Below are 143,367 nucleotides of genomic sequence, written 5' to 3' on the forward strand. Positions count from 1 at the left end.
AAGTGCAAGTTGTAGTTGTGGTTGTAGTGATGGTGGGAAAGCAGGTAGTTGAGCCGGTGACTGAACAGGTGACTGACTCTTGGCTGCTCTCCTCCAAGGAACAGGAACGGGTGCTGGGCCTGGCCGAACACCAGCCATCCCCACCCGAGAAACAGATATGGGTGCAGGGACGAGCTGGGCTCTGGCTGCCTTTACCCTGGGGGCCGGTGTAGGTGCAGGAGCTAGTTGGACCTCTGCTGCTCCCACCCGAGGGACTGAGACGGGTGCAGGAGTCAGCAGGGTCACAGTAGACCTCACCCAGGGAACCGGAACTGGCGCAGCCATAGGCTGGGCGTGCATCAACCCCACCCGAGGGGCAGGTACGGGTGCTGGGATGAACGGCGCCTCTGCCAGTCTGGGGACAGAAGCAGGGACCAGCTGGACCTCAGCCACCCTCTCCCGAGGAACTGATACGGGAGCAAGGGAAAACCAGGCCCGCGCTGCCCTGGTTACAGGAACTGGAGGCGGAGAGCGAAGCACAGGAACAGTAACAGTCACTGGGTGAACCAAGTTAGTGGAGCCAAACACAGTTTCAGTAAACAGAGACTTATGGTGGGCTGGTTCTAGCAACTCTGCTGTACTTAAGTTGTCCATGTCATAATTAGCAGTCTTAGAAAGAGTGAGTTTAGGAGCAGCCACAGGTACAGGAGAACTCACACAAGCAGCGTCTGGATAATCTGGATGTGAAACAACACTACACACAGTCGTACAGGATGTAGTCCGAGACGTAGTGCACACAGAGTCCATGAAACCTGGCTGAAAAGCATGGCACACAGAGTTAAACTGACATGACCGGGGAACAGAAAATTTAACCTGCGCAAACAGCTCTGCAGTGCTCAAACCAAAATCTTTTGCCAGTCTATGTATAGCAAGTGAAGCCTTGCAGCTCTTAACCTTAGCAGGCTTAGAATACATAGTTTCAGGGGGTATGTGTCTCTCAGTATGCACCGTTACATCTAGAGCTGATGATGCTAACGGTGTGTGGCTGAGCTCAGACTGGGAAACCTTAGAGTCTAAGGGCTGAGAAAAACAGTTCTGCGGGGCTACAATGCTGGTAGCAGTATGTAGATGAGTCTGGTGTGGAACAACAGTCCTAGGTTCAGCTATCTCTACAGGTGACACATTCATACCAGCTAAATCAAAGAAAATACTGTGAGCATTACAAGAATCAGAGGGCTCAAAAACACAAAGGTTACTAGCGAGAGCAACCGGTGAATGATCTGACACTGAGGTGCCTCACTGTACAGTGTCTCTGGAGTCCAAACAAAAGGTGACGGAATTAAAATGCTGGTATTAGCCTATTCGTTGTAGCAAGCTAGCCTTGTAACAGCCACTATGGTGTGGTGTCCCTTTAAGACACCCAAGTCCAACCAACTTAGACATTCACATTACTCACACTCTCATTACACATACATATAGGATCTTGGGGGTGGGCACGATACACGGAGTCCAAAGTACCATCAGGGTGTACACCCCACCCCTGGCATCGTTGCCCACCTCTCAATTTTAAATACACGTAGACATTGAGGGCTAGCAGGAGGGACCATGCGCTTACCTGCTGCTCTCTGGCAGGTAGCTCCAAGCCCTCCTGGGTTTTAAATGCACCTTAGAACACACATGCATCAACATTACAATGAGCGGGTGGAGGGAGGTTCGGAGTCTTCTCTCACCCCCGTTCTCTGCGACCTGCTGGAGCAGGGGGGCTAGGACTAGGAGGAGGAGTTGGCCGTCCGACTGCGGTCTGGAGTGTGGAGCCTTCCTGCTGCTGCGGAGTCGGGGCGGTCTGCCTCCCCCCACCGCAGGGAAAAGGGAAACACCACCTGGGTCTGGGTGCAGTTCCCCCCTCCAGGGGCGGGGGCACCTAGACCCGGTTTGTAGAGTACGCTTGGGGAGTGTGATCGTGTGTACAACGTCTCTTTATGTCTGTCTCCACGTTGGTTGAGTGTGGAGTAAGTGCATATGAGAGCATGAGGGTGGGAATGGAAGTTTGTGTAATGGATGTTTGTATCTGTGTGTGCCTGTATGTCTGTGTCTATATGTCAAGTTGGGTGTCAGGCGCCACCTCTCTGGGGACATCTCAGGCCCTCCAAGGTATGGAGGCCTATCTCCCCCTACCACCACTTCCCCTGCCAGTGGCGGACCCCCTCAGACATCGGTGCGTTGGTGGTTCTTTGTGTCCGGGGATGGGCGTCCAGGTACACACCGGCTCACTCCTTGGCGGCCACTTATCGGGGCCTGGAGCCTGGGGCTCGCTCGGGCCACTTCGGAGGTGGGGTGCCCCCGGCCTCTCGGCCTGGGGCTCGGTCACTCAGGCGCAGCTGGCTGCCGGCGGAGCTCATGGGCGCGTCACTGCAACTCCCCCTGGCTTCTGCTCCGCGGCTGCTGAGTGAGCCCTCATCTGGGACTCTCCTCAGCTCTTTCTGGGACAGTGGCGCAGCTGCCCCTCTGTTGGTCTTCCTTGGTCTCTTGTGTTCTGGGGGCCTCTGGATGTCTGGAGTTTTGATCTCCTCCACACCTGCTTCACGCCCTGGAGGACGGGGCTGTGGCCCCCCCACACCCTCTAGCAGATTATTACATGAAGGAACCTTTTAAAAAAACAAAAAACAAGCGCGTCCATGCTCACAGGTGTACACACGGGTGATCACACCCACAAACTACACCCTTTTTGGCTCCTACCTCAAAGCACACTGTGTTCTGTTGATCTTATGTGCTGCACAATAATGTTTAATATTTAGTATTTACTGTCATATTCCCATATATCATTGTGATGTTGTTTATTCTTTTACTCTTGTTCTCTTCTGCTTGCTTTCTTTTTTCTTTCTCAGCAGGTGATCCAGGTGATTGATATATGCATTTTTTTTTCTCTGCCCGTTCTGTTGGTTTTTGTCTTTTGCCCTTCTCCCCCGTCCCTCTTCTCAGCTGTTTCTCTTTCCCTCTTTCTTTCTCCCCTTCTTTCCCCCAGTCAGGTCTGTCCCGTATTCAGCAAGTGAAAATAAAATAAACAATAAAAGGTAAATCAAATGGACCATTACGGCAAGGCTGGGATGGTCGATTTGGTAAAGTAAATCCGTTGGGCATCTTTCTTCGCCTTTAGACAATAATTCTGATGGCAAAAGAGCCAAACGGGACAGGCAAAAAAAAAACAAAAAAAAAACATCTTATCCTGCTGACCATGTATGGAAGCTGGTTAAGTCTGGCCTGTACCTTTGCTGTGTTCGGCTGGGGACAGCCTTTGTTTAACCCGGGGGGAATATGTAACAGCCACTATGGTGTGGTGTCCCTTTAAGACACCCAAGTCGAGGGTTGATGGTGTCATCAGTTTGTGTTACTGCTCTCTCTCTCTCTGGGATTATGAGGACACGTGTCTGCATGCTCGTGCTTAACGAGGGACGGATTTATGTTTTCTTCTCCAGACCTTTTTTTGTTTTTGTTTGCAATGCTTGGGTTGTATGAACGCTGGGCGTTATGTTGTTGAGCCGCAGCCGTACAGCCGGGCTTTTATATGGTTGTTGAAGAAGGCGTATTAAAGAACCACCGTGGATTACCGATACCAGCGTGGGTGTGTGCTCTTCCGACTAGCCTGCTAGGTGTTTTGCCACCTCCTCTCAACCACGCAACACAACCCAATGTTACAGCCTGAAGCTAATATTTGCTAAATTTAGGGATACCGTGTCTCTTTAGGAGTTGGAGACCGGTGTTTTAGGAGCGGCACAAGATCTCATCAACAGGCAGTGTTGGTGAGTAACGTAATACATGAACCGGCGTTACGTATTTAAAATACAAAATATGACTAAATGTATCCATTACAGTTACTGTTCAATAGGTGATATTGAAAATACAGTTAGTTTGTTGAAATAAATGGATTACATGGCGGTATTTTCCTGTTTCATATGTTAGGCTATTGTCTCTCTATTTTTGGTTATTCCACGCCGGTGGAAACCCCAAAAAAAACACGCAATAAGAGGCTCTAAAAATTATTATACAAAAATGATTTAATATGAAGGCAATAGCAGAGTGTTACAGGCATCGCCCTAAACAATGTAGCCTCATGGGCAGTGTAGTCAATGCTGCAGGGAGAATGGACTGCCATAACCATTGTGTGTCTGTGAGCGAGGGTGTCAGGGTTCCTGGGTCGTTGACCCGGTGATTTCAGTTTGTTCATGTTCAGTTTAGTTCACCACATTAATGTTCTCTCTTCCTGTTTTTTCCCCGTGTCAGCTTGTCTCCCATGTCATTAGTCAGATTATGTTCAGCCCTGTACTCACCTGTTTCCAATCATTGTCATCATTCAACCTGTGTATTTAAGTTCCTCGGTTTCACCAGTTCTCTGTCGTGTCATTGATGTTCTGTTGTCGTTTCCGCCTGCGTTCAGCCAGCCAGCCATTCAGTCTTTCAGTCAGTCCTTCAGTCAGTCGTCCAGCCAGCCAGCCATTTTCTCCCTTTGTTCTGTTCATCCACTCCTCATAATAAATCTGCACCTACCTGCGAGTCCTGCATTTGGGTTCCTTCTTCCTCGCCTCCACACAACGCCTGACAGAATGACACGACCCGTGCCACGAAGACACGAGTGGAACCCAGCAGACTCGGACCTCTACGAGCGGCAGGAGGCAGCGCTTTCCCGTTGGGCAGAGGAGCTCAGGGGAAAACAGCGGCTCTTCGCGGAGAGAGAGAGCACGTCTTCGAGGGGACTCGCCTGGCTCTGGGCGGGCCTCGGAGACGCCGCGTTCCCCCACCTGCTGCCTCACCTGCACCGGAGCATTTGCCGCGGAGACTGGACGTTTCACGCCGCGCTTCGGCCGCTCCCTCTCTCGCCGCCCCACTCCTCGCTCACACATCACCTGCCTCCCACCTCGGCTCAACAGAGGCTCCCGTGCCAGAGGCTCGGACGTGCACCCCGCCCGCTTCCTCCTCCCAGGGAAAGCGGCGCACACGCCGCCATAAAATGGACTATTTCCAGCAATACCCGGTGGTGAGTTCCAGTGACTGTTTTCCACCCTCATTTGACCCTCCACTTAAACCCAATAATAAACCCATCTCTCATTCATGGGATGTTTCCCTCCTGGAGGATTCTGTGGACTGGGAAGATTTGTTCTGCTCTGCTCCCCCAAAGACTGTAAATAGTGGTGGCAGAAGGACCAGCATAATCCCTGAAAAACTTAGCAGATTCACTCACCCAGTCGTTATTTCCACTCCTATCAGTCAGCCTACACCGACTCCAGTGCCAGCTCCCAGGAGGAGGGCAGCTGCGACCCAGTCTACCTCCACACCCGCTCCTGTTTCTCGGGTGGGGGTGACTGGTGTCCAGCCACCTCCCGTGCCTGTCCCAGCGCCCAGGCTGTGGGCAGCCAGAACCCAGCCTGACCCCCCTAGAGGCGAGGCAGAGCTAACCGGTTCAGCTGCTACTTCACCACTTCATCCACCTCCTGACCCAGCCTTTCACGCCCTCGCACTATCCCTAGTTAGATTAGCTGAACTGTCCCCTGCCCAGGCACCAGCCTTACTAGCCCAAGCTGTAATTTTATCTCCGTCACTAGCTCAGTCTGTAGCTCAGCCATGAGCCACACCAACCTCGGCTCCGTCGTCAGCCTCGCCTACCTCTGTTCATCCCTTAGCATCTCCACTCCAGTCAGTTCCCTCACCTGCTGTTCAGCTTTCAATTCAGTCAGTTCCCTCATCTGCTGCTCAGCTTCCAGCCCTGTCAGTTCACTCACCTGTAGCTCAGTCCGCTCCTGTCCAGTCACCAGTAGCTCAGTCCGCTCCTGTCCAGTCACCTGTAGCTCAGTCTGCTCCTGTCCAGTCAGTCCAGTCTGCTCCTGTCCCCCAGTCGCCCGTCCTCCAGCCTGTCCAGTCTGCCGCCCAGTGCCCTGTAGTCCAGTCGCCTCCTGTTTCCCAGTCACCTGTCCACCATCCCGTTCAGTTCCCAGACCTGCAGCCACAGCACCCAGAGCCAGCTGTGAGCTCTCCTGCTCCTCAGCCAGGGGTTTCCGCACCCGCTGGCCCGGCCGCTCCTCAGCCAGGGGTTTCCGCGCCCGCTGGCCCTGCCTGTCTCCAGCCAGAGGCTTCTGCGCCTACTGGCCCTGCCTGTCTCCAGCCAGAGGTTTCCGCGCCTACTGGCCCTAACTGTCTCCAGCCAGAGGCTTCTGCGCCTATTGGCCCTGCCTGTCTCCAGCCAGAGGCTTCCGCGCCGCCTGGTCCAGCCTCCGTGTCTTTTTTTCTTTTGGCCGTCGAGTGCCGGCCTTTGAAGGGGGGGGGGGTCCTGTCAGGGTTCCTGGGTCATTGACCCAGTGATTTCAGTTTGTTCATGTTCAGTTTAGTTCACCACATTAATGTTCTCTCTTCCTGTTTTTTCCCCGTGTCAGCTTGTCTCCCATGTCATTAGTCAGATTATGTTCAGCCCTGTACTCACCTGTTTCCAATCATTGTCATCATTCAACCTGTGTATTTAAGTTCCTCGGTTTCACCAGTTCTCTGTTGTGTCATTGATGTTCTGTTGTCGTTTCCGCCTGCGTTCAGCCAGCCGGCCATTCAGTCTTTGAGTCAGTCCTTCAGTCAGTCGTCCAGCCAGCCAGCCATTTTCTCCCTTTGTTCTGTTCATCCACTCCTCATAATAAATCTTCACCTACCTGCGAGTCCTGCGTTTGGGTTCCTTCTTCCTCGCCTCCACACAACGCCTGACAGAGGGAAGGAGAAAAAGAAAATGTACGAGCTGTCACGAAGCAGAAACGGGAGCTGGAAGCATGTAAATATAATAATAACCACTGCAGCCAAAAAGAGTGCCTGACGAGCCCAGCTGTAAGTAAACTGTTAAGACTCGACTGTACGACTCAACTCCTCCCCCTTTGTGAGTGTTGACGCTTCATCTCTTTGCTCTTTAAATGCTTTGCTTCTTTTATTGATTTTTATTGATTTTTATGCTGATTTTTTCCCTTTTTTCCATATGAGCTTACCTGCGATAGTTTCTGGACACTTATAGATCATTAGGATTAAAGTGTTCTTAACAGAAACAGCAACAGTTTTATAGTTACCTTATCCTCAGCGCTCCGTGTGTCTGTGGCCTAGACACAGCTGAAGCCTGATTACAGCGTCTGGGCACCGAGCAGCCTCAATAGCCTGAAAAGGTGCTAACTGCTAGGCTAACTAGCAACAAGATGCCTTCCCTCTCCACAGATGACTACCACAGCCTCCTGCAGAAGATTGCAGTACTGGAGACAAAAATTCATCGCTTAGAAGTAAACGTAGAGGTAAATGGACTGTGTGGAAATGAAACAACTTTGCCTTTGATTCAAAACAATGGCGATGAGCAAGCTAATACACAGCTAAGGAGCACAGATAACATGACCAAGAAAGTAGACTTTGTGCACTATTATAAATCCTCAAGCGATAATCCCCCCTTGGACTGTCTTGGTGCAAAACCAAGACATATATCATGTCTTCTGGAAGGGGGAGGACGTATCACAGGCAGGGCACAGTGAGCTGAAATCTCTGAAACCAACTGGCCTTCACTTCCTACGAGACAGAGAAGCTCTTCTACCCCTGTATACGAGAGGAAACAGGACTGGACAACCGTGAATAGGAAGGTTAACAACAAACCTCCAAAACAACTGAATGTGAAACTGCAGAACAGATTTGCTCCACTATCAAAGGACCCTGGATCTATATCGGACAACCATCCATCTAAAAGCAGCGAAGTAAAGTCCGAAAATCTTTTGAAAAGTAAAAGGCCACAGGAAAAGCTAAAAGCTAGGCCTGAAACTCTGATTGTGGGTGACTCTGCCGTAAAGGATGTACAAAGGATGTGCGGTAAGAACACTAAAGTCCTCTGCTTTCCTAACGATATGGTCAACAACCTGAAGGAGAGAATTCTTCAAATTGCAGATGAACATCTAACCGTGACAAACATTGTTCTGCATACAGGGTCAAACGATGTGTCCAAACAACAGTCGGAGGTTCTGAAACGGGACTTTACTGGATTATTAAATACTGTAAACTCTCTGAATGCAGCTGTATTCATCAGTGGACCTGTACCGCCGGTCAGAGGAGGAGACGAGAGATTCAGCAGGTTGTTTACACTGAATAAATGGCTCATATCAGCATGTACTGACCACTCAGTGCATTTTATCAACAACTTTAATATTTTTTGGGAACGCAGGCATCTGTTTAAAGCAAATGGATTTAATTTTAACAAGTCAGGGGTGAAACTGTTCCCCTCCAACTTGTTTTATTCCATACGTCATCCATCTGTGCTTGGTGCCAAGGCTGAGATAAACGAGGAGTTATCTCATAAAGAGGAACAAACAGTAGTCCAAGAACAGACAAAGCCCAGCAGAAACCTTGAGGAGGAGCTCCATCTGCCCCCACCCGGGAAGAGCCTCAGAAAGGAGAGACATCTGAGGCAAGAAGAGGGGTCCCTATTTGCCTCCAACTCTCTCAACAACACCAACGACCACGATCTTCCCCAGTCCCCCAAACCCCTGACAGGCCATCACCCCCATCACCCTCCTCCCCCTCCCTTTCTCCCTCCTCCCCACACCTGAAATTTACTGAGGAGATGATGGAGCGGGTCAATGCTGGGCTCAGATCTACCCCAGATTGTCCCCCATAAACCCCCCACCAGAGCAGCCAAAGGTTCGCCATCGAGCCCCACCCTCAACAGAGCAATCGAAGTCACATTGCCCAGCCTCGCCCCCCTTAGTTCCTCCTTACCACCTTCATGCTCTGTCTCCGCAGTCTGATGTGTGATGTGTGAAGGGTCCGGGCTGCGAGGATTATGGCAGTGGTGACTTTTCCCAGGAGAAGCTGGGACCCTGTTTACTGGAAGGTTTTAAAATTTCTGTACTTTTAGGTGACAGAAGGAGACATGTGGCCTGGTCAAAACACAGAGAGCTGCACTCTAAAAGATCCTTAAACATAGTAAACATACCTTGTGTGCCACAGACTGCTCCCAAACACAAGGGGACAAGTAATGCCTCTAAAACACTTAAGTTGGCTTTATTAAATGTTAGATCTCTAGCTGGGAAAACATTTTTAATTAATGATTTAATCACTGAGCACAGCCTTGATTTTATGTTTTTAACTGAAACTTGGTTGGACCAAAGTAACAGTGGAGCTGTTCTCATCGAGACGACCCCTCCTAACTACAGTTTTATCAGTGAGGCCAGGGTGAGCAGGAGAGGAGGAGGGGTTGCTGTCTTATTTAATGAATCATTTCAATGTAAGCAGCTATCTCCTGGAAGTTTTCAGTCTTTTGAATATGTGGCTTTACAGCTGAAGGCCCCATCCAAAGTTGTGTTTCTTAATGTTTACGCCTCCCAAATACTGCACAGACTTTTTTAATGACCTCAGTGAACTGCTGTCTGTGATCTGTGTTGATTTTGACTGTGTAATTATTGTTGGGGATTTTAACATCCATGTGGACAACCCTCAGGACAAAGGGACTAAAGACCTGAGTAACACTCTGGGCAACTTTGGGCTGACTCAGCATGTAACAGAGGCCACACATAATAGAGGACACACTCTTGACCTACTGATCTCCAAGGGCCTGAGCATTTCAAAGGTTACTGTGTCTGATGTGGGCGTGTCTGATCATTACTGTGTTTTCTTTGAAAGTAAAATCTCAGCCCACACAAATATATCAACAACAGTGATCACAAAACGGTGTATAACTGAAGACAGTAGTGAGATCTTTAACCAGATCTTCCCATTAACACCTGACCTGTCCAGAGGTTCAGTCAATGAGCTCGTCAATAGCTTCAAAGCTAACATGTTAAATGTAATGGACACTATTGCTCCCATTAAGGTGAAGGTTATCTCTGGAAGGAAGAAGTCTCCATGGAGAAACTCCACACTAGTGAAAAATGAAAAAAGAGAGTGTAGAAAAGCTGAGCGCAGATGGAGAAAAACAAACCTCCAGGTTCATTATGACATTCAGAACTCTGCAGCTCGAGTCCTCACTAAGACCAAAAAAGTGGACCACATCAGTCCAGCTCTGAGGTCTTTACACTGGCTGCCTGTCCGTCAGAGGATAGACTTTAAAGTTCTGATGCTGGTCTATAAAGCTCTGAATGGTTTAGGACCAAATTACATCAGTGACCTCCTGACCCAGTATGAACCTTCCAGATCCCTCAGGTCATCTGGATCCGGTCTTTTATCAGTTCCCAGAGTCAGAACCAGACACGGAGAAGCTGCATTCAGCTTTTATGCTCCTTATATCTGGAACAAACTCCCAGAAAGCCTCAGATCAGCTGAAACACTCAGTTTATTTAAATCCAGGTTGAAGACTCACCTGTTCTCAGCTGCATTTGAATAAAGCACCAAATCCACACTTTTAAGCTTAAATTTCAAAACTTACATTTAACTACTGATTTTATCTACTGTTCTGATTTTATCTGTTTTGATTTTATATACTGTTTTGTTTGTTTGTTTGTTTGTTTGTTTGTTAATTAGTTAGTTAGTTTGTTTGCTTGTTTTAATAAATTTTAAATCATGCTTTTTATTTGTTTTTGTTTCTAATGTCTCTGTAAAGCACTTTGAATCACCTTGTTGTTGAATTGTGCTATACAAATAAACTTGCCTTGCCTTGCCTGTGTTCGTGTTTTCCTCCGAAACAATAAGTTCCGTTGGAGCAGCCTTTCAACGCCTCTCTCTGTCTCTCACTAGCAAAGTTGACCCACACAACAAAGTCTGGTGATATAGAACTAAATCCTGGACCTAATTCAAACATCAGTGATTTGGTCTGGCTACAACTAATTAGCCTAGTTAGCCTATGGGCACAGCTGTGACTGCATTGCTTTCCACCTCAACTAACTGTGCTCCAAACACCGTCCCAGTTAGTAAGGCTACATCTGCAGCTAATAGCGTTTACGCCCCTGTTGTCCGGGCCTCCACTTCTGCTGTTTGGGTTACCACTTCAGCTGCTAGGGCCTCCGCCTCAGTTGCCTGGGTTTCTGCCTCAGCTGCCTGGATTTCCACTTCAGCTGCCTGGGCCTCCACCTCAGCTGCCTGGGTTTCCACCTCAGCTGCCTGGCTTTCCACCTCAGCTGCCTGGGTTTCAATCTCGGCTGCCTGGGCCTCCACCTCAGCTGCTTAGGCCTCCACCTCAGCTGCCTGGGCCTCCACCTCAGCCGCCTGGGCCTCCACCTCATCTGCCTGGGTTTCCACCTCAGCTGCCTGGGTTTCAATCTTGGCTGCCTGGGCCTACACCTCAGCTGCTCAGGCCTCCACCTAAGCTGCCTGGGCCTCCACCTCAGCTGCCTGGGCTTCCACCTCAGCTGCCTGGGCTTCCACCTTAGCTGCTCGGGCCTCCACCTCAGCTGCCTGGGCTTCCACCTTAGCTGCTCGGGCCTCCACCTCGGCTGCCTGGGTCGCCACCTCGGCTGCCTTAGCCCCCAACGCGGCTGCCTGGGCCCCCATCTCGGCTTCCTGGGCCCCCACCTGCTGTACCCAAACTACAGTCTCCGGTAAAGGGTTTCTCATCATTAGATGCTCATAGCATTGTCAACAAAAGGACAAGAAATCCTGCCTTTGAAAGTTACAGAGGAACAAAGATCTGCAAGACATATAATCAGACTAAAGTAATCTGGGACACTAAAAATAAACCAAAGGGGCTTCTATGTGGACACATTAACATTCGCAGTATGTTACCAAAGCATGAGCAACTGGAACATATTCTAAGCAATTCCAATATTTCCATTTTGTGAATTGAATCTTGGCTCACAAGTGCTTCTCCTGAGTTTGCGGTTGTCTTTCCAGAGTACACAGTATTCAGAAGGGATAGAATTGAAACAAGAGGAGGAGGAATACTTCTGTATGTAAAAAACACCTGGATTGCTCTTTACTTATTTCACCAATAGATGTCGAAATAGAACATATTTCTGTTAAAATCACTCTTTCTCCAGAAATGTCATTTACGTTGATCTGTTTATATCGCCCTCCTTCCGCAAAGAATATTTTTTATGAGCAACTACAGATATTACTTAAATATCATACTATAAATAATAAGTCTAATGAAATAATTGTAATGGGAGATCTTAATGTCAACTGGGACTGTGAAAAGGACAGAAAAACACTCAAGGACATAATGGAGACGTTGAACTTTACTCCACACATGAACAACCCACAAGAATAATGAGACACTCTGAAACTAAAATAGATCTGGTTTTCAGTAATAAGCCCGAGCGAATTATTAAATCTTATAATTTTATCACTGGTATTTCAGACCACAATTTTATATTATTTTCTAGAAAAATTATGAAATCATGGGTTAAGAATGACTTTCATAGTTCATCTAATAAGAGATCCTTTTATGAATTTATACCAAGAAGTCAGCGACAAAATGTAGCAGAAGCATTAGCATCAGTTAACTGGGAGCCTTTATTGTGTAGTGATGATCCACAATTCTGCAGCAGTCACTTCACTGACATTGTCAAGAATGTTATATCAACATACTCCATTAGAGGTCGACAAAAAATAAAGACAACATCTAATTTACCCTGGTGAAACAAAGAGTGCAAGAATCTAATGAAAACAAGAGATCAATTACTAAAGCAGTTCCTGAAAACAGGTCTAACTCTGGATAGACAGAGATTTACTTCAATGCGGAACAAAGTAACAAGAAGTTTGAGACAGGCCAAAGCAAAATTTTTTATAAATATAATTGAAAGAGCCAAAGGTAATGGTAAAAATGTCTGGCAAAACTTAAATAAATTACTTGGCCGTCATTCAAACAAAAGTAAAATTACAATTGAACTTTATGTAAATAACTCTATTGTTAGAGAGCATCTATCTATTGCCAATAACTTAAACACTTTCTTTATCTCATCGGTTAAGGAGATCAGTCAGAGCTTTGACTCAGTCGTATGCTCTGATAATGTGAATGATGTTGGTCAAAATTTGTTCACCATCACTCATATTTCAGACACTGAAGTTGCTAAACTAATTACAGGTTTAAAACAATAAAAAGCAATAAATCCATGTAGACATTGAGGGTTCTCGGGAGGGGCCGTGCTAACACCTGCTGCTCTCTGGCAGCAGCACCATGCTCTCCCTTGTTTTAAATGCACTTTAGAACAACACGCAGCAACACTACACATGAGCGGGAGGAGGGAGGTATGGGGTCTTCACACACCCCCGTTCTCTGCTAGCCATTGGGGCGGGGGGGCTGGGAGGAGATTTTGGCTGTCCGATTGGCCTCCCTGCTGCTGCGGAGCCTGGGACGGTCTGCTTGCCTCCACCCCGGGGGGAAGGGTAACATCTCTTGGGTCTGGGTTCTGTTTCCCCTCTGGGGGCGAGGGTACCTGGACCTGTGGTATAGAGTATGTTTTTGGGAGTGTGATTGTGTGTACATATCCATTTATGTCAATCCTTACGTTGGGTGAGTGCTGAATGTTTGTATATGTGTGCATGAGGGTGGGAATGCATGTTTGTGTCTGTGTGTGCCTGTTTGTCTGTGTCTATATGTCAGGTCGGGTCTTAGACTCCACCTCTCTGGGAACTCCCAGGCCCTCCAAGGCCTATCTCCCCTCACCACACTCCCTGCCGGTGATTGATGCCCTCAGGGGTCGGTGCTTTGGTGGTTCTTGGTGTCCGGGGCTGGGCACTCAGGTATGTGGCGGGGCCTGGCGCCTGTTGCTCGGTCAGGCCTCCTCCGGGGTGCGGGGGGCCCTGAAGGTGGCACGGATGCCCCTCCGGTGGTCCTCCTTGGGCTCTCGCACTCTGGGGCCTCTGGTTGTCTGGGGCCTGGATCTCCTCCATGCCTGCTTCATGCCTGCTTCATGCATGGCCATGCTTCTTGTTGTGGTCATCTGTTGTCTTCCGGTATTTTCTCCGCAAGCGACCTTCCCTCGAGATGAGATGAGCGGTAATCTGAATTGTCATACTCGAATTGTCATAAGTGTGCTGTCAGCTCATTGGTCACAAAGCAGGAGAGGGGCTGGGAATTATGTTTTCAAACAAAGTGTTAATTCCATAAACATTTATAGACTACTTTTGATTCTCACTGTATTACGGGACAAAGTGCGTCCCTTATTAGCTCAATACGGGACGTGTGCTTTTGTTTCGAAATACGGGACGATTCCGTATTTTAAGGGACGGTTGGCAACCCTAGCTACAGGGAGTGCAGCCTGATGTGCTTCACAGAGTCGTGGCTAACTGCGCTAACTCCGGACTCACACGTAAACATGGATGGTTTTCATCTGATCCAGGCCGACAGAACAACGGAGAGTGGTAAGAAGAGAGGAGGGGGTCTGGCTGTGTTTGTGAACGATAGATAGTGTAACTCTGGGCATTTATCTATCAAAGAGACGCTATGCTGTTAGGACTTTGAGCTGCTAGCGGTTAGCATGAGACCGTACTATCTACCGCGAGAGTTTACACACATGATTATGATAGCTGTGTATGTCCCGCCCTCTGCTAGCGCTGCAGCAGCCTGTGAGGTCCTGCACACTGTAACCAGCAGACTCCAAACACAGCACCCTCAGGCCCTTTTCCTGATCTCTGGGGACTTTAATCACATCTCCCTGTCCTCCACTCTCCCCAGGTACTTGGGTTTTCACCTGAATAAATAAACTGGACTAGAGCCACAACACTGATGCTCTTTACAGGAAGGGTCAGAACAGACTCTACCTGCTGAGGTGGCTGAGGTCATTTGGAGAACAGGGAGCACTTTTAAGACCTTCTATGACTCTGTGGTGGCATCTCAGCCCATGGGATTGGCCCAAACTGAAGATCTGAACAACCCTGACGGTCCTCCTCCAGGAGGTTTAGTTTATTTGAACCTCTCACTGGGGCTACTGTCAGGATATCCGTAACTGAATCTTTGGCTTCTCTTTATTCTCTGACATAGAAGATGAAGATGGACAGATTAGAGCTTCCTACCTGTAACAAATCCATCACAGAGTCCTGTTCAAATCATGAAGTCAGAGCTCCTGCTCACCATCACTCCCCGTCACCACCACCCCCACTCACTGCAGGTTACAGTAAACTAGGGTCCAGGTGTGGATGGTTATTAGCTTCTTGACTCACCACAACATCTCTGAATATTTGTGAAAACCTACAATGATTGATATTTATGATTATCAGTTACTAAATATTTTCAAGGTTATTTTACAAATCCAGACTGAACCAGACAGAGTGACAGGAAACTCATCCAGTGTTGGGACTAACGCGTTATTAAGTAACGCGTTACAGTAACTACGTTATCATTGTGGTAACGAGCACGGTAACTAGTTATTATGCCAAAATCAGGAACGCGTTAGTCGTTACTGGGATTTAGATAGGGTCGTTACTCGTTACTTCGTGTGGTGGCTATCGCGGAGCTTCCACAGATTCAGTAACATTAGCAAGTGGTGGAGGCCAGCAGGTGGATGAGAGAAAGCAACACGTTCTCGATGAAGGAAAAGGGACGCAGAAGGAAAAGAGACCCGAGGCGGCCGCCGGTCCAAGTGTGAACTGAACTTCAGGTAAGAAGTTATGACCTGCAGTCTCTCTGGGTCAGATATGAACCAAGTTTAGGTGGAGTTTATTTTCGTTGTGCTGACTTTTTCCGTACTGCGTGCTAGCTAGCATGACGGAGTTTCTATACAGCTGGGTGGGTGCTATGAAGTTAATGATGTTGAACTTTATTTTGTTCATAAGTTATTAGAGTTGCCAACCGTCCCGTCTGGTATTCAGAGAAATATTACGCGTTTCTTATTGAGGTGAAAAGGAACAGTTTGTCCCGTAATTCAGCTACAATGAAAAAGACACAAAGCTGGAGTTATTCTGTGTCTTTGCTGCACAGCTGTCTCTTCTTCTCTCATTCTCCCCCCTCCCTCTCCCGTTTCTACTTCAATCATGAAAACTGATCAATGATCAGCTGATCGGCTCTCTTGTTTGTTTATCGCTCACTTTGCACCGAAAGAGGAAACCAGCGGATGTCGCGCTAAACAACAGCAGCACGTTTAAGCTTGATCAGCTGTTGTTAGAATTTATTTAATATTAATTTCTAGTATCAGCTGATGTTTGCTGGAGCCACAGCTGTAAAGCTGCTGGTCATGATATCGGTTTGTATATGTGGTGAGAGGGAAACATGAAGATGAAACCAGGAGATGTCCTTACTGAATCATCAGAGCTGAACAGGTGATGGAGAAACAGGTTTACCTTTTAGGTGACATGAATGAGTTGAAGGGAAGTTATGAACTGTTTCTGAGAGATAAATAACACCAGGATCCTTTTTTAGGTAGCTGACAGCTGGTAACTGTGCAGGTGCGGATCTAGCAAAGTGTTGCCAGGGGGCAGGTAGGGCATTAACAGGGAGAGGTGGGCACAAAGAAATACTTTTCTTTCTTATTCTCATTTAAAATGTCTAGCTTTTAAAAAATAATTATCTGAATATTACAACAAACGATTGATAGATTAATGCATATATACCATCAAAACAGTGTACATCACTGTCACAACAGCGTTTGTTTTCATTCAAAGGCTTTATAATTTTTCCTATAATGGTGGGCCAGTCTCTAGTCAAAATGCCCGGGCCAATTTTCTGTCGCAGTCCAGCCCTGTATGCAGCTCATCTGCAGTCTGGTGTTACCTACATCTTCCTATTCAGAAGGCAGAATTTCCGAGTTCTGAGTACAATCGAAAGCACCACGACTGCAGTTTTTGTGTTGGATGTAAAAGGCGCACATGACGCTGTGACGTAGGCTAGAATCATGGCAGCAGTCAATGACGGTCCAGGCGTGGGATTTCTCTCGTGGAAATATGCACATTATCTTTTCCTTTCTATTGGTAGGTGGCACAGTGCACTTGTGGCAAGTAAACAAGCTAGAAGACTGGCAAAGTTATGGAAGCAACACATTAACAAGAGAATTCTGAGTAAAACCAAAGTTACTTTCCCTAGTAACTAGTTACTTTGAAAGTAACGAGTAACTTGAAGTAACTGAGTTACTTTTGAGAGAAGTAACTAGTAATGTAACTAAGTTACTATTTTAAAGTAACTTACCCAACACTGAACTCATCTTTTATTTTCACGTTGATCAGAGTTACAGAAAGAAACACACAAAACAGTCCGATCCTCTGCTCTCTGACACGTTTTACTTCAACAACATGAAAGCAACCAAAATTTCCATTAATCTGTTGGTTTCTGTTGGACTTTTTCACAGAGCTCACTGTTCAGGTTTGACTCAAGACCTAATTTCTGGAGCACTTCAGTCCTGAAACCTGCTGAAACTCTGCCATGTTCTGCTGTTTGGAACATCTTTGTTTGTATAAAGCAATAAAATAAAATCGAAAATTGTCTCTGTGAAAACCTTTGATGTGAAAACGCAAAACCAAATAGATGAGCCAGCGCTCATGTTTCCACTCTGTAAGTGGATTGGACAATTGAATATTGAAAGGTGTAAGCTTCTTCTGGGTGAGTCATAATTTGCTTTCCTGTGAGTGCTGACCTGTGAGTCTGATGGAGAACATCTGGCAGTGCATCACATAAGCTGCAGCTCCTGTGAAAGATCCACCTCGCAGAGAGCGGCGATCAGAGCCTAGCCTGGGATACTTTTCTCCGCACTACGTCGATCACCCGTCGGGCGTTATTCACCCTTCCATCCGCTCCGCCTAAATCCATTTCATCATCAATGATGACGCGGCGCTCCAGGAGTTCATCCAGCAGCCTCCTCAGGACAGGTTCGGACACTATGTTGATAAACTGAGAGCGAAAGGCCATCAGCATCTCCTCTGCCGTGCAGTCAGCAGCGGGCTTTAACGGATCAGGACCCGGAAGACCTGAGAGAGAGAGGGGAGGACAGATTAATGCTGAGCTCAGATGTGAGCTCCAACCACAAGAGCCTCAGGCAGTGTGTGGATGTGTTTACTGTAAGCAGGACTGAGGTCACTCAGTCAGTAAATGTCTGTGTTATTGCATAGATACTTGTGTATTACACACAATGGAGAGATGCTAACTGTGTTTCATTGTTCTTGTGACAGTGACAATAAAGATAAAGAGATATTCTATTCTATTCTATTCCATGTCACACTGGACCTGAGTTTGAAGCTCTGTGTTTCACGTATAACAGTCATAGATCACGCATCCCCCTGAGTCTCACCTGAGTGTCTCCAGCTGAACTGCTGATTCAGCACATCCACCTGCACTCCCTTGCTCTGACAGCCCACCTCCTTCCTGTCCTCCTCAGGACTCTCCCACTGACAGCCCACCTCCTTCATCCTCTTCTCCTCCCTCCTGTGACCATTAACGATCATCTGGAAAACCTGCAGGGAGAACCACAGAGGACAAACTTAATGATCACATCATACAGGGCAGCTCACAGCTGCAAGACGACTGCACCACCCAGTGTTTGTGGGTGAAGAGTAGGGATGGGTACCGGTAAGGGCACCGGTTCTGACATAAACGGTAGTAACCAGACCGAAAAGCAGCACACTGCTTTATTTTCGGTGCTTTTTTTCCCTGTGATGTGATACACTTCAGATTCAAATGTCAGATGTTAGAAGTTTTCAGAAAACACAGCAGCCTTGGAGAGCATGCAGAGAACGCCAGCCCACATCAGCAGCAGTTCAGATATGCTCTGGTGAATGGCTTTCACCCGCCATTGCTGATTTCATTAGGAAACAAAATGTTTAGACTATTCTTTAGATTGACCTGATCAACAACAGCCTGTGCTCCAGACCATAGATTTCACTGAGGTGGATAATTGTTAAAAGTAATCTGCATTAAGTTTAGGGTTGCTCAAATTCAGTGCAATGACATATGAGATGAAGAATACAATGAAAATATTTAAAATAATGAAGTGCATAGGGGTACTTGACCTGTCATCCTATTATGAGCCATTGTTGACATATAGAGCACACCTATAAAAACAACTAATATGCTGAACCCTGTATGAAACAGTTGAAAATTACATGATGGAGAAGCTGAATTGAATATGAAAATCTTGACCATTGTGCAAGTCTTTTCCACTGTGTGCGGCAAAGCACGGAACCACTGTGTGAGGTTGCGTTGCGGTTTCTTCTGAACTGATGAGCAAGCTACACATTATCAGAGCAGGAGCTGGCTGAGAATGCATCAGAGGGAGGGAAACAGAGCTATGATAACTCGAGCATACAGCTATCTGAGAGTTCAGTTTCTTCCTCACACCTCAGATGCGCAGCAGTTTTCCTGCATCTTGACTCATGTGTGTAGAGTGTTCATAGTATCAGCATCATGTTTTTGCTTGTTTGTTGTGTTGGGTTGAAAAATAACTAAATAAACTTGTGATCATACTTATGGATCACCATGGCACATACCATTGGCGCTGTGTAAAAGTAATTGTCTCCAACTGTGAAAGCGGTGATTCTGCAGCTCACAAGCTATCGCAGTGGACAAATAAAGAAGAGAGAGAGAGAGAGACACAAAATTTAAATTGTAGATGAAAAATAATAATAAGGAAACGGTTTTGTGTTTCTCACCCAAGAACAACTACAGTCTCACTTTCTGTTTTTAAGAAAGGAGAGTTCACAAACCAGAGAGAGAGATGTGTGTTGTTTTAAGCAGTTGTGGGATTATAATATTATTTTATGCCATGTTAGACCCCTAATTAAAGATTGTGAATTATTATGTAGTTTTAGTTTGCATTATTCTCCTGAATTAGAAGAAGCTGATAACTATTGCATTTGTTAAACTGGTTTGCATTACATTAGACTGCTGATTTATGGTGAATGAATGATATTGTTTTATGATGCATTATACTGCTGAGTTATAAGAAATACTGTTCGTAGAAAGTCATCGCCTTATTTGTCTGATTAGAAGAGAACAGAATATGCTGGAGTTTTCTGCCCCATCTCAGCAGGAGCAGATAAACAGGGAGCCAAGGTCGTAGCTTAGGCGCTGTGTGAGAGAAAGCATGTGAATGTTTAGGCTTTTATGATAAGGTGGGGGCACCAGAGGCTATAAGAGTTTGATCAATGCTCCACCATTTTGAGATCTGTGTTAGGTGCCGGCTGTGTGCGGACAGGGATAGGACCCAAGATGCAGACTCCAAAGACAAACTTAAACCAAAACAGCTTTAATGCTGAACGCAAACATGACATAACTGGAAAAAACTCAAAATAAACTAACACCGGTGGATGGGCAAAACACACAGCAAAATAAACGGTAGATCGCGACACGGACACAGAGAAACACAGGGCTTAAATACACAGAGGGAGCAATCAAGGAATGAGTAACAGGAGGGAAACACAGCTGGGACAAATCAGAACTGACGAGACCAAAGAAGTGTAAACTGAACACACTGAGAAAAGACAGAGACCTTCAAAGTAAAACAGGAAACACATAACACGGACTGAACAAAGACACAGACTCACATTCAGGCACTACAAAGGGAACAGAGACGTGGGACCAGGGCAGACACAGACACTGACTGGACGTGGAAATACAGCAGACAAGGAAGACAGCAACAAAGGAACACAGACAGAAAACCAAAACACTAACACTCTAACCAAACCCCACCCAGAGGACCTTAACTAAGAAAAACCCGTAAAGCAAAGCTAGAATATAATGAAATAACAAAATCAAATAACCAAAAACACAAGACACTGGGTCACTGACCCAGGAACCCTAACAATCTGATGCCGTCTGCGTACGGTGTCCATCTCCCACGCGTGTGATCATTAAAATCATCGTTTGACTCAACCCGGCCGGACCAGTGTTGTTATTGTGGTTTTTCCTTTTGTCTCCATCCCCAATATTTGAATCCGTAACAATTGTGACAGAGGTCTCACTCTGGAGGAAACTCTCAGCACTTTCCAGCAGCTCCTCCATTATGGAGGACGTTCCCTCACTGTAACAGGTGGAGGAGAGAGGAGAGGAAGCACAGGTGGATCCTCTGAGGAAGAGGAGCGTTCCTACAAACCACGTGATCACATGAGCAGAGGGGCGTGGCCTTCAGTGGTAGTAATAAAGGAACAGTCCACATGTTCCACTTTGAAGGCTCCAACAAAGCAGACCTGTGATCACTTTGACTCAGTATGATGGATTCTTTGGATTTGTCTTTGTTTCTCTGGCTTTTCTTGTGTGTCTGTAGCTGTGTCCCAAAACGTCGGCCGCATCCTTCGGAGGACCCGGCCTTCCTAGCCTACGTGGGCCGGGTCCTGCAAAGACTGAGAAGGCCAGAAGTGTGAGGCTGTGAAATGGGACGGTCCAGCCTTCAGATCTGTGTCACCGCTGTGTGGGTGGAGTTTAATAAACTCGCCGTCTGCTCCTTGCTATCTAAAATATTACAGGACACTGGAGTAAACTCTCGACCGTCTCACACTTCTGTTTAATCAGTTTTCTGTTTGATGTTTATTCAGCTGTGTGAAAATCCCGCAGGAACCCACCGATGGATTAATAAAGTTGTATTTAATCTAATAATCTAATAACTTTGATCTCAGTGTTATGGTTCATTCGATTTAGGGAAGAGAAGAAAGCAAGCCCAGGCCGAAGTAGGTGTCAAAAAATAGTGACCTTTATTACACACTTTGCGCAGTCAGTGTGGGAAAGACAATTTGCAATCCAATCCTTCGTCAACTGGACCATCCCGTCTCCTTATATTGCCATTATGACATCACAGTTGGATCTTTACTGGAAATGATCACAAATGATAACAATTCCCCGCCTATCAAAGAGTTTTCCCTTATATAGACATCAACTGCTACTCTTAAGAGAAAAACAAGTGTGTATTACATTGTGCATTTTGTGAAAGTGTATCTATCAGAGAAACTGTCCTCAGACGACCCTCCTATTATTACTAAGTGTGTAGGTGAACGTGCGTGTGTTACATAAGTGCATGCATGTGGTTACAGGCCGGCGTACGTGCAGAACTAAACGCAGGCGGGCCTGGGCCCAACAGGACTGGTGGGTCTGAACGGTGTGACTGCACTAAAGTGCAACAACTTAAGCAGATAACAAGAATGATACAGAACCTCAATAAACAGTCAGTGTGCATTAATATTTGCTCAGAGTAACACAGATGTAATTAAAAGATTATTCTGTCCACTGATTCAACAATGGTAAATGATTAATCAATGATAACTGATTATGAGAATACAAAATAAAATATCTCCTGATCACACTCCTCCTCTTTGGCCTTTAGAAAAAAGGCCAACATTTAGAGATATTGTGTCACTCCTCCGTCCAAGTGGCTTCTCGCAACGGCATCATATGTTCCGGACCAGCTGACCCAGCTGAACCAGAAGCTATGGCCCTGCTCACCAGATTACCCAACACCTGCCTCACCAGAGGAATGAGACAACACCCGATCAGCAATAAACCTAGAAAAACTAAAAGAGAAAACATGGCAGACATAAACAATCCCTTATATTGCCCAAAAACAGATGTGAACCAGTCTCCCAGCCTCGAGTTCACGCCTGATTGCGCATGCATGGTTCTAGATAACGCTTTCAAATTCTCCAGCGCCCGCGTGACCGTTCCGTCCGGAGCTGTATTGTTGGGAATAAAGGTGCAACATAAATCCCCAAACATCGCACAGACGCCTCCCTTCTCAGCCAATAACATGTCCAGCGCCATTCGATTTTGGATTCCCATTAACGACGTCGGACCTAATTGTTCTGCAAGACCTTCCACCGCGTCCCTAGTGAATGTGAACGCTGTCGTGGATCCATTAACATACCCAAACTCGACTCCGCCACTGGCTTTGAGACACCCATCATCCCCACCTGAACCAACCGCACGCTTGACTTTTTTCGACGATTTGATCGGTTCGGGCTCTGGAGCGGATAGACCTCTGTGTCTGGGCAATTCACCTGTCTGCCAAAAAACAAAGAAACACGTTATAACACTTATTAACCCCAACACCCCCGTTATTCTCCAATTTTCCCACAATTTCATGATGACTGTTCCCAGGCTCGTATAAAGTTATGAGTATAAAAATATGCGAGTAACATACAAAACTATTACGATTCCTTTAAACTATCAAATACTTTAGACTAGAGCCCTAGCCTATTTAAGAGCCTGGAATGGATTCCTCCTTGGCGCGTGACGCTCCTCTTCTTTCTTCGCCTCACTCAGGTTAGACTACTGAGGAGGACCGTGGCACAGGGGGAGAGAGGATTATTCTGCCTCTATGTTCCCCCCTGCGTCGATGGGGTGGAGGCTAGCTCCAGCAAGCTCTCGTCCGCGACTGCACACTGAGACCAATGGAACCAGGTCTCCCCTTTCCCCTTCAGACGGACAGCACTGGTGGTTCGGGCAGTTACTTCGAAGGGTCCGGTCCACCTCGGGTCTCTCCACTTTCGCTTAATGACCTTCAGCCACACCGCCTTGGCATCGGGGATGGACCTGTCCTCCGCTTTCACCCCTTCTCCAACCTGTTGTGTGAAACTAGACACAAGAGCTTTTAATTCTTTCCAACATTCAATATGTTTTCTGTTACTTTTTACACTTTCTTCCGCCGGAACTGTTGTCCAAGGACCTGGAAACTGTCGTCCTGTCAACAGCTCATATGGTGTGAAACCTGTGGATTGATTAACACAACATCTTATTATCATCAATGCAATTGGCAGGGCCGCTACCCAATTTAGCCCCGTGTGAGCAGAAATCTTAGCAATTTTATTCTTCAGGTTTAGATTCATTCTTTCTACCTTTCCCTGCGACTGGGGGTGATATACCGTGCCAAATCTATGTTGCAACCCCAGCTTCTGTTCTACCTCTGCCAAATCTTTGTTTTTGAAATGAGTCCCATTGTCGGACCTAATCCGCTTAGGGAAACCATGCCGGGGGATGTAATGATTGATTAAACACTTAATCACACTTTTTGCATCCTCCCTCTTGGTAGGCCATGCCTCAGGCCAGCCCGTCAAACCATCTACGCTTACCAGTAGATATCGAACTCCTCCTGGGCCTGGATCAATCATGTCAGTGAAGTCAATGACAATCTCTTCACCTGGTCTTTCTGGAATGGGGAACTTACCTGCCTCTGGTTTAATCACTGGCTTCGGATTGTGCCTCCCACAGATCAGACACGTCCTAGCCTTCTCCTTGATCATATCCTTCAAAAAGGGATGCCACCAATGGCACAGATGTCTCCCCATCTGGGCGACACCTACATGTCCAAGGCCGTGCGCTTCGGCAATCTTCTGTTTTCCCAAGTTGGCTGTCAACACTGGTCGACCGTCAGGTCCTCGCCAGAGACCTCCTTCTTCCCAGGCTCCTCGACTCTTCCAGATCCCCTTCTCTTCTGGAGCGGCCTCCCCTTGGGCCTTCCTGGCTTCCTCTAGCATGTTAACTCCTAATTCTTCTTCCACCGTTATTTGTACCATCTGTCGTGATGCTTTATAACCCGCTGCCTCTTTTGCAGCTCGATCGGCTTCCTGATTTCCTCTGGCCATCAGGCCGGTCCCTGAGGAGTGGCCTTTGCATTTTATGATGCTCACCTCCTCTGGATCTCCCAAGGCCTGCTCAAGTTCCTCCATTTCCTTTTTGTGGCAGATTGGTGCGTTATCTGCTGTCCTGAATCCTGCTCTTCTCCATTGGGCCAGCTCCACATGAGCCGCTCCAAAGGCATAAGCTGAGTCCGTGTAAATGTTGACTCTTTTTCCTTTTGCAAGTCTCAAAGCTCGACTTAGAGCAATTACTTCTGCTCTTTGGGCTGACTGCTGCCCTTCAAGTCTTCCAGCCTCCTTCACTTCAAATGCAGCCCCTTTTCTGCAAACTACCGCGTAGCCTGCTTTTAATCCTTCGTCATCCCTGTAGCAGCATCCATCTGTGAACCAATCTTCAGCTCCTGTCAGAGGTTCTGCTTTCAAGTCTTCTCTTATCTTCTCGTCCACTTCAGCTCTCTTTGCGCAGTCATGAGGTTCTCCTCCTGACTCCATTACATCTGCCATGTTAATTCCTTCATGTGTGAAGGTCAAGTTAGGAGCGTCTAAAACTTTACACACTCTCTGTTGTGTAAGAGGTGTCATGGTGAAGGCTTGTGAGTTAACATATGCCACCACACTGTGGGTGGTCAGCACCTTCAACGGATGGTCCCTCACTATATGTGCTGTCTTTTGTATAATTTTTGACACCCCAATGGCATGCTGAGTGCATCTTGGGTGCCTTGTCTCTAATGGATTCAGCCTGATGCTGACGTACATAAGTACATCTCTTCCTCCCCCTTTTTTCTGAAACAACACCCCATTAGCTATCCCGTGTGTTTCAGAAACATCAAGATAGAAGGGTTGTTCATAATTAGGGATAGCAAGATCAGCCGATCTGGATAAGTCCTGTTTTAATGCAATAAACGCCGACTCAGTGGCCGATGTCCATGGCAGTTCAGCCTTAAGATTTCTGACACCTGCCGTTTTTACCAAATCCCTCAACAGGGCTGTTTTGCCTGCATAATTTGGAATGAAGTGCCGGCTGTATCCTGTTAACCCCAAGAATGAGAGCAACTCCTTAACCGTACGCGGTCTTGGATGTGTCAAAATCTGATCACGATGAGTATTTAGCAGACCCACTGATTTGTGAGCAATGACACGGCCCAGAAATGTTACTTCTGGTCGGACCAACTGCAACTTTTCTTTACTGACCTTGAAACCGCACTCAGCGAGTCTCTTCAGTATGGTAAGTGAAGCTGCCGTGCATGCCGAAGCAGACGGAGCTGCAATGAGCAAATCATCAACATATTGCACTAGTGAACACCCCTCTGGGAGATGGCATGGCGATAAAGCTTCTTTCAACACTTGGTTGAAAATGCCAGGGGAAAGTGCAAACCCTTGTGGCAACCTTGTGTATCTGTACTGTTGTCCCCCATATGTGAATGAAAAAATGTCCCTCAGAGACTCATGCAATGGGAGACAGAAAAATGCATTCGCTAGATCAATACATGTAAACCACTTCTGGTCTGGTGTTAATGCCGTCAATGCTGTGTATGGATTTGGGACTGGCACCGTGTCAGTACGTAAAATGGCATTGATGGCTCTTAAGTCATGTGCCATTCTGTACTTTCCTGTCCCATGCTTCTCTACTGGCAAAATAGGAGTATTCCAGTAGGGTTGAGAGGACTCAAGCACCCCTACTTTCAATAGCCCCTCAATGGTTTCTGCAATTCCCTCCTCAGCTTCTCTCTTTTGCCTATACTGTGGTTTCCAAATTGGAGTTTCAGACTTCAGCTGGAATAAAACGGGCGAACACGTTGCCTGGCCCACATCCGTAGGCCCTGCTGACCACAAGGTGTCAGGAAGAGTCGCAAGTGCGGCAACTGCATCCGCATGGTCTGTTCTTTCTCTCCCATGGATTCTTGAGATTTGTTCATGCTCCAACATCACTGTGTCCTCTGATTGACAAGTGATACGATAAATTTTGCATTTTGGCGAGTACCAAACGTCTGGAATCTGAGTAGCTTGCCAGCCAGGTTCCTCGAGGGCTCTCTTGACCATCGTTCCCAGCTCCTTCGCCTGATGACTCTCATGGACCGCCAATGTTATATGGGGCACTGAATCAGGTCCCATTTTGAACCAAGGCCGTTGTTCGTCGGTTAATTTTACTGCTGCCGCGACGCCCTCCGGACCGACATAGATGTTTTGAGAACACACATTCCAAGTCTGGCCTTCAAGGTCAGACTGGAACAGGTCCCTGTAAATTTCATCATCATTTCTATCATAATAGAGGGTGACATGGAACAGATCCCTGGGGAGAGAGAAGACTGCCAAGGCCATAATCCAAGGTTTCCACAACTGATATTGTCTTAGTATGCCTTCTTCCACCATACGACCCCAATAGATGTCAGCGGTCGTTTGTTCACAGTCTTTCAGCAAGTACTGGTTCTTTGAAAATGTCCCCAGGCACGGAAACTCTTTTCCTCCTGGAAGTGTAACTGTTAGTCCATCAGCTGAACACATGATGGTGGCCCCCAGTTTAATGAGCAGATCCCTGCCCATCAAGTTCACAGGCACATGGGGAGACACCACATAGCTGTGCTTCAATGTCTGTTTTCCCAGCACCGTCAGGGCTGGATTGGTTGTCGGCAGCGTCATTGGTACCCTAGAGAACCCCACAACACTGACCACATGGTTGGAAAGTGTGGCACTGTTTGGTTTTTGTTTCAGTGTTGAATAGGTAGCCCCAGTGTCCACAAGGAAGGTCATTTCATCTCCTTCCACACTCATTGACAACATAGGATCTGCCACTCCCATGTTGTCTGGTCTCTGTGGGTCCCGTCAGTACAGCTCCTCCTCTCCGCCCCAGTAGCCCAGGGGATACTGAGCCGCTGGCGCCATGCCTGGGTTCGGAGCTTGATGTCCCCTTGTCTGGCCCACTCTGCCTCGAAAAGTTCCCTGTGCCTGGGGTGATGATGGATAACCTGTTTCTGGTGGCCATGGCGTAGGACAATTACGAACCCAATGTCCTCGTCCTCCACACCTTCGGCATACATTCGGGTCCAGCATAGGTCCCCCCAGACCACGGCCCCTTGGTCCACCTCCCCTTTGGGATCCACCACGTCCCCTCAACGACCTAGTAGTCTTCCTTGCCTTGGGAATTCATTGGCGGGCCATCGGTCATCAGGGTACAGAACCGGATTCAAATCTGGCCAATCAGGCCCCGGATCGCCCCGTGGCTGCGCCACCAGCATCTTCTTAGGTCCATCTTTGTTTTCCTTTTTCTTTTCGTTTAGTTTTTCTCTCGCCTCTGCCAATTTCAATTTCACTAACTGCCCTTGCACCTCCTCCAGCTCCTGTTTCTTCTTGTTCACCTCGTCTTTCTCCAGCTCAAGTCGATGTATAATGTGCCTCTCCCATTTTGCTGAATCCGCCACCGCAAAGTCAGGATTCTTTTGTAAATCTGTTCTTACTCGTTCTGGGAGACCTGCTAACACTGCAGATCGGAACCACGCCCTTGGTTCTCCTTCCCGCCCAGGATGTTCACCAGTTTGAAGAATCCACTGTTCTTTTGCATGCTCCATAAACTCTCTAGGGGAATGTTCTGGGCTCCAAACAATCCTAGGTGTAGTACCAATGTTATGGGTCGGATACTTCTCACGCACTGCGTCAGAGAGAGCATTTCGCACCCTTGCATAGGGGACGTCGTTCGGTTGGCATACAGTTCTTGCTATCTCTTCTACATCTGCGAGGCCTCCTCCTCTGAAGGTCCTCCCACCGATAGCTCGGAAATCTCCCAGGGCCAATTCCTCTCCTTCTGTAAGACTTCCTAGTCTCCTCAACCAAGCGGCTCCTCCCTCCGTGATTGGGGGCAGCTGCTTCACCAGAGCCTCAAGATCTCTGATATTGTAGGGGTGGTAAACTGGTTCACCCCTTACACCCGTCAATAAAGGCATTGTGAGGGGTAATTCCTCCTCTGCGTCACACTGCCCTTCTCCAGTTGGCAATGCAACAGTCTTCCTCTGGTTCTTCTCAAAGATGGACGGTCTTTTATCTCTTGGTTCCTCCAGAACCCTCCCAGAGCGAAGGGTCGTCATTCCTGTGGGAGCCTGAAAATTTGGGGCAAATCCTCCCCTTTGCAGGTTTGACACTTGTCTGGATTTTCGTGTGTTGCTTTTTACTGAGGCCGCCAAGTCCTTTTCCAAGGCATAAAGTGTTTGTGCTACGCGATGTGGTGTTGCTACGCCTTCCTCCTCCAATTTTCTCAAGAGGCGTTCCAGCTGTATCACGGCCTCCCGATTGTCAGATTCTTTTCCAAAAACGTGGCCTTGCCACTGTTCTTTCTCAGAATTATCAACTGTTGACCTCTGATTGGTTTTATGGGTCGCCTTTGATGGCGCCATCTGATACTGCATTGAAGGTGAGTCTTCCTCTGAAGTCCAGACCTCCTGGGATGGATTTTCCTGGCTGGGCTGTTGCGATGTCACCTGACCGGTACTTGTAGACGCCACAGGTTGAGCTTCTTCTGTAGCTCTATCTGGGCTAAAAAGAGAGGGAGGAATCAAGATCAACCCCCGTGTAGTGATTCCTTGTGATGTCCCAGCAACTGGGTGAGGCTGACTTACCTCTGATGCAGCTGCCGCTGATTGAGGCTGCATCGCTTTCTGTGCAGGTACCCCTGATTGAGACTGCACTACTCCTGTGTCTGCCTCCACTGTGGCTGGAGCAGATGTCGATGGTGTAGGATTCTCCTGCAAATTGACAATTCCACCTGTCACGTTTCCTGTTTTTCCTTCCGGCCCCCACATAGTGCCACCCTCCAAAGTCACCACTGGACAAATATAAGGAGGGGGTGGGGCACTCAGGAAGTCCTTCAGGCTGGGATATAGCTTTCCCTCAGCCTCAGCTTCCTTTTTTAAGGCTGGCTTGATGTCGTTCACTTCCTCTTGCATCCAGTGGGAAACACCTTGGGAGATAATCATAAGCTTACAATACTTACTTTGTTTTTCCATCATAAGTTTCTTTTCAGCCTTTATTTTCCTCCCCTGAAAGCGTCCTAAGGGTTCCTCTTCAAGCTCCTTGATCCTCTTTTCACATTTCTCCCCTTCCAGTTGAAAGATGGAATGCAGAGGGATTCTGTCCTCCAATGTCTTCTGTTGATTTTCACATAATTCCTTCACTTCTTTTTCTAAATCCTGACACTGACGAGCAATCTCTTTTGAAGAAGTCCCTTCAGTCATTTTAATGGCTTTCTTCAATTCCTGTATTTGCTCCTTCAGTGGCTTGTATCTCTTTCCCCCACCAGGGGTCGCCTTTTCCTCTTCAGCCATTTTGCTTTTTGACCTCACTTACCTTACCAAAATGGCCGGTCTTAGGCTCCTCCCTTAGGGGTTGCCTCGTTGTATTTTCCTTTCGGCAGTCAGAATCTCACAAGCTGGTCAAGCCGAACTTCCGCTAGGCTCCAGCCTGAGAGAGAGAGACCGCCCACAGACACACATACACTCACACACACACTCTCTAATCCTCCTTTCAAGCTAAAAGCTTGACAAACGTCTAATACAACAGTTTTAAGCACGCAAAGCCAGCGAAAATTCACTCTCACATTCACTTCCCTAACAACTACAAAGTTTTCACATACAAAAATAATCCAGACAATCTACCATGCACCGTCTTCCCTCCTTATACGAGAGACTCAACCAACTTTTAAAAGCTTTATTTACACAACATCAAATAAAGCACAGATCTCTGCCTTTTCCAGGTAGAGAAGGAAATACGACCCAACTAAAAATCTCCCAGCAATCACACAAAGTTCTCAAATTTTGTCAAGATATTTATCCCCGCACTCCTACCTTACGGGAGTTTTACACAAGGGATGATTACTCATGGAATTCTATTAAACCATAGTCACATTAGGAAAACACAAACACAAGACTACAAGGTTTAGTTTATTTAATATACTGAAATCTTTTAACCATACTTCTGAGACCCCCTTTCACCTAACAAAGAGAAGCTCAGAAGGACAGAAATGGAGAAATAGGGAGATGAAACCAAGGGCCGCAGCTGTACACACACACACTCCGCTCGTACTCGCGCGCGTGTGCCCGCTACCGCGCAGCACCACACAACCCCTCCTTTCTCCTAAGGAGAAATACACACACACACTCTCCTCTTCTCTAACAGCGAGAGAAGAGAAAGGCGTTTTCGTTTTTTCACACTCTGGATCCACACAGAAGAAATTCAACAACACAAGACAGTTTATACAATTTACACTTTTAAATTCACACACACACACGGGTAATTTATATTCAATATACACACGGGCCCGTATAAACATAAACACACCGCATGCCAGAACCACTTATCTCGTTTATTTCTCTAGCGGTGTTCCTATACTTTAGACTGATTTAAAAGCATCTATAGCCCAGGGCCGCGCCCTTGCTGGTCAATTAACGTTTCAAGTACGCCGCCTTGAAAACGGTCAGATTACTAAATTCTAATTAATTTATAACCGTTTCCCGCAGCTGGAAAGGAGCTCCACCTCTGGCGCTAGTATCAAACGCACGCCTTCAGCTTTACTTAAAACTCTCAGGCCAACGACGTTGTGTGGTCCCGGCCGAGTCTAACTCTGTCGACCAATGAAGTGCAGTAAGAGAGTGGTCTTTTGTCGACCACTCTGGTCTGTTTGGGATGCTCGAACTTCCCCGGCAACCAACCGAGCAAAAAGCCTAGCCACGCGTCCGCAATTAGGAGTCGCCGCCACGGCGCTGAGCAGCTGCGCTCTTAAGGGACCGCGTCCCCCGTCCTAACACCCTTTAATTGTTTTAAAAGCTTCACTGTGGGCACTTTGCCCCCCCAGTTTAATTATCTGAAGCCCAAAACCGCGTTTTTGCTACCCAATTAAAACCAAATTATCCCTACACTACCAGGTGATCGGCTGGCATCCAACCACCCCACATCAGTTTTCACACACTGTCACACCTTGACTTAAACACATAACTTCTTAACTCAAAATTCACCCCCAAAATAAACAGCAATGAATTTAGTCAGACTAATATGCCCTATTTTAAAACTAATTACTCAAGATCACTATGGACCAACGCCAGAAGCCTATACTGAGTGAATATTATTTAATTCAATTTAGTTTTAACTTCCAATATAGCGCCTTTGGATAAACATCAACAGGTGGCACTACTCACCTTTCTTATTCCGCCTGGCGTCACTCAGATAAGCTGCTGGCCTTCGCCCCTTTGTCACCTCAACAACGAGCTGCGGGTCCCACTCCTCCCCAACCGGGTTTTCGGCACCAGGAATTGTTATGGTTCGTTCGATTTAGGGAAGAGAAGAAAGCAAGCCCAGGCCGAAGTAGGTGTCAAAAAATAGTGACCTTTATTACACACTTTGCGCAGTCAGTGTGGGAAAGACAATTTGCAATCCAATCCTTCGTCAACTGGACCATCCCGTCTCCTTATATTGCCATTATGACATCACAGTTGGATCTTTACTGGAAATGATCACAAATGATAACAATTCCCCGCCTATCAAAGAGTTTTCCCTTATATAGACATCAACTGCTACTCTTAAGAGAAAAACAAGTGTGTATTACATTGTGCATTTTGTGAAAGTGTATCTATCAGAGAAACTGTCCTCAGACGACCCTCCTATTATTACTAAGTGTGTAGGTGAACGTGCGTGTGTTACATAAGTGCGTGCATGTGGTTACAGGCCGGCGTACGTGCAGAACTAAACGCAGGCGGGCCTGGGCCCAACAGGACTGGTGGGTCTGAACGGTGTGACTGCACTAAAGTGCAACAACTTAAGCAGATAACAAGAATGATACAGAACCTCAATAAACAGTCAGTGTGCATTAATATTTGCTCAGAGTAACACAGATGTAATTAAAAGATTATTCTGTCAACAGATTCAACAATGGTAAATGATTAATCAATGATAACTGATTATGAGAATACAAAATAAAATATCTCCTGATCACATCAGCCAAACCGATTTACTCCGGAACAAATAAAACACAGAAAAAAGGCAAACAATTACATTTTTAAGTTATCCGAGTGACTTATGGTAAATGGCCTGTACAGTGCTTCACTTGGTCCTAAGGACCCCAAAGTGCTTCACACATCCAGTCATCCACCCATCCACACACACATCCACACAATGGTGATGGCAGCTACAGTGTAGCCACAGCCGCCCTGGGGCGCACTGACAGAGGCTGGGCCGTGCTATGAATTCTGGGATATGGTGGGCCACGAAGGACACACCCGACCCATCCTTCAAACTCGGGGAAATGAAGGACGCATTTGAAGGAGTCGAGGAATCGGGACAGCCTTCGTCGCCTGGCTGTGACGTCATCGGCCTTCAAATGCGGCCTCCGGAGGATGCAGCCGACGTTTTGGGACACAGCTTGTGTGTCTTTGTTGGTCATGTGACCTCCCAGGGACTACACATGGAAACGAGCAGTTTAGCTCAAATCTGGCAGGTTTCCATCGTCTGTTTTTGTCCTGATGTCCATGAACATGAACACTGTCCCTGTCAAACACGTCCAGATAATCTGATCCAGTGTTGTTCTTCTTCTGTGGTGTTTGTGATGGAGCAGCAGCTGCTGATCCTGATGTCCTCCACCAAGGGGGCAGCAAATTCAGCTGACTGTCATCATTTATTAAAAAGATGTAACAATGTGACATAATGCAATATAATAGTGTCAGTTACACATTGTGGGTTGCACTGTGGCCAGAATGGACATTACCTCCTGCCTAATGGAAGCTGTCAGCCATCCTGCAACCATGAATTAGATAAGCAGAAGTGAAGGGATTGTTAACAACAATTTAATAATAAAATGTAATGTGATAGTTGCACTTTATTAGCTACCCACAATCGTATCTTGGAGCTGTGTGCAGCTGAGGACAGTCTTATTATTACCAGGTGAGGATATGTAACAGCCACAGTCTGTAGAGATGATGTCACCATGGAGTGGTGATGTCACTGGAGCTGCCAATATGTGCTCCAGCCAAAGCTACACCAGAGGGTTGTGCTGTGTAACAGGTTGGTGCAGGTGGTGTTATCTACATTTGAACATTAGGCAACAGTCTCATGAAGACACTTTATATTGTTCACTAAAGACCAACAATAACAGAGACAAAGGGAGAGCAGCAGAACTAGTGCTAACAATTAGCACTGCTAGCCTGCCCACCAACACCAGCTAATGTTCTAAAAACGATGATCAATGATTTTGCTGTAACGGCTCCAGCTGTCTGTGTCAGGGACACGTTGGAGATGAAGTGAGTGATCCAGTGACAAAGGTTTGGAAACCTGCAGTCAGCTGAGACTAAAGGAGTCACCTGACCGAGAGACGAAATGTTTCACTGAGAACGTCCAGATGAACAGAATCAACCTTTGGGATAATCTGTTCCACACATCCATGTTTCACTTACTGCATTATATTTCCTCATTGCTGTGCACACAGGCCTGTGGCTTATAACCAACTCCAAGTTCAGACTCAGAGGCTGCTGAAGCTGTTTTCTGGAACAGAGACGTGTTGGATATAAAACCAACTCTTCTTTATGTGTCAGCACTGAGGAAAGGAGCAGCTTCGTTTCTAAGTGTATGAAGGACTGTAGCAGTGTGTGTGTGAGATTTCACAGACAGAACCATGTCAAAAACACAACTTCAGGTCAAAACAATACAAAATCAAAGAGTCTGATCAGAAGGATTAAACAGAGGAGTGTGGGACTGTTTTTAACAGACAGCAGGTTAAGCCAGGCTGGAGGAGTAAACTGAGCCTCGGTGTGAGCAGCAGTGTGTTTGACAGGAAGCTGAGATAAACAGTCTGGAGCCCATTTAGTGCTTCATATGAAAGTGTGAGGATTTTAAAGCAAATCTAAAATCAAGCAGGAGTCAGTGTGAGAATGATTTGTGCTTTTCCTCAGTCAGATGCTGGGAGTTTCAGTTCATCCATGTTCAGCGTGCTGTGCTTTGTGTAACAGGAGAATATGACAGTATAAATCAAGTCTTCATGTCACTGAAAGCCTCCACAGTCTGCTATGGAGGTGCATCAGTTTGGATTTACAAGAAGAACATTTCTTAAACCTGCCACAAGATGGCGCTCCAACAGAAGGGATGTCCACAGTGTAACACAGACACACACATACTGTGTGAATGTGTGAGTGAATGGGCTTTCAACACAAGGCTTCTGCTGCTACCTTTAATTACATAATTAGCTAACAAGAACAAACTGTTAATTACCACCAAAGAACGGCTCCAGATTTTAGCTGCTGACCATTTTGTGAAACGTTGATTACATCAGCTTATTGTTGATTTTTCAACCTTAATATCAGCTGCTTTAAAGGAGCCTGGTTCTCTCGCAGTAACACTTTTCTTCACTAGATGCAGTGCAGGCACAGTCTGTGTTTCTAAACTACACACTAATGTTCATTGTTGTGCAGCTAAATCCTCCCTCTGGATGGGAAGAATCCCTGTCAGGCTTCAAACACCTGGCTTGGTGTTCTGGAGCTAATGTGTCACCTGTGAGGACTCTGAGATGAACACACAGCAGACACTTCAGTTCTCCGTCTGTGTGTCCTCAGTTTCCCAGCATGCCTTGGCTGTGGTGGTGGAGGTGAATGAGGGGGAACATGCTGCTCTGTCAGCACTCAGGTTTCATACCTGGTGATCTCAGAGGACAAAGCGGCGTTACAGCAGCGCACGTTGATGAGACCTGATGCTCTGAACAGTTCAGACTTCAGCCTCACTCTGAGAAAACAAACGACTGACTGTCAGCAGCAACTACACCTGCTCCATCAGTGACGGAGAGAAGAACTGAGACTGAGAGACATACAGCTGCAGGTCAAAGGTCAGAAACGCCCGCTCTTTGTACGGGTCAGGAGTTAGTACTGCAGAGGTCAGAGGTCAGCTTGCTGACAAACCATTTGAAACAGTTTGGAGCTAAAAGCACAACAGCAGAGGAAAGAAGAGACACTGCAGAGATGATGCAAAATATTGTGTTTTGTTCTCAGCTGTCAAAAAGTGTAACACACGTGTTCCAGCACAGCCTTTGTGTACTTTCACTTCTCCATACTGTCCATTGGAAATCCTGTTTGTTACTTTTTGATTTCAGTCCATGTGTCCAAAGCAAACTTCTGTCCCACACTTTCTCTGCTGACTCTTCACCGATGCTCAGATGATCTCAGATGATTTCACCAGAACTCATCAAAATTCGGGCTCCACAGAAACCCAGACGTCACTAAACAAGCGTAACAAGCAAAGTGAAAACTGGTCGTTCAGCTTTATTGACCAAAGATAAGCTCACATGTCACCTCATGACACAGACACTTATTTCCACAGCATGCACGAGGACTGACAATAAGTGTCTATAAAGCCACTTCTATCTGCCACACCTGTGCTTCTGTCATGGTTGCTCTCCTCTCACTCTGTCATTTATCCACAGTCTGCCTCCCTCTGCTCCGTCAGCTGACGTCCTCTCTACACCACCTGCTGTGTTTTATCCTGCAAAAACACATTTAAGAAGCGTTGCACCGAGTAACGGGAGTAACTGCTATAAAATCCATTTAAAGGAGGTGGTGCCGAGTGCTGTGACTGGGGTCCCACCACTGACATCACGGGTGGAGGACATGTTGGAAAACTGCTACAAAGTGCTGTGCAGCCAGCAGAGCTTACATGCAGGACAAAGCGTTATAAAAATAGCTTTGTCCCCGTTGCTGTCACTGAATTAAATAAGAACTGTTTTTGATTCGAAATATTAAAGTATGTGTCACAGTGAGCTTTATATATTTACTAGGTATGTGTGTTTTTAAAGGGATGTCAAATGCTGTCATTTTCCTGTAAAGCAAATTTACCTTGCCTTTGGGTATAAATAAAATTACCTTACCTGCAGACGCTGTGCGCAGAGGTTCAGGAGCAGAAGTCCCGTTGTAAACATATCACGGCAGACCCGACGATGTTTGCATGAACGCGCTTTTTTTAAAAGTCAGGTCAAGGCTCCAAAAGCCCAAAGGCGATATAACAGTTTGTGTTTGCTACATGGATCATTGTAGTTCAGCTTTCCTTTGTTATATTTCTTTAAGAGCTCAAAATGTGTTCATTACATAAATCAAATGTAATTTTCTCTGTAGCACTTGATGGATTTCATAAGCAACACACTGTAGTTGTTCACACAAAGCATAAAGGTAAAAACAATATACACAGTGTTATCTTCATTTTAGATGTCACAAAGTATTTGCGGCTCCCAGTGTTTTCCCGAACCCTGACCCTTTGCGTGGAAACCGGGTCCAAAAGGCTCTTTGGGTGTTAAAGGTTGCTGACCCCTGCACTAGGCCCAACTGACACATATATTTGATTCCAAATACAAAAAATAATGTGTAACCTGCTGGAAGAATGTAGGAGGTTGAGACAGGATCTCAACACTTGGTGTCTGCAACAAAAGACAACAATATGTGGGCCGATCGTGGCTCAAGAGTTGGCAGCTCGTCTTGTAATCGGAAGGTTGCCGGTTCGAGCCCCGGCTTGGACAGTCTCGGTCGTTGTGTCCTTGGGTGAGACACTTCACCCGTTGCCTACTGGTGGTGGTCAGAGGGCCCGGTGGCGCCAGTGTCCGGCAGCCTCGCCTCTGTCGGTGCGCCCCAGGGTGGCTGTGGCTACAAGCTTGCCATCACCAGTGTGTGAATGGGTGGATGACTGGATGTGTAAAGCACTTTGGGGTCCTTAGGGACGAGTAAAGCGCTCTACAAATACAGGCCATGTAATGGCAGAAACATTCTCTAGTGTAAATCCTGACTAGTTCATTAACTACAGATCAGTTTCAGTGAACATTATTCACAGAGGGATCTGAGTTCCTTATACCAGACTCTACAGAAACTGTAACACTGTGCAGCTCTGCGACTCAACAATATGACAACAATGTAACACACACTAGAATCATCAAATAAAGCCCCACTAACCACTAGAACTAGAACTAACTAACTAGCACTGGACACTTGCATATTAGAGATTTCTACCACCATAGGAGGCGAGATATCATCCTTGAACCAGAGCATCCAGCCCTCAATTTCAGACATAAAAAGCGACGTGGCCAGGCATGATAACACTTTGACTGAACTGCAGGACTGTGCCTCGAACCACTCTGACACCATCGCCACTCTCCAGGCCACTGTGGAGCGTTTGTCTGCGGAGGTAAAGAAGTTAGATGAGAGATGTGGAGGTCTTGAGGCACTCCAGGAGGAATAATTTAAGAACTGCAGGAATACCAGAAGGCACAGAGGGACCCAAGATGACTGAGTTGGTTCACACCTGTTGGCGGAGGCCCTATCTCTCGAGGAGAAGCCACTCATCGATCGAGCACATAGAGTGAATCGCCAGCGTCCCAAACAAAGTCATCTTCCTCGGCCCATCATCTTGACATTGCACTACTACCACATTGGTGAGGAAATTCTGCTGAAAGCTGCAGAGAACAAGAACCTGATGTATAAGGGTTTTTAAAATAAACATCCTCCCAGATTTCCCTCCCTCTGTTGGAAACGCAGAGCCGCATTTGCAAATATGAGAGGAAGACTACGTGGGATGACCGGCGTCAGGTACAGACTGCTATATCCTGCAAAGCTGTTAGTGACCCATGGTGATGTGAGGAAAAGCTTTACCCATCCCAAAGAGACCGTAGACTACGCAGAGAAGCACCTCTCCCACCCACCTTCAAATGTATTAAAAGCAAGGATATATCTATATGTCTAACGCTGACACAGCACTGTGTTTCTTCTTTTCCCTTTATATTCCATGTAAAGGTGAATATGGAGCGTTTATGGAGCTCGTTCATTGACCAGCTGTCAGTTAGAAGGTAAGAGTTACTAGGTTAACAGAGGTTAGCAGTAACAGTACGGGGAAGTATATTGTGTTGTTCTTTTGTTGGTTTTTATTTTATCCTACTTTACTTTGTTATTTTGATTTTACCTGTTGTGAGTGCTTCCCGTAATTCTCCTTTTTCTTGCGCCGCTGCGGCCAGAGTTCACAACATTACATATTTTTGTATCTATAAACAGGAAGCTGACACTCTCCAGACTTTATCAAAGGTGTGAGCGTCACAGCAGAGGCCTTTGTGTCAACGTAGCTGAAGACAAAACACAGAAACACATGAAGGAGATTTTCCTGGCCTGGATTTTATACAAATATTCTGCAGTACATCAAAAATGAAAGAAAACCATTAGTCAACATATGAACATCACCTCTGAAGTTACAGAGCTTTGATTGGAGACACAGCTGAGCGTTTTGCATTTTGCATAATTAATTACATAATTAATTATGTAACCATAATTAAATGGTTACATCATCTTTAAAGTCCCCAGAGATCAGGAAAAGGGCCTGAGGGTGCTGTGTTTGGAGTCTGCTGGTTACAGTGTGCAGGACCTCACAGGCTGCTGCAGCGTTAGCAGAGGGCGGGACATACACAGCTATCATAATCACGTGTGTAAACTCTCGTGGTAGATAGTACGGTCTCATGCTAACCGCTAGCAGCTCAATGTCCTTACAGCATAGCGTCTCTTTGATAGATAAATGCCCAGAGTTACACCATCTATCGTTCACAAACACAGCCAGACCCCCTCCTCCCTTCTTACCACTCTCCGCTGTTCTGTCATAAGAGGCTCAGCAGCTAAAGCAGCACACCTGGGTCTCCCAGCCTATTAAAAGCAGCCCTTTGCTTCACCTGCTTCACTAAACATTATTATTTTAAGCAGAGTGGTGTGATTCATGTAGGCATTGCTGTGTGACAGGATGACTTTTCTTGCACACCCACCAAATGAGGGCGCACATGCTTCCACGCCCACTGGTGACTGCACACATCCTTTCAAGGAAGCATTTCATTCATCCCTAACAAATGGAAGAAAACACTGTGCAGCGTGTTCAGGTTTGAACGTGGCCCTGGCCTCTCTCTGCATCCACCTGGCACATGCAACACACATCCACTCCCTGCTGAACTGCTTGTATTTGATGTGTTGAAGTTTTGGTAAAGTTTGAATAAATTCCACTTTATTTATAGGAACATTTCATCTGTGGACTCCTGCTTCCCCTCTCCTTGAGCCAGTTTGTGACGGGAACATGACATAAGAAAACTAATTTATCCCTTTTTGATTCTGTGTATCTGGCGCTCATCCAGTGAGTTCACACTTGGCAGAAACAGACTGAATTTGTCTGGAGAACTTTGGCTTCAGCCAAGTTAGATAAACACACTGTGTCTCTGTCAAAACAGCAGTGTAGTTGTGGCACCCCTGTGAGGGAATGACCACATTAATATTATTTTGTGTAAAACACTCATGTAACGGGACATTTTTCATTGCTATATGTATTTATTTTCAGTTTCTTTAAGAGGATAGAAAATCCATGTAACAGGGATTCATTTTATGTTAGAAAGCAGTGAGGGCGGAACTTTGGTGCTTGCTCCGGGGTTTCGGGGAGCAGTAAGTGGAGCCCACCTTCCGCTGCTTCCTCAGACACGTTCTGGAGGAAAGCAGAGACGCATCGTGTCTTCCTTACTCTGCTCTTCACCTGCTTTTACAGGTCGGTACACGGTGCTCGCACCGAAAATGTTGTTTATTGTCACCATGGTTACCCACGTTAATGTGAATGGGAGAGTTAAGGCGGTCCGCCAAAGTTATTTATATGTAAACACGGGAGAAAACCAGAGGAGTGTCCCGCGCGACCGCACCGCGAGCCCGCTCGTTAGGTGGAGCGCTCGTGAAGCAGAGTCAGTGCGCTCCTATGCTCTGTGCAAACGTGTTGTAATGCTCCAATCAAATCAGTTCTGTGAGATGTGAATGTTAATAGTTCTGTTAAAGTGACTGAGTAGATTAGCTAGTGTAACACAAGCACTCTGAGCAACTCTGTGTAGCTAACAGAGGCATTCATGGGTTGATTCAACAAGCTGTGTTTCATGATGCACTAAATAGTGATTTTGCCAGTAAATTACTGGAGGGAACAAATGTAATGTATTTACCAATGCTGTTATTGAATAGAACTGTTTAGCCAGTAAGACACTGCAGAAGACAATGTGATGTGTTTATTGATATGATAAAAGGATGTAGCTGTTATGGAAAGAAGTGTGAACTTGAGAAACTGAACCAGTTAAAAAGAGTATATTTCACTGATGTTGTGAAATAAGTAAATGTCATTGATGTGAATGAGGAACCAGCTGAACAGTATATTGAAAGCTCATGTTTAGTGTTTTATAGCATTTATTTGTGTGAAATAAATCAGACTCAGACACGTTCTGGAGGAAAGCAGAGACGCATCGTGTCTTCCTTACTCTGCTCTTCACCTGCTTTTACAGGTAACATATTTGTCATCGAGGTCTTCATCCTTGGGACCCGTAACATAGTAACTTCTTAATTGTTATACTTCTATAGTTTTCCCATTTTGTGAGCTGTGGATGTGGAAAGTGTCTCAGTGACACATCCACATGAAAACGGCGTTACCTTCGTTCATTTGCACGTCAAATGAACGAGCTGTTTGGACTTTAACGTCACAGCTGATGCTTCGATACTCGAACTCAAGAGTTCAGCTTCCACTCAGAGGTACAAGTACACACAGCAAAGATAAACGTGTACACAAGGTGGAACCCACAAGTGCACAGCTCCAACCAGAGATGGGAAGTAATCCGATTACTTTTTTCAAGAAACGAGTAAAGTGAGGGATTACTATTGCAAAAAAGGTAATTAGATTACTGTTACTTTCCCGTAAGCACGCTGCGTTACTGCGTTACTAAAACCGCAGCTGTGTGCAGATGAACAATGGATAATCTATCGAGTGTGGAGAGAGTGTGAGCGTGCAGCGTTTAAAGCGTGGAAGCACTGACCTTACTTTGAGTTTGACTCTGTAAAAAGTGACAAAAACATTAGCATCCGCTGTTCACTGCGTGGGAAGACAACATGCTCACTCACTATGTGTTAATGGGCATGCTTATTTATAACTTTGATAAAATGTCATAAAAATAATTCCATGCCAGCTCACCATTGGTGATCAGGTAGTTTCTGTTCCAGTTCCAGTCCCATAAATCATGAAGCTTGCTGCCAGAAAAGCTTCAAATCTCCTTTGAAAGCTGTTTGTGGTCTTGATTGTGGGAGCTTCAGTTGTCTGACTCCAGCTGCCACACAGTGCTCACTGATATCATTTGCAAAAACCCCAGTGTGACAATATTTATCAGTGAAGCAGAAATCAGGAAGTGACGACTTTTCTTTGAACATTTTCTAAGGCTAAGCTGTGCTTTCTACCACAGTTGGGAATTTCCTGGTTTACAACAAATTATTGTGTCAACACCGCATAAGATTTCAAACTACAGGAAAATCACTGGAGTTATAAGAGGCAGACAACGACACACACACCACATGCATGCTGTTGCTATTTATTGTGGATTAACCTGTCAAGGGCAAGAACAAAATAATTCTGCCTCAAATACAGGAAATCATAGCTTTCCTGTATTTCCTCCATTGTTGGCATGCTGGTTAGTGCTGTTGCTCCACAGTAAGAAGGTCCTGGGCTAAATTATCCATGAATGTAAACGGCTGTGTGTTTCTATCTGATAGACTGGTGAGCTGTCCAGGGTGTACCCTGCCTGGTAACCTATCACTTCAGGGTTATTTCCCAGCCCTGCTGCAACCAGGATAGAGATAGGAGGATGGTAGTTGTTGTAGACCCATTCAGTTTCAATTGAAGGATTAAAATGTTCCAGGAGCTCAACTTACTCCATCTGAACATGTTTCAATCGTGTTTTATGAACACAACATGCAGGTTTACTGAATATGAAAAGGTTGTGTTGATTTAACTCAGTTGTTTAAGTTTCTGCCAAAGCAAAACCTTTGTGTGCAACCAGTGTCCACTATTGAATCAAGTCAATCCAACATGTTTTTGTCAGTGCAAGAAGGAGTTACGGTGCCTGTATTCCTGCACAATATTGTCCCGGGAGGGAGGAAAACTTTCTGGTGAAGTTTTGGTTGATTTTTGTGTTTTGCTTGACACTAGGTTGATTTTATCAGTGAGGTTTGGATTGTTTTCTTTCTCTAAGAGAGAGAAAGATGGTTTTATGCTTGGACATGTTTGCAATGGGCCCCAGTATCTGTTACTTTATTAGTATTTTATTGATTACGTTTGTTTTGGTTTTTTTTTTTAAATATTTTTATTACTTTTCCAACAAGATACAAAGGTAGTTTCCAATAATATGCTGTTGTAATAGAAACCCTTTTCCCCCACCCTCACCTCCCACTCTGCTCTCTTCCGAACAAAGAAAAAAAAGAACAAGCTCACATGAAATATATATACAATTGTACCATATGTGGCATTTATACATAATTCAAGAAAAAAAAAAAAAAAAAAAAAAGAAATAAGAAAATATAATCAATAGGAATAAACAATAAAAAATAGCATGCACATGCTAAACAATTTCCTCCTACTCCACTCTCCTACATAAGTTGTTCTATATTTACTACTTTTAAAATTTTTTTAAATGGCTTCCAAATTTCATCAAAATATATTAACTTATTTTTCAGAAAGTACGTAATCCTTTCCATTTCCATACACTGTGTCAAGGAGTTTATCCAAGCGCCAATAGCAGGAGGAATTGATGTTTTCCAATTTATTGCAATCATACGTTTTGCCTGTAATGTACAATAATCCATAAACTTAATTTGATAGGTTGTTAATTTAATATTTTTAGGATACACTTGTAGTAGCATCATTTCTACATCCAAAGTGATCTTTTTATTTAAAATTTGGTTTATTTTGTTCATCACCTCCTGCCAAAAGGCACAAACAATTCTACATTCCCATATACAATGAAAAAATGTTCCACGGGCTTCTCCACATTTAAAACATGTATCTGGTATTCTATTATTATATTTATTCAGTTTCACCGGTGTTACATATGTTTGCATGATCCAATTGTATTGTAGTAATTTTAAGTTACTGTTAATCGATTGTTTTTGAGCTTTTAAGCAAATTAACTTCCATGTCTCCTCAGAAATATTAATATTTAGGTCCTTTCTCCAAGCTTCCAACTTAGAAACTGATGTTTCTGAAGAGGCAGAAACAATCCAATTATAAAATGTTGAAATTAAGCCTTTATTACCACCTTTTTTCACCATAAACTCCTCTAGCTTACTTAACTGGGGAAAATTAAGGGATTTATTTTGCATAGATGAAATAAAGCTTCTAATTTGTAAATACTTAAAGTGTTTTTGGGGGATTTGAAATTTTGAGACTAAATCCTCAAATGAGACCATTACTCCATCACAAAACAGATCACCCACTTTCTTAACACCTTTTACTGCCCAATCCTGAAACCCTGCATCCAACTTTCCTGGTACAAATAAGGCATTTCCCCAGATGGGGCTAAACTGAGAGAGATTGTTCTTAATATTCATCATTTCTTTTATTGTAAACCAGACTTCAATCATGTTTTGAACTATAGGATTATTTGTTTCTTTCTTTAACTGTTTGGATTTTGCAGAATATAAGTACAAATTTAATGGCATTTTAAGAGCATTTGCTTCCATCCCCACCCATGACGGGGTATTTTGGGATGAAAAATAAAATCTTATTGTCCTTAATTGAATAGCCAAATAGTACCAGTAAAAGTTGGGGCATTTCAACCCCCCTGTATCAAAGGGAAGGTACAACAAAGACAAACGAATACGAGGCTGCTTCTTGTTCCAGATAAACTCTCTGATTAGTGATGTTAATTTAGTAAATAATCCAGCAGGAGGAGCCAGTGGGACATTTTGAAACATATACAACAGTCTAGGTAATACATTCATTTTAAGAACACTTATCCTTCCAATAATAGATAGTGGTAGACTTATCCAATGCTCCAAATCTTTGGAAATTTTCTGTAGTATTATATTATAGTTAAGTACCACCACATCTTTTAATGAAGGAACTATTTTAATACCTAGATAGATGAATTCAGAGTTAACAGTAAAGCCAGATACATTCTGATTTACGTTTTGATTGTACCCTTGATTAAGTAACATTAATGATGATTTTGTTACATTAACTTTATACCCTGAGAAAACCCCAAACTGATCTAATAAATCCTTTACAGCGGGCACAGAATTTTTTAATTGCTTTAAAAATATTATGATATCATCAGCAAATAAAGCAATTCTATGTTCCTTTCTACCAATCCTAACACCTTGTATCTGTCCGCTGTTTCTAACAGCTATTGCCAGAGGTTCAATAGCTAAAAGGAATAAAAGTGGAGATAAGGGTGAACCCTGCGGGCACCCTCTTTTAATATCAAATTGTTCAGAGATTATCTCATTTGTCTTAACCTGAGCCACAGAGTGACAATGTAATAGCTTGATCCAATGCAGAAATACCTTTCCAAACCCAAATCTAACAATGACATCAAAAAGATATGACCGCTCAATTCTATCAAAAGCCTTCTCCGCGTCAAGCGAAAGAATGGCTGTATCGTCCTGCTCACTTTGATTATGAAGAATGTTTAAAACTCGTCTTACATTATGAAAACCCTGTCTATGTTTAACAAATCCATTTTGATCATCCCCTATAATAACTGGAAGAATACTTTCTAATCTTTTAGCAAAAATTTTACAAATAATTTTAGTGTCTGTATTGATTAAGCTTATAGGACGCATATTTTCACACTTATTATTTAGTTTTCCAGGTTTAGGAAGCAGTATTATCAGGGACTTCCTTAATGAGTCAGTAAGATTGCCATTATTAAAACATTCTATATACATATCTAAGAGGGGCTGTGCTAATTTATCTTTAAAATATTTGTAAAGGTCAATTGGCAATCCATCTGGACCAGCTGTTTTGCCAGCATTTAAGGAGTTTATTGCATCTATAATTTCATGTATACTAATTTGCCTATCAACATTTACTTTGTCTTTTTCTGAAATTTTTGGTATTTCAAGTTTATCTAGAAATAAAGATTGCATTCTAGTTACATTATTGAGTTCAGAGTTATATAGCGTTTCATAAAATCTTTTAAATGCATTATTTATCTCTAATGGGTCTACTATAGTATTACCATTTTGAATTTTCTAATTTTGTAATTGCCTTTTCAGATTCCATCTTTTTTATACGCCATGCCAGGAGTTTGCTGGGTTTTTCACCTTGGTCATAGAATTGTTGCTTTAATCTCAATAAATTAACAGCTGCTTTTTCACTTGTCATTTCATTATATTGCGTTCTCAATAGTAATAATTCTTTTACAATATACTCATTGTTTTGACCTGATTGAAAGCTAATCTCTTCTAACTTTTTTATTCTTACTTCCAGATATTTTATCCTTTGATTTCTTTCTCTTGTTTTATTACTAGTATAGCTTATAATTTGCCCTCTTAAGTATGCTTTAAAGGCTTCCCATCTTACACTTGCCGATGTTTGATCTGAGTTATGTTCAAAGTATTCATTAATTTGCTTGCCTAAAAACTCAAGAAACTGTTTATCCTGCATCCACTTCAGTTGAAACCTCCATTCAAATCGAGTCTTGATCAGTTTTGGTTCTATGAGAGTCAAAGTAACGACTGCATGGTCCGAAATTACTATTTCCTTATACTGGCAATCTTTTATAAAATGAACCAACTCATTTGATACCAAGAAGTAATCTATTCTAGAGTACGCTTTATGTGTACCTGACCAGCAAGAATATTGTAACTTGGTTGGATTTTGATCTTGCCATATATCACTTAAATTTAACTCCTTCATGAATTGTTTGATCACCTTTCGTGTTCTATTGTGAGTATTATCCATGCCTGAGGATTTATCCTTCTGTGGATTCAGAGCACAATTTAAGTCCCCAGCAATTATACATTTACCTTGCAAGTCTGAGATTTTAAGAAATAAATTGCTATAAAAGTTTGGATTATCTTCATTTGGGCCATAAATATTAATTAAATTTAGTCTAGTGGAGAGTAGATTTCCTTGTATTATTAGAAAACGTCCATTACTATCCTTAAGCACGTGCTCAACTTGAAAAGGTATAGATTTATGAATCATACCTTCATACTGGCGCTGTTGTCTATATGTCTCTGCAGGTAGGTCCGGCAGGAAGGCTATCTTGTTGTCCTTATACGACAATTCCTTTATTGTCCTAGCGGCTTTCATAATGCCTTCTCGATCTCTGTAGCTTAAGCACTTAATTATAAAGGCTCTCGATTACGTTTGTTTGTGCTTTTGTTACAGTGCACTGAGATAAGAACATCTGAGAGGTGTGATCCACCGGTGGTGATATTTTGGTATTTTGTGAGTTCCTGATTTAACAAATCAGCTCTTTAATCCAGACCTGAGAGATTGAACTTTAAAGCGCTATAAAATATTCTTACTGGAAACAGTGGCAAAGTGTTTTTCTCCATGATTATAATGGGCTTGGGAGAAATTCACTTATATGTGACATTGATCACATGAGAAGTCCTGAGCCTAAAAGGATTGCAGCGAGTCAATCCAGTCCAAAAACAAGGAGCTGTTTTCCTTTAAAATTATGACGTCATCTTGCTGGTGATGGAGGCTCGAATAGGCTGCGCGTGAGACTCCATTATCAGCAATATCTGGTATGAATGTGTGTGGATGTATGCATGTGACTGGACTGTGATGGACTGACGACTAAAAGTTTAACTGACTTGATACTGAGACAAAAACGGTGCCGACTTTAGGATTAGTGAATGTCCACAACAATTCACCCAGCCTGTAGAAGAAGGGTGGAGGTTTTGTCTTGCTTTGTTTTGTTGTTGCAGGAGCAGAAGGATGACAGAGACTAAAGGGGGAGGCTGTAGCTTCACATGAGTGTGAGCTGCAGACTGAACCCTTTGGTTGCTAATGTTGAGTCACTGATGTTTGCATTAAGAAAATTGTGTTTTATTAGCTGTGTTTTAATTAAGGTATCACATTATATTGTTGGGAATGTTAAATGCTAAAGTGAAGAAAAGCTTTGATTTCACTCATGACTGAACATGTTATTATTAACCATAGCAGGCCACTGTAAAGAGTCAATTAACTGTTATAGAGGAAAAAAAGGCCAAAAACTCTGTTAATACCTATGAATAACAGGCAATGATAGACTTGTCACATTCAAAATAGAGATATGTAATAACAAACACGGGTCCGTGTCATTTAGGTTCTCCATTGAAATAGTCAATCATTTAGAAAAGTAGAATATATATATATATGTCTCAACGCTGTTTCTCAATAATATCAAAAACCTAAAAACTATTGTTGTGGAAGATAGAAGTCACTGTGACAGCCCTCTGACTGTGGAGGATGTTTGTAATCCTATTTCTGCACTTAAGGCCAACAAATCTCCCGGCACAGATGGTTTAACTGCAGAGTTTTAAGAATCATTTTCTAATCTCCTGGCTCCGTTCTTACTGCAGCTTTTCATAGGAAGTGTAGAGAATAACATCCTCCCTCCTACTCTTACTCAGGGTCTCATAACACTTATTCCAAAACCAAACAAAGACTTACTTCTTATTGATAATTGGAGACCCATCTGTCTGCTCAATGATGACTATGAGATTATGGCTTTAGTACTTGCTAACAGAATGAAAGAGTTCTTGGACACAATTATCGATGAGACACAATCAGGCTTTATGAGAAACAGACACCTTTCTAAGAACATGAGACTGGTTTTAGATCTACTTGATTACTCTGATTTGGTATCTGACTATAGCTTCATTCTCTTCCTGGATTTTTAAAAGGCTTTTGATACAATTGAACATCAATTTATTTTCCACTCTTTGGAAAAATTTGGCATTTTTCTGTAAAGCTATCAAAACCTTGTACACGAATGGCAATAGCTCAATTAAAATGATTAAGACTCCACCCCGAGATTTGACCTGTTATACATGGAATCAGCACAGCTGATAAGGAGCTCATCATCAGCCAGCTAGCTGATGACACCACACTCTTCTTGAAGAATGCAAATCAAATCCGTCCAGCCCTTAGTGTTATTAGTGATTTCTCTGAGGCATCTGCTTTATGTCGAAATCTAAAAAAATGTGAATTACTAGCAATTAAAGGCTGCACTGCAAATGCTCTCTGTAACATTTCTGTTAAACAAGAAGTCACATATCCAGGACTGTTAATATCCAAAGACCAAAAGTCAAGATGCTCGTCAAACTTGTCAAACAGTGTTGGGGAATTCTCAATGGTGCTTGGTGCCATACCCTCAGGGACTTTAATGTTATATAAAAACACTGACAGCTCAATATCTGCCTCAGTCACTCTCCCTGATCCAGCTGAGTCAGCAGTGGGAAAAATCTGCTTTTCACAGGAACTTGGTAACAGCAATAAGAGAATACGTAGTTTATTCCAAGAAGATATCATGTCTCTCCCATATATAGAATATCTTACTGGAACCGACATGTTCCAGATATCACCTGGAAGACAGTCTGGATGATCCCATAAATATCTAATTGTGAACAAGGTGAAGGAAATCTCATATAAAATTCTTCATAAATGTTACCCAGCCAGTCACTATATGGTAACATTTAAAAGAGACATAAATACTAATTGAACTTTCTGTGGGGATCATCCAGAAACTGTGGCACATCTCTTTTGGTTCCTCTACACAGAGATTCTGGAAGAATTTAGCAGTTTTGTTATTGTCCATATTTTAAGGGAGTTTTCTTTACGATGGAAAATGTTTTATTCTTTTTCTTTAAGTTCCCCAGGAAGAATGATAAATGTTTTTTATAAAATATTTGTTAATACTTTTAGCTATTTTATATCCATAAATGTAAGTTTATTAATAAAACACCATATTTCTGCCTTTTTATAAGGATATGAATTGTACATACAATCAATTTCAGACTCAACCAACAAAAAGCCTCTCAGAACAATATTTATATTGTAACAGTTGCTATTGTAATGCAGTGTATCACCACATGGCAGCGCCTCCTGTCTCACGACTGGTGTCACCCCCTTTTTGTTCATTATTTGCACTCCTCCTGTAATGGATGCTCCCGTGTGTACGCGGACTAGTGTGCTCTTTAGTAATGTGTGGTAGAGGTAGCACTTTTATTTTTGATATTGTAAATAAATGAGTACTTTTTGGAAAGTCAGAAGCTGTTGCTCATTCGCTATCCACCTGCACACCTCCGCGGCTGGCTTCATCTCCACTGCACGTTACAATATGTTGATTTTATTCGCCTACTCATATCATAATTTTTTTACTCCTGGTTCTGTATGTTCATGTTCTGTTCTTTTGTAAACTTCATCTGTTTGTATGTTGTATACTCATTGTGTTTCAATAAAGTTCGATTTAAAAAAAGGTACGTTCTAAACGAAGCTTCAGACGTCACTGATCACGTGACTCTGGCCAAACGAATCAAGCCTCGACACGGTGCTTCTGAAGCAGCGCGTTGATCTTTCTGACACACGCACCGGAGCGTCAGCTTCAAGCGGACCATCACTACGTCTCACATCTAAAGGTGTCAAGGTAACTTTGAACTGAGTTCAGTCAATCTGGAGTTTTTCCAAGTTTTCTGTTGCTCTCTGTGAGAGAAGAGCGTTAAAGGCGGGGCTCTCCAGAGTCCAGCAAAACAGGAAACCACAGCTGGGTGTGTGTAAGTGTGCAAACCAATAGAATGCATCGTGGTGGGGGGGGGCATCACGGGCAAGAAAAAAATAAAATAATCGGTCGTACCCATGCTTCCCCGACGTCATGCCAGCGCATATTGGGAAATTCGTAGGCACCGATCGGTTTTCTATCAGCCATTTGCTGGGAGTAAGGGCGCCCTCCGTTTGCGAGGTGCGCCTGCTGCTGGCGGCACAGGGAGGAGAGGGCGGGGCGGCGGGGAGTCTCTGGCTGGCTGGAGCGGCATCTAATAACCAACTCGCAAAACAAAATAAAAACAACAAACAGATATTATGATACAGGCTTATAATCTGCACCGATGTTTTTTCTAAATTCTATAACGTGAGCGCGAGAGCCCTCGGTGCGCCTGCGCGCTGCTGAAGTCAAAGTAAACTTTATTGTCATCTCCGCTACAGACAGTCCAGCATATAGAGAGACGAGACGACGAGGCTGCAGTTACAGCGGTGCAAGTAAACAAACAATAAATATAAGAAGAGTAAGAAAATAAATCTACACTTTAGGACTCGGGGTAAAGGATCAATAACAATTTAATTTATAATTTACAGTTTGATGATTTAAAGTCTCACACAACCCGTCAAAAGGGGCGGGGCCGGCTGCTCCCAAGTAGAGCGCATTTCATTTATAATGATGTAAATCCAAGCCCATCATGGATTCACGATCTGAATCCTGGGTTGTGTGAAATCCCAGAAATCAACCTTAGACAAAGTGAATCTGTGAACTAAGGTGTAGGTCTGTTAGGTTAATTGTGCTGATCCTCGGGTTGGGGGATTTGTGTTTGTACTGGAGCGCAAAATTCAAACCAATGGAAGATGGACAACAAAAGTTCAAAGCCATCAGGTGCTCAGGTTAGAAAAAAGAGAAAAGATGCAGGTAAGCAGACGTGTGATTGGATAATGGCAGCTCATCCTGAACCAATCAGACTAAACTCCAAACAATACATTATGTTACAGATTTTAATAGTAATTAGTCATTGTTACTTGTTGATTTGTCCTTTTCTCATTGTGTGACGAATTATGACGACTGTTTGGTAGCTGTTATTGTCTCTCTCTTCATGTGCGTTTCTCTGGTGAAACAATAGTTTTGTGTTAATGTTAGGGTTGCACGATTTTGCATAAAATGAGAATCACCATTTTTTGGCTTAGAATTGAGATCATGATTCTCTCATAACAATAAATAAACATAAAACAACAAATGTCTCACGTTTTGTTGTTGCAGCAAAATGTTGTCCTGCTTGAAATTCCGTCTCCACCGTTGCTCGACGCTGCGTGTACAGAGCAGGTAGTGCAACAATAGAAAAATAGTTGCGGGACGGCACTGTGTAGCGTTTGTCTAGGGTGTTGATCGTTTTCCTAAATCCCTCGTTTTGCACAGTGTTGATGGAGCCATATCTTTGGTCAGGTGATAAGTGATAGCCTCCGTAATGTCTTTGTGCCTGCGGGAGTTCGACGTGTATAGGGAAGCGCTGTATAAGGTTCCCGTTATTGATGTTTGGGTGGTTGACCGGGACGGATTTTCTCCTGTCACTTTCTCGTCATCCCTGACGTGCTCTCCATTGTTTTTTCCCTGCTAATTTTAGCATCACACGGCACAGCTTCTGTATCACGTGGTATAAGGCTCCGCCCTTGTCATTTGTTGAGCAGGAAGAGTGAGCGCTTGTTTTCATGCAGAGTACGTCCCGGATCAAAATGTGAAGTTTTACAAATCACCACTTCTTTAGTGAATATCATTTCAGTCTCAGACAACCTCGTTTCTCTTACAGAGGTTGAATGCACCTTCTGCGGATGGCGGTACCACACAGTGTGCGTGGACTTCCCCTGCACAGAAGGCAACTACAAATGCTGTGAATGCTAAATAAACAGAAAGAAATGATCCCTGTTGTCTTTGCTTGATGATTGGTTTGAGTCTTGACAATCCACATTGCTGGCGTTGCATCTTTCAATGCTAGCAATGGCAGGTATCAGTGCTCAAACCTTTTGTGTTTGTTTCCAACAAGTTGCCCACCTCGGGAAACAAAAATGTGTTCTTTTACTTGTCAGATGAACATATGAGACACTTTGGCTACGTTCACACTGCAGGCGAAAGCGCATCAAATCCGATTTTTATGACCCTATGCGACCCATATCCGATCATGGTGTGACAGTGTGAACGGCACAAATCCGATATTTTCAAATCCGATCTGGGTCACTTTCGTATGTGGTACTGAATCTGATACATATCCGATGTTTTAGAAAGCGACTGCTGTTTGATGGTAATGTCGCATTAAATCCGTCTTTTACGTCACTGACACAAGACAGACGCCAATTATCAACTCAGGAGAAGCGCCCGAGAAGACATCGCGAAGGCTTCCTGGCCATCCAGCGTAGATGTCAGTGACACTGTTGGGAAGACAACGTTGGAGAAACGTGAGCATGTTATTTGTACTGTATAATCTGCAGATTCTGACAGAAATCTGCAACTTTCCTTTGAAGCACCTCTCCTCTAAAACAGCAATGAGGATAATTATTAGGTTATCTACATTATTATGTAAATAACAAAATAACTTAAAGCAAAAATTGGGAAACGTAAAGTCCGAAGTCTTTATATTAAGGGCCATCAGTCAAACAATACTGTTTGCTCTGGGTCTAGTGCGTTGTGTGTGACGTCTTCTTTTGCGCATGCGGGCCACTTTGAGCGTTCACACTAGAGAGCGTTTGCTGGCGCATTTTATTTGTAGTGTGAACAAGCAGACAAAAAAATCGGACTCGATCAAAAAATCGGAATTGAGCATTAACACCTGCAGTGTGAACGTAGCCTTAGACTCTTCAGTGCAGTGTGGAGCCTAACAAAGATCTGTTTTGTGTCCCAGCTGATCAGCAGGAGGAGGAGAGTCTGACGGAGCAGCAGAGGAACATTTTCAGCTACTTGGACTCAGCTCAGCCACTACAGAGGAAACAATGAGCTCAACACAGAAGGTGACAGACAGAGCAGGACCATATGACCAAAGATATTTATCACCATATACATTTGAACATTTGCCATAACGATGTAGCTGACGATAGAATTGACACCAGACAAAATACTTTACAGCTGCACAACTTTATTAAAAACCCATCGATGTATTTTCACTGAAACAAGCAGCTGTTGTTTATGTGCATTAAAGTTATATAAAAATGTAACAGTGCAAATGCAAATTCCTCGCTGACAGTTTAACCAAAAGGCGTTTCCAGTGGAAACTGGCCGACACATCCTGAGCATAACCATGTATAATATCCACTAAATTTCAGAAGAGGTTATACAGTCGTGGCCAAAAGGTTTGAGAATTGCATAAATATTGGAACCTGGAGAAGTTGCTGCTTAAGTTTTTATAATAGCATTTTGCCTGCACTCCAGAATGTTATGAGGAGTGATCAGATGAACTGCATCGTCCTTCTTTGCCATGAAAACGAACTTAATCCCCAAAAAGCCTTACCACTGCATTTCATTGCTGTCATCAAAGGACCTGCTGAGACCATTTCAGTGATCGTCTTCTTAACTCAGGTGAGAATGTTGGCGAGCACGAGGCTGGAGATCATCATGGCTGTATCCCGATTCAGGTTCTGCAGCTTTAAAGTCCTCAAGGGCCGCGTACTCAAAGACCGCTAAGGCCGAAGTGCGAGGCTCGTAGGCTCGTGAAATGGGACGTCTATCCTCCGTTGCGCTGCCCAGGTTGCCTAGCAACCATGATACTAACAGCTGGAAACGTTTCATACAGCTTTGTTTGACAGAAATGAAGGAGAACATATTTAGTTCATTTGTTTCTACATGAGCTCTGTGTGATTTGATGAGTATCTGAGGCTGAGACCACAGGACTGTGAAACATGATTGTTGGGCTTCATTTCTGTGCTGAACAGTCGTTTAAGATTAGCTGATGTTGTTCATGAGACTAAAGTCATCTCACTGTGGTAATGTAAATATAATATGGCCAATATTATAGTTATTATATTAATCACTTCACTCACAGACAAGTATCTGTGACAGTGTTTATATAGATGTATCATATATAAGAGACAAATATTGTTCATTTAATATGTTGGTACTAAATGTGGCTCAGTGCTTACATATATGTGTAAAAAGCAAATGTAGGAGCTGTGATAACTGTGTCTGATAGAATGAAGAGTCGACTGATATATGAAATATTCCTTTATTGGGTGAGAAAATCAGACCATGTCATAACTGCTGTAAGTCACACAGAATAGATATCAGAGCCTTAAACAGGCTGACGTCTGCTAAATGGGTCAAACTGGGCAGAAAGTCTACAAACACATAACATCCTTATAGAATATGATGTAACACTATAGATCAACTTAGCTCAGAATATATAAAGCATATAAACAGTTACAGTAATATGATGCAACAAACACAGCAGCTACTGATCCAAAATACTCAAAGCTTCATAGAACTGAAACCAACATTTATTTTTAGCTCCATCCTGCTTAGGGATGGGTATTGATAAGATTTTAACGATTCCGATTCCATTTTCGATTCTGTTTAACGATTCAATTCTTTAGCGATTCTCTTATCGATTTTTTTTTTTTTAAAGAGAACACTAAGGTTGATTAGCTTAGAACTTTGTTTTATATCTTCTCTTTGAAGAAGATAGAAATTTAGGAGTAACATGGCCTTACAAACCCAACAGTGAGATCTTAAGAGATCCAGCCTACGGCTCTTCAATGGGGTGTCACAGGGTCCCCAGGAAAAAAACTGTAAATGTAAAATAATAAAATAAATATTCTTCTGTAGCAATAACAAAGTATAATATAAATTGTTCTGTGGCAATTACACAAGAATATCCTGTAATGTCCCTGCCTACAATTAAACACATTCACTTACCAAAAATCGGGGCATCTGCTGTGGCAAATGGGTGCAAGCCTTTGACCACAAACTTAGACACTGCTCGGTGACATTAGTCTATCCTGGCCTGAAAGGAGACGCTAACGGTAGACTGCAGCGAGAACTGCCAGCGAGCGCCAGCCAGACTCTGTCTCTCTCATCATGGTCACCTACATGTACAGTAATGGCAGGTTTTGGAATAAGGCAGATCGCGCTAACATAATATGCACTGTTAGTTGATTATTTACCTGCCGCATTAACGGGAGAGGACGTGCAAACGTTAGCGCTGCTGCTGGGTTGAGAGTCATGAGTCCGGAGCGGTATTAAAAACACGTGTCATCGCGTGTTTTGTGAGCAAATGCTTTTGCATATTCGTAGTGTTTCCTCCCTTAAATGAAATATCTACTTTGCAAGTTGCCCTGTTGTCATCGGTTCTCATCAAGTATAATCAAACTTTTGAGCATTTGAGCTGCTTAGGCGCCATGTTTCCTGCCAGGTAAATGACGCTCCGCAACGTGGTGACGTCATTCGGGGCGACTGAAATCGATAAGGGAATCGTTTGAAAAAATGGCAAACGATTCCAAGGAATTGAAACAGTGGGAACCGGTTCTCAACAAGAACCGGTTTTCGATACCCATCCCTAATCCTGCTGCTGATACATACTTTAGGTTTCTGAACATTAAACTTGTTGCTGCCTTTCATAGTGTGTAACTTGAAGGCCCTGAGTACTCTGAGTACTTTCTCCCACACTGAAAACACTGGGATGATCACATTATTTGAACATTACCTAATAAGACTGATTCAGCACAGACAGTTATGTTAAACTTTCCTAGCAGTCCTTCACAAACAGGGAACAGTCTGTCTATTCTCTCCATCTGTCAGCTGCTGCTGGCTCTTCCTCCTCCTCTTCCTCACACACTGCTGAGTTTGTCCTGGTGGATCATCAGGGCTGCAAAGCCTCACAGATGATGTGCAGCAGTGGGTCCCTCAGTCTGTCCTCACTCTGGACACTTGCAGTCGTCACACATGGAAATCAAATGTGTGATAAGCTGCAGGATTCAAACACAAGTGTAACTTATAAACACATGTTCATACTTTTATTCCACAATCAGAGAGAAAGAAACAGAGAGAGAGTGCAGGACAGACAGACAGGTGACAGTCTCAGGTGTACACACTGCTACACAACAGCACAGAGAAGCAGGATTTAGTGTTTGTGTTATTACGAGTGTAAACAAGAAGAGTCCCAGATGGTGCAGTGGACACATGTGTGACTGCTGTGATTAAAGCATCTTTCTTTCAGCTTAACGAGTGAACCGTCAGCTCGTTCAAACACACGTTAAAGTGCGTTTGGCTCGACACCACCGAACAGAGGCAGCAATATAACACAGCTCACATTAACAGTGCAGTGAATCCTGCTTGTGCCGTGATGTTCAGGACTGCAAACCGAGCAGCATCACTGACTTTCAGCTTGTTGTGTTTGTGGATATATGACTGACTTTAATTATCCACAAAATCATCACATTCTCTGTCAGATTAAGGTCGACTATTGAACGGCGTATATTTAAAAGGCTTTAAAACCAAGTTAACGCTGAAAGTACAAACATCACTAATGTCACATAACTCTGCCGACAAGGCATAGCTATGGCTATGAAATGCTCTTTGTGTATCACTTCTTCATTATGAAAGATGTCATTAATGCACTAGTAATGTCTCATCTGGAGTATTGTTCAATCATTTGGTCAGCAGCTAATAAGACAGATCTTAACAGACTTCAGTTAGTCCAGAATAAGGCGTCCAGATTAGTGTGAAGATGTTCATACTATACTAATATTGATAAAATGCATAATAACCTTTCTTGGCTTCCTGTACAGGCTAAAATATTCTATGGCTTACTTGTAGTTCTAAAGAAAGCAATTCTGTTAAACACACCACATTTATTCTGCTCAGCTGCAGTATCCAGATGAAATACATCATCATATTACACAGTTTTCAACAAACTGCAATTTAGTAAATGCTCGAGTTAAAAGTAACGTTTTGTAAAACTGTTACATTTAGAGCAACTTTTAAGTGGAATAAGTTGCCTTAAAAAATTAGAGAATTATTCAAAACTTCAATGAACACTTAAAAGCCGATTTACAGAGCTTTTAGTTGTTGTAAATATTGTAAGACATGATTTGTTTTTGAAATTTGTGTAATGTGCCTCAATGTTATTGATATTATTATTATTATTATTGATTGCTTATATTTGAACAATTGTGAAACCTCACTGTGGATGTAAGAGTGAAATTATGTGGATATCTTGAATCGACTTTATTGTGTAATATTTTGTGTGAGTATTTGACGGAAGACGAGCAACATCTGTTGTGGAAGCTAACGGGGTTCCTTTAGAATAAACAAACATAGGATTTATTATCACTGAATAATTCTGTATAAATCTACACAAATTATAGAAATATGTAATAGGAAACAACAAAATAATCTAAATTATAAAATAATGTGTGTGTGTGTGTGTGTGTGTGTGTGTGTGTGTGTATGTGTTGTGGAGCAGGGAAATTATTTTACTGCTATTGTTAAATAATCATCATTATTACCATTGCATTAATAATATAATCTGTAGTTTATATTGCATTCAGAGGTTGAACAGTGTGTCTTTCAGAAAAGACTAAAAGTCACAGGCTGACAGGAAACAGGCTTGCAGAGAGTTTGCAGAAGTGAAACCAGTCTTAGGTTATTTTGAGCAGCAGGCCAGACGAGGCCATTTGAATTACTAGGTTATTCAAATTGATCATTGCTTTAACAATGTAACAGATAGCTTTAAGAAGGCTTTAAGGTTTTATGCATACAGGTATTAAATTAACTTTGTATTCCAGGTGCAGTTAGAACTATTTTATACATATTGCATATCTGTGCTTATTTGAGTTGATGTTCAGGTTCATTAATGGTCTAAAGCTTCACTAGTGAGAGTGTCTAGATGATCCATGCTGAGGGAAAACTAGAACATAGAAGGAATTGCAATACATGCTTACACAACAGTTCATTTTAATATCTTTTATATGTTCATATTCTTGTATTAAGCTTTTAGTAGGGGTTCTTGATTAAAACATTTATTTAGTAGATGACACATACATAGTTTCAGTTCGGTTATTACATATCTGAGGGTGGCTTCTGTCTCTCTGTCTGGTTAGAGGTCAGGAGCTAGTCGGCGAGGTGAAACAGGGTGCAATTGTGGTTAGCACACAGACACACACACACTCAGTTAGAGAGAATCATTTATAGGTAAAAGTTTAATCATGTTTTGCTTGGGGTTGCAAAAAGAGCAGTTTGTCGCAGAACTGCTGCTGAGGTGCCAAGATGACAAGCGAGCATCCGGCAGTGACAGGAAGCACCTGTTATGAAGATAGAAGACAATTGTTCTTGTAAATTGTGTCAAAAGTCGTTGTGGTTTTGATATTGACGTATGTGTATATATCCTGTCTGTGACGCATGAAGGGGCGTCAGTAAATCAAACCCTGACGGTATAAAATATCTATTTATGCTTTGATTAAGTCGGAGATCACTTGCTGTCTGCGTACAGAGTGTTCTTCCCACACGTGTGTAGTCATTAAAATCATTGTTTGACCAAGAGCTTCTGGACCATGGTGGTTTGTACTCTCCTTCCTCAATTTTTGAACCTTAACTGTGTGTGTGTGTGTGTGTGTGTGTGTGTGTGTGTGTGTGTGTGTGTGTGTGTGTGTGTGTGTGTGCATGATTTTAGTGTTTGAACAGTCATGAATTATCTTTAACAGCAGGTTGGATGTAATGTGTTAGAACTACCAGCAGGTGGGGATAAGAGACCTTTAAGGTGTTTGGTGCCACGCTCCACCTTCAGGTTTAAAACTAGTGTTAATGGAGTTTGAAGGTTGAGTTTGTTCCACGACTGCATTTCACTCACTGCCTCTGTTTGTATCTCTGTCACTGCAGGACCAACATGGAGCCAGAAGTCAGCGCTCTCAGGAGGCCGACAAACCTCACAGAAGAAAGGGAGAGAAAAAACACACCTGTGACGAGTGTGGGAAGGGTTTTACTGTGAGGGCTTCACTAAAACAGCATCAGGTCATCCACACTGGAGAGAGACCGTTCAGCTGTGACTTGTGTGGAAAGTCTTTTTCCTTCAAGCCTTCCCTAAGAAAACACCAACTCATCCACAGTGGAGTTAAAGCGTACAGCTGTGATCAGTGTGGCAGAGCTTTTACTCGCAGTAGCCACTTACAGAGTCATCTAGTTACCCACTCTGGAATTAAGGCATACAGCTGTGATCAGTGTGGCAGAGCTTTTACTCACAGTAGCCACTTACAGAGTCATCTAGTTACCCACTCTGGAATTAAGCCATACAGCTGTGACATCTGTGGAAAAACTTTCAGCCAGAGAGGGCCCCGAAATAAACACCTACGCATTCACATCAGACATGATGTGTACTGCTGTGAACAGTGTAGCAAACAGTTTACAACAGACGCACACTTACAACGACACATGTTTACCCACACTGAGGAGAGACCTTATCGATGTGACCTGTGTGAGAAGACTTTTAAATCTCCACATGACCTGAGACAACACCAACAGATCCACACCAGAAAGAGACTCTACAAGTGCAGCTACTGTGAGGTATGTATTTATATTGTTATCTTGTCATTTTAGCCTGACTGTTTGGAACAAACAAAAGACCCTTATGAAAAGGACACCGAGGGAACAGTTTACCCTGCCCGGGATAGGGTTACCGGGGCCCCGCCCTGGAGCCAGGCCCGGGGAGGGTGCCCGAGGGCGAGCGTCTGGTGGCCGGGCCTTAGTCCATGGGGCCCGGCCGGGCACAGCCCGAAGAGGAGACATGGGCCCATCCTCCCGCAGGCCCACCACCCACAGGAGGCGCCATAGGGGTCGGGTGCATTGTGTGCCGGGTGGCGGCCAGGAGCGGAGGCCTTGGCGGACTGACCCCCGGCTGCCAAGACTGGCAATAGGGACATGGAATGTCACCTCTCTGGTGGGGAAGGAGCCTGAGTTAGTGCGTGAGGTTGAGAGGTACCGGCTAGATATAGTCGGGCTCACCTCTACACATGGCTTGGGCTCTGGAACCAGTCTCCTGGAGAGGGGCTGGACTCTGTCTCAGTCTGGAGTTGCCCCTGGTGAGAGGCGGCGGGCTGGGGTGGGTATTCTAATATCCCCTCGGCTTGCTGCCGGTACGTTGGGGTTTTTCCCGGTGGACGAGAGGGTTTGTTCCCTGCGCCTTAGGGTCGGGGAACGGGTCCTGACTGTCATCTGCGCTTATGCGCCGAGTGGCAGTTCAGAGTACCCAGCCTTCTTAGAGTCCCTGGGGGGGGGGGGGTGCTGGAGGGTGCTCAACCTGGAGACTCTGTTGTCCTGCTGGGAGACTTCAATGCTCACGTGGGTAACGACAGCGAGACCTGGAGGGGCGTGATTGGGAGGAACGGCCTCCCTGATCTGAACCCGAGCGGTGCTTTGTTATTGGACTTCTGTGCTAATCACAGTTTGGCCATAACGAACACCCTGTTCAAACATAAGAGTGTCCATAAGTGCACGTGGCACCAGGACGCTCTAGGCCGTAGGTCGATGATCGATTTTGTAATCGTATCAGCAGACCTGCGACCATATGTTCTGGACACTCGGGTAAAGAGAGGGGCTGAGCTGTCAACTGATCACCACCTGGTGGTGAGTTGGATCAGGTGGCGGGGGAGGACGCTGGACAGACCTGGTGCACCTAAACGCGTAGTGAGGGTGTGCTGGGAACGTCTAGCAGAGGCCCCAGTCCGCGAGATCTTCAACGCACACCTCCGGCAGAGCTTCAACAGCATTCCGAGGGAGACTGGGGACATTGAGTCCGAATGGACCATGTTCAGCGTCTCCATTGCCGAAGCTGCTGCATTGAGCTGCGGCCGCAAGGTGGTTGGTGCCTGCCGCGGTGGTAATCCCCGAACCAAATGGTGGACACCAGAGGTGAAGGGAGCCACCAGGCTGAAGAAGGAGTCCTATCGGGCTTGGTTGGCCTGTGGGACTCCGGAGGCAGCCGACAGGTATCGACAGGCCAAGCGGAATGTGGCTCGGGCAGTGGCTGAAGCAAAAACTCGGGTGTGGGAGGAGTTCGGAGAGGCCATGGAAAAAGACTTTCGGACTGCCTCGAAGAGATTCTGGCAAACCGTCAGGCGTCTCAGGAGGGGAAAGCGGTGCTCTACCTGCACTGTGTATAGTGCTGGCGGAGCGCTGCTGACGTCGACTGAGAAAATTGTCAGGCGGTGGAAGGAATACTTCGAGGACCTCCTTAATCCCACTGACACGTCTTCCGAGGAGGAAGCAGAGTCTGGGGATGAGGGGAATGACCCGCCAATTTCCGGGGGCGAGGTCACTGAGGCAGTTAAACAACTCCTTGGTGGCAGAGCCCCTGGTGTTGATGAGGTCCGCCCCGAGTTCCTGAAGGCTCTGGACGTTGTAGGGCTGTCCTGGTTGACACGCCTCTGCAATGTTGCGTGGAGATCAGGGGCAGTACCTGTGGACTGGCAGACCGGGGTGGTGGTCCCCATCTTTAAGAAGGGGGACCGGAGGGTGTGTTCCAACTACAGGGGGATCACACTCCTCAGCCTCCCTGGGAAAGTCTATGCCAGGGTGCTGGAAAGGAGAGTTCGTCCGCTAGTCGAACCTCGGATACAGGAGGAACAATGCGGTTTTCGTCCTGGTCGCGGAACACTGGACCAGCTCTTTATCCTCTCCAGGATACTTGAGGGTGCATGGGAGTTTGCCCAACCAGTCTACATGTGTTTTGTGGACTTGGAGAAGGCATTCGACCGTGTCCCTCGGGGTGTCCTGTGGGAGGTGTTGCGGGAGTATGGGGTGTCTGGCCCATTGCTACGGGCCATTCGATCCCTATACAACCGTTGCAAGAGCTTGGTTCGCATTGCCGGCAATAAGTCGGACTCGTTCCCGGTGGGTGATGGGCTCCGCCAGGGCTGCCCTTTGTCTCCGGTTCTATTCATAATTTTTATGGACAGGATTTCTAGGCGCAGCCAAGTGGCGGAGGGCTTTCGCTTTGGTGGCCTCAGAATCTCATCTCTGATTTTTGCAGATGATGTGGTTCTGTTGGCTCCATCGGGTGAGGGCCTCCAGCTCGCACTGGAACGGTTCGCAGCCGAGTGTGAAGCAGCGGGAATGAGGATCAGCACCTCCAAATCTGAGGCCATGGTTCTCAGCCGGAAAAGGGTGGAGTGCCCACTCCGGGTCGGGGATGAGTTCCTGCCCCAAGTGGAGGAGTTCAAGTATCTCGGGGTCTTGTTCGCAAGTGATGGGAGAAGGGAGCCGGAGATCGACAGACGGATTGGGGCTGCGGCTGCAGTAATGCGGACGCTGCACCGGTCCGTCGTGGTGAAGAGGGAGCTGAGTGTAAAAGCGAAGCTCTCAATTTACCGGTCGATCTACGTCCCTACCCTCACCTATGGCCACGAGCTGTGGGTAGTGACCGAAAGAACAAGATCGCGGATACAAGCGGCAGAAATGAGCTTCCTCCGAAGGGTGGCTGGCCTCTCCCTTAGAGATAGGGTGAGAAGTTCGGCCATCCGGGAGGGGCTCAGAGTAGAGCAGCTACTGCTCCACATCGAAAGGAGCCAGCTGAGGTGGTTCGGGCATCTGACAAGGATGCCCCCTGGGCGCCTCCTGGGTGAGGTGTTCCAGGCATGTCCCACCGGGAGGAGGCCCCGGGGCAGACCCAGGACACGCTGGAGAGATTATATCTCTCGGCTGGCCTGGGAACGCCTTGGTGTCTCCCCGGATAAGCTGGAGGAGGTGGCTGGGGAGAGGGAGGTCTGGGCCTCTTTGCTTAGGCTGCTGCCCCCGCGACCCGGCTCCGGATAAAGCGGATGAAGATGGATGGATGGATGGATGTTTGGAACAACTCTGCTCATTAAACTGTGTTAGCATGTTAGCAATTCTACTGCATGGAAAAGCAGCTCTGAGTGATTATTCAGATTTTCCTTTCAGTTATGATTTTAGTATTACTGTAGTATTATGGTGGTAGTATTGTAGTTATTGCAGCCCAGTAAACTGAGTGTGTTAACTGAAACAGTCAAATGTAGTTGGACGTCTGCAGAGATGCTCTTTATTTCAGGCGACGTTCAGGATACAAATGTTGAAGGACTGACTTACACTGTCTTTGTGTCTTTGTTTAGAAGCAGAGCGACACAGATGGATCCAGTTCTCAACCCTGTCATCACTGTGGTGGTGGGAAAGACTTTCATTGTGACCTCTGTGGAAAAACTTTCAGTCGGCAAAAGACCCTAAAACTACATCAACGTAGACACACTGGAGACAAACTGAAATACTGCAAAGAATGTGGGAGAAGCTTCACTACATCACATCACTTAAAACAACATGAACTGATTCACAGTGGGGTTAAAAAGCACCTCTGTGATCAGTGTGGGTCATCCTTCACTACTGCAGGTCAGCTTAAAACACACAAAGGAGTCCACACAGGAGAGAAACCACACAAGTGCAGACACTGTGAGAGAAGCTTCTCACAGTCAGGTAATCGTAACATTCATGAACGTGGACACATGGAAGGAAACTACAGCTGTGACCAGTGTGACAAGAGCTTCAGGAATCTCAGTTCATACTCTGCACACAAACGATCCCACGTTACTAATAAACTGTTTCACTGTTACCAATGTGCCCAAACATTCACCTCATTGTCTGCTCTGTGCAAACATCAGCGTGATCACTCAGGGCTGAAATCACTCCCATCACTGGATCACAGTGAATCTGAAGACACAGAAAGATCCTCTGGTTTCTGTGTCGGACTCAAAAAGCTTGAGATCAGGCTCCACAGAGTTCAGATAGAATCATTTAAACTTGTGTTGAACTGAACTGGTTGCTGGGCTGAACTTCTACATAATACAGATCTACATGGGATCTTCTTTTCTGTGTTTTACTGAGTCAGTTTTGTCCTTTTTTCTCTGTCCTGGTTTTGCTCGTCTGTAAATGATTGAAACTCAGTCAAATAGTTCATTGTTCTCCAGCAAAACGTTTTGGAAACTCATGTTTAACCTTTAAAACTCTGACATGTTTTAGCACACAAGGCTTCATCGGGGAGTTCACTCATGATTGGACCATGAGAACAAAGGTTTTTAGTTCTTTCAAAGAGAGTCTTGGAGATGTTTGATGTTTCTGTTTTTCTGAAACCACCTGAACTATTTTTCTTGCTTTATGTAGTGTGGAAGTTTTTAATGTTTCTTCATCTGTGATGTTCTTGAATGTGTTCACGTGAAGATGGTACAAATAAACTGTCCTTTCAGCTTTAGCTCCTAATTTATTCATTATTTATGGATGTAGCACAGCAGCCGTCTCTTGATTAACACATGGAGGGCTCGGGATCTGATGGTGTCGTCTCCCTAATTTGCCCACTCAGTAAATCTCACTCATGGCCAAGAAATTGAAATAAACCTTGTTTCCCTGCTGGATAGTGATCCACTGTAACTCTGCTCCTCCTTCCTGTTTAGGATTTCTGTGGCTGAAGTAAAATTCCCTCCATCCATCACTTATCCCAGCTAACCCAAAGTGAAATAAAGTTTTGCTCGTCTTAAAAAAGCATTACAATAATGGGCATTACCAATGCAAACTGAATGATACAGAAGATGAAAGAAGAGACTTTGATCAGTTAATAAAGCTCATGATCTGGATTCATTGTGGCTGCTACACAGATACTTCTGGGTCACTTCTCTCAGTTAGGAACCTTCCTCACCAAACTGACTGTTGGACCACACCCCTGGTTTCATGAGAAATTGTTTCAGCCATGATTTCTCTTCCTGTATTTCAGAGTAAAGACTGAAGTGACAAATGGAAGCATGTTTAAAAAACACAATGTGAGAGAGACGTTGAGGTCCTTAGAAGTTACCCTGGGTTTTTCTGTCACCCTGCTAGATGTTACACACCTTGTTATTGGACTGATTTCTACTGCTGGACTACTCCTGCGGAGAGTAACAATACTCTTACTAATTAGCTCCCTTTCACACCTTTGGGGATATTTATTTTTGTGTTTGCAGCGCTGTGAGCCAGAACAGCGAGAGAAAAATCTGCAACAGCGACGAGCCGAATGCTTACGTGAATCGCAGCAGCTGCACGTGTGCTACGCTGAATTAGAGGATATCTTTGCTCTGGATTTCTATTTCTACTTTTTCATTTCTATATGATTCTTCTTGCATCTAAACAAAGATGATTCAATTTGCTAAATGTTGATGGCTCTTCGTGCTCAGGTGTAAATGAGACGTAATATTTGCTCTTGGTTTGGTTCTCCTGTACAGAACCTTGCAGTACAACAGAAACCTAAAAACATTATTTGTAGTTGTTATTCTTAGTTGTTCTGCTGCCTAAATACCACAGGGTCTAAATTGGTGAGCGTGTTTGCCACTATATTTGCCCTGGATGTAGATGCAGAAACTCTTGCTCTGTATTTGAGAGAGAAACTTAAAAGAGATGTGACCTGTCAAAAAATTGCTAGTAAACGTAGCAGGTTCAGCTCTTTCAAGGTTACTGCTGAATGTAATGATGTGGGTGAAATGTACAATCCTGAACTCTGGCCTGAAGGGGCTCTGGTCCGGCGTTTTTATGAACCTCGTAAGCTCGGTACGGTGGTGCCAAGCTCAGTGGATCCAGCAGGGGAGATAACTGCGCCTTCTGGTACCAACGTATCAACATGAAGATGTCTATTAGGATATTATCTTACAACTGTCATGGTCTACGTTTGGGACAGAGTGCAGGGGACAAAGCTCGACGGATTGTTGTGGACAGTCTGCTTGCAGAATGTGACATTTTATGCTTGCAGGAGACATGGTTGTCCAAACAGGACCTGGGAAAACTTAACTGTCTAAATGCAAGTTTTTTGGGAGTGGGGGAATCAACAACTGATCTCAGCACAGCTATAGCCAGAGGCAGAATACCTGGAGGGGTTGCTGTGCTTTGGGACAAAAAAATAGACCCTGTGATAAAGCTCATTAGACTGGATGTAGACTGGTGTATTGGTATACAATATACACAGAACAATAGTAGTTTTATCATTCTTAATATTTATTCTCCCTATGAATCTTGTCAAAATGAGCAAGAATACCTCAGTAGGCTGGCTTTTATTAATGCATTTATTCAAGACAACGATACTTACAGCATATATGTTTTGGGTGATTTTAATGCTGATCTCACAGACAGCAGTTCTCAGTTTAACTCACTTCTGTCAAGTTAATAATCTTATCCTGTCTACCAAAGTGTTGCTGCCTGCAGATAGCTATACATACATAAGTGAAGCCTGGCATAGTACATCATGGCTGGACCACTGTATCTGTACAGCTGATGGACATGCAGCTTTAGCAAACATGACTATCAGGTATGAGGTAACTGTGTCAGATCATATACCTTTTGGTTTTACTGTGAATGTGGAACAAATGCCAGCAACAACTGGAAACAATATTGCTACCAGTGTAAAATTAGACTGGTCAGCTTGTAGTGAAGATGATTTCTTAGCTTATCATAGTAATACCGATATACATCTGAACAACATTTCTTTGCCCAAAGAAGCTATTTTGTGCAAGGATGTCAACTGTAAGAATGCTGTGCATAAACATTTACTCTGCTCCATGTATGATGATATAGTGACTGCTCTGCATGAAAGTGGTACACCGCTTGATAAACAATATAAGCATAAGAAACCTAACATCAGACCTGGCTGGAAAGAACATGTATCCATGTACCATGATGAAGCTCGCATAGCTTATAAATGTTGGGCCATGGCTGGAAGACCTAAACAAGGCCCAGAATTTGAACAGAATAAATGTGCGAATGCCAGATATAAGTACGCTGTTCGCTTTATAACTAAAAATGAGCAAATGCTGAGAGCAGATTCTTTGGAAAATGCTGTGTAATAATATGGCAGATTTTTGGAAAGAGGTGAAAGCTCTTAATAACTGTAAACCATCTCTACCATCAACTGTTGAAGGTGTTTCTGGGGCAGATAACATTGCAGCATTATGGAGACAGCATTACAGTGCGTTGTTTAACTGTATAAAAAGTGATCCATATGAGGACAATCTTGACACAATAAGTGTAAGGACACATGAAGTATATGAAGCCATTCATAGGTTGTCTGATAATAAATCCTCTGGTTTGGATCACATCACTGCAGAACATTTAAAACATGCTAGTTTAAGGCTAGCTCCTCTTCTAGCGCTCTGTTTCACTGGGTTTATGATTCATGGCATATTACCAGACTCAATGCTGTGTATTTTACTGGTACCAGTTATGAAAGACAAAGCTGCAAAAGTGAGCTGTTTGGATAATTACAGGCCGATTGCACTAGCCAGTATTTTATCTAAGGTGTTAGAAAGAATCTTGTTTGATAGAGTTAGTGAGTTCATCTCTTCTCTGGATAATCAGTTTGGCTTCAAACCAAAGCACGGCACTGACATGTGCATATATGCACTCAAGGAAATAGTCAGGTCGTATAGGGCTAAAAATTCATCTGTCCTCATGTGTTTCATTGATGCCTCTCAGGCTTCTGATCGAGTGAACCACAGAAAACTTTTTGATAAACTGAAGAGACGGGGAGTTCCTCAATACATGGTGAGGATTCTCTCTTACTGGTACGCTCATCAGAACATGCAGGTTAAATGGGGAAGCAGTATTTCTGCCCCCTTTGGTGTCAGCAATGGTGTTAGACGGGGTGGGATTTTGTCTCCAATTTTATTTAATCTATATGTTGATGATTTGTCCATACAGCTGAGAGCCTGTAACACTGGGTGTATATTAGGTAAAGCACTGATAAATCATCTCATGTATGCAGATGACCTGGTTGTTTTTAGTCCAAGCAGTGCTGGGTTACAGGATCTTCTTAATGTCTGTACTGAATATGGTGTGCAATATGACATTGAGTACAATGCTGCTGAAAGTGCTGTTTTGATATGTAGAACCAAGCAGGATAAACAGCTAAATTTCCCTTTGTTTAAACTGGCACAAAAAACTCTTGAAGTTCATAAAAAGGTGAAATACCTCGGTCACTTTATTACTGAGCAAATGAATGATGATGATGACATATACAGACAACGATGTAAGCTCTATGTGCAGGCAAATACTATTGCACGCAAATTCAGCTTTTGTTCACTTCCAGTTAAAGTGGCTTTGTTTAAAGTGTATTGCACACCGCTATATACTGCCCCCTTGTGGTCATCCTACAAACAATGTAGCATGCAGAAGCTGCATGTTGCATATAATGATGCGATGAGAATCCTTTGCAGGATACTGTGGAGCAGGGAAATTATTTTACTGCTATGGTTAAATAATTGTCATCATTACCATTGCATTAATAATATAATCTGGAGTTTATATTGCATTCAGGGGTTGAACAGTGTGTGTCTTTCAGAAAGGCTAAAAGTAACAGGACAGGAAACAGGCTTGGAGAGTTTTGCAGAAGTGAAAGTTATTTTGAGCAGCAGGCTAAGACGAGGCTTTAACAATGTAACAGATAGCTTTAAGAAGGCCTTAAGATGTTATGCATACAGTTATTATGTTGACCTTGTATTTCAGGTGCAGTTATGACTATTTTATACACAATGCATATCTGTGCTTATTAAAGAGTTGGAGCTCGGTCAATTAATTGGGGGTCGGAAGCTTTGTTCGGCGCGATGTCCGGACAATCTATTGTGCAAGTGACTTGGAGCCATAGAAGGAATTGCAGTACATGCTTACAAAACACTTATATATCAGATCATTTTATATTAAGCTTTTAAGTAGAGGTTCTTGGTTAAAACATTTATTTAGTAGAAGACATACATATAGTCTCAGTGAGCCTCTGGTCTGGTGAAAGGTCAGAAGTGCAACAGGTGAATTGAGAAAGAGCATGTGAGGTCGTGACACACACACATGAGTTAAATTTATTTAGAGGAGAGATTAGTCATGTCTGGTTGTAACTGCAAAAGTGTCTCGGTAAAAGAGGAACCGTCCTTGTTGTCTCGGCAAGAAAGAGGAACAATTTACTTTAAGACAAGAACGGAAAGTACCAGCCATGAAAATAGAAGATGATCTTCTGGGTTGGTGTTGATCTGATCTATGTATAAAATGTATCTGTGACGCATGAAGGGGCGTCAGTAAATCAAACCCTGATGCTATAAAATATCTGTTCATGCTTTGATTAAGTTGGAGATCACTTGCTGTCGGCGTACAGAGTGTTCTTCCCACACGTGTGTAGTCATTAAAATCATTGTTTGACCAAGACCTTCTGGACCATGGGTGGTTTGTACTCTCCCTCCTCAATTTTGAACCTTAACAATACCTAGAAGTGGTAGTGCCAGCCAGATGTTTGTAGCTGTGGGTGTCTGGACTTTTAAAGCACTTTTAAGAAAGTTAATGTTCAATTTTAGAGAACGACTGGATGGTTCGAGTAACAGTATAATTTTAGCACTCACAGATCCGACAGTGAGTGGTTCCCGTTACTCATCCAGTCTCAGAAAGCACTGGTTAAAGTGTTTGTGTACTGTTAAGATTCAATATTGAGGAAGGGTACAAGAGGTGATCGAAGAATAACCACACCGATCCGGCCGGGTGAAGTCAAACGATGATTTTAATGAATACACGCGTGGGAAGACACTCTGTACGCAGACAGCCAGTAGTCTTCGACTTACTCAAAGCATGAACAGATATTTTATAGCATCAGGGTTTATTTACTGACGCCCCTTCATACGTCACATACATTTTATACATAGATCAGATCAACATCATCCTGACTTTTCACCTAGAAAATCATCTTCTATTTTCATGGCGTGGTACTTTCCGTTCTTATCTTAAAATGAATTGTTCCTCTTTCTTGCTGAGACAACAAGGACGGTTCCTCTAAATAAATTTAACTCTATGTGTGTGTGTCACGACCTCACATGCTCTTTCTCAATTCACCGGTTGCACTTCTGACCTTTTACCAGACCAGAAGCTCACTGAGACTATGTGTATGTCTTCTACTAAATAAATGTTTTAATCAAGAACCTCTACTAAAACCTTAATATAAAATGATCTGATCTTAAGGCCTTCTTAAAGCTATCTGTTACATTGTTAAAGCCTCGTCTTAGCCTGCGGCTCAAAATAACTTCCTGGTTTCACTTCTGCATACAACTTCCTGTCAGCCTGCAACTCAGTCTTTCTGAAAGAGACACTGTTTAAACCTTGGAATGCAATATCCATGCTGCAGATTATATTATTAATGCAATGACAATTATTTAACAATAGCAGTAAAATAATTTCCCTCCTCGACACTCCCCCTTTTGACCTCTGGAACACCAGAGGTCACAATACATTGTGTCCTCACGCAGACCCTTCTCTGGTGGTCTCGGACCTCGAGATCTCCAGGATCCTCGCCCCTCCTGTGGTCGCCGAGATCTTCTGCAAAGGAAACAAAACACCTTTTCTTGCATCTCCCTAACTTATCCTATCTGGGACTCTTTAATCAAAAGCATGATCCTAATTATGCTCTTAACTTATTGACTTGTATTTATGTATACTCTTCAACGTTACTCATCACTTTAAACTCTTTGAGCGCTGGTTTCACATCCGGTTGCTCGCTCTATTTTCCCTTATCTGATCATCAACATCCTGTGCACAAGTTGTCGCTGCTGCAAGTTAATCTACTCCAAAAGAAAACAACCACTTTAATCAATTAAGTTCAAGCATATAAGCAATTACTCCTGTATACATTTCATCATAGCTAAATGCTGCCTTCAAACAACTCCTATGTGTTAACACTAACTTCATTTTAAAACCTCACATTTCCTATGTTATCACCTGTTTTTGGTATAGCCTTTTTATTTCATTTTGCTCCCTTTAATGTAACAATACCTCCTAATTCTAGTTTATCAGACTTAACCAAAATATATGCTTTCCTTCCTCTTTGGTCCTTCTTTAAGTTCAGTTAAAAGCTAAATGAATTTAAGGCCTTTTGCCTGGAATCAATACTGTCATGTGTGTTTCTTAACTCTGTGTCTGTAAGCGTGTGCAATCCTTCATGAACTCATATTATCCTCACAGTAGATTGGCTAATCATAGCGCTAGCCAAAGGCTCGTGACCCTCCAGAGACAAATTTGAGCCACAACTCCTTTAAAAGCACAAAATGCAATATGTATAAAAATCATTTCTATTTATAAGCTCCCCCTTTTATCCTAAAAATACCTCCTATGTAATATCTGTATGTGTAAGCCTACATTATAACCACTACTTCTAGAAATCAAAAAGAAATCAAAGCTGTTCTACCCCTTCAACCCTCACTAATTTTCCCTCTAAGAATTATTCACAGCTTTGAAAAACCGGCATTGTATCTTCTAAACAGGATTCATGGTCCTGGGCCATGTTGGCCCAGTATTCTTGGTTCCTTGTATTTTCGCTCCTTATTTAGGCCAGGTTTTCTGAGGTGTCCTGTTGTGGTGTTCCCTAAGTATTTTTCCTTTGTGACTCTTACCCCCTTGTGCCCCTCTGTGTATTTATGAGCTCTCGTCTCTCTTTGTGTTTATTCCATGTTTCCCCCAGCCTGTTATGTCTGTGTTCTCCCCGTGCTTTCTCTCCTCCTGTCTGAACCTCTGTGTACTTCCTGTTTTACTTTGACAGTCTCTCGTCAGTATGCGTAATGTTGTGTTCACTCCTGCCCTGTCTCGTTATGTTTATCAGTGTCACCTGTGTTCCCCACCTGTGTGTAATCTCCCTGTGTTCTCTGTGTGTATTTCCCCGGACCTCCCTGCATCCTCGTTTCTGGTTTGTGTTATTAGCTTACCCAGTTTTCCGGTTTCTTGTTTTTCCACCAGTGCTGTTTTGTGCCCACCGTTGTAAATAAATATTCACCTGCACCAGAGCTGCCGCCTTTTGGGTCCTTTTCTACAACTCCACACGGCTTGCCTCGCAAACCGTGACAAGTTCACTTTTAATCCTTTAACCTTAACTTAAAAATAACAGTTTCAGTTTTACCATATCCAAATGATCAAAAACCCAAAAGGTCCTAAAATGATCCTAAATTATTAAACAATTAAATTATTAAACCCTAAACCCCCCTTTATCTTGATACATTTCATGTGTCAAGATACTATACAAAACTTAAAACTGCTCAGTTTTCCCCACTCATGATCCAATCTATGTCATAAAAATAAACTTAAAACAGAACAGTTATCAGTCATGTGTTTCTACAATTAATGGTAACTGAGTTACATCAAAAAATATTTCCCCTTTAGCATTTGGCATTCTCCCAACAATATACTATAATCTCATAATCTAACCCCAGTCAACAAAGCAAAACAGAAATTTTTCTGGTAAAAGCAAATTGTTTGTCCACATTAATTCATCCTCACTCACATACAGTCTCACATTCACTCACATGCAGTCACACCATGTATTTGCTAATGGTGGAGCTTCCCGCGTCAGATTCTCCACCCTCAGCAAAATGAGCTCCGTCATTTTTATTTTCCATAGGAAAATATTTCTTCATGCTTTTGGACTGGATTGACTCGCATAAAATCCTTTTTACAGGGACTTACGACCTTGATCAGTCCCCACAGGTAGCTCTCCTCACCCAATTGTAATCTGGAAAGCCCCCTTATATTTGCTCCTCCCGAGAATTTTCAGCGCCGTTATTCACTGTTGCAGGCCTGCTTAAAACAGAAATGAAAAATAGAGCTGGTTGTTAGCTCATAAAAACAAAACAAAATCACCTGACAGGTTTTCTTTAAGTGCACTGTTACAAAATAATGGGCCCAATTTTAGACATGTCCATGTTTCCTAAAACTCCCTCTATTAAAAACAAAAATAACAACAACAACCTACCTGACAGAATCAACCCATCACCACAACAACCTTAAACACACAAATCTTGCCACCACATAATTTCACCTCCTCAATACACCAAAAGTCCCATTAAACCCACTCAATTTGCACACAAAAATCACCCCCTTATGCTCTATAACATACTTCAATTCAGCATAAAACCCCCTTACAACAACATATCACTAAACTATAAATTTCCTACCCCAATCTGCACTTCTCGTCTCTGCTATGCTTCCTCTTCCTGAAAGTCACAGTCACACACACACTCCAGCTAATTTGCATACTGAATCATCTCTCAAGAAGCTGTAACAACAGAAACATATGTTTAAACATTCCCAACTCATTAAATCATTTTATTTCTTCCAACAGTGATCACTAGTGTTGATCACTCAGTACGAGAGCACTCCTAAGTCACTCTTTTTTAAAACTACTTTAATCCCTTTTTCGTTTTCATAACTCCCTTTGTCATATGGCTTATTCTATTCCTCAATTACAAACTCAAATGTATTTTATTAAACATTCACACCCTTGTATCATTCATACAAAATAGCAAGCTGTTCTTCATTGCCTATGTTTGTGTTCTTAGCCAGGTTTAATCAGTGTCTATGCATTAAACTCCATGAGCTTGTCTTGTCTTTATAAGTTTAATGCATTTTCTGTTTGTGTGTGTGAATTTGCATATGGTGCTTTTACAGTGTGTCAGACTCCTTCATAATTTTGCCTTTAAACAGTCAATTTTCTCCTCCCCAACTTTACTAACCCAAATTCTGATTTCCTACCTTAGATAGCAGCATTCCTTGTCCTCAGCCAGAAGGTAGGGCTCCACTTGCCACTTTCCACCTCCACCCTAGCCCAGCGGTCTTACCCGTCAGGTCCGAGAGTAATCGTGACTGTGCCTGCCTTAGGTTGTCCCAGGGTTTCGAGGTGGGATCTTACCCGTCATGGGCTATCCAGCCTTCCATACTCGCCTGATACGGGGCCCAAGTGGGCAGGGGAGGGAACACACTGGCTCTGGGAATTAAAGGAATGTAAGCTGCTTCCTTCATTACATCTTATGTTAAACTATCTTACTTCTGACTCCTTCCTAGAATAATTTCTCATATGGCACTTTGTGTATGTGTGTTTTCTATTCATTAATGTAATTGTCAGTTATTTTCTCTCCCGGTCAGGGAACCACATTATTTTCTCTCTTCATTTTACCTTCTTTTGTTTGTTTGTGACGTTCTACTTTAGCTCTACTAAGCCTTGATGTAAAAACAATACTCCCTTATTTCACGCACACACTCTGTAATTCTACTAACTTTTGACCTAAAATGTAGCATCATTCACACAATGATTTCATAATCCTCTCACACACACCTTTTAAATAAACTAAACTCTTATAACATCACTCATGCCTCTCTCAAATTAAAAACACTTTCAAAGTTTAAAACGTCCTACTTTACATCACCCAAGAAATACCTCTCACACCTTTATTCATCATGTCAAAGCTTCTAGTCACCGCATTCACACTTAAACTGTGACTAGAGTTAAGGAATATAACTCAACACACTTTCCTAAGAGTATTTTAGACATGCTTGTCATAATCAAAAAGAGCAAGTAAAAAACAAACAAACAAAAAATTGAAACCTCCATTAATTCTCACCGCACACACAAGAAATTGAAAAAATAAAACCCACCAGCAGCTAATGCTGGAGAACAGTTACTACTGAAAGTCATGTGTTAGTCTTAAGTATATACAGTGCACTCAATATATTTATATATCTACATCCAAACTCAGTCAATTACTATACATCCACTACGGCAACTCAAAACTTTATTTATAGTCCTCTAATAAACATAAATGGCATTTTAAACACACACTCTACAATGTTTGCAGCAGTATTTGTAAAACCAACTGTGGCTTAAACAGTTCACTGCTTACTCATTTGCATTTTCACTCACACACACACCTCCAAAAATAGCAGCAGGCAGTCAGTGCATTACTGACTCGACACACAGAGATCTCTTATTACAAAGACGTCTTATATTTACAACTACTGTCAGATCTGTCAGCTTTAGCGCCTAACCAATTTAGACAAATTTAAAATAACCGCCCACCAATTAACCAGTATCAAGACTTTAACTGTTTCTGGCCTCATTTCTAAAATCCCTAACTCAATTTAAAAGCGTCAACCAACCCAAACTTTGCCTGAAGCTCTATTTTTGGCATTTCACAGCCAAGGCTTACCTCGAAGTGTTAAGTTAAAGTTACACGCCCGAAGACCAACTTCTCCTGTCCAAAAAAGCGCAGATACCGTTGCAAACGGTAAGGAGACTAACTCCTAGCTATTTTGGAGGTTCCCAAGTTCTCCCCGGTTGCCAACCGTACTAACCCTATTCGCCGATAGGTCAGGGCCAAGCGTCCTTGGCCGGGAGGGAGCGTTACCTCCGAGAACTGCGCTTCCTAGCAGACTCTAACTGCCGTTCTAGAATAATTTATAATACTTTGAAACAACAATCAACACCCGAAACAAGTGTATAACTGAAGTAGGTGCAACCTAGTGGTCAAATGGAGACTCCAACTCACAAAATGACCGCTCAGGTCCACTCTTATGACCAAATTTGGACTCTAACCAACACAATAACCAATTCCCTACCAAACTACTTGAGACTCTAACTCTTTTTCGTTGGGACTTCAACCCAATATTTAAACTTTTTCCTGGCAGACTCAAACTGCTTTAGCAGACTTTACTGCTTTCATTTCTTCTTAGCAGAACTCTAACTGCTTCAACTCATGAAATTTTCATCAAAATCAAAACAGACATCCACCAGTAACTTCAGTGAGTAGACTTAAATTTTATCATGTCCAATTTGGCACACTTTGGAAATAATTCAACAGGTAGTGCCTTACCTTTTGGATAAGCCGGCTTATGCCCACTCACTTAGACCACTGGAACTCATGTCTGCCCGTCAGACCACCCAAGACCACCAAATTTCTCCATCTAAACCTCCAACTCACCCTCCTCAATAACCGGACGAAGCCCCCAAATGTTAAGATTCAATATTGAGGAAGGGTACAAGAGGTGATCGAAGAATAACCACACCGATCCGGCCGGGTGAAGTCAAACGATGATTTTAATGAATACACGCGTGGGAAGACACTCTGTACGCAGACAGCCAGTAGTCTTCGACTTACTCAAAGCATGAACAGATATTTTATAGCATCAGGGTTTATTTACTGACGCCCCTTCATACGTCACATACATTTTATACATAGATCAGATCAACATCATCCTGACTTTTCACCTAGAAAATCATCTTCTATTTTCATGGCGTGGTACTTTCCGTTCTTATCTTAAAATGAATTGTTCCTCTTTCTTGCTGAGACAACAAGGACGGTTCCTCTAAATAAATTTAACTCTATGTGTGTGTGTCACGACCTCACATGCTCTTTCTCAATTCACCGGTTGCACTTCTGACCTTTTACCAGACCAGAAGCTCACTGAGACTATGTGTATGTCTTCTACTAAATAAATGTTTTAATCAAGAACCTCTACTAAAACCTTAATATAAAATGATCTGATCTTAAGGCCTTCTTAAAGCTATCTGTTACATTGTTAAAGCCTCGTCTTAGCCTGCGGCTCAAAATAACTTCCTGGTTTCACTTCTGCATACAACTTCCTGTCAGCCTGCAACTCAGTCTTTCTGAAAGAGACACTGTTTAAACCTTGGAATGCAATATCCATGCTGCAGATTATATTATTAATGCAATGACAATTATTTAACAATAGCAGTAAAATAATTTCCCTCCTCGACAGTACTTATTGATTTATTTTAAGTAATTGTGTTTTATGTATATTATGGTTTTATATTTTTACAAATGCTTTATATACTTATTTATATACATATATATATATATTTAATGGTTTATACCTTGTGTGTGTGTGTGTGTGTGTGTGTGTGTGTGTGTGTGTGTGGGAGTTGTGTGTTTTTTTTCTTGTCTTGTTTTTATGGACATGAAGTCTGCCAATAAAGATTTAATTGAATTGATTATGAAGTTATTGAGCTGCACATACGTTACGACCTGCTTAAGTTCGAGGTCACAGCGTCTGTAGAGCAGCTGGAACATAATGAAGTCTACAAGGTTAAAGTTTTCTCTTCAGTTATTGTTCTTTCTGCTGCTTGGTTTGATGGATCTGAGAGCTTTTGTTTTTATTATTGTTATTATAATTATCATTAATATTTTACTCTCTAGAAGCTTTAAAATAGTGTTTGTGTTTGAAAAAATTGATTTAAGAATTGAACAGAAACATCTGTCCTTCTGAAAATCGCCCAAAGGCACGGAGACAAAGTCAAAGGATGCAACCTGTAACTTTCTCGTCCTTCATGTCAGGACCATCATCCATGATTTATATAAAATGCATATAGCAACAGTAGCACTTTAGTTTGGACTTTATGATTTCTGTAACTGGAAAATATTATTTTGTTTAAAGACAGAAGTGACCACATAGTTGCAACATCAAAGGAAAATATTAATTAATTAGCATCAAGTATATTTGTTGCTTAAGCATTTGCACTATAACTTAAGTAGGATTATAACTTTTAAGGAAGGAAAGATTTCAGATATTTAGTTCACTCTTTCAGTTATTTTATATGAAATTAAAACATTTACGTTGGTCAAATATGATGCTCTAAATCAAATAAAAGTTTGAAAATAAATGATGTATTTTTAAATGCTGCAACAAATGTTCACAAAAAGTAACTATAATTAAAACCAGTTAAACAAAATCAAATGTTTGAATCATGCTTAACCAAATGCCAGGCTGGAGAGCTGAACCTAAAGTATACGTAGAAAGATTTCAACATGTGAGCAGTTTTTAATGTTTTTATCACATATAAATGTCACAGCAGTGGGTCCTGGCCCAATGCTTTGTGTTTTTGCTTTCCTTTGACTCTTGTTTTTCTTGGTTTTTGTTCTTATTTATCAGGCTCTCAGTAATCTTAGTTCTCCCTCCCTCAGTGTTCATTTCAGCCTGTGTTTAGTTTCTGTTCCCGTGTCCCACGTTTCATCGTTTCATGTCGAGTCAGCCCTGTCTCTCTGTTTCCTGTGTCTCCCCAGTCAGCCCCGCCTCCCTCGGGCACTCATGTGTGATACAGAGTAATAAACCTGACTACATTTGCTACACTCTCTTTATTACCTGTTACTTTAAAATTCATACACTAATTATGTCTGCCCATCTCTCTAATGTGAAGGTCAAAGGTCAACATCCCAGTGACATAAGAATAATCCCAAAGGGGCAAAGGCAGCGGTTAATTTAGCACATTTAGCATTAAGGGTACAGCAAGGATATACTTTTACTTATTGTGGCAGGGGTGTGGTCTCTGGCCTGCTGCAGTGGAGGCTGGTGGCGGGACGTTGGACGGCACAGGTGAGGGTGATGGAGCTCATGACTCTCCCCTTTATAGTAACGGAGGAGACTGGCGTGGGGGAAGCGTGTAGTGGAGGAAGCCGAGGAGAGAGCTGGTTTCTGGCTACAAAGACGGCGTCAAACCAGAAAAGATTGCTCGTGGTCAAATAATGTGTCAATCACCTGTGAATCAAACTGTGTGTGGCTCAGTTCATGTCACAGTGTTGTTTAGTATATCTTCACTTGTCTCACTCTCCTTCTGTTCTGTCCATCAGGACGATCCTCAGCGCTTACACAGATCCTCCATCGATGTTTTGGATCCAATCAGTGATCAGTTCTACGAGGAGGCCTGGATGTTCACCAGAGCTCGCTACACCTCTATCTACCAGAAGGTGAGTGTACTCCTTTGTACTCAGATTAACATTTTACTTCTTAAAATACATTTTCATATATGAGCTTTCTATTATTTCATGGCCATTTAATCAATATTAAAATTACAAGCATATCAACAAAGGTGAAGCTGGTTTTTTCCACTTGCTGTCACACAGTCATGGAGGAATACAATAAATACATAATCAGTCATAGATCCTGAACAATGACATTAAAAGAAAGTCTGTGGCTCTAAAAACTAAACAGTATAAAGACATGCTCCAAGCTGCTGTTTCTCTCCTACTCCTCTAGGTTTTCCACTGTCGGCCATCCAGCGATGCTGGAGGGCTACCTGGCCAATGGTGGCCTACACAAAGAGGTCCCAGCTCGGAGGAGCTGAAGAAGATCCTTGCCTTCCTCGTCAGTTTCCTCTTCAGTTCCTATCCCAACAAAACCTTCTTGCACCTATTAGCTCCAAAGAGGCTATGGTGCCCGTGGAGGTCTGGACCTGAGGCCTGTGCTCATCACGTGGATAGAAAACACTCTGACACCATTCTGGAGGTCTGATGGGACTCTGACCAAAACACAGATGAAATAAAACTTGTGGCTGGAGCTTTTAAAATGACTTTTTCACCTCATAAATTAATGCTCATGATTGCATGTTAGCAAGACAGCATCTCCCCAAGGTGAAACTCTCAGGAGACATTTACTCTTAAACTGTAATCTGGTTGAGACTACTTGAGGAGATCTTAGTAGCGAGTATGTGGATTTAGTCTCTTCACCAACAGCAGACAGACCCATGCCAAGAAAGCAGACATGTTCTCAAAGAAAGCCGAGAGCAGAGATTGGAAAAAGCTCAAAAGAAAAAGCTGCAGCTTCAGACGACTATCTGCCTGTAAGGCTGAAAAAGTCCAGTTACGCTCTATTTTGGAAAAGCTCCCAGTTTTGGTAACCTGGACTTTTATTTCCCCTCTTCTGCTACAGATGTTGACTGTGACCTCAGAGGCCAACTGGACCACACAGCTGCAACAGGAGTGAGGGAGAGGAGTCTTCATCCAGCTTCAAAGAAAACATCCAGGTAAAGTGACGTGGATCAGCGGATAAAGCCGTCTCCACTTTCAAAGGAGATCCTCTGAGAGAGAGACTCTCTGAGCCATTTTAGCCTCAAATTATAGGACTTTATAGTACAGCAACACTTTTAAAGGACAAAATTAACATAAACTTTGACTGTAATACAAACAAAGTATTGCATGTGTTTTTAAAACTGTTCCTCCGATGGGCAGGATATCACTATTAGACTGTCCCACCAGCCAACTTCAACAAGAGACCACAGCAGCATTCAGTGATCAGCACAGATGTTCCTCTAACACTCAGCATCTGATCCCTGTTGGTCTGTGTGCTTCTGCTTTTGCTCAGTTAGAAACCCTGCAGCAACCCGACCCAAAACTGTGTCTTCTTGTTGGCCTCAACGTTGAAGTGTCAAACGTCCAACATCTGGAAAGGAAACCACGCCAGTGTACTGTGATGTTTCACCAACATGTGGCAGACGCTGGTCCTGCCTTTCATGCTGACATCAGCAGAGAGCCCCGCCTACCTCAAAGCCTCCCCTGTCATGTACTGATCAGGATGATTATGAAGATGAGCGAGTGTAAATAAGACTGTAAAAGTCCACGAGCAGAATGTTTGGATGCTTTCTAATGATTCATGAATATCATGAGAGTGTTTGTGTGTTTTGTCTTTTCTTTGCTGACGTTTCTTACTAACAAAGACAATTTACGCTCTGTGTGTGTTTTCATCCTTACCAGCCACACTCTAACTGCAATGAAGGAAACAAACTGTAGAAATGGTCGACTCAGTGACTTCATAAAATATTGAAGTGGTTCAGGTAGAGCCAGTTTTTAAATGACCATGAACACTGACCGTATTGTATCTGTACAGCATGTTTTTCTATTAGACAGATTTGTAACAGAGGCCTTGCTCTCAGTAAGTTTGAAATCCTTGTCTGATTTATTTTGTAATCTCTGATCTTTGTGTATCCTGCTCAGTTTGCATGCTGCCTGTAGGAGTTTCTGTCTTTGTATTTGAAGATAATTAATTGAATATACTCAGCTGCTTCCCTTTGGTGCCTCACACATCACTGAAGTTTTTCAGTGTCCAGTTATTTGTTTTTAATAGCTGTTTGAATTCTCTGTATGTTTGACCCTGTAGACTGTTTAATGGACTGCTCGTCTTCCTGTTTGTAACCACTGCCTGTTTAGGACTAAAGATTTGGATTTTTGACTTTAACACAGCCTCTGCGTGTCGTCCCTTTGTGTCCTCGTCCTCTGTGAATGTGTCACAGATGTTTCCATGATAATAACACAGCTTTCCCACAGTGGCTTGCAGCAGCATTTATTCACAGCACATTTGAGAAAGGTTCAGATTAACTCGATGAGTTTATATTCAGAATGATTCTGACAGTGGGCCACTGTGAATTGTGATCTTTCATCAGGTCAGTGTTTAAGTTCAGTATTTCAAAGCAGGAGCTATGAACAGTCATCATGTTGGCATTAGAATTATTATTATTAATCATTATTAATAATGTCGTTACTCATGTATAACCTTGATTAGTATACATGAATTTTATCAATAGTGAAAAATAATGAATAATTCATGTATAACTTTTATTGTGTTTTGTATATTAATTATATTTAAATAGAGATGTTGACACTGTCTCTACAGTAGCATCAATGTAACATACATTATTGGTCCAAGCTGTCATAAATGGGGAGCCTGATCCTTTATTATGAAAACATGACGAGTATTTTTCTTGTCAGTTGGGAAGAAGTTGGTCTTTTTTTCCTTCTTTTTGCTCAGTTTGTCTTTTCTTTGATAACTGAAACTCTGATCAAACCTACTCATGTTTATAGCATGTAAAAGCAACTGACAGTACGTGGCATTGTTGTTTGTAGAGGTGCAGTGTAGTGGGAGCATAAATCAAAAGAAAACAGTAACATTTATGCAATAAAACATTTGAATGAAAATGAACAGGCCCTTTATGAACTTCAAAGGGATCTGAAAACAACACTTTTTAAAAGAGTATCTTGGGGTGTAGGTGGTCAAAATAGAAAACTGAGCTGAGACTTTAAGTTCAATCCATCCATTCGTTTTTACTTAGGAGGAAGAAATGTCAGGCTGGTGCAGGCTGGTTAGGTGCATGTGGTTATCTTTACCTAAATGAGTTCACTTTGTGGCTGCCAGGTTGGGCAGAAGTACCTGTCCCCTGTTAGGCTTAGTTAGGCTGTTCTCTTCTAATCAGACAAATAAGGCGATGACTTTCTGTGAACAGTATTTCTTATAACTCAGCAGTATAATGCATCATAAAACAATATCATTCATTCACAATAAATCAGCACTCTAATGCAAATCAGTTTAATAAATGCAATAGTTATCAGCTTCTTCTAATTCAGGAGAATAATGCAAACTAAAACTACATAACAATTCACAATCTTTAATTAGGGGTCTAACATGGCATAAGGTAATATTGTAATCCCACAACGGAGATATTTTTCCAAACTGCACGTGTGGACGGGATTAAAAACAAAGAAACAAAAACGGAAACTCTGTGTTTTCAAAAACACCCGTGTGGATGTAGCCAAAGAGGCGGAGCTCCTCTCTCCCATGAGGCTCCTCCAGACTCCGTCCTGCCAAAGTCTGATGGCATTTAAAGAGCTTAACATTAGGACTGTCTGGGGAAGGGAGTGAAAATATTCTACATCTGAAGTCCATGTCAGTGCTGACCACATGCACAGCAGCACTTTGATTGGCTTCTGTGCCGCCGTCTTATTCTGCGAATATGCAGGAGAATTCCAGAGCCTCAGAGTCTGAAAGAGAATTTGATGTTTGCTCTGAGGACAAGTTTGAAGTGCAGCAATGGAGCAACGTAAAAGTCCTTCAAACAGCACTGCAGAGTTATTGTACACAGCAAATCCAGCATGTCCAAATTAACACTGTCGGATTTGATTTCAACACTATTAAAGTGTCTATATGGGTCCACACCAGAGAGTGTTAATTTAACTCCTTTTGGAGAGTTGGTACGTTAACTCTGATTTAGTGTTAAACACCAAATCTGTCTGGAGTTGATAATTTAACACTTGGTGTTAAGAGTTTATATATTAACTCTCAAAGAGTATTTTAGTTTAACTACGTAAGAGTTATCTTCTAATTCATCTAAAAAGCGGTAATTTTACTGTTCTGAACTTATAGAAATTTCCTTTGGAAATAAACATTTACTAAAAAGACGCAATGGTTTTTGAAAAACATTTATTCTGAACTGTGCACCACAATTTCAAAACATTTTCTGAAAGATGTAACAGTATACATGTTCTCACTTTCATTAGAATTTTGTTTATCAAAAGGTCTGACATGGTAAATGCAAATAACAGCATCTCATCACTTATTTCTTCAATACAATATGCATGTCCTTCATTCATCACTTTGTGGAACTTCAACGCACTTCTGCTCTCCCCCATATTCCATCTTCACAAGCATATCCTGTACGGAGATTGAATAAAAATTAGTTGACACTAATTAATGGCACAAATAATCCAGTAAACAATTGCAGCACAGTAAAAAAAAAAGGAATCCTCTTTGAGCCATTACTTGTGTAAAGTATTTTCCCAAAAGACAAAGACACAGGCAACAGGTAATACTGAACTAAATGTAAAACCTCAACCTTTTTCATTTTTACCTAAACCGTGTACACAAAACTCTGGAGGGATCTATGCTAACGTAGAACCCAGTCAGGACGCCTGCTACTGCTGTTTGCTCGTTTGTTTTTATGGGCGATCGTTTTCAGGCTTCAAGTAGCACCATTATACCAACATTTCACATTCTACACATTGTTTTAGGTGTATTTGACCAAAGGTTTGACTGGAAATTCACATGCAAGCTTTTTTCAAGGCTGTGGTATTTGCCCGCAGACAATACCTTTCAGCTAGCTAAAACAGAATATTATGCTATCAGCGAGCAACATGGCTAATGCCTTTCACACAGCTTTGTCTCAACTCCAAAGAGCCACAGAAGTAAAAGCTCATAATAATAATTGAAACAATCTTTGAAAAAATGACTTACCAAGCATGGCAAACAACTCAAATATGTAGAGCAAAATGTTCTGAAACGGCTTCACTTCAGCTTCGATTGGAGCCGTGCTGGGGGCGGAGTCTGTGAATTTACTCTGTTGGTGTCATAGCCCCTGTAGGAGTTCAGAGTTAAGAGGTCAAGAGTTAATGTTTCCATTGTAACACCTCCAGATTTGACAGAGAAACAATCATTTTTAACACTCGATTTTAACTACTATCATTTTACACCTCAGAGTTACATTAAAAGAATGTGACTCTACTTAGAGTAAAATTAACTCTACTTTTGCAAGGAGACTATTAACACCAAAAAATGTAACACTTTTGAATTTGCTGTGTAGGGATGTTTCATTTGATTTGATGGTACTTCAGTGGTGACCTGTCCTGGGTGTACCCCGCCTCTCGCCCTGTGGTGGGTGGGGTCGACTCCTCTCTGACTCTGGTTGGATGATAAAGGGATAATAAAAGAAATTAAAAATGCGCAGTAAGAGTAACGTATAGTTGCTCTGACTTTATATCTCCATGATATCAGCTGTTTGTGAGGCTGCAGCACATGAAAAATGAACTCTGCGTGTGTTTTTGTATTGAAGTACCCGTCAGATTTAGTTAGTCGTTGACTCTGTTCCGGATCCTTCTGGTCCTCGTTAAACCCGGGGTCAGTGTTTTCATTGTACTGCACTTGGTTGTGTTGAGCTACAGTTGAGATTTTTATGCAGGCACTGACAGAGATCCTCATCATGATTCAAAACTTAACAGGTTATTATCTCCACTTATTGACTCCAACTTGTGAAGAAAATAACACAAAACTATCATCAACTTCATATTTGGGTGGCAGAAACAGACTTCCACAGTCAGGTCGTGCAGTCTGCAGAAAACTGGAAGCACTCATCTTTGGCAAATCATTTTCCAAACTATAAAACAATAGAGACATAAAACTGTGGGCTCATGTTGCTGTCCACGCATTTTATTACAATAAATCTGGCTGGGCCATCTCTCCTTTCAAGTACAGCGACGACTGATAACTCCATTAACTTTTCCCTTATTATAACAGCCAGATCTCCCAGCGATACGACTGTAATCTCATTGAATACAGAATAAAAAGTATTATTTGGGTCACATTGCAGCAATAGTTCTGAATTTGACACATAGTCAGTAGTTTCAAAGAAAATGTAACCTGCGTGACCTCAAATGAAACTTCACAAGCTTTCGTGTTGATCGCTTTGAGAGACGGGGCCGGTCTGGGATCCTTTTGTGTGGTTTCAGCTCGTTTGCAGAGACACATTTGATTGTTTGATCCTGTTTCCACTGTTGAGATCCTGATGAAATTTTCTTCATAATGACCCGGCAGAGTCATTATGAAGCAAATTAGCTCGGCAATAGGAAGTTGAATTTTTCTTTCAGGGTTCAAACAGAAAACCACAAACACATTTAGACTGAGCTCAAACCAACAGAGGGCTTTGGTGAAGATGAAAAGATTTTCAAGCACCCGAGCACACCGTGTGAGTCTTTACAAAAATCAAAAGCAACCCTCTTGACCCTGGAGGTCCCTCAGTCCTCTAAAACAAAACCACGTTAATCACATTGTATTTCATGACAAGCTGTCAGAGGCATTAAAACCATGATATATCCACAGACTGTATATGAAAGATGGACACAATCACTGTGACATCACTCGCTGGGTTTGGTTTCTTCTTAGAGCACAAAATATGTGAGCAGTGCCGCTGCTGGTCTGCACTGTATGAATGTGCACTATTTACTAGAGATGGACGATCCGATAATACAACACGTTCTCACTCCCAACTCGTCAAACGTGTGACGCATGGTCAGGCTCCCTCTGCTGCACTTATGGACGCGCAGGGTACCCCTCTCGCGTCGGGAATTGACGTGAAGGGTCCTCCGATTGAAGAGATTGCCGCGGAAGTGCCTGCTGTCGGTATATTTAGACATTTTCCAAATCACATTGTAGTGACGTATACTGAACACAATAAATTATATAATGTAAACAACTACCTGAAAAACAGGTAGAACGATACTTTTGTATCGTTTATTGCATTTACGGAGGGAGTGATGTATGCTGGGTAATGGCACAGCTAGCTACTGGGTGACTTTATTCACCCGCTTCGGCTGTTATCAGTCCATACAATGGGCGTTATTAGCACAAATCAGTCCCATAGATATGGGCCATCTCCTGCTAGATTGTTCAGAAGGTTGTTCTCATCCATCCAGATGGAGGATCACTAACAGGAGCGTGGAAGACTCCAGAATCCACTCTGGCTGGAACCCGGTGGATATGCAGTGGGTACAGGTAAGACCATTTAAACGGACAGCATTTATAGAATGACTATTAAAAGTCAGCGAGTGTCAGTAATGTTAATGTGGTTATCTTAGTAATACACCGAGTGCTAATATAACAGCTTTAAGATGCATTTGTAGATGTTATTACGTGTTTTACCGTCTTTATGGTGCTAGCTTAAAGTTACGGTGTAAATGTTAGCTTATATTGGAGGAAAGCTGTTACTGTTTAAACGATGTTAGCACAGAAATATTAGCTTCTGTCATGACTGATGAAGTTACTAGTTAATAAAGTTTCCAGTAAAGTGTTTAATCGCAGCCACAGATTGACAGCAAATATCTCGATTAGCTTCAGTGCATCTATAATAAATATGTGCAAATTTCAGTGCTTCGTTTAAACTGTATGTGTCTGTATCATGGGATGGATACACCCTTAACAAAACAAAGAAAATATTACAAAACCAATTTTCCCCTCATGCTGTCGGACGCGCCTCGAGGAACCAGCTCCATTTAAAACATCACAGTCAGCTGTAAAGTGTCGTTTCAGTTTTTATACAACGTCAAAGAGCTTCATGTTTGAACAATCAGCTTATGAACAGGAATAAGATCTGCACGGTCTGGTTCTGGTTGGATGCAAACAAACAGCTGTGTGTTAATCCAGCAGCAGGACATGCTGGAGGATGGAGCTCAGCTGAAACGACCCATGAAGTCCTCACCGGCTCTCATGTTTACCATCAGGACCAATCCCTGCAACTGAAATATAATCTACTAAATATCTGAGTTGAGAAGGTTGTGTTAGCGTGTGGTGAGTGCAGGATGGGGAACTCCATCCTAGCGACAAATTTCATTTCCTTAAAAAGGCATCAAGAGAAGCTTTGAAGGTAAAATGAAGGTTTTAGTGTGAAACTGTTTTATCACAGCTGCAGGAAGCTGCAGATTTATGAATACAGAGAAGGATGTAGTTTCACATATTTCCAGACAAAGCCATAAATGCTTCTTAATCAATGCCAGTAATATACTGCTTCCTGCTTTTAAGCTTGGGCGAGCCGTAGATGCTGAAATATTGCACCATTCTTACAAATAAAGCAAACAAATGAAGAAATGTATTTCTATGATCTTACTCCATGGCCACGTTCATACATGTGAAAGTCTCCATCCTGTGTCCTTCACTTATCTTTATCCCAGGTGTGAATTGTTCACAGGACTTAAAAGAAGGACGTGTCTGTGGAAAAGGCTCCGGTCAACCTAAACTCCTCCCTCATCAGGACACAGAAGAGCCGCTGAGGCAGCGCCTTGGAGTACGCTGCTGGTCGCGGCACACAAGATCTCCCGGCCTGCTGGAGGAGGGAAGTCTGGTACTCTGCTGCTTCCCCCAGTTTGCTTCTTGTCAGATCCCAAGTCCTTATCGACGGGCCCCAGAAGGGCAGCCTAAAAGGGCAAAGGTCAAATGTTAGCAAACAGCAACTGATTCTGAAGAAATGTGCTGTGTGAGGTGGACACGTGGATATTCAGAAGTACTGTAACCGAGTCTCCCACAGAGACCTGATCCAGACTACAGCTCACAAACACAGCTCCTCTACTAACACCTCACTGCAGCTGCACGCTGCTGATCCTGTCTGTGATTAGAAATGATTTCAATAAAGTAAAACAGAGGCTCGTTTTCTATGAGCGTAAACAGGGATCTCTTTTTCAGTCTCAGTGTAACAAACATGTTTACTAGAGCAGGGCGATATGGCCAAAAATATTTATCACGATATATATTTGAAAATTTGCGATAACGATATAACTGACGATATAATTGATGCGAGACAAAATACAACTCCACAACATTACCAGCGCAAAAAGACAACCTTCCATTTATTTTCACTTAAACAAGAAGCTGTTTTTTATGTACATTAAAGCTTTATAAAAATGTAACAGTGCAAATGCAAATTCCTTGCTGAAAGTTTAACCAAAAGGCATTTCCAGTAGAAATGGGCTGACATATCCTGAGCATAACCATGTATAATATCCACTGAAGTTAAAAAGAGCTGCTTTGCAACATTAAACTGCAGTGTGCAGTACGTAGTTTTCGGTGCACGGGATTATAAGGCACATTAAGCGAAACAAAGCAGTCAGATAAATCAAACTTTATTAAACTCATTCTTCTTGCTTCCTCCACTTCTGTACCATTGATTCATTAATGTTGAATTCTCTGGCAGCTGCTCTATTCCCATGTTGTTGCAGTATATTAATGACTAACCTCGTATTGTGGATGGATTATCTCAGTTGTTCTCCTGACTGAAGTTTGGTCCGTTTACAGCATCCTGCCATGCGATTGTATTTGTCTCTAACCATCAGGAACCTTCACGTTAACTTTTATAAGTGGAAAAGTGTTAGTGTTCGTCCTCCAGCTTCACTGTTTATGTTATGCTAACATAGCTGTGTCGCTAGCGATCACGTAGCACATCATTATATACCAGCTAGCCCAACTTCAGTAACCCTACAAACGTCACTGCTGTTTAGTTTCCTGTCTTCATTTATGTTGGAAGTGATAGCAGAGCTGTACGTTTGATTTTTTTTCAGAAATCTCTCAGTCAGAACATGCTATATCATGCTTAGGTAACTAGCGAAACTAGCGAGCTAACTTCCGCTAGCTTCCTGCTAACTTCTAACTCCGTTAAATGTAATAACTTTTGTTTTCATGGATGCCTGGAAGTTAAACTTCATAGTTACACCTGGTAAAGCAGCAATGCTGATTGTTTTATTAAAGATGAAAGAATTTAGACAGTTTTTAACGCTCAGTGATGCTGCAGTGTTTGTTTGACCTGAACCATATGGAGTTTAGGACCCAGATTACTCCCAGATTTAAGAGCATCTTAGTCCGACAAATACGACAGTAACGACGGCCGCTTGCATGTTCTGCAAAAAAAATGTGCTTTGTTGTGTATCTGACGGACAAACACCAAACCAGTTCCACATCACTGAAGTTGCACCATTTTTACAAACCAATTCTGGTTCATCTGTTTCACTCAACAATCGGCCATGTGCGTATGAAAACAAAGGCACTGCGCATGCGCGTTTTACTCATATTCTATCGCGATATTTCATTTTCCTATCATTGCCTAACATTATACCAGTATTACCGTGAACGGTATAATATGGCCCAGCCCTAATGTTTACTGAATAAGTCTTTCAGTAAACATGTTTTTGTTAATTCAGTAAAATCTGCAAAGATGACTTGTACTGTTGGCAGCAACAAACAGAGACAACAGAGTGTGGGACAGACAGGAAGTCAGGACACGTCTATGTGCTTCACAGTGGGACTAGAACATGAACCACAGGCAGCAAGTGAAACGTGCAAACCTCCACGTCACCAAAAACACCCTGCAGGTCCCATCAGAGCAACGGCAGAGAAAACAGATGAAACATCTGTTAGAGAGAAAAACGCTTCACTGCTTTCTTACCTGTATGACACCAAAAGGGTTTTGTTTTTTTAATAATAAAGGCTTCATGTTTTACAGTTAAAGGTAAAGCTCATGCAAACATGCAGGCTTATTTGTCTGATCAATGCAAAAGTTCAAACATGTCTCTTTCAAGCCTCATTATCAGCTGAGATCATAGTAAAGAACAGACAGGATCCTGATCCATCTGTTCTTTATATAATTACTGTTTTTACTGTAATGTAGAATATCATGGACATAATACACAGACTGCAGCCTAAATACTGCTAAAAACAGCCCTTTTTATTTTTAAGGTTTTACGTATTAACCTTTTATTATAAAAGTCACCTGATCCTTAGCAGGTGTGTATACAGAAATACACCAGGTCATTATTTAAGCAAAGCGAAGCCAAACTGCTCCTGTGTGACAGATGAAGTCCACCTTTAAACAGCATTTAGATGCTGCTAATGACGATTAGTGGCAGCACTGGTCTGTGGGCTGGGGACACTTTTCACAGCGCCATCATGTGGATCAAACTGTATTCTGGGTCAAACCTGATGTTTTATCATTTACACTGAACAAAAATATAAACGCAACACTTTTGTTATTCTTACTTCCATTAGTGTTAACATGCTGCACAGGTCATGAAGAAGATTGTTTTAATTTTCATTGTAAGTGGGCTAAAGCAGTTAATTAAAAGTAGTCTAACATAAATGTAAATGCTGTAATTTGATTATTTTAATAAACATGTAACTTGGATGCTGGCGTGACCACAGTGCACACGTCTGCTGTTACTCACAGTGGTCCAAGGGACGCTCAGGGAGTTTGTGTGTTCGCTCAGACACATGAAACATTACAGGGAACATTGCTCGCAAACACTGTTCACAAATCTGTCTAAATGTGTGTTAGTGAGAACTTCTCATTAGCTGAGATAATCCATCCCACCTCACAGGTGTGGCATGTCAAGGTGCTGATTAGACAGCATGAATATTGCACAGGTGTGTCTGAGACTGCCCACAATAAAAGGCCACTCTGAAATATGCCGTACATGTGTAGCACAATGACACACATGTCGCAAAACCAGTCAGGATCCGGTTCAGCTCATGGAAACAAAAGTGTTGTGTTTATATTTGTGTTCAGTGTAACAAATACTGAGACGTGTAATAATGTCGTGTGTTGTTCATCTCAGGACGCTGCAGAGAACCAGATTATTTTTATTATCCTGTTTGTCTGTTATGTGAACCTTTAGAGAGGATGTACCTTATAATGACTGAGTGTGTTTATCGCACTATGTTAAATGTAACTGTGAGCGACACGAGGCTTACTGCTCATGGTTACCTCATCAGTGGTGAAGTCAGCCAGCCTGATGCAAGAAACAGGAAGAAGAAAAGGATGAAAGAGCAACACACAGATGAAAAACAAAAACAGACTTTCTAACCGACAGAGCTGAAATCTGAACATGTCACCAGCTGCAGGAGGCAACGCTCTGAACCACGTCGTTCCTCCTCCAGATGGAGCTTTCACTGCCTATAGTCTCTTGACATACAATGGTTGGATTCTCCTATGATACTGTATCAGCTGAGCCTCAAATTCTTATGATCTCGAGCTTCTTCAGTCTCAGTGAATCCTTAGTTGGCTCAGATGCATCATCTGGTGTTTGAGTGTAACAAGGTGGTTGTAACACAAAAGGAGTGTAAACAGGTGAGTGTGGTTTGTAGTGTAAACTAAAGCAGCGTGTCTAACCAACCACATCTCCAGGGCTGAATCAGGTGACCACGAGCCATCGCTCCACAGCTGCTGAGGGAGCTACAACCCTCATTCAGCCTTTCACAGACATACGGCAATGAACTGTATGAACAATAAACTTTATTCATACACACAAATCCCTTTAAGGTTGTGTCAGCGAGGGCAAACGTGCCACATCAAATACATGGAGCTACAAGCTGTGGTGACCCACTGTCAGTAAGGGAGCTTTATTACACACACACAGCATCACAACAACAGTTACCTCAAGCTGCTTCTATGTTATAAGGCAAAGACCCTGCAGTTACACAGGAAACATTAGGTGACCGTCTGTGAGCGACAGTGGGAACCAAAGCCTCTAACAAACATCCATCGATAGATGAGGGGCAGACGGACTGAATGCAGAGAGGTCTACTAACACATGTTGAGTGAAGAAGAAACACCCAGTGCATTATGGGGAACTTAGACCTATAACTTAGACCTGTGCGCCTTAGCATATGCTACTTCCAGGGCATAGCGCTTAGTTTCCGGTGTGATATTCGCTCCTTGTTCACGGTCGGGTTTTTCAACCAAATGGACGAATCCAGTGGCGATTTACATTTCTCGAGATGTCGAATGTATCTGTAGATGATGTTGATCGACTTGTCGATATTTTTTCCCCCCGCGCCTCAGAGAGAGACAGGATTCAAATTTTATACTTCTCAGTATTTGTATACAGCGCTCCCTCGTTTATCGCGGGAGTTACGTTCTAAAAATAAAATGCGATTGGTGAAATCTGAAGTAGCCAACTTTATTTTTTACAATTATTATAGATGTTTTAAGGTAAAACCCCTCACTACACACTTTATACACTCAGACAGACATGAACATTTTCACACGTTTCTCTCTTGTTTAAGCTCTCAAAGTTCAAACCTTCGTAGACAAATAAGTCCAGTATTACAGAAACCAAAGATCAAACCGTGTTTTCAGGTCCAGCACATGAGAACAGAGCAGCTGAGAGATAATTCAACATCAATGAATCATTAATGAATCAATGAATCAGCGATTCTGTACTGTACAGGAGAGACGGCACGGAGGAGATCAACAATAGTCTGCAGCCAATCAGGACGCAGAACACAAAGCGCTGTGCGCAAAAAAAAAAAAGCATGCAAACTTGCACAAAAAAAATGTACGAAACAGCGAGGCCGCGTTATAGCGAGGGACCGCGGTAATTTTGAAGGTACGTCACAACATACCCTTCGTAAATACTCATGCATAGAGACCCTTACCACGGTTTGTTGACATGCTGTGTAGGTGTGTACTTGACTAGCAGGGAAACCTTTGACTATTGTTCACCTGTAGTTTGAATGCTGAACATCTGCCTGTTTAAATCATAAGAACTGTCACTATACATGTAAATTAATCAGAATGTTTTTTTTTGTATGTAATTTGTATAGTATTTTTTTCTCTCTTATTTCTTTTCTAAATGTACTTGTATATTGTTCACATGTTGAAATAAATTACCAATCAATCAATCAATACAGAGATGTGCTTCTGATTCTGTAATGCAGTTCTGCTTGTGTTGAGTGATGTAAACCACCAATCGATCTGCACGCTTCAAACCTCAAAACTGATCATTTGATTTTTTTTATGACACAGCAGTGGTGAGTGTTCCCACCTTCTGCTCTTTGTAACTTAACGCCATCTTTCTGTTTTCATATTTTGGACATGATTTTGGAGTCCATCTTTGCAGCAGCAATTGACCGCAAAGTAAAGCTACCGGAAATGTACAACCCTGCATCCGATCTTAAAACAGGAAGTTAGCATTTTCTCGTGCACAGGGTCTATTGCAGACTAATTAAGGTTGCTGATCCAACCCTAACTATGTGCTTTATCAAAGAGGAAAGTTTTGTCTGTCACCTGAATCCAAACTGGAAGCTGGTTCCACAGAAGAGGGGCCTGAAAACTGAAGGCTCTGCCTCCCATTGTACTTTTAAATACTCTAGGAACAACAAGTAGGCCTGCAGAGCGAGAGCGAAGTGCTCTAATAGGGTGATATGGTACTACAAGGTCATTAAGATAAGATGGGGCCTGATTATTTAAGACCTTGTATGTGAGGAGCAGGATTTTGGATTCATGTTCCAGTTGATGCATCAGAGTCAATCTGGGATCCAGTGTGGAGCACATGGACACTTTTAAGGCTTAAAGAACAAACCGATGATTCGATTAGATACTCGGCTCCATCTCTGGAGTCACGGCCACCAAAGCTTTGTTTCTGCTAACACTGTAAACATATACAAATGCACATTAATAGTTGTTACTGCAGAAAGAGAAAAAGAAGCGTCAAAGACAGGAAGGAGATCTGCTCCACTGTGGAGAGAGCTGCACAACTTTTTTCCTGAAGAATTGTCACACAGTCAAACTGATAATTCTTCATTTTTCATTGATAGTTAAACAGACTGGTTCTTATAGCTCTGAACTAGAGATGGCACGATACCACTTTTTTATGTCCGATACCGATACCGATATCATAAATTTGGATATCTGCCGATACCGATATGAATCCAATATAGTGTTTTTTAATCAACAAAACTGTTTTTTAAATATCTTGCTGCATTTTGTATAAGTTCATACTCAAGTTTAAAACAACAACTACACTAAAGCTATTCTGTTATACCTGTATGCAAAAAAAAATATTTCATAGTACAGCAATACTGATCAATCTAATAAACTTAAACCTACACCATCCTCCCTATTCTGGTATTTTAAAGAGTACTTAGCATAAATATTAAGCAACCTAACTAATAGGGTTCCAACTCCCAGCAACAACAAAAATAAATAAATAAAAAATAGGGAACCACCCCTCACGCTCCACCTCATGATGCTTAATCGACGTAATCAACCTTAATTTGATGCAGTGTGAAAAAAAAATGCACAGAAATCAATTATTTTTCAAGAAATATTAAATAGATTCAACATCTTTCTTCAACAAAATTGCAGACTGCACAGATGGTACCTTCCCAAAGGAAAAAGTAGTATAGCTTACTAGGGTATATATATTAGACTTAATAGTTACTATATACAGTAATGGACTTCTATTCATTTTGCATCAAATTAAAACTTTGGCTGTCAGATAATTATTTATTAAAAACTAGACATTTTAAATGAGAATAAGAAAGAAAAGTATGTCTTTGTGCCCCCTTTTCCCTGTTCATGCCCTATCGGCCCCCCTGGCTAAACTTTGCTAGATCCGCCCCTGCACAGTTACCAGCGTCAGCTACATAGAAAAAGATCCTCGAGTAGAAAGTAATATTAAATTCATTCTAACAACAGCTGATCAAGCTTAAACGTGCTGCTGTTGTTCAGCCGCTGGTTTCCTCTTTCTGGTGCAAAGTGGGCCAAAAGCAAACTAGAGACAGGGACTCGCGACAGAAAAGCCGATCAGCTGATCGTTAAGCAGTTTCATGATTGAAGTAGCAGCAAGAAGAGGCAGTCGCTTGTTAAGCTTAACGCAGGAATGCTTTACAAACATTCAGAGATGGACTTACACACTTGCTTTACTTCTCTCGGGATAACTTTGTCGGAGATGAAATGCCGGGTTGCTAGCGAAGCTCCACATGCTATCCAGACCACCGACAGGTCCCGCATGCCACAGCCGCTCTATCACGTGATGCATACTGCTCCGACGTGCTAACCTGAGGTGAGTTACGGTGTGTTGCAAGTTTTGTGAGGTGCTTTCGTGATATTTAATGGATCGGATTACATTTTTTATTTTTCTCCGATATCGGATCCAGTAATTTAGGTCAGTATCGGACCGATACCGATACGTAATATCGGATCGGTCCATCTCTACTCTGAACGTGCTTCACAGCACAGCAGCAGCAATTGTGTGTTTCAGGAAGAAACAACGTTACAATAGAGCAGACTCTCCTGACACTGACAGAAAACACCGCATCTTTACATCAGTGCTGACCACGTCCTTCCAGTTTCATCTACATGAAGTATATACACTCAACAAAAATATAAACGCAACACCTTTGTTACTGCTCCCATTCCCCATGGGATGGACGTAGAGACCTAAAATTCATTCCAGATACACAATATAACCATCCCTCCCAAACAGTGGTCACAAATCAGTCCAAACGTGTGGTAGTGGGCACATCTGCTATATTGAGATAATCCATCCCACCTCACAGGTGTGCCACATCAGGATGCTGATCTGACATCATGAGTAGTGCACAGGTGTGCCTCAGACTGCCCACAACAAAATAAAACAGCGCTGACTTCATGTCTTGTTCTAGGACCGGGACACCGACCTATTCTTGATGCTGATATTGAATAAGTGGTTGACTGGTGTGTGTGTGTACCTCTAAAGATGTCTCTATAGATGACAAATACATGACTGTATACATGAAACTGACAGCAAGACGTGGGAAGGACACGGAGGCAGAGTGAGAGTTACCCTCTGAGCACTGATGAAGAGTCCGTGGATTATACTGCCAGCCAGGCCCTGGCCTGCTCCTGTCACTACCACCTCTGGTTCCTCCAGCAGGGAGCTCACAAACCTAGAGACAACACACAATGTGGAAAATGTTACAATATTCCCACAAAACAAAACACTTAAATAAGAACATGTAAAACCTGAAGACACCAAAACTATCAAATAAGACCATCAACATGAGCGAGAAAGAAACGTGTGAACTGACTGTGATCCTTCAGACGCCGTCTTTGTGAAACAGATTCATCGTGACAACCTGTTACTGACTAACTATCTATAGTGACGGTGAAGACGGTTACATGTTACCAACAGCACAAACAAAGCTGTCAGTGAGCGCAGCTCAAACTCTGCGACTCACTTCTTCAGTTCATCAGCAGCCTCTCCGCTGTCGTCCTCAGGAACGGAGAACTTGGCCTTGAGCGAGCGAGCTTGAGTGATGACTGTCTCCATGCTCAGCAGCTGGTTAATGAAATCCTGCACACAGGACAAGAACAACTGTCTGCTCAATCCTGACAGCATGAGACCCCAAGACTGTCACATTTATACACATACGTGGTTTTTCCTACGTGGAACGTTATAGGCTGAGTCTCGGGGTGTAAAAGGCGTGTTTGGAGTCACAGTGGATACATGGCATACTTAAATGTACTTTGAGAAAGCCAAGAATGCTTTCACACAACAAGACTGTCCAGTCAAGCCGAACTAACATGGTGGGGTTTAGCTGTGCAGCTGTACAGTGTTATTCAAAGAAAAGGGGCTGTATGGATACTGAGTGCTAGTGAGAAGAACATTTTTATATGTGAAGAAGTGATGATTGTTCTCAGACTTTAGGACAGTATTAAAGCATATGTTTAATGCACCTAACGTGTGATCAAACTCAATAATAACAATCTCAGTCTCTGTTTTCGATCACTGATAAACACATCCGATATCAGCAGAGTATAAAAGCTTTGAGCCCAGGTGGGAACAGCCGAAGGAATTACCTAGGTTTAGAAAAAAGTTAGCCATCACTGAGGAAGCACTGGAGTTTGTTACTCCAGCTCCCACTACAATCCCACTGCACCACACCCCTGTTTTCATGGTTCAACCATCAATGGCCATAATAATTATCAGCCAAGTTCTCAGCCATGGTGCACACTGTCCAGTCTACGTACACCTCATGTACAGCACATACTCAACTACAACAAAAACACAGTTAACAATCAATCAATAATGTATTTAAAAACAAAACTTTTTTGGGTGAATCTAATGATACTTTCTTTTAAACTGAATTATTTGTGGAAAGTCCGGTCGAGTTTTCACTGACCTCTAACTTCTTGTAGTCCTGGTTGGGGGACTGCAGGAGCTTGCTCGCTTGAACTGTAGCTTGCTGAATGGTTTTTTGCACTGATGGAATATCTTCAGCAGACTCTGAAAGAGAAGAAATGACAGTGTTTCCAGAGTGACAGAAAGCTGTGATTAAAAGAAAGACCTGCCACGTTTGTAACCTCAATTACTGTTAACATGAGAAAAAGCCTAAAATCGAGTAAACCTGCAAACTATTATCTTACTAATACAGATCCTTTTGAAATAAACAAAACCTTCACAACATTTTATAATAATCTTTACAGAGATTAAAACATATCCACAAAGTCTTGATGGATTATTATTGGAGTTAATTAATCCAGCTATTTCAGAGGATCACAGAACACATCTGCAAATAGAAACTAAGCCTTTTGTCCAGGAATATACCCACATGTGCTTTGGCACAAGGAAAAACTCCCTTTAAACAGGAAGAAGCCTTCAGCAGAGCCAGGCTCAGGGAGGGGCGGGGCCATCTACAATAACCAAGTACAATAACCTCAGTTTGATCTGAATTAAGAAGCAGAAAGTTAGCGGCCATCCAGGTCTTTATGTCTTTAAGACATTACTGCAGTTTAACTCATTGGTGTGTGTTATCTGGCTTCATGGACAGATAGAGCTGGGTGTCATCAGCATAGCAGTGTAAATGTATGCTATGTCTTCTAATGATGCTGCCTAAGGGAAGCATGTATAATGTAAACAGAATTGGTCCTAGCACTGAACCCTGTGGAACTCCATAACTAACCTCAGTGTGTGAAGAGGACTCTCCATTTACATGTACAAACTGGAGTCTGTTAGATAGATATGATACAAACCTTCACACATTCACGTGTTATCAGCACGGAGCGTCTCTGTCAACCTCTGGAAGTAAAGCTTTTAGTAAGTGTCATAAGATCAAAATACATTTTTTAAAGAAGTGAAACGAGGACATTATTGTTGCTATGTTTTGTATTTTGTAGTCCAGACTTAATCAGAATTAATTTGCATACAACCTGGATATGCACCAAAGCATTTCTGACCTGCTGAAACATTCTGGGATATTACAGAATAAATGAAAACTAGCTTTCTGGTTTAATTAGAGAAAAGGTCTGAGTATCACAGCAGGACGTTAGCTGATTGAGGTTTCTCCAAAGTACTAGAAAACTCTCCTCAGTGATGTCCTTACTAGTGTCTCTCATTGGCTGTCTCTAGACTCAGAACTGGTCTTAGCAGTATACCGTCAACTTAGAGACGATCCAGAAACTAAGACCTGTTATAATTATACGTGAACTCTCATTAGCTAAATTAATGGTTGCACTGCAGGTGTCAGGGAACAACAGCAACACGACTGAAAGATCTTTAGCTTCTTCTAAAAACCAATTCAAATTATGCCCTGCTCCAGATGTGACAGTCTGAAGACGAAATCTAGACTTTTCTGTATCCTGGAATAATTATCAATTTATTGTGTGTAGAATAAAATAAAGAGTGGGTTTTATCTGATTTCTGATCATTACTGGAGAAAACTTGACTGAAAGAAATTCATGCTGGGGAAACTTTCCAGGCTCCTTTCACAGTGAGGGTTGGGTAGCTAGTTAGAGTAAACAAACTAAATCACATTTACCTGCATTTTAACACCAGGGTCATGTTCTACCCATCATGCCTACGCAGCCCTGAAAATATCACGTGTCCATCTCTGATACTTATAAGAGCTCAAAACTGGCCCAAACCCTGATGGAGTCCAAGGGCCTGCAGTGCAGAACACATCTTGAGCCCAAATCTTGGGGCCTCTCCTCATCACCCACCGCTGCGCAGGTATGCTTCATCTTATCTTCTTTGGCTTGGAAACATATTTGGTGATGCTTCATCCTCTGCTTTGTGTTTGTGTGCGAGCCCCGTCAAAAGGCTGTGCATTATGCTGGCAGCGTCCAAGATTTCTACTTTTTTATTCATGCAGCTTCTGTTTTTTTTTCTCCATTAACATCTCGGGTTGCATTTCATTTTCTTAGTACTTATTTTAATATCTTTAGTTTTTTGTATTTCGGTCTTACTGTAATTTACCTGCTGTGGGCTTAGAGTTATTTTCCCTGATTTTATTTCATATAAACGTGTTTTTCAACCAAACGGTGAGGACTTACCTTCTTCCTTCAGAATAGTTGCATGAAGTATACAGGGCAGGAGGTGACGGGCCAGGTCTGCAGGTTTCTGCATCGCCATGTAGTGCAGAACCTAAAGACAAACCCCCAAAAAGTTTAGTTTGCCTGGCTTCTGTTTTCCTTTTGCTCTTTCAGATCAACAGAATATTTTTGCACAGCCAACAGGCTGCCTCTGAAGAAGACTCCAGATAAACGGTGACCTTTCTCTATGATGGTTATTCACAGAGGGACCAGTCATACCCAGATCTTTAAATCTGTCATAAGACTATCAGTGAGCATTATTTTTAACTTTCTCTTTTTGGATAAACAATGTCTTTAAAAGACAGGCAACATTTTCAGTGACGGTGCAAACTGGAGCTCCGAGCTCTGCTTTCATATGTGCAGGAAGAACATGCAAACGCTTGGCAGGGACCTGCCCGGGTCCAAATCCAGGACCCTCTTTGGGTGAGGAAACAACTAACCCCAGTTACTGTTTGTCCCTTTCCCATAAAGCCGACCGGATCATTAATAGAAGCTGGTTTAAAGTTGTTCTTCATTTAACACCATCACACCACAGAGAGCTGCTGTGTGTCAGTTAAACATCGTGTGTGACAGCATCAGATCCTTTTTCATCAACATGTGAAAATGCTTCAACATGTCTGTGAGCACAGATCTGTGTTAAACTGACTTCTTCAACATACATGAGCCAAAACGGTCCCATGGCAGAAGCTGATCCTGAAAATCAGCAGAAACATTCATGAAAACACTTTGTGATCCACTTAGTAAACACGTTTGGCTTAAAACACGCATGTGGCAAAATGAACGACCTGCTTCAGACCTTCTCGGCCTCCTTGGTGTCATCAAAAAGTATTTTTTGGCGTCGTGCAGGTGTGACCCTGGCAGTCTCCCAAGCCTCCACCCACATGTTGCCTGGGATCTTCATCCTGGGACTGAGTGTCCCCGTCACCATCGTGTTGCCCTTCTCATCAACCACTTCCTCTTCTACGTAATCCCGAGGTGAATACCAGCGCACAAAATCCTCCAGGACACAGCCGGGGTTGGCTGCCTGTGGACAGAGACACAAACTCGTACTTTAAATGAAGTAATGTGTAAATATATTCACTGACACCTCATACTGGCACTGACGACTCGAGCAGGGCCCACTCACGACACCACTGCATTCATGGACCCAAGCACACCAGGCTGTCACTGAACATAAAATGTCATTTAGGCATCAAAACGATTTCCTTCTGTTCAGGACTGGAAGTAAATACGTGTGATCTGGCAACAAAAATGTTTTACTTTTTTGTGTAAGAGTAAATCTGAAAATCTATGAATAACAAATCAATTGTATTTTAGTATTAAAACCAGTTCAGACTGAATAAAGAGCTCGTCCACACTGGATCAGAAACAGAGACATGGTGGGAATAACCAACACTGTAGATTCAGGGCAGCTGCAGCATGACTTACACTGTGTGCTGGTCATTATCACTGCATTACTGCCTCAGATCTGCAGGTCTCTGCAAAGACAAGGTTCAAATAACCTCTGAAGATGATTTATAAAACTGCAATGAGCTGTTTGAAAACTGACGACCACGTGATCGTCTGGTGATCAGAGGTTTCTGCACTCACGTAGCTTCTCCCAGCATGACTGCATCCATCATGCCACACGTGTCAGTGACAGAGTCACAGCTTTCCACAGCGTAGGCTGATCAACAGTCCTCTTATTCCACACTAGTTTACTTGTAAAAGCCTACATGACATTTTTTATTAATTCATTAATATCCCATTCATTAACTGCACAGAGAAGACGGTTCCTGAAAATGAAACATGATGCACAGATATCAGACTCAGTCAGCTTCAGCTGAGCTTAATGACATTTCTGTGAACCACTTATATGAGATCTGCTTTCATGGTTTTGTCACACAAAGGCCGCCTCTGTACTGTTACAACCGCTTTCTTTTAGTTCTAATTATTAACTGCACGTCTTTGAACATGGAGCGAGTGGGGTTGGGTTAACTCTGACTCTAAACTGCCCACAGGTGTGAATGAGAGCATAAATCAGAGGTGTCCAACTCCAGGCCTCGAGGGCCGGTGTCCTGCAGGTTTTAGATGCGTCCTTGATCCAACACAGCTGATTTAAATGGCTAAATGACCTCCTCAACGTGTCTTGGGTTAGGGCTATCCTTTGTTGCTAGTTAGCCTGACCTGTATCCCCAATGTTAAGTTTGTACATTGTATCTATGGTCGATTAGGTCATCTCAGTTGCAGGCAACCAACAAATAAAGCTTATCCTTATCGTGGAAGTTCTCCAGAGGCTGAACTAACCATCTGATTCAGGTGTGTTGACACAGGGTGAGATCTGCAGGACGCCGGCCCTCGAGGCCTGGAGTTGCCCACCCCTGGGTTAAATGTTTGTCTGTCTCTCTGTGTTCGCCCTGCAACTGGCGACCTGTCCAGGGTGAACCCCGCCTCTCGCCCTATGGTATGGGATAGGCTCCACCCCGTGTGACCCCGACTATTATTTTCAACATGCTGTATTTGGAATAAATAACAGCATATGATGTGTTTGCACAGTGAGGCAGTGACTCTGACCTGTGTGACGGGAACATAGAGAGGCTCTGCAGAGTTGAGCAGAGTCATGTTGTTGTGGGGGTGCAGCCTGCCCTCAGCTCTGCCCTCAGCTTGTGTCGCCTCAGTCTCGCCCTGGTCACTCAGGCACTCGAAGAATTCCTCCTCGCTGTCACTCCACGAGTCCCAGGATTTTCCTTGAGACATCTCTCTTGTTGAACTGGAAGCACTGGTAGCACACTCTGGTCCTTGGCGGCTCTTCTGGCAGGCACCTGAGACCCTGTGTTCCTTTTCTTTCCCCTCGGGTACCTTGTGAGATTCATCTCTGGCCTTCTTCCTTTCGATACAACAATTCAGCATCTGTCCAGGAACAAAAACTCTTTTCACACATGGAAACATAACACTGCTACTTGTGTTCAACAGACAACACGACATAAACAGGTGTTTGGGAGTTTGAAGATGCTGTATCACACTGAGCATCAGCTCTCAGAATTCATTTTTCTCTTTATCACCTAAACATCGTTCCAATTATCAAAGTTAACACAACACTTTTGATAAACCACTGGAATTAAAGTTGCAAGTCTACAAATGTGCATGATGTTGTTTTTTGTCTTTTAAATCGTTCGATTAGTCCTTGCACTTTGTGCACTGTGTGGCTACCTGGAACTTCTGATGCAAAAGACAACAGCGAAGATCAGGAGCTCCACCTGCCAGCCTGCAGATTAGGAAGCACAGAGATGGATATGAGTGAACACCAGTGTGTTAACAGAGAAACAAATACTGCTTAAACAATTTCAAGCAAAGTTTTAGTTAGAGCACGGCACAAACACTGCAGGGGCTTTTGTGCCTGGTATTATGTACTTGGATTTTTACATTTTGGTCATTTGTCTGTTATTAGAGACGGACGGAGATCCAACATGACTGACAACAAGACCAAAGCCTGATTCTAAAGTGTCGGCTCAGCTGGACAAAGTACAGACATCCAGCATTTGACTTTATTTATATGGCACAGGATAAGAACCACAGAGTGCTTCACAATAATATGAAACAGCACAAATCTAGTTCAAAGCCAGGCTAAATAAATGAGTCTCAAGCTGCTGTTTATAAAAATAAATGCAATCAAAGCAACATAATGATGGAGGCAAAGCACTCCACAGCCTGGGGGCCCCCACTCTGACAGATCCATCTCCTCTGGTCTCAAAATGTGTTTCTGTCTTCTGTCTGTGTCCAAGTCAACAGTCTAACGAGGTCCCACAAATGTCTGCAAATAGGTTCTGCTCTTCCACGAAGTCCTTTGAGATCCCGACTGAAATCGGCTGGTGCCAATATCTGCTGAGTGTTGGCCACGAATAAAGCAGCAATAACAGAGTTCAACGAGAACAACAACTTTTCATTATCAGTTATTCTTCACTCTCTCCACAGCTGATGGACCAACAGCAGCACACAGAGGACAGTGGTACCAGATACTTTGTATGCCGTCACCATCTGACAGAGGAGCTCCAGGGCTGAAAATATATCCTCAACCTCAGGTTCAACTAACGAACTGACCCAGTCACAGACTTCCAGGGAGGCTTTGGAGTATCATTCCCAAGTTCAAGCTCAGCCCCTAGTCCCACTTCTTAGAAAGGGAAACCGCTACTGTAGTCTGCTTATTCCGAGGTGGGAAACCAGGACAGTCCAACAACATCCACAGACTCAGTGGGACTCGCACCTCCAGCCCAGGAGTCCTGCCACCAAAGAGTCATGTAACTCGTCACAGACCTCGCCAATTAATATCAAATCAAATATCAGCTGGTTCAGTCCCAACTGATGGTCTCATTATTCAGGTTTCACACAAGAAACGTCTCATGATGGGTAAAAACAACGAGCTCTCTCAAGACTTTTGCAAAACATGCTGGTGGCAGTGGTCACAGTAGAACTACTGAAGGTTCCAGCGCACTTTTGGTAAAGTGGAAAGAATATTATTTCACCATAAATGGGCCACGACCAGGTGCTTCCCACAAGATTTCACACAGACCAGTGAAAAGAATTATCAGAAGAGTCAAGGCCCAGTTATGAAGAGCCACAGAAAGGCCTGGAATCAGCAGGTACGACTGTTTCAAAGAAAACAATATGTGCGCAAGAGCCACAGAAAAAAAGAGAAGCGTGAAGTGTGTTTAAAGTTTGCTGAACAAGTCTGTGAAACGCTGGCAGAATATTATCATCTGCATTCATAAAGTATCCACAGGCGTCTTTGCCTGCTCTCCTGTACACTCATGAGTTCACACCTACCTGCCCCTCTAACACCATCGTTACATTTGCTGATGATGCGACAATCATCAGCGGAGAAGACGGCGAACAGGCAGGAGGTTAAAAACCTGACAGGCTGCTGCAATGAACACAACCGTCTGCTCAGCGCCATCAAAACTAAGGAGATGTGACCTCAGCAGAGGGAAACACGTTCCTCTCCACATCAAGCAGACTGTGTTCAGCGAGTGTCCTCGTTCCTGGGGACTCACGTAGCTGAGGACCTCTCATGGTCCAAAGTCAAAGACTCCACCTCAGGATGCTGAGGAGGAGGAGGAACCATCTGGAGAAGAAAGTCTTGGTGGCTTTTTTACCACAGCACCATAGTGTGTCCCCACCTACTGCTAACAGCTTGGTATGCTAACTGCTCAGTGGGTCATTAAGACAGCACAGAAGAATAGTGCCTGTCCCTTTCCTTCCCTGGAGGACATGGTCAGCACTCGCTGTCTCAGGAGAGCCAATCAAATCTCATCTCATCCTGGACAGCACCTGTTCAAGAAACAGGACAGCCAGGCTAAGAAAACAGCTTTTCCCCTGGACCATCGATCACTGAACACTAAGCTCAGTGAACGGACCGAGTGAGCCTCCCTCCTACCTGAGACACTCCTGTGTAACATTCAGTATAATGTTCACTAATGCTGCCAAATGTAAGCTTACATCTAATACAAAACACCAGCATAACACGGGACAATTACACCCTCCCTCCATGGCTGCTGCCATCCAACCAGTGCAATACTCCCCTGGTTAAATGGTAAATGGACTGGTTCTTATATAGCGCTTTTCTACTCTTCTGAGCACTCAAAGCGCTTTACACAACTTGTGCATTCACCCATTCACACAAGCACATTTTTCTAGGTGCTTTCTAAGTAACATTCTCTCTCTCACACACGCACACTCCAATGAATGCATCGGCGAGCAATTTGGGGTTAGTATCTTGCCCAAGGATATTTGGCATGCAGACTGGGGGAAGCCAGGAATTGAACCACCAACCTTCCGATCAGTAGACGACCCGCTCTACCGCCTGAGCTGCAGCCACCCTATTTTATTGCTATTTTATTCAGTTTGACGAATGAATGATGAGTGTAAGCAGGTAAGAATGTATGTAAGCTCTGCTCCAGTGTAATGCATTGGTACAACAATACGCTTTAACTTTATAGTTTGGTCACTTAATTCAATTCAATAAAACTTTATTGATCCTGAAGGCTGACCCCAATGGAAATTGGGTTAAGGCTGCCGACCTTTGCCAGCGCCATCTTACCCTTCTGACCATACATACATGACACAAACATCACATGGGGAAGACAGGTCAGAGAGGCATAACAATGGAAAATGCACCACATGAGGAAAGATAAGGAGAAAAAAATAACTCCCCCCAGACTGAGCTCCAACAGGGAGATCAGTTTGAGAACAGAAAAAAAACACCTCTGCACATGAAAAAACTCTTAATACACGAAAGAAACACATGACAAGCAACAGGGATGGGTAAAGGGTGAGAGACAGCCAGTGTAGACAGTACATCCGGGCCTGCGTGCGCTGGTCTCCTTGATCCACCGTCAGCATCGGAGGGGAATAAGCGTCGAAGGCGTTTGGAGGGGGGAGGAGTGTACATCTGCATGTGTATATATATGTCTGTGTAAGCGTGTGCGTGTCCAGAGTTCAGCTGAGACAGTGTCCTCCTCCCTGCCAGGCTAAGTAAACAGTCTTCCAGCCAACCCAGGTGGCCTTGCATGGAGTGGGAAGAACAGTCTAAACACAGTCGTTATCAGGGAGTTGTTGTTCGGCTCCAGCCTTGAGCCCACGGCTGGGGCCGAAGGGGTATCCGCATAAGTGATGGAGGTTTTTACTTTAGTGCGAACAGCTCATATGAATTTCAAAGCTGTTCTAACACTCCGACACTGGTCTCTCAATCTCCCGTTGGAGAGCCGTGAGCTTCTCCATGATGTTATCAAACTTGCGCTCCGTGATGTTGTCATTCTTGTGCTCAGAGAGCCGATTCTGAGAACTCAAAGACACGACGTCGTAGTCTCACTCCAAGCGCTTTATTTGTTACGCCATTTTTCTCCACACCAACAACAACCCTTCGCGGGCAACAGTACTCTCGCAGTATAACAGAAAATAACAAGTTAACAACGACCGCAGTGAGCTTCTCCAAGATGTGATCCAATTTGCACTCAGAAGTCTTATTCTGAGTATTCACAGCAGCCGTAAGCTTCTCCAAGATCTTATCCATGCTGCACTCAATGAGCTCATTTTGAGAAACTCACGCCTCTTCCCATCGTTTGAATCCCAGCGGGCAGCCTTGTGGGGGTTTGAACAGCCGGTTCCGCTTTCTTAATTCTTCGATAAGTCAGGGCCAAGCCAGCTCCGATCAGCCAGAACCCTGTTATCATGGTTCCGAACAGGTAGATATCTTCAGCACTCAGGCTCACCCGAGCCCAGACTTCTCGTTGAGAAAGGGGTGTCAATTGCATTCAGGGACCAGTTGATCAAATCCATAATTCCTCTTTTAGGTTTTAGAGAACAGACTGTGAGAGAGTGTTCCAGGGAAAAGTAATACAAAAAACACGAGAGTAAACAAGGACACAAGAGGCTAAGCAGGGAAGCTAAGGGAGAGGAGAAAAGTGCGACTGCCTTTGTTAAGAGCAAAACTCTCTGAATGCTGTAAACACACCGTGTTTGGGTGGCTGCATCCCAAAAACACCACAGCAACACTGAAGTCTGGAGGTGGGAGCATGATGATTTTGATGTTCCCAAAAAAATGTGTGATTGCTTAGAAAAGTTATGCATAAAAACTTTATAACAAGCTGCAAAAGGGACTGAGCCATTAAATCTAACTCCAGGAAGGATGAATGGAGACATTGTTGATTAAAATCTGCTGCCATCTACCAGGATGATGAAGATGAAACAAGGATGGATGTTTCAGCAAGACCATGATCACAAACACAGCCAATGGAAACTGTTGGTTTCAGAGGAATCAAGTAAAGCTGCTGGAACGGCCCAGCCAATCACCTGAGCTGAATCTGTGGGAAGGATCCACGGAGCATTCGGGATTTATAGACTGTTTGTGTGGTGAGTGGGTCAAAGTCATGAGCAATGATGGGACTGGTTTCTCCATACAGAAGCTGCCATGAACTGTCATCACCAACATTTGTATAAAGTAATAAATAAATGTCTGTGTGTTTAATGTCCCTGTGTTACCGACATCTGGTGATAATTTCACATCAAAGCACCTTTAGAAATATATTTGCTTAGAGAACTGCTGACGTGTTCAATACTTATTTTACCTGCTATAAAATGAAAATGTTAATATGTGTGACATCTTTAAAATCAAAGCAGCACGAGCCTGTGAGGTACCCACCCACAAATAAGATGGTTATTTTCCCACCGGTAACGCAACTCAAGGACAAACTCCTGCCAGAGGTGTCCAACAGCCCGCAGCCCACCGTAGTAATAGTTGACCAGACACACACACAGAGCCAGACGGTAGGTCAGACTGTCACTGGGGGCTGACTTCAGCTGGTGGAAAAGGTTCTACAACGAGGGAAAAGACCAGCATGAAATCAAACAGCAGGACACCAAATTTAATACATTCTAATAAAAATCCTGACAAAGTACTGACAGCACTGAGCCTGTCTTCACTCTGAAACTTATATTGGACCTGACCTGAGTGTAACCTTGAGTGTGCGAGTGGTGAAGAGGCAAACATACATAATCAGAGGTTTTCTCTTGCTCCGATGTCCCACTGGAGTTGGACAGCTGAGTGTTATTCTTACAGTCAGACTTCTCCACAGCAGCATCTGGAAACAGATACTGAGAGACAAACACAAATAAATAAGTCTGTCATTTAGAAACTCTGTTGTTTTCTAGATGTTAGAAGAATTAAACAAGTGGAGCTCACGTAGTCATCACTTCATGATAAAACACAGGATGCTGATCGCTCAGTGGCAAAAGCAGGATGTGACCAGAAGTAGACAATAAAAATAAGAACGCTGTCTGATATCCTGTTTAAGATGACGCTCTTGTGCTTTACTGAGCTGCTGTCAGATGGGATCAATATCTGTGGCCAGCACTCTAAGACATAAATGCAATTACGGCTGTAGTTTTAAGATTCAAGGCTGTCTTAGCTCGAGCTCGAGCTGCTGAGTGTGACGGGCTCAACAGTGACCAGGAAGGAAAAACTGTTTGTGAAAAGAAGCAGAGGAGCCACATCAGTACGAGTCAAACTACCAGACGGAGGAAGTAGGAGGCCCACACAGAGAACAATGAGGAAAAAAAGACACTTTATTTGTCCTTGATTATGTTCTTTCTATCGGTAGCTTGATTACATCCGTCTTATCTGCTGCGTATCATTTGATGCATGAATTTTAGCCTCTTGGCTTAGAAATAGTTTCCTCTGTGCTGTTTGGACAAAAAACAAAGCCATAAAAAGTCTTCACACATCACACAACAATGTGTATGTTTGTAATGGATCCAAGTGTATTAGCAACCAGAAAAATACAACATTAAGGTCAGTGCACTTAATGCACTGACCTTAATGTTGTATGTAGCGGTGTGTTTGAAATCTGTACTGACTAGTAAAACCTCTGTGGTCTGCCCCAAAGCATCATGGTCTCCGTTCCTGAGTGTCCCACTGATCAGTTTAACTTACCCAGTAAACACTGAGGATTTTCAGCCGTCCTGACTCGAACTGACCAGTGAGGAGCTTGAAGAGGGTCGAGGTCACTGTTGGGTGATAAACAGAGTAAACAATAGAGGAGAGTTTCTGATACACTTTTAGTTAAAGGGTTTTTATAAGTAATGAGTCATGTTTGATTACATGTGACGTAGTCCTTCACCAGTAATCAAGATAATTACACATGTAAGCATTTCCTTATGTCACACTCAGTTTGTCCCTTCATGCACAAGCTTGTTAGACCTGTGCCAGCTCTGTTTGGGCCTTACAATCAAACCCATGTACGTTTACCCTTTTAATAAACTGCTCCACCCATTTCCTACTTTACGAGTGAAATATGAAGCAATGCAGTGTGTACACGGATGCAACACTCAGTGCTCAGCGCAGCGTTTTGTGTGCTATAGTGCAAGTGAACAGCTCACTCCCATCAAAGCTTTTCCATTGGATCGTTAACACAAACATCAAATGTCAGGAGGACATGCGCCTCAAACTGGAGTTGTCTTTCTAGCCCGGGTACTGCGTTATCCTTGTCTGTATACCGAGCTTCTTATTAATAATCAGCTCTGCACAGGAGCAGAAGCAGAGTCCAGCCTGTTGCTCTTACAGTATAATACTCATAATAAAAGTACAGTAAGCGTGGTTAGTCACTGAGCAGCCTGGTGCGTTTCTCTTGATTTCTTTAGTCAGGGTAAATTCATTCACCTGCACGGGTTAGCTAAACGAACTTTACAAAACAAGTTTCCCCTACAGCCGAGTGCTCACCTAAGGACCTAAGTTACGGATTAGCTTACACACACATTTAACTTACCGAAAAGAATACGGTGGGGCCTCAGGTCCTCCTGTCTGGTAGTCCAATTTACTGAAGAACACCTCAGGCTGTCACTTTGAAATAGCCGGTAATGTAAACCCTGGACCTCTCAGCATCTGCCATTCCCGAACAGACACATGCAAGTTTGTCCGTGACCGCAGCCGCGCTGTACATTTATTTCAGTTTCAATATTTTTTTCAGTTTCAATATTTTTTTCGGTTTCATTTCAAGGTGGCATCGTTCTGATCCCATACACACACAAATTGATTTACAAGTACAAAATATTTATGAGCACAATTTGAGCCCATATACTCTCTCTACCACAGCTGCCTTTGAACTTGCCTGGGCCAGGTCTGAGTCCAGCTTTGCTACTCCTGCCAGGTCACATGACACAGGGGTGTGCTCTGATGTCGGCAGGCAGGTCAGTGGAGCCCTCTGGTGGTGGATATATGGCAGTGAAACAGGAGGAGGCCTGAGAACAGACAGCAGGCTTAACTAGCAGGACAAAGTAGCATGTAGTACTTGAAGGAGTCATCACAGCCAATCAGCTCTCAGGAAAATGGAACATCACATAAATATTTCTCTTCTTTGATTTTCATCAATGTATTTCCTTTGATAGATTTTCCGTCAACACTTCTGCTTGATTAGAAGCTCATAGGCAGTTCCTGTCACTCTACAATAAAACAATGTAAAGGCTGCGCTCTCTGCCCTCCCTAATTTGACATATTTTGTTGTTTTGTGTGTGTGTTTGTCTGTGTGAAGTTTTGATGTGTATGTGAAAAACACAATTTTGAAAACACTGGAAAAAGACCTCAAGACATGTTTTCCTTTACTTTCTATGAAACAACAATTCCCACCAAGGCTTTTCAGTGTGAAATTTAGTGTATAGAAAATACCTGTGCCAGGTTGTCTCCATCTAGTGGTGAACATGGCCTCACCACTACATCAAGTGAGCTTTTCACTGTGCACAGTGACACAAAAGTCATTTAACAATTTTAAAAAAAGCAATGTTACAGATTCAGTAAGAACTGAAGTTTATCATAATCCTTCAAGTTTCACTCAGTAACAGCAGCTTTTTAATATTATTGACTATATTTTAGAGTCACATTTATATGAAATGTCAAACAATCACAGAGTGACACTGAACTAAACAATCAATGCCATGTGAGTTGTTCTTGTTTGTTCTTTATCTCAGATTTATTGTAAGCAGCGGGAGTAGAAGCTAAAGAAAAATAGTAAAGATATGAATGAATCTCTGCTCTTACAGCTTTTATTGTGCCATAATGTCTGCTTTGAAACTGTCCTCTTGCTCGTCTCTTGGATGCTCACCTCTTCTTCACCTGTTCCTTTGACCAAACTGCTGCACTCTCGTTCTCTGCTCTCGCCTCCTCTTCTGGTTATAATTAGGATGCAGTCAGCATGTGCCAAACAAACTCCCCCCAAATCGATCATGTTTGATATGATGATGACGTTTTTAACATCTTATTTATGCACTTGTTGGGTGGGAAAGAGTAAACAAAGATGGGGCATAGAAGCAGAACTGAGTCCTACGTGTGGCGGGACAGTAACTGTGTGTGTATGTGTAAGCATTTAAACACTGCAGAGAGTCAAATTAACAGTAACACTATTTTGTCTAAGTCCGCCATTGTAGAAATTCATTTCACCGAAACAATAACATGGCGCACAATGTGACAATAAACGTATAAAACACAAATTCTTACCTAGCAGGAGAATAAATAATCAGTATTTTAAGGCTACTGCATGTATAGATGTCACTGCTGGCTCACATAAGCTAGCTCTGAGACCCGCCAGAGTTTACGCCACAGTTGACTGTCGCGAAAGAGTCGTAAATCACCGGCATTGTAAAACTTAAAATGATTCCAGGGCATGTTATAAAACACCCAATAGATGTGCTGGATATTAAACGGTATCAAACGACTAAATGAACACAGGGTTACAATTACATGCTCACATCGTCACATCGAGAGTTTATTCATTAATCATCAGAGTTCAACAATGTTACATCCAGTTGAAAACAGCTTCACTAACGCCAGCAAAACAGGCTAACAGTATATAAGAGCACAAAAACAGCCGTGCCCATCAACAGCTCGACATATCCTCAACAACTCACCTCAGTATGTGTAACCCGTTCATGTGTTACGCCTGTTGTTCTTGCGTTGTGTTCTGGCGTGAAAGTAAGAGGCAGGAGACAGTACTGGGTCTTTGGCTCTTTACTGCACATCTGCAACACAGAAACATGTGTCTGATCTGTGTGTGTCACGCGACTGCCAGTACACCTCTCCTCCGGCCATGCTGAAAGCAGCTGTGTCTGCAGCTTCATTAATACTACAATAATATAATGAATCAAATACAACAAATTGTTTTAAAACATTAACTTAAGCTCTCAAAAACAAAAAGCACAAAATAAATAATATGTCACTGAAAAAAACATCAAAAACAACTTATAAGAACAATAAACAAAATAATTCAAAAACAAATAAACAGTCAGATAAATACAATTCAATAACCAGGACCCAATATTCTGGTACTTATAGTTCAAACATTATACTTCAGTACAATTATATTAATAACCGCCATCTAACAGGCAGTACAACACTGTACTTATAAAAACAATGACTGAAAGACTGCATCTCCAAAACATAAGAACATCTCCATACCTGCAACACAGAAATATGTGTCTGATCTGTGTGTGTCACGCGACTGCCAGTACACCTCTCCTGACGAAGGAAAAAAGAGTGCATGCTGTTAAAAAAAGACTGCCGCGAGTAGCCGCTAGCAATCAGGCTAACTTAGCATGCTAGCATTTTAGCTGCGTTCTCGGCTAAAACTCATAAGCGTATATTAGTGAACTCCGCCCTCCACAAAACTTATCCCGAATGAGTCTCTTAATGACAAACAAAAACGCGGCGGTTTGGCTGTATTCACATTGCAGCTTGGGATCTGAACAAACTTTAATTAGCTGAGAGCAACGTGGCAGTGACTTACCTCCGGCCATGCTGAAAGGAGCTGTGACCGGGGCACACATGCACGCGCCTACGTCACCACGCAGCGCACACACACATGAACGCACTATACACATATGCAGCATATTTATTTTACTTGGTTTTAGAGTTGGAGTATTTACATATTGATCTGAAATATTTTGCTGCTGAACAGCAGAGCTCCAAAGCGTCCCCCTGTAACCATGGTTACGCAGATGCATTCCGACTGTCACGTCACAGAGGAGAACCTGTTTCAAATGTATACCTGGATCAACCTGCAATCAGTTTGAAAAGTTTTCTGCTGAGATCCGCAGCTCGACTTCCTGGCACCCCGGGATAAGATGAGTTGCTGTGTTTTTCACGGAGAAAAAATAACGTCAGTGTTAGATGAAAAAAAAAAGATGCAAGCAGAAGAGGACAGCAGATTGAGAAGAGATTTATTCAAACGGTAAGGAGCTTCTAACAAGTGATATCTGATGAGCTTAAAACTTAAATCTTAAATCTAATGTCCAGATTCATGCTAAACTTTTCTGATTACTCCGTGTATCTGCACCGTTAGACTTTTCATCGCCACTTTACGGTAACATACTGGCGTCACTGCTGCCAGCGTCATATCGTGACGCCGTGTTACGGTAGCTTACCTTTCTGCAGGATGATACCGTTTTTTGCTGGTGTGGTATAATACTCTTGGACAAATTATGGTAACGCACCGTAGCCTTTTTTACGGTATCTCACTGGCGACAGTTATGTCAGTGAGATACCGTTATGTCGTTATGTCGTAAATTACGTCAACAAAGTAACATCATACTGTGATTAATAAATTGGTATACTACCGTTTATTCACGGTATGTCACTGTAAGCCCGCTGCAAGGTAATAAACTGCAATATATTAACCAGTAACTTACCGTTATCACGCATCATCAGTACCAAAAATATTCATCTCTGCTAGAGGACACCGTGTCCCAACAGGCGGTCATTTACTCTTTTAAAAGGTCGTAATTTACCGTAATTTCAGTTAACAGTAACATACTGTAAGAGACTGGAGGGTTCCAAAAAAGTTGGATGGATGGATACACACACACACACACACACACACACACACACACACACACACACAAAATATAATTCATGTGCTTTACACCACTTTATTTCAATTCTGATTCTTCCCTGCTGAAATACACATTTCCAAAATCAAAAACTGAAAAGAACTGAAAACATATTTTTATTGAGGAAGCACTTGTTTTTACTAAACCATGTAATCCATTATTTTCTCAGATGGTTGTACAAACAGTAACAATATTATGTCATATCCATATCATGGCAGACAACACATGCTCAAGTGTTGGGTTTCCTTACTTATATTTTGTAGGGTCTTAAACCTACAATGTGAAGTGCCTTGGCATTCATTTTGTTGGCACCATACAAACAAACTGAATTGTAATGGATATAATATCAAGCCCCACACGTCTGCCTTTATATACACTTTGTCCAAAATACTGGCTCACACGACCAAATCATTGCACAAAACAGGGTCCACAAGGACATGGATGAGCGTGTGTGGTGTGAAGGAACTTGACTGACCTGCACTGAACCCTGATCTTGCTTTGTGGACTGAGTTCATTGATTTGTAGGGTGAGCCAATACATGTGACAATTAAAGTGTAAGTAGCTGAAATAATTTTTAACAAACGGGTAAAAGAAGGTTAGCACTGTTGCCACACAGCAAGAAGGTCCTGAGTTCAATTCCACCATCAGGTCTTTCTGTGTGGAGTTTGCATGTTCTCCCCGTGTTTGCGTGGGTTCTCTCCGGGTACTCCGGCTTCCTCCCACCGTCCAAAGACATGCAGCTTGTGGGGATAGGTTAATTGGATAATCCAAATTGCCACTAGGTGTGAATGTGCGAGTGAATGTGAGTGTGAATGGTTGTCTGTCCCTGTGTGTTGGCCCTGCGACAGACTGGCGACCTGTCCAGGGTGTACCCCGCCTTTCGCCCTATGACAGCTGGGATAGGCTCCAGCGCCCCCCGCGACCCTGAAAAAGGATAAGCGGAAGTGAATGGATGGATGGATGGGTAAAAGAAGGGAAAAAAATCAAAACTGTTGCACTCAAAAAAACCTATTGGACAGAGACAGCGTCTTGCAAGATGGCGAGAGAGCTTGTCTTCATTGTTGCTCGTCTTGTGTAAATGTCCAGAAAGCATGGGCCATGGATCATCTGTGGAGACATGGGTAACAACACATTGGTCACTTAAATTATACAAGAAATTTACTAATTTCCCTAATTTGAAGTTCTCCACTCAAATTCAGTAAGCCACTGGAGGAAAGTTGTGACATGAGGGTTAATGTGAACAACCTTTCGCTTCACAGTGGTCCCAGTCTTCCTGCTTGTCCCAACCTTGGAGGTACATTTTGTTCCCTCTTCAGGGTTTATCCTTACAAAAAACCTTGCACCCGCTGACTCCTGGTATTCCAGGTTCAATACATAGAATGAACCAAAGAAGACTGACATTGCATCAGCACAGGTGTTCTCTTTGTCCAGCTCAACAATTACACGCCCCTCTGCACTCACCATCCAGCAGGTGGCGGTCATTGAACTTTGTCCTTAAATGTATAGGGGCAACATGTTGTCATTATGCAACATAAAATAATTTCAATACTTCACTTCTTCACACTGTCTAGATAGTCATAAAGCAAATACCTACGTACAGTTAATTATTAATGGCCTTGTGTACATAGGTCCATTTTAACATATTATAATTGTATATAATTGGGAATTATTCTGCCCATTAAACACACCTAACAAAGAGTCAGCCCAGTTAAAGTACCGGAGGTGAATCAACTGTATGGTTATTTTGGAGTTTATAGTTTGTGCTGCTGTTAAACTTTACAGTATTGACTTCAGTATTTCTGCTGTTGGTGTAGCTAGACTACTGTTGATCAGTAATATGTAATGTGAAATTTGATATTGTTACTTTGCTGGATTCACTGAGACACATGTCCAACAACCTTGGTTTATAAAGGAAATTACAGAAATTTGAGCTAACAAAACAGAGACTGGATACCTGTGTCCACGAAAAGCTCCTGTGCCAAACAGAAATTTTAATATGGTCTAATCAGCTCTATGTCATAAATGACTTCTTACCAAGCATAATCAGCCTTGGGGTGCTTGGCAGGCTTTTAACATGCAAACTGAACAATATAAATTTGTGTGCACTGAAGCCACAAATTTCGGGTCCTGGGGAGCGGACACCCGCACAAAGGGTGGCCAGGCGGCCCGGTCCGGGTTTTTTCTTCTTTTCTTCTTTCTTTCACGCGCCTGGTGGGCGGTGCCACCCGATCACAAGGGCTGGCAAGGCTTTCGGAGCCTGGGGAGCGGACACCCTCACAAAGGGTGGCCAGGCGGCCCGGTCCGGGTTTTTTCTTCTTTTCTTCTTTCTTTCACGTGCCTGGTGGGCGGTGCCACCCCATCACAAGGGCTGGCAAGGCTTTCGGAGCCTGGGGAGCGGACACCCTCACAAAGGGTGGCCAGGCGGCCCGGTCCGGGTTTTTTCTTCTTTTCTTCTTTCTTTCACACGCCTGGTGGGCGGTGCCACCCGATCACAAGGGCTGGCAAGGCTTTCGGAGCCTGGGGAGCGGACACCCGCACAAAGGGTGGCCAGGCGGCCCGGTCCGGGTTTTTTCTTCTTTTCTTCTTTCTTTCACGCGCCTGGTGGGCGGTGCCACCCGATCACAAGGGCTGGCAAGGCTTTCGGAGCCTGGGGAGCGGACACCCTCACAAAGGGTGGCCAGGCGGCCCGGTCCGGGTTTTTTCTTCTTTTCTTCTTTCTTTCACGCGCCTGGTGGGCGGTGCCACCCCATCACAAGGGCTGGCAAGGCTTTCGGAGCCTGGGGAGCGAACACCCGCACAAAGGGTGGCCAGGCGGCCCGGTCCGGGTTTTTTCTTCTTTTCTTCTTTCTTTCACACGCCTGGTGGGCGGTGCCACCCGATGACAAGGGCTGGCAAGGCTTTCGGAGCCTGGGGAGCGAACACCCGCACAAAGGGTGGCCAGGCGGCCCGGTCCGGGTTTTTTCTTCTTTTCTTCTTTCTTTCACACGCCTGGTGGGCGGTGCCACCCGATCACAAGGGCTGGCAAGGCTTTCGGAGCCTGGGGAGCGGACACCCTCACAAAGGGTGGCCAGGCGGCCCGGTCCGGGTTTTTTCTTCTTTTCTTCTTTCTTTCACACGCCTGGTGGGCGGTGCCACCCGATCACAAGGGCTGGAAAGGCTTTCGGAGCCTGGGGAGCGGACACCCTCACAAAGGGTGGCCAGGCGGCCCGGTCCGGGTTTTTTCTTCTTTTCTTCTTTCTTTCACGCGCCTGGTGGGCGGTGCCACCCCATCACAAGGGCTGGCAAGGCTTACGTAGCCTGGGGAGCGGACACCCTCACAAAGGGTGGCCAGGCGGCCCGGTCCGGGTTTTTTCTTCTTTTCTTCTTTCTTTCACGCGCCTGGTGGGCGGTGCCACCCCATCACAAGGGCTGGCAAGGCTTTCGGAGCCTGGGGAGCGGACACCCTCACAAAGGGTGGCCAGGCGGCCCGGTCCGGGTTTTTTCTTCTTTTCTTCTTTCTTTCACGTGCCTGGTGGGCGGTGCCACCCGATCACAAGGGCTGGCAAGGCTTTCGGAGCCTGGGGAGCGGACACCCTCACAAAGGGTGGCCAGGCGGCCCGGTCCGGGTTTTTTCTTCTTTTCTTCTTTCTTTCACGCGCCTGGTGGGCGGTGCCACCCGATCACAAGGGCTGGCAAGGCTTTCGGAGCCTGGGGAGCGGACACCCTCACAAAGGGTGGCCAGGCGGCCCGGTCCGGGTTTTTTCTTCTTTTCTTCTTTCTTTCACGCGCCTGGTGGGCGGTGCCACCCCATCACCAGGGCTGGCAAGGCTTTCGGAGCCTGGGGAGCTGACACCCGCACAAAGGGTGGCCAGGCGGCCCAGTCCAGGTTTTTTCTTCTTTTCTTCTTTCTTTCACACGCCTGGTGGGCGGTGCCACCCGATCACAAGGGCTGACAAGGCTTTCGGAGCCTGGGGAGCGGACACCCGCACAAAGGGTGGCCAGGCGGCCCGGTCCGGGTTTTTTCTTCTTTTCTTCTTTCTTTCACGCGCCTGGTGGGCGGTGCCACCCGATCACAAGGGCTGGCAAGGCTTTCGGAGCCTGGGGAGCGGACACCCTCACAAAGGGTGGCCAGGCGGCCCGGTCCGGGTTTTTTCTTCTTTTCTTCTTTCTTTCACGCGCCTGGTGGGCGGTGCCACCCCATCACCAGGGCTGGCAAGGCTTTCGGAGCCTGGGGAGCTGACACCCGCACAAAGGGTGGCCAGGCGGCCCAGTCCGGGTTTTTTCTTCTTTTCTTCTTTCTTTCACACGCCTGGTGGGCGGTGCCACCCGATCACAAGGGCTGGCAAGGCTTTCGGAGCCTGGGGAGCGGACACCCGCACAAAGGGTGGCCAGGCGGCCCGGTCCGGGTTTTTTCTTCTTTTCTTCTTTCTTTCACACGCCTGGTGGGCGGTGCCACCCGATGACAAGGGCTGGCAAGGCTTTCGGAGCCTGGGGAGCGAACACCCGCACAAAGGGTGGCCAGGCGGCCCGGTCCGGGTTTTTTCTTCTTTTCTTCTTTCTTTCACACGCCTGGTGGGCGGTGCCACCCGATCACAAGGGCTGGCAAGGCTTTCGGAGCCTGGGGAGCGGACACCCTCACAAAGGGTGGCCAGGCGGCCCGGTCCGGGTTTTTTCTTCTTTTCTTCTTTCTTTCACACGCCTGGTGGGCGGTGCCACCCGATCACAAGGGCTGGAAAGGCTTTCGGAGCCTGGGGAGCGGACACCCTCACAAAGGGTGGCCAGGCGGCCCGGTCCGGGTTTTTTCTTCTTTTCTTCTTTCTTTCACGCGCCTGGTGGGCGGTGCCACCCCATCACAAGGGCTGGCAAGGCTTACGTAGCCTGGGGAGCGGACACCCTCACAAAGGGTGGCCAGGCGGCCCGGTCCGGGTTTTTTCTTCTTTTCTTCTTTCTTTCACGCGCCTGGTGGGCGGTGCCACCCCATCACAAGGGCTGGCAAGGCTTTCGGAGCCTGGGGAGCGGACACCCTCACAAAGGGTGGCCAGGCGGCCCGGTCCGGGTTTTTTCTTCTTTTCTTCTTTCTTTCACGTGCCTGGTGGGCGGTGCCACCCGATCACAAGGGCTGGCAAGGCTTTCGGAGCCTGGGGAGCGGACACCCTCACAAAGGGTGGCCAGGCGGCCCGGTCCGGGTTTTTTCTTCTTTTCTTCTTTCTTTCACGCGCCTGGTGGGCGGTGCCACCCGATCACAAGGGCTGGCAAGGCTTTCGGAGCCTGGGGAGCGGACACCCTCACAAAGGGTGGCCAGGCGGCCCGGTCCGGGTTTTTTCTTCTTTTCTTCTTTCTTTCACGCGCCTGGTGGGCGGTGCCACCCCATCACCAGGGCTGGCAAGGCTTTCGGAGCCTGGGGAGCTGACACCCGCACAAAGGGTGGCCAGGCGGCCCAGTCCAGGTTTTTTCTTCTTTTCTTCTTTCTTTCACACGCCTGGTGGGCGGTGCCACCCGATCACAAGGGCTGGCAAGGCTTTCGGAGCCTGGGGAGCGGACACCCGCACAAAGGGTGGCCAGGCGGCCCGGTCCGGGTTTTTTCTTCTTTTCTTCTTTCTTTCACGCGCCTGGTGGGCGGTGCCACCCGATCACAAGGGCTGGCAAGGCTTTCGGAGCCTGGGGAGCGGACACCCTCACAAAGGGTGGCCAGGCGGCCCGGTCCGGGTTTTTTCTTCTTTTCTTCTTTCTTTCACGCGCCTGGTGGGCGGTGCCACCCCATCACCAGGGCTGGCAAGGCTTTCGGAGCCTGGGGAGCTGACACCCGCACAAAGGGTGGCCAGGCGGCCCAGTCCGGGTTTTTTCTTCTTTTCTTCTTTCTTTCACACGCCTGGTGGGCGGTGCCACCCGATCACAAGGGCTGGCAAGGCTTTCGGAGCCTGGGGAGCGGACACCCGCACAAAGGGTGGCCAGGCGGCCCGGTCCGGGTTTTTTCTTCTTTTCTTCTTTCTTTCACACGCCTGGTGGGCGGTGCCACCCGATCACAAGGGCTGGCAAGGCTTTCGGAGCCTGTGGAGCGGACACCCTCACAAAGGGTGGCCAGGCGGCCCGGTCCGGGTTTTTTCTTCTTTTCTTCTTTCTTTCACACGCCTGGTGGGCGGTGCCACCCGATCACAAGGGCTGGCAAGGCTTTCGGAGCCTGGGGAGCGGACACCCTCACAAAGGGTGGCCAGGCGGCCCGGTCCGGGTTTTTTCTTCTTTTCTTCTTTCTTTCACACGCCTGGTGGGCGGTGCCACCCGATCACAAGGGCTGGCAAGGCTTTCGGAGCCTGGGGAGCGGACACCCTCACAAAGGGTGGCCAGGCGGCCCGGTCCGGGTTTTTTCTTCTTTTCTTCTTTCTTTCACACGCCTGGTGGGCGGTGCCACCCGATCACAAGGGCTGGCAAGGATTTCGGAGCCTGGGGAGCGGACACCCACACAAAGGGTGGCCAGGCGGCCCGGTCCGGGTTTTTTCTTCTTTTCTTCTTTCTTTCACACGCCTGGTGGGCGGTGCCACCCGATCACAAGGGCTGGCAAGGATTTCGGAGCCTGGGGAGAGGACACCCGCACAAAGGGTGGCCAGGCGGCCCGGTCCGGGTTTTTTCTTCTTTTCTTCTTTCTTTCACGCGCCTGGTGGGCGGTGCCACCCCATCACAAGGGCTGGCAAGGCTTTCGGAGCCTGGGGAGCGGACACCCGCACAAAGGGTGGCCAAGCGGCCCGGTCCGGGTTTTTTCTTCTTTTCTTCTTTCTTTCACACGCCTGGTGGGCGGTGCCACCCCATCACAAGGGCTGGCAAGGCTTTCGGAGCCTGGGGAGCGGACACCCTCACAAAGGGTGGCCAGGCGGCCCGGTCCGGGTTTTTTCTTCTTTTCTTCTTTCTTTCACACGCCTGGTTGGCGGTGCCACCCGATCACAAGGGCTGGCAAGGCTTTCGGAGCCTGGGGAGCGAACACCCGCACAAAGGGTGGCCAGGCGGCCCGGTCCGGGTTTTTTCTTCTTTTCTTCTTTCTTTCACACGCCTGGTGGGCGGTGCCACCCGATCACAAGGGCTGGCAAGGCTTTCGGAGCCTGGGGAGCGGACACCCTCACAAAGGGTGGCCAGGCGGCCCGGTCCGGGTTTTTTCTTCTTTTCTTCTTTCTTTCACACGCCTGGTGGGCGGTGCCACCCGATCACAAGGGCTGGCAAGGCTTTCGGAGCCTGGGGAGCGGACACCCTCACAAAGGGTGGCCAGGCGGCCCGGTCCGGGTTTTTTCTTCTTTTCTTCTTTCTTTTACGCGCCTGGTGGGCGGTGCCACCCGATCACAAGGGCTGGCAAGGCTTTCGGAGCCTGGGGAGCGGACACCCGCACAAAGGGTGGCCAGGCGGCCCGGTCCGGGTTTTTTCTTCTTTTCTTCTTTCTTTCACACGCCTGGTGGGCGGTGCCACCCGATCACAAGGGCTGGCAAGGCTTTCGGAGCCTGGGGAGCGGACACCCTCACAAAGGGTGGCCAGGCGGCCCGGTCCGGGTTTTTTCTTCTTTTCTTCTTTCTTTCACACGCCTGGTGGGCGGTGCCACCCGATCACAAGGGCTGGCAAGGCTTTCGGAGCCTGGGGAGCGGACACCCGCACAAAGGGTGGCCAAGCGGCCCGGTCCGGGTTTTTTCTTCTTTTCTTCTTTCTTTCACACGCCTGGTGGGCGGTGCCACCCGATCACAAGGGCTGGCAAGGCTTTCGGAGCCTGGGGAGCGGACACCCTCACAAAGGGTGGCCAGGCGGCCCGGTCCGGGTTTTTTCTTCTTTTCTTCTTTCTTTCACACGCCTGGTGGGCGGTGCCACCCGATCACAAGGGCTGGCAAGGCTTTCGGAGCCTGGGGAGCGGACACCCTCACAAAGGGTGGCCAGGCGGCCCGGTCCGGGTTTTTTCTTCTTTTCTTCTTTCTTTCACACGGCTGGTGGGCGGTGCCACCCCATCACAAGGGCTGGCAAGGCTTTCGGAGCCTGGGGAGCGGACACCCGCACAAAGGGTGGCCAGGCGGCCCGGTCCGGGTTTTTTCTTCTTTTCTTCTTTCTTTCACACGCCTGGTGGGCGGTGCCACCCCATCACAAGGGCTGGCAAGGCTTTCGGAGCCTGGGGAGCGGACACCCTCACAAAGGGTGGCCAGGCGGCCCGGTCCGGGTTTTTTCTTCTTTTCTTCTTTCTTTCACACGCCTGGTGGGCGGTGCCACCCGATCACAAGGGCTGGCAAGGATTTCGGAGCCTGGGGAGCGGACACCCACACAAAGGGTGGCCAGGCGGCCCGGTCTGGGTTTTTTCTTCTTTTCTTCTTTCTTTCACACGCCTGGTGGGCGGTGCCACCCCATCACAAGGGCTGGCAAGGCTTTCGGAGCCTGGGGAGCGGACACCCGCACAAAGGGTGGCCAAGCGGCCCGGTCCGGGTTTTTTCTTCTTTTCTTCTTTCTTTCACACGCCTGGTGGGCGGTGCCACCCGATCACAAGGGCTGGCAAGGCTTTCGGAGCCTGGGGAGCGGACACCCTCACAAAGGGTGGCCAGGCGGCCCGGTCCGGGTTTTTTCTTCTTTTCTTCTTTCTTTCACACGCCTGGTGGGCGGTGCCACCCGATCACAAGGGCTGGCAAGGCTTTCGGAGCCTGGGGAGCGGACACCCTCACAAAGGGTGGCCAGGCGGCCCGGTCCGGGTTTTTTCTTCTTTTCTTCTTTCTTTCACACGCCTGGTGGGCGGTGCCACCCCATCACAAGGGCTGGCAAGGCTTTCGGAGCCTGGGGAGCGGACACCCGCACAAAGGGTGGCCAGGCGGCCCGGTCCGGGTTTTTTCTTCTTTTCTTCTTTCTTTCACACGCCTGGTGGGCGGTGCCACCCCATCACAAGGGCTGGCAAGGCTTTCGGAGCCTGGGGAGCGGACACCCTCACAAAGGGTGGCCAGGCGGCCCGGTCCGGGTTTTTTCTTCTTTTCTTCTTTCTTTCACACGCCTGGTGGGCGGTGCCACCCGATCACAAGGGCTGGCAAGGATTTCGGAGCCTGGGGAGCGGACACCCACACAAAGGGTGGCCAGGCGGCCCGGTCTGGGTTTTTTCTTCTTTTCTTCTTTCTTTCACACGCCTGGTGGGCGGTGCCACCCCATCACAAGGGCTGGCAAGGCTTTCGGAGCCTGGGGAGCGGACACCCGCACAAAGGGTGGCCAGGCGGCCCGGTCCGGGTTTTTTCTTCTTTTCTTCTTTCTTTCACACGCCTGGTGGACGGTGCCACCCCATCACAAGGGCTGGCAAGGCTTTCGGAGCCTGGGGAGCGGACACCCTCACTAAGGGTGGCCAGGCGGCCCGGTCCGGGTTTTTTCTTCTTTTCTTCTTTCTTTCACACGCCTGGTGGGCGGTGCCACCCGATCACAAGGGCTGGCAAGGCTTTCGGAGCCTGGGGAGCGGACACCCGCACAAAGGGTGGCCAGGCGGCCCGGTCCGGGTTTTTTCTTCTTTTCTTCTTTCTTTCACACGCCTGGTGGGCGGTGCCACCCGATCACAAGGGCTGGCAAGGCTTTCGGAGCCTGGGGAGCGGACACCCTCACAAAGGGTGGCCAGGCGGCCCGGTCCGGGTTTTTTCTTCTTTTCTTCTTTCTTTCACACGCCTGGTGGGCGGTGCCACCCCATCACAAGGGCTGGCAAGGCTTTCGGAGCCTGGGGAGAGGACACCCTCACAAAGGGTGGCCAGGCGGCCCGGTCCGGGTTTTTTCTTCTTTTCTTCTTTCTTTCACACGCCTGGTGGGCGGTGCCACCCGATCACAAGGGCTGGCAAGGCTTTCGGAGCCTGGGGAGCGGACACCCTCACAAAGGGTGGCCAGGCGGCCCGGTCCGGGTTTTTTCTTCTTTTCTTCTTTCTTTCACGCGCCTGGTGGGCGGTGCCACCCCATCACAAGGGCTGGCAAGGCTTTCGGAGCCTGGGGAGCGGACACCCGCACAAAGGGTGGCCAGGCGGCCCGGTCTGGGTTTTTTCTTCTTTTCTTCTTTCTTTCACACGCCTGGTGGACGGTGCCACCCCATCACAAGGGCTGGCAAGGCTTTCGGAGCCTGGGGAGCGGACACCCTCACTAAGGGTGGCCAGGCGGCCCGGTCCGGGTTTTTTCTTCTTTTCTTCTTTCTTTCACACGCCTGGTGGGCGGTGCCACCCGATCACAAGGGCTGGCAAGGCTTTCGGAGCCTGGGGAGCGGACACCCTCACAAAGGGTGGCCAGGCGGCCCGGTCCGGGTTTTTTCTTCTTTTCTTCTTTCTTTCACACGCCTGGTGGGCGGTGCCACCCGATCACAAGGGCTGGCAAGGCTTTCGGAGCCTGGGGAGAGGACACCCTCACAAAGGGTGGCCAGGCGGCCCGGTCCGGGTTTTTTCTTCTTTTCTTCTTTCTTTCACACGCCTGGTGGGTGGTGCCACCCCATCACAAGGGCTGGCAAGGCTTTCGGAGCCTGGGGAGCGGACACCCGCACAAAGGGTGGCCAGGCGGCCCGGTCCGGGTTTTTTCTTCTTTTCTTCTTTCTTTCACACGCCTGGTGGGCGGTGCCACCCGATCACAAGGGCTGGCAAGGCTTTCGTAGCCTGGGGAGCGGACACCCGCACAAAGGGTGGCCAGGCGGCCCGGTCCGGGTTTTTTCTTCTTTTCTTCTTTCTTTCACACGCCTGGTGGGCGGTGCCACCCGATCACAAGGGCTGGCAAGGCTTTCGGAGCCTGGGGAGCGGACACCCTCACAAAGGGTGGCCAGGCGGCCCGGTCCGGGTTTTTTCTTCTTTTCTTCTTTCTTTCACACGCCTGGTGGGCGGTGCCACCCGATCACAAGGGCTGGCAAGGATTTCGGAGCCTGGGGAGCGGACACCCACACAAAGGGTGGCCAGGCGGCCCGGTCTGGGTTTTTTCTTCTTTTCTTCTTTCTTTCACACGCCTGGTGGGCGGTGCCACCCCATCACAAGGGCTGGCAAGGCTTTCGGAGCCTGGGGAGCGGACACCCGCACAAAGGGTGGCCAGGCGGCCCAGTCCGGGTTTTTTCTTCTTTTCTTCTTTCTTTCACACGCCTGGTGGACGGTGCCACCCCATCACAAGGGCTGGCAAGGCTTTCGGAGCCTGGGGAGCGGACACCCTCACTAAGGGTGGCCAGGCGGCCCGGTCCGGGTTTTTTCTTCTTTTCTTCTTTCTTTCACACGCCTGGTGGGCGGTGCCACCCGATCACAAGGGCTGGCAAGGCTTTCGGAGCCTGGGGAGCGGACACCCGCACAAAGGGTGGCCAGGTGGCCCGGTCCGGGTTTTTTCTTCTTTTCTTCTTTCTTTCACACGCCTGGTGGGCGGTGCCACCCGATCACAAGGGCTGGCAAGGCTTTCGGAGCCTGGGGAGCGGACACCCTCACAAAGGGTGGCCAGGCGGCCCGGTCCGGGTTTTTTCTTCTTTTCTTCTTTCTTTCACACGCCTGGTGGGCGGTGCCACCCCATCACAAGGGCTGGCAAGGCTTTCGGAGCCTGGGGAGAGGACACCCTCACAAAGGGTGGCCAGGCGGCCCGGTCCGGGTTTTTTCTTCTTTTCTTCTTTCTTTCACACGCCTGGTGGGCGGTGCCACCCGATCACAAGGGCTGGCAAGGCTTTCGGAGCCTGGGGAGCGGACACCCTCACAAAGGGTGGCCAGGCGGCCCGGTCCGGGTTTTTTCTTCTTTTCTTCTTTCTTTCACACGCCTGGTGGGCGGTGCCACCCGATCACAAGGGCTGGCAAGGCTTTCGGAGCCTGGGGAGCGGACACCCTCACAAAGGGTGGCCAGGCGGCCCGGTCCGGGTTTTTTCTTCTTTTCTTCTTTCTTTCACACGCCTGGTGGGCGGTGCCACCCGATCACAAGGGCTGGCAAGGATTTCGGAGCCTGGGGAGCGGACACCCACACAAAGGGTGGCCAGGCGGCCCGGTCCGGGTTTTTTCTTCTTTTCTTCTTTCTTTCACACGCCTGGTGGGCGGTGCCACCCGATCACAAGGGCTGGCAAGGATTTCGGAGCCTGGGGAGAGGACACCCGCACAAAGGGTGGCCAGGCGGCCCGGTCCGGGTTTTTTCTTCTTTTCTTCTTTCTTTCACGCGCCTGGTGGGCGGTGCCACCCCATCACAAGGGCTGGCAAGGCTTTCGGAGCCTGGGGAGCGGACACCCGCACAAAGGGTGGCCAAGCGGCCCGGTCCGGGTTTTTTCTTCTTTTCTTCTTTCTTTCACACGCCTGGTGGGCGGTGCCACCCCATCACAAGGGCTGGCAAGGCTTTCGGAGCCTGGGGAGCGGACACCCTCACAAAGGGTGGCCAGGCGGCCCGGTCCGGGTTTTTTCTTCTTTTCTTCTTTCTTTCACACGCCTGGTTGGCGGTGCCACCCGATCACAAGGGCTGGCAAGGCTTTCGGAGCCTGGGGAGCGAACACCCGCACAAAGGGTGGCCAGGCGGCCCGGTCCGGGTTTTTTCTTCTTTTCTTCTTTCTTTCACACGCCTGGTGGGCGGTGCCACCCGATCACAAGGGCTGGCAAGGCTTTCGGAGCCTGGGGAGCGGACACCCTCACAAAGGGTGGCCAGGCGGCCCGGTCCGGGTTTTTTCTTCTTTTCTTCTTTCTTTCACACGCCTGGTGGGCGGTGCCACCCGATCACAAGGGCTGGCAAGGCTTTCGGAGCCTGGGGAGCGGACACCCTCACAAAGGGTGGCCAGGCGGCCCGGTCCGGGTTTTTTCTTCTTTTCTTCTTTCTTTTACGCGCCTGGTGGGCGGTGCCACCCGATCACAAGGGCTGGCAAGGCTTTCGGAGCCTGGGGAGCGGACACCCGCACAAAGGGTGGCCAGGCGGCCCGGTCCGGGTTTTTTCTTCTTTTCTTCTTTCTTTCACACGCCTGGTGGGCGGTGCCACCCGATCACAAGGGCTGGCAAGGCTTTCGGAGCCTGGGGAGCGAACACCCGCACAAAGGGTGGCCAGGCGGCCCGGTCCGGGTTTTTTCTTCTTTTCTTCTTTCTTTCACACGCCTGGTGGGCGGTGCCACCCGATCACAAGGGCTGGCAAGGCTTTCGGAGCCTGGGGAGCGGACACCCTCACAAAGGGTGGCCAGGCGGCCCGGTCCGGGTTTTTTCTTCTTTTCTTCTTTCTTTCACACGCCTGGTGGGCGGTGCCACCCGATCACAAGGGCTGGCAAGGCTTTCGGAGCCTGGGGAGCGGACACCCTCACAAAGGGTGGCCAGGCGGCCCGGTCCGGGTTTTTTCTTCTTTTCTTCTTTCTTTCACGCGCCTGGTGGGCGGTGCCACCCCATCACAAGGGCTGGCAAGGCTTTCGGAGCCTGGGGAGCGGACACCCGCACAAAGGGTGGCCAGGCGGCCCGGTCTGGGTTTTTTCTTCTTTTCTTCTTTCTTTCACACGCCTGGTGGACGGTGCCACCCCATCACAAGGGCTGGCAAGGCTTTCGGAGCCTGGGGAGCGGACACCCTCACTAAGGGTGGCCAGGCGGCCCGGTCCGGGTTTTTTCTTCTTTTCTTCTTTCTTTCACACGCCTGGTGGGCGGTGCCACCCGATCACAAGGGCTGGCAAGGCTTTCGGAGCCTGGGGAGCGGACACCCTCACAAAGGGTGGCCAGGCGGCCCGGTCCGGGTTTTTTCTTCTTTTCTTCTTTCTTTCACACGCCTGGTGGGCGGTGCCACCCGATCACAAGGGCTGGCAAGGCTTTCGGAGCCTGGGGAGAGGACACCCTCACAAAGGGTGGCCAGGCGGCCCGGTCCGGGTTTTTTCTTCTTTTCTTCTTTCTTTCACACGCCTGGTGGGTGGTGCCACCCCATCACAAGGGCTGGCAAGGCTTTCGGAGCCTGGGGAGCGGACACCCGCACAAAGGGTGGCCAGGCGGCCCGGTCCGGGTTTTTTCTTCTTTTCTTCTTTCTTTCACACGCCTGGTGGGCGGTGCCACCCGATCACAAGGGCTGGCAAGGCTTTCGTAGCCTGGGGAGCGGACACCCGCACAAAGGGTGGCCAGGCGGCCCGGTCCGGGTTTTTTCTTCTTTTCTTCTTTCTTTCACACGCCTGGTGGGCGGTGCCACCCGATCACAAGGGCTGGCAAGGCTTTCGGAGCCTGGGGAGCGGACACCCTCACAAAGGGTGGCCAGGCGGCCCGGTCCGGGTTTTTTCTTCTTTTCTTCTTTCTTTCACACGCCTGGTGGGCGGTGCCACCCGATCACAAGGGCTGGCAAGGATTTCGGAGCCTGGGGAGCGGACACCCACACAAAGGGTGGCCAGGCGGCCCGGTCTGGGTTTTTTCTTCTTTTCTTCTTTCTTTCACACGCCTGGTGGGCGGTGCCACCCCATCACAAGGGCTGGCAAGGCTTTCGGAGCCTGGGGAGCGGACACCCGCACAAAGGGTGGCCAGGCGGCCCGGTCCGGGTTTTTTCTTCTTTTCTTCTTTCTTTCACACGCCTGGTGGACGGTGCCACCCCATCACAAGGGCTGGCAAGGCTTTCGGAGCCTGGGGAGCGGACACCCTCACTAAGGGTGGCCAGGCGGCCCGGTCCGGGTTTTTTCTTCTTTTCTTCTTTCTTTCACACGCCTGGTGGGCGGTGCCACCCGATCACAAGGGCTGGCAAGGCTTTCGGAGCCTGGGGAGCGGACACCCGCACAAAGGGTGGCCAGGTGGCCCGGTCCGGGTTTTTTCTTCTTTTCTTCTTTCTTTCACACGCCTGGTGGGCGGTGCCACCCGATCACAAGGGCTGGCAAGGCTTTCGGAGCCTGGGGAGCGGACACCCTCACAAAGGGTGGCCAGGCGGCCCGGTCCGGGTTTTTTCTTCTTTTCTTCTTTCTTCCACACGCCTGGTGGGCGGTGCCACCCCATCACAAGGGCTGGCAAGGCTTTCGGAGCCTGGGGAGAGGACACCCTCACAAAGGGTGGCCAGGCGGCCCGGTCCGGGTTTTTTCTTCTTTTCTTCTTTCTTTCACACGCCTGGTGGGCGGTGCCACCCGATCACAAGGGCTGGCAAGGCTTTCGGAGCCTGGGGAGCGGACACCCTCACAAAGGGTGGCCAGGCGGCCCGGTCCGGGTTTTTTCTTCTTTTCTTCTTTCTTTCACACGCCTGGTGGGCGGTGCCACCCGATCACAAGGGCTGGCAAGGCTTTCGGAGCCTGGGGAGCGGACACCCTCACAAAGGGTGGCCAGGCGGCCCGGTCCGGGTTTTTTCTTCTTTTCTTCTTTCTTTCACACGCCTGGTGGGCGGTGCCACCCGATCACAAGGGCTGGCAAGGCTTTCGGAGCCTGGGGAGCGGACACCCTCACAAAGGGTGGCCAGGCGGCCCGGTCCGGGTTTTTTCTTCTTTTCTTCTTTCTTTCACACGCCTGGTGGGCGGTGCCACCCGATCACAAGGGCTGGCAAGGCTTTCGGAGCCTGGGGAGCGGACACCCTCACAAAGGGTGGCCAGGCGGCCCGGTCCGGGTTTTTTCTTCTTTTCTTCTTTCTTTCACGCGCCTGGTGGGCGGTGCCACCCCATCACAAGGGCTGGCAAGGCTTTCGGAGCCTGGGGAGCGGACACCCTCACAAAGGGTGGCCAGGCGGCCCGGTCCGGGTTTTTTCTTCTTTTCTTCTTTCTTTCACGCGCCTGGTGGGCGGTGCCACCCCATCACAAGGGCTGGCAAGGCTTTCGGAGCCTGGGGAGCGGACACCCGCACAAAGGGTGGCCAGGCGGCCCGGTCTGGGTTTTTTCTTCTTTTCTTCTTTCTTTCACACGCCTGGTGGACGGTGCCACCCCATCACAAGGGCTGGCAAGGCTTTCGGAGCCTGGGGAGCGGACACCCTCACTAAGGGTGGCCAGGCGGCCCGGTCCGGGTTTTTTCTTCTTTTCTTCTTTCTTTCACACGCCTGGTGGGCGGTGCCACCCGATCACAAGGGCTGGCAAGGCTTTCGGAGCCTGGGGAGCGGACACCCTCACAAAGGGTGGCCAGGCGGCCCGGTCCGGGTTTTTTCTTCTTTTCTTCTTTCTTTCACACGCCTGGTGGGCGGTGCCACCCGATCACAAGGGCTGGCAAGGCTTTCGGAGCCTGGGGAGAGGACACCCTCACAAAGGGTGGCCAGGCGGCCCGGTCCGGGTTTTTTCTTCTTTTCTTCTTTCTTTCACACGCCTGGTGGGTGGTGCCACCCCATCAGAAGGGCTGGCAAGGCTTTCGGAGCCTGGGGAGCGGACACCCGCACAAAGGGTGGCCAGGCGGCCCGGTCCGGGTTTTTTCTTCTTTTCTTCTTTCTTTCACACGCCTGGTGGGCGGTGCCACCCGATCACAAGGGCTGGCAAGGCTTTCGTAGCCTGGGGAGCGGACACCCGCACAAAGGGTGGCCAGGCGGCCCGGTCCGGGTTTTTTCTTCTTTTCTTCTTTCTTTCACACGCCTGGTGGGCGGTGCCACCCGATCACAAGGGCTGGCAAGGCTTTCGGAGCCTGGGGAGCGGACACCCTCACAAAGGGTGGCCAGGCGGCCCGGTCCGGGTTTTTTCTTCTTTTCTTCTTTCTTTCACACGCCTGGTGGGCGGTGCCACCCGATCACAAGGGCTGGCAAGGATTTCGGAGCCTGGGGAGCGGACACCCACACAAAGGGTGGCCAGGCGGCCCGGTCTGGGTTTTTTCTTCTTTTCTTCTTTCTTTCACACGCCTGGTGGGCGGTGCCACCCCATCACAAGGGCTGGCAAGGCTTTCGGAGCCTGGGGAGCGGACACCCGCACAAAGGGTGGCCAGGCGGCCCGGTCCGGGTTTTTTCTTCTTTTCTTCTTTCTTTCACACGCCTGGTGGACGGTGCCACCCCATCACAAGGGCTGGCAAGGCTTTCGGAGCCTGGGGAGCGGACACCCTCACTAAGGGTGGCCAGGCGGCCCGGTCCGGGTTTTTTCTTCTTTTCTTCTTTCTTTCACACGCCTGGTGGGCGGTGCCACCCGATCACAAGGGCTGGCAAGGCTTTCGGAGCCTGGGGAGCGGACACCCGCACAAAGGGTGGCCAGGTGGCCCGGTCCGGGTTTTTTCTTCTTTTCTTCTTTCTTTCACACGCCTGGTGGGCGGTGCCACCCGATCACAAGGGCTGGCAAGGCTTTCGGAGCCTGGGGAGCGGACACCCTCACAAAGGGTGGCCAGGCGGCCCGGTCCGGGTTTTTTCTTCTTTTCTTCTTTCTTTCACACGCCTGGTGGGCGGTGCCACCCCATCACAAGGGCTGGCAAGGCTTTCGGAGCCTGGGGAGAGGACACCCTCACAAAGGGTGGCCAGGCGGCCCGGTCCGGGTTTTTTCTTCTTTTCTTCTTTCTTTCACACGCCTGGTGGGCGGTGCCACCCGATCACAAGGGCTGGCAAGGCTTTCGGAGCCTGGGGAGCGGACACCCTCACAAAGGGTGGCCAGGCGGCCCGGTCCGGGTTTTTTCTTCTTTTCTTCTTTCTTTCACACGCCTGGTGGGCGGTGCCACCCGATCACAAGGGCTGGCAAGGCTTTCGGAGCCTGGGGAGCGGACACCCTCACAAAGGGTGGCCAGGCGGCCCGGTCCGGGTTTTTTCTTCTTTTCTTCTTTCTTTCACACGCCTGGTGGGCGGTGCCACCCGATCACAAGGGCTGGCAAGGATTTCGGAGCCTGGGGAGCGGACACCCACACAAAGGGTGGCCAGGCGGCCCGGTCCGGGTTTTTTCTTCTTTTCTTCTTTCTTTCACACGCCTGGTGGGCGGTGCCACCCGATCACAAGGGCTGGCAAGGATTTCGGAGCCTGGGGAGAGGACACCCGCACAAAGGGTGGCCAGGCGGCCCGGTCCGGGTTTTTTCTTCTTTTCTTCTTTCTTTCACGCGCCTGGTGGGCGGTGCCACCCCATCACAAGGGCTGGCAAGGCTTTCGGAGCCTGGGGAGCGGACACCCGCACAAAGGGTGGCCAAGCGGCCCGGTCCGGGTTTTTTCTTCTTTTCTTCTTTCTTTCACACGCCTGGTGGGCGGTGCCACCCCATCACAAGGGCTGGCAAGGCTTTCGGAGCCTGGGGAGCGGACACCCTCACAAAGGGTGGCCAGGCGGCCCGGTCCGGGTTTTTTCTTCTTTTCTTCTTTCTTTCACACGCCTGGTTGGCGGTGCCACCCGATCACAAGGGCTGGCAAGGCTTTCGGAGCCTGGGGAGCGAACACCCGCACAAAGGGTGGCCAGGCGGCCCGGTCCGGGTTTTTTCTTCTTTTCTTCTTTCTTTCACACGCCTGGTGGGCGGTGCCACCCGATCACAAGGGCTGGCAAGGCTTTCGGAGCCTGGGGAGCGGACACCCTCACAAAGGGTGGCCAGGCGGCCCGGTCCGGGTTTTTTCTTCTTTTCTTCTTTCTTTCACACGCCTGGTGGGCGGTGCCACCCGATCACAAGGGCTGGCAAGGCTTTCGGAGCCTGGGGAGCGGACACCCTCACAAAGGGTGGCCAGGCGGCCCGGTCCGGGTTTTTTCTTCTTTTCTTCTTTCTTTTACGCGCCTGGTGGGCGGTGCCACCCGATCACAAGGGCTGGCAAGGCTTTCGGAGCCTGGGGAGCGGACACCCGCACAAAGGGTGGCCAGGCGGCCCGGTCCGGGTTTTTTCTTCTTTTCTTCTTTCTTTCACACGCCTGGTGGGCGGTGCCACCCGATCACAAGGGCTGGCAAGGCTTTCGGAGCCTGGGGAGCGAACACCCGCACAAAGGGTGGCCAGGCGGCCCGGTCCGGGTTTTTTCTTCTTTTCTTCTTTCTTTCACACGCCTGGTGGGCGGTGCCACCCGATCACAAGGGCTGGCAAGGCTTTCGGAGCCTGGGGAGCGGACACCCTCACAAAGGGTGGCCAGGCGGCCCGGTCCGGGTTTTTTCTTCTTTTCTTCTTTCTTTCACACGCCTGGTGGGCGGTGCCACCCGATCACAAGGGCTGGCAAGGCTTTCGGAGCCTGGGGAGCGGACACCCTCACAAAGGGTGGCCAGGCGGCCCGGTCCGGGTTTTTTCTTCTTTTCTTCTTTCTTTCACGCGCCTGGTGGGCGGTGCCACCCCATCACAAGGGCTGGCAAGGCTTTCGGAGCCTGGGGAGCGGACACCCGCACAAAGGGTGGCCAGGCGGCCCGGTCTGGGTTTTTTCTTCTTTTCTTCTTTCTTTCACACGCCTGGTGGACGGTGCCACCCCATCACAAGGGCTGGCAAGGCTTTCGGAGCCTGGGGAGCGGACACCCTCACTAAGGGTGGCCAGGCGGCCCGGTCCGGGTTTTTTCTTCTTTTCTTCTTTCTTTCACACGCCTGGTGGGCGGTGCCACCCGATCACAAGGGCTGGCAAGGCTTTCGGAGCCTGGGGAGCGGACACCCTCACAAAGGGTGGCCAGGCGGCCCGGTCCGGGTTTTTTCTTCTTTTCTTCTTTCTTTCACACGCCTGGTGGGCGGTGCCACCCGATCACAAGGGCTGGCAAGGCTTTCGGAGCCTGGGGAGAGGACACCCTCACAAAGGGTGGCCAGGCGGCCCGGTCCGGGTTTTTTCTTCTTTTCTTCTTTCTTTCACACGCCTGGTGGGTGGTGCCACCCCATCACAAGGGCTGGCAAGGCTTTCGGAGCCTGGGGAGCGGACACCCGCACAAAGGGTGGCCAGGCGGCCCGGTCCGGGTTTTTTCTTCTTTTCTTCTTTCTTTCACACGCCTGGTGGGCGGTGCCACCCGATCACAAGGGCTGGCAAGGCTTTCGTAGCCTGGGGAGCGGACACCCGCACAAAGGGTGGCCAGGCGGCCCGGTCCGGGTTTTTTCTTCTTTTCTTCTTTCTTTCACACGCCTGGTGGGCGGTGCCACCCGATCACAAGGGCTGGCAAGGCTTTCGGAGCCTGGGGAGCGGACACCCTCACAAAGGGTGGCCAGGCGGCCCGGTCCGGGTTTTTTCTTCTTTTCTTCTTTCTTTCACACGCCTGGTGGGCGGTGCCACCCGATCACAAGGGCTGGCAAGGATTTCGGAGCCTGGGGAGCGGACACCCACACAAAGGGTGGCCAGGCGGCCCGGTCTGGGTTTTTTCTTCTTTTCTTCTTTCTTTCACACGCCTGGTGGGCGGTGCCACCCCATCACAAGGGCTGGCAAGGCTTTCGGAGCCTGGGGAGCGGACACCCGCACAAAGGGTGGCCAGGCGGCCCGGTCCGGGTTTTTTCTTCTTTTCTTCTTTCTTTCACACGCCTGGTGGACGGTGCCACCCCATCACAAGGGCTGGCAAGGCTTTCGGAGCCTGGGGAGCGGACACCCTCACTAAGGGTGGCCAGGCGGCCCGGTCCGGGTTTTTTCTTCTTTTCTTCTTTCTTTCACACGCCTGGTGGGCGGTGCCACCCGATCACAAGGGCTGGCAAGGCTTTCGGAGCCTGGGGAGCGGACACCCGCACAAAGGGTGGCCAGGTGGCCCGGTCCGGGTTTTTTCTTCTTTTCTTCTTTCTTTCACACGCCTGGTGGGCGGTGCCACCCGATCACAAGGGCTGGCAAGGCTTTCGGAGCCTGGGGAGCGGACACCCTCACAAAGGGTGGCCAGGCGGCCCGGTCCGGGTTTTTTCTTCTTTTCTTCTTTCTTTCACACGCCTGGTGGGCGGTGCCACCCCATCACAAGGGCTGGCAAGGCTTTCGGAGCCTGGGGAGAGGACACCCTCACAAAGGGTGGCCAGGCGGCCCGGTCCGGGTTTTTTCTTCTTTTCTTCTTTCTTTCACACGCCTGGTGGGCGGTGCCACCCGATCACAAGGGCTGGCAAGGCTTTCGGAGCCTGGGGAGCGGACACCCTCACAAAGGGTGGCCAGGCGGCCCGGTCCGGGTTTTTTCTTCTTTTCTTCTTTCTTTCACACGCCTGGTGGGCGGTGCCACCCGATCACAAGGGCTGGCAAGGCTTTCGGAGCCTGGGGAGCGGACACCCTCACAAAGGGTGGCCAGGCGGCCCGGTCCGGGTTTTTTCTTCTTTTCTTCTTTCTTTCACACGCCTGGTGGGCGGTGCCACCCGATCACAAGGGCTGGCAAGGCTTTCGGAGCCTGGGGAGCGGACACCCTCACAAAGGGTGGCCAGGCGGCCCGGTCCGGGTTTTTTCTTCTTTTCTTCTTTCTTTCACACGCCTGGTGGGCGGTGCCACCCGATCATCGTCGTCGTCGTCGTCGGCGTCGCGACAGCGAGTCGCGGAGTCAGTCGTCGCGGCGTCGCGGCGTCGTCGTCGCGCTCGGCGTCGTCGTCGTCGTCGTCGTCGGTAGGACTGGCGGCGGCGTCGTCGCGCTCGTCGTCGCGGATCTCGTCGTCGCGGCGTCGCAGCATCAGCATCGTCGCATCGGGGCTCGTCGTCGTCAGTCACGTCGTCGTCGTCGTCGTCGTCGTCGTCGCCTGGTGGGCGGTGCCACCCCATCACAAGGGCTGGCAAGGCTTTCGGAGCCTGGGGAGCGGACACCCGCACAAAGGGTGGCCAGGCGGCCCGGTCTGGGTTTTTTCTTCTTTTCTTCTTTCTTTCACACGCCTGGTGGACGGTGCCACCCCATCACAAGGGCTGGCAAGGCTTTCGGAGCCTGGGGAGCGGACACCCTCACTAAGGGTGGCCAGGCGGCCCGGTCCGGGTTTTTTCTTCTTTTCTTCTTTCTTTCACACGCCTGGTGGGCGGTGCCACCCGATCACAAGGGCTGGCAAGGCTTTCGGAGCCTGGGGAGCGGACACCCTCACAAAGGGTGGCCAGGCGGCCCGGTCCGGGTTTTTTCTTCTTTTCTTCTTTCTTTCACACGCCTGGTGGGCGGTGCCACCCGATCACAAGGGCTGGCAAGGCTTTCGGAGCCTGGGGAGAGGACACCCTCACAAAGGGTGGCCAGGCGGCCCGGTCCGGGTTTTTTCTTCTTTTCTTCTTTCTTTCACACGCCTGGTGGGTGGTGCCACCCCATCAGAAGGGCTGGCAAGGCTTTCGGAGCCTGGGGAGCGGACACCCGCACAAAGGGTGGCCAGGCGGCCCGGTCCGGGTTTTTTCTTCTTTTCTTCTTTCTTTCACACGCCTGGTGGGCGGTGCCACCCGATCACAAGGGCTGGCAAGGCTTTCGTAGCCTGGGGAGCGGACACCCGCACAAAGGGTGGCCAGGCGGCCCGGTCCGGGTTTTTTCTTCTTTTCTTCTTTCTTTCACACGCCTGGTGGGCGGTGCCACCCGATCACAAGGGCTGGCAAGGCTTTCGGAGCCTGGGGAGCGGACACCCTCACAAAGGGTGGCCAGGCGGCCCGGTCCGGGTTTTTTCTTCTTTTCTTCTTTCTTTCACACGCCTGGTGGGCGGTGCCACCCGATCACAAGGGCTGGCAAGGATTTCGGAGCCTGGGGAGCGGACACCCACACAAAGGGTGGCCAGGCGGCCCGGTCTGGGTTTTTTCTTCTTTTCTTCTTTCTTTCACACGCCTGGTGGGCGGTGCCACCCCATCACAAGGGCTGGCAAGGCTTTCGGAGCCTGGGGAGCGGACACCCGCACAAAGGGTGGCCAGGCGGCCCGGTCCGGGTTTTTTCTTCTTTTCTTCTTTCTTTCACACGCCTGGTGGACGGTGCCACCCCATCACAAGGGCTGGCAAGGCTTTCGGAGCCTGGGGAGCGGACACCCTCACTAAGGGTGGCCAGGCGGCCCGGTCCGGGTTTTTTCTTCTTTTCTTCTTTCTTTCACACGCCTGGTGGGCGGTGCCACCCGATCACAAGGGCTGGCAAGGCTTTCGGAGCCTGGGGAGCGGACACCCGCACAAAGGGTGGCCAGGTGGCCCGGTCCGGGTTTTTTCTTCTTTTCTTCTTTCTTTCACACGCCTGGTGGGCGGTGCCACCCGATCACAAGGGCTGGCAAGGCTTTCGGAGCCTGGGGAGCGGACACCCTCACAAAGGGTGGCCAGGCGGCCCGGTCCGGGTTTTTTCTTCTTTTCTTCTTTCTTTCACACGCCTGGTGGGCGGTGCCACCCCATCACAAGGGCTGGCAAGGCTTTCGGAGCCTGGGGAGAGGACACCCTCACAAAGGGTGGCCAGGCGGCCCGGTCCGGGTTTTTTCTTCTTTTCTTCTTTCTTTCACACGCCTGGTGGGCGGTGCCACCCGATCACAAGGGCTGGCAAGGCTTTCGGAGCCTGGGGAGCGGACACCCTCACAAAGGGTGGCCAGGCGGCCCGGTCCGGGTTTTTTCTTCTTTTCTTCTTTCTTTCACACGCCTGGTGGGCGGTGCCACCCGATCACAAGGGCTGGCAAGGCTTTCGGAGCCTGGGGAGCGGACACCCTCACAAAGGGTGGCCAGGCGGCCCGGTCCGGGTTTTTTCTTCTTTTCTTCTTTCTTTCACACGCCTGGTGGGCGGTGCCACCCGATCACAAGGGCTGGCAAGGATTTCGGAGCCTGGGGAGCGGACACCCACACAAAGGGTGGCCAGGCGGCCCGGTCCGGGTTTTTTCTTCTTTTCTTCTTTCTTTCACACGCCTGGTGGGCGGTGCCACCCGATCACAAGGGCTGGCAAGGATTTCGGAGCCTGGGGAGAGGACACCCGCACAAAGGGTGGCCAGGCGGCCCGGTCCGGGTTTTTTCTTCTTTTCTTCTTTCTTTCACGCGCCTGGTGGGCGGTGCCACCCCATCACAAGGGCTGGCAAGGCTTTCGGAGCCTGGGGAGCGGACACCCGCACAAAGGGTGGCCAAGCGGCCCGGTCCGGGTTTTTTCTTCTTTTCTTCTTTCTTTCACACGCCTGGTGGGCGGTGCCACCCCATCACAAGGGCTGGCAAGGCTTTCGGAGCCTGGGGAGCGGACACCCTCACAAAGGGTGGCCAGGCGGCCCGGTCCGGGTTTTTTCTTCTTTTCTTCTTTCTTTCACACGCCTGGTTGGCGGTGCCACCCGATCACAAGGGCTGGCAAGGCTTTCGGAGCCTGGGGAGCGAACACCCGCACAAAGGGTGGCCAGGCGGCCCGGTCCGGGTTTTCTTCTTTTCTTCTTTCTTTCACACGCCTGGTGGGCGGTGCCACCCGATCACAAGGGCTGGCAAGGCTTTCGGAGCCTGGGGAGCGGACACCCTCACAAAGGGTGGCCAGGCGGCCCGGTCCGGGTTTTTTCTTCTTTTCTTCTTTCTTTCACACGCCTGGTGGGCGGTGCCACCCGATCACAAGGGCTGGCAAGGCTTTCGGAGCCTGGGGAGCGGACACCCTCACAAAGGGTGGCCAGGCGGCCCGGTCCGGGTTTTTTCTTCTTTTCTTCTTTCTTTTACGCGCCTGGTGGGCGGTGCCACCCGATCACAAGGGCTGGCAAGGCTTTCGGAGCCTGGGGAGCGGACACCCGCACAAAGGGTGGCCAGGCGGCCCGGTCCGGGTTTTTTCTTCTTTTCTTCTTTCTTTCACACGCCTGGTGGGCGGTGCCACCCGATCACAAGGGCTGGCAAGGCTTTCGGAGCCTGGGGAGCGGACACCCTCACAAAGGGTGGCCAGGCGGCCCGGTCCGGGTTTTTTCTTCTTTTCTTCTTTCTTTCACACGCCTGGTGGGCGGTGCCACCCGATCACAAGGGCTGGCAAGGCTTTCGGAGCCTGGGGAGCGGACACCCGCACAAAGGGTGGCCAAGCGGCCCGGTCCGGGTTTTTTCTTCTTTTCTTCTTTCTTTCACACGCCTGGTGGGCGGTGCCACCCGATCACAAGGGCTGGCAAGGCTTTCGGAGCCTGGGGAGCGGACACCCTCACAAAGGGTGGCCAGGCGGCCCGGTCCGGGTTTTTTCTTCTTTTCTTCTTTCTTTCACACGCCTGGTGGGCGGTGCCACCCGATCACAAGGGCTGGCAAGGCTTTCGGAGCCTGGGGAGCGGACACCCTCACAAAGGGTGGCCAGGCGGCCCGGTCCGGGTTTTTTCTTCTTTTCTTCTTTCTTTCACACGCCTGGTGGGCGGTGCCACCCCATCACAAGGGCTGGCAAGGCTTTCGGAGCCTGGGGAGCGGACACCCGCACAAAGGGTGGCCAGGCGGCCCGGTCCGGGTTTTTTCTTCTTTTCTTCTTTCTTTCACGTGCCTGGTGGGCGGTGCCACCCCATCACAAGGGCTGGCAAGGCTTTCGGAGCCTGGGGAGCGGACACCCTCACAAAGGGTGGCCAGGCGGCCCGGTCCGGGTTTTTTCTTCTTTTCTTCTTTCTTTCACACGCCTGGTGGGCGGTGCCACCCGATCACAAGGGCTGGCAAGGATTTCGGAGCCTGGGGAGCGGACACCCACACAAAGGGTGGCCAGGCGGCCCGGTCTGGGTTTTTTCTTCTTTTCTTCTTTCTTTCACACGCCTGGTGGGCGGTGCCACCCCATCACAAGGGCTGGCAAGGCTTTCGGAGCCTGGGGAGCGGACACCCGCACAAAGGGTGGCCAGGCGGCCCGGTCCGGGTTTTTTCTTCTTTTCTTCTTTCTTTCACACGCCTGGTGGACGGTGCCACCCCATCACAAGGGCTGGCAAGGCTTTCGGAGCCTGGGGAGCGGACACCCTCACTAAGGGTGGCCAGGCGGCCCGGTCCGGGTTTTTTCTTCTTTTCTTCTTTCTTTCACACGCCTGGTGGGCGGTGCCACCCGATCACAAGGGCTGGCAAGGCTTTCGGAGCCTGGGGAGCGGACACCCGCACAAAGGGTGGCCAGGCGGCCCGGTCCGGGTTTTTTCTTCTTTTCTTCTTTCTTTCACACGCCTGGTGGGCGGTGCCACCCGATCACAAGGGCTGGCAAGGCTTTCGGAGCCTGGGGAGCGGACACCCTCACAAAGGGTGGCCAGGCGGCCCGGTCCGGGTTTTTTCTTCTTTTCTTCTTTCTTTCACACGCCTGGTGGGCGGTGCCACCCCATCACAAGGGCTGGCAAGGCTTTCGGAGCCTGGGGAGAGGACACCCTCACAAAGGGTGGCCAGGCGGCCCGGTCCGGGTTTTTTCTTCTTTTCTTCTTTCTTTCACACGCCTGGTGGGCGGTGCCACCCGATCACAAGGGCTGGCAAGGCTTTCGGAGCCTGGGGAGCGGACACCCTCACAAAGGGTGGCCAGGCGGCCCGGTCCGGGTTTTTTCTTCTTTTCTTCTTTCTTTCACGCGCCTGGTGGGCGGTGCCACCCCATCACAAGGGCTGGCAAGGCTTTCGGAGCCTGGGGAGCGGACACCCGCACAAAGGGTGGCCAGGCGGCCCGGTCTGGGTTTTTTCTTCTTTTCTTCTTTCTTTCACACGCCTGGTGGACGGTGCCACCCCATCACAAGGGCTGGCAAGGCTTTCGGAGCCTGGGGAGCGGACACCCTCACTAAGGGTGGCCAGGCGGCCCGGTCCGGGTTTTTTCTTCTTTTCTTCTTTCTTTCACACGCCTGGTGGGCGGTGCCACCCGATCACAAGGGCTGGCAAGGCTTTCGGAGCCTGGGGAGCGGACACCCTCACAAAGGGTGGCCAGGCGGCCCGGTCCGGGTTTTTTCTTCTTTTCTTCTTTCTTTCACACGCCTGGTGGGCGGTGCCACCCGATCACAAGGGCTGGCAAGGCTTTCGGAGCCTGGGGAGAGGACACCCTCACAAAGGGTGGCCAGGCGGCCCGGTCCGGGTTTTTTCTTCTTTTCTTCTTTCTTTCACACGCCTGGTGGGTGGTGCCACCCCATCACAAGGGCTGGCAAGGCTTTCGGAGCCTGGGGAGCGGACACCCGCACAAAGGGTGGCCAGGCGGCCCGGTCCGGGTTTTTTCTTCTTTTCTTCTTTCTTTCACACGCCTGGTGGGCGGTGCCACCCGATCACAAGGGCTGGCAAGGCTTTCGTAGCCTGGGGAGCGGACACCCGCACAAAGGGTGGCCAGGCGGCCCGGTCCGGGTTTTTTCTTCTTTTCTTCTTTCTTTCACACGCCTGGTGGGCGGTGCCACCCGATCACAAGGGCTGGCAAGGCTTTCGGAGCCTGGGGAGCGGACACCCTCACAAAGGGTGGCCAGGCGGCCCGGTCCGGGTTTTTTCTTCTTTTCTTCTTTCTTTCACACGCCTGGTGGGCGGTGCCACCCGATCACAAGGGCTGGCAAGGATTTCGGAGCCTGGGGAGCGGACACCCACACAAAGGGTGGCCAGGCGGCCCGGTCTGGGTTTTTTCTTCTTTTCTTCTTTCTTTCACACGCCTGGTGGGCGGTGCCACCCCATCACAAGGGCTGGCAAGGCTTTCGGAGCCTGGGGAGCGGACACCCGCACAAAGGGTGGCCAGGCGGCCCAGTCCGGGTTTTTTCTTCTTTTCTTCTTTCTTTCACACGCCTGGTGGACGGTGCCACCCCATCACAAGGGCTGGCAAGGCTTTCGGAGCCTGGGGAGCGGACACCCTCACTAAGGGTGGCCAGGCGGCCCGGTCCGGGTTTTTTCTTCTTTTCTTCTTTCTTTCACACGCCTGGTGGGCGGTGCCACCCGATCACAAGGGCTGGCAAGGCTTTCGGAGCCTGGGGAGCGGACACCCGCACAAAGGGTGGCCAGGTGGCCCGGTCCGGGTTTTTTCTTCTTTTCTTCTTTCTTTCACACGCCTGGTGGGCGGTGCCACCCGATCACAAGGGCTGGCAAGGCTTTCGGAGCCTGGGGAGCGGACACCCTCACAAAGGGTGGCCAGGCGGCCCGGTCCGGGTTTTTTCTTCTTTTCTTCTTTCTTTCACACGCCTGGTGGGCGGTGCCACCCCATCACAAGGGCTGGCAAGGCTTTCGGAGCCTGGGGAGAGGACACCCTCACAAAGGGTGGCCAGGCGGCCCGGTCCGGGTTTTTTCTTCTTTTCTTCTTTCTTTCACACGCCTGGTGGGCGGTGCCACCCGATCACAAGGGCTGGCAAGGCTTTCGGAGCCTGGGGAGCGGACACCCTCACAAAGGGTGGCCAGGCGGCCCGGTCCGGGTTTTTTCTTCTTTTCTTCTTTCTTTCACACGCCTGGTGGGCGGTGCCACCCCATCACAAGGGCTGGCAAGGCTTTCGGAGCCTGGGGAGCGGACACCCGCACAAAGGGTGGCCAGGCGGCCCGGTCTGGGTTTTTTCTTCTTTTCTTCTTTCTTTCACACGCCTGGTGGACGGTGCCACCCCATCACAAGGGCTGGCAAGGCTTTCGGAGCCTGGGGAGCGGACACCCTCACTAAGGGTGGCCAGGCGGCCCGGTCCGGGTTTTTTCTTCTTTTCTTCTTTCTTTCACACGCCTGGTGGGCGGTGCCACCCGATCACAAGGGCTGGCAAGGCTTTCGGAGCCTGGGGAGCGGACACCCTCACAAAGGGTGGCCAGGCGGCCCGGTCCGGGTTTTTTCTTCTTTTCTTCTTTCTTTCACACGCCTGGTGGGCGGTGCCACCCGATCACAAGGGCTGGCAAGGCTTTCGGAGCCTGGGGAGAGGACACCCTCACAAAGGGTGGCCAGGCGGCCCGGTCCGGGTTTTTTCTTCTTTTCTTCTTTCTTTCACACGCCTGGTGGGTGGTGCCACCCCATCACAAGGGCTGGCAAGGCTTTCGGAGCCTGGGGAGCGGACACCCGCACAAAGGGTGGCCAGGCGGCCCGGTCCGGGTTTTTTCTTCTTTTCTTCTTTCTTTCACACGCCTGGTGGGCGGTGCCACCCGATCACAAGGGCTGGCAAGGCTTTCGTAGCCTGGGGAGCGGACACCCGCACAAAGGGTGGCCAGGCGGCCCGGTCCGGGTTTTTTCTTCTTTTCTTCTTTCTTTCACACGCCTGGTGGGCGGTGCCACCCGATCACAAGGGCTGGCAAGGCTTTCGGAGCCTGGGGAGCGGACACCCTCACAAAGGGTGGCCAGGCGGCCCGGTCCGGGTTTTTTCTTCTTTTCTTCTTTCTTTCACAGGCCTGGTGGGCGGTGCCACCCGATCACAAGGGCTGGCAAGGCTTTCGTAGCCTGGGGAGCGGACACCCTCACGAAGGGTGGCCAGGCGGCCCGGTCCGGGTTTTTTCTTCTTTTCTTCTTTCTTTCACACGCCTGGTGGGCGGTGCCACCCGATCACAAGGGCTGGCAAGGCTTTCGGAGCCTGGGGAGCGGACACCCGCACAAAGGGTGGCCAGGCGGCCCGGTCCGGGTTTTTTCTTCTTTTCTTCTTTCTTTCACGCGCCTGGTGGGCGGTGCCACCCGATCACAAGGGCTGGCAAGGCTTTCGGAGCCTGGGGAGCGGACACCCGCACAAAGGGTGGCCAGGCGGCCCGGTCCGGGTTTTTTCTTCTTTTCTTCTTTCTTTCACACGCCTGGTGGGCGGTGCCACCCGATCACAAGGGCTGGCAAGGCTTTCGGAGCCTGTGGAGCGGACACCCTCACAAAGGGTGGCCAGGCGGCCCGGTCCGGGTTTTTTCTTCTTTTCTTCTTTCTTTCACACGCCTGGTGGGCGGTGCCACCCGATCACAAGGGCTGGCAAGGCTTTCGGAGCCTGGGGAGCGGACACCCTCACAAAGGGTGGCCAGGCGGCCCGGTCCGGGTTTTTTCTTCTTTTCTTCTTTCTTTCACACGCCTGGTGGGCGGTGCCACCCGATCACAAGGGCTGGCAAGGCTTTCGGAGCCTGGGGAGCGGACACCCTCACAAAGGGTGGCCAGGCGGCCCGGTCCGGGTTTTTTCTTCTTTTCTTCTTTCTTTCACACGCCTGGTGGGCGGTGCCACCCGATCACAAGGGCTGGCAAGGATTTCGGAGCCTGGGGAGCGGACACCCACACAAAGGGTGGCCAGGCGGCCCGGTCCGGGTTTTTTCTTCTTTTCTTCTTTCTTTCACACGCCTGGTGGGCGGTGCCACCCGATCACAAGGGCTGGCAAGGATTTCGGAGCCTGGGGAGAGGACACCCGCACAAAGGGTGGCCAGGCGGCCCGGTCCGGGTTTTTTCTTCTTTTCTACTTTCTTTCACGCGCCTGGTGGGCGGTGCCACCCCATCACAAGGGCTGGCAAGGCTTTCGGAGCCTGGGGAGCGGACACCCGCACAAAGGGTGGCCAAGCGGCCCGGTCCGGGTTTTTTCTTCTTTTCTTCTTTCTTTCACACGCCTGGTGGGCGGTGCCACCCGATCACAAGGGCTGGCAAGGCTTTCGGAGCCTGGGGAGCGGACACCCTCACAAAGGGTGGCCAGGC

At 46.7% G+C, this 143,367-nt stretch overlaps 3 protein-coding genes, 1 long non-coding RNA gene and 1 pseudogene across 16 annotated transcripts; 2 read left to right on the plus strand and 3 right to left on the minus strand.

Moving 5' to 3' along the window:
• Positions 1–17,037: 17,037 nt before the first annotated feature.
• Positions 17,038–18,531, minus strand: LOC145428802 (uncharacterized). The gene is made up of 2 exons (XM_080301519.1): positions 18,111–18,531; positions 17,038–17,790 (listed from the first exon to the last, which is right to left on the minus strand). Exons 1-2 carry the CDS (start codon positions 18,262–18,264, stop codon positions 17,543–17,545), a joined length of 402 nt encoding a protein of 133 aa, XP_080157645.1. The 5' UTR covers positions 18,265–18,531; the 3' UTR covers positions 17,038–17,542.
• A 21,257-nt stretch (positions 18,532–39,788) lies between these two features.
• Positions 39,789–64,157, plus strand: LOC113021751 (uncharacterized). Of its 10 annotated transcripts, none has more exons than XM_080301503.1 (6): positions 40,627–40,696; positions 51,558–51,649; positions 51,741–51,806; positions 52,827–52,932; positions 58,790–59,470; positions 63,031–64,157. In XM_080301503.1, the coding sequence occupies exons 4-6, from the start codon at positions 52,915–52,917 to the stop codon at positions 63,721–63,723; spliced, it is 1,392 nt and encodes a 463-aa protein (XP_080157629.1). In that variant the 5' UTR covers positions 40,627–40,696; positions 51,558–51,649; positions 51,741–51,806; positions 52,827–52,914; the 3' UTR covers positions 63,724–64,157. The 10 variants fall into 10 exon arrangements, 9 of the variants coding, with proteins under 9 accessions (XP_080157626.1, XP_080157623.1, XP_080157629.1 ...); XM_080301502.1 differs by lacking the exon at positions 40,627–40,696 and adding an exon at positions 49,706–49,822; XM_080301497.1 differs by lacking the exons at positions 51,558–51,649; positions 51,741–51,806 and adding an exon at positions 39,864–39,927 and having other exon boundaries at positions 40,624–40,696.
• A 13,487-nt stretch (positions 64,158–77,644) lies between these two features.
• Positions 77,645–80,728, plus strand: LOC113023106 (phospholipase D1-like). Of its 3 annotated transcripts, none has more exons than XR_013909095.1 (4): positions 77,645–78,465; positions 78,755–79,337; positions 79,427–79,520; positions 79,859–80,728. XR_013909095.1 is itself a non-coding variant. In XM_026169201.2 (4 exons), the coding sequence occupies exons 1-3, from the start codon at positions 78,244–78,246 to the stop codon at positions 79,478–79,480; spliced, it is 525 nt and encodes a 174-aa protein (XP_026024986.2). In that variant the 5' UTR covers positions 77,645–78,243; the 3' UTR covers positions 79,481–79,520; positions 79,859–80,728. The 3 variants fall into 3 exon arrangements, 2 of the variants coding, with proteins under 2 accessions (XP_026024986.2, XP_026024987.2); XM_026169201.2 differs by having other exon boundaries at positions 78,755–79,003; XM_026169202.2 differs by having other exon boundaries at positions 78,755–79,003; positions 79,863–80,728.
• A 1,999-nt stretch (positions 80,729–82,727) lies between these two features.
• On the minus strand, positions 82,728–109,363 carry LOC113027201 (rab3 GTPase-activating protein catalytic subunit-like; annotated as a pseudogene). The gene is made up of 13 exons (XR_013909094.1): positions 109,280–109,363; positions 108,448–108,521; positions 107,508–107,609; positions 107,185–107,330; positions 102,174–102,228; positions 101,538–101,873; positions 99,781–100,008; positions 98,946–99,036; positions 96,797–96,900; positions 95,852–95,967; positions 95,458–95,560; positions 83,555–87,279; positions 82,728–82,975 (listed from the first exon to the last, which is right to left on the minus strand). The product of XR_013909094.1 is annotated as a rab3 GTPase-activating protein catalytic subunit-like (transcript).
• Positions 109,364–110,392: 1,029 nt separating this feature from the next.
• LOC145428770 (uncharacterized) lies at positions 110,393–112,675 on the minus strand. Its single transcript, XR_013909096.1, has 2 exons — positions 111,411–112,675; positions 110,393–110,672 (listed from the first exon to the last, which is right to left on the minus strand). It is a non-coding gene; the product is annotated as an uncharacterized LOC145428770 (long non-coding RNA).
• Between the last annotated feature and the right edge of the window lie 30,692 nt (positions 112,676–143,367).

The sequence above is a fragment of the Astatotilapia calliptera genome, chromosome 5, assembly GCF_964374335.1.
Source record: "Astatotilapia calliptera chromosome 5, fAstCal68.1, whole genome shotgun sequence".
In the NCBI taxonomy this organism is placed as follows: domain Eukaryota; kingdom Metazoa; phylum Chordata; class Actinopteri; order Cichliformes; family Cichlidae; genus Astatotilapia; species Astatotilapia calliptera.

Bases quoted from the DNA above. Each gene is read 5' to 3' on its own strand.
- LOC145428802 (XM_080301519.1), bottom strand. From the start codon at position 18,264: ATGATCGTTAATGGTCACAGGAGGGAGGAGAAGAGGATGAAGGAGGTG. The intron at 17,791-18,110 runs GTGAGACTCAGG...TCTCTCTCTCAG, and splicing joins GTTCAGCTGGAGACACTCAG to GTCTTCCGGGTCCTGATCCG.
- LOC113021751 (XM_080301494.1), top strand. From the start codon at position 53,357: ATGAGGAGTGATCAGATGAACTGCATCGTCCTTCTTTGCCATGAAAAC. The intron at 53,498-58,789 runs GTGAGAATGTTG...CTGTCACTGCAG, and splicing joins TGATCGTCTTCTTAACTCAG to GACCAACATGGAGCCAGAAG. The intron at 59,471-63,030 runs GTATGTATTTAT...GTCTTTGTTTAG, and splicing joins ACAAGTGCAGCTACTGTGAG to AAGCAGAGCGACACAGATGG.
- LOC113023106 (XM_026169201.2), top strand. From the start codon at position 78,244: ATGTGTCAATCACCTGTGAATCAAACTGTGTGTGGCTCAGTTCATGTC. The intron at 78,466-78,754 runs GTGAGTGTACTC...CTACTCCTCTAG, and splicing joins ACACCTCTATCTACCAGAAG to GTTTTCCACTGTCGGCCATC. The intron at 79,004-79,426 runs GTCTGATGGGAC...CTTCTGCTACAG, and splicing joins ACTCTGACACCATTCTGGAG to ATGTTGACTGTGACCTCAGA.